A 144,179-nucleotide genomic window follows, 5' to 3' on the forward strand; every position below is an offset into this window, starting at 1 on the left:
GTGACAGCAGATGCTGGTGAGGATGTGAAGAAAGAGGAACACTCCTTCATTGCAGGTGGTATTGCAAGATACTACAACCACTCTAGAAATCAGTCTGGCTGTTCCTCAGAAAATTGGACATCATACTACCTGAGAACCCAGCTATACTACTCCTGGGCATATATGCAGAAGATGCTCCAACATGTAATAAGGACACATGCCCCACTATGTTCATAGCAGCCATATTTATGAAAGCCAGAAGCTGGAAAGAACCCAACTGTCCCTCAACAAAGGAATGGATACAGAAAATGTAGTAAATTTACACAACAATATACTACTCAGCCATTAAAAAGAAAAACTTCATGAAATTCACGGGCAAATGAATGGAACTTGAGAATATCATCCTGAGTGAGGTGACTAAGTCACAAAGAAACAAACACTGTATTACTCACTGAGAAGTGAATGTTAGCCCAAAAGTCCAGAATACCCAAGATTCAATTCCCAGACCATATAATACCTAAGAAGACAGAAAACCAAAATGTGGATTGCCTCAGACCCTCTGGATCTCTTTGTCTGCGTGGAGTGGGTCTCTGGGGCAGGTGGGCAAAGTGACAGGTGAAATGACAGACAGATGCACACAGGAGAGGTTGTGTAGAATCTGCATGTAATTTGTCAAATTGAGCATCAAACTTTTTATACAGAAGAAAATAGGGAAGTTGGGTGACACACCAGCAAGGTACAAAGAGGTTACTGGATTCTTACACAAAACAGAGGAATACAAACACAGAAGGTCTAACAGGAACCACCTGGAATAGAATTCATTGTTGACAACGGGGATCAAAAAGAGCTCCACCTAAGGTCCACTTAATCTTAGAAGCCAGGGTCAAGGGTTTTGTGCCTTTGCCATAGTTCCTATTTTAGTCTATTGTATAGTCCACCTTCCCCCTAGGCCATTGTAAATATGTGTGTATGGGTATAGCTCAGCTATCTATAGTTCTAAGTATCTACTCTGGTTTCTCCTTAGGTCTCAAACTTCCTTCTTCCTAGATGATAGTAAATTCCTGTATAGGGCAGTGACTTAGCTTTTATTCAAAGTGATAGTGTAATACCAGAGGCAATTCTGAATGTCACTGAATAGGCAACATTCTTACTGAATTCCAAGCCCATGGTCAGCTCAAGGACTTTCTAGGACATTGGAACTCTGGCGAAGGCTTAGCTATGTCAGAATTCAATCTTAAAAGACACTTATAATAAAATGATACTAAAAGAGAGCACATGGATCCATACACCAGACTAATGCAGGGATAGGGTATGAGTATACGGGTTATGAGAATGCCAAGGTTCCAGAAGGTGAGTTTCTCTGAAACACTGCCTCGTAAGTGCTTCCAGGCTTCTTGGTCTCTCAAGCAGACTACACTGGAGTGTGCATAGCAAGTATAAAATTAATAAATTTAGCTTGTCTGTTAATATCAGTTGTCAGGTCAAAATTTTTAGCTATTGAGTCACTGGAATAAACAACACTTAGAAATACAATAGCTTCTTAAGATGCAGTACAGCATAAGATTGCACATCAAAGTCTCCAGAAGGTAGACATTATATTATTTCTAATAAGATCTAGGTATCCATTTCTGTTCTAGGTAAAAAATATCTTACAATAATGAATTTGAAAGGCTAAATAAGATTATAGGAAGACATTCAATGCTTTGTTTGACTTAAAGCACATATTAAAAGAATATGTAAATTTATAATTTTACAATTTTAATCTTCAATAAATAACATTGATTAATTAAAACCTATTAAATAATACTTTTATTTATATGATAATTACATAAATACATGTGTGTATGAACATGCATTTGTATGTATACATTTATAGTTTTTGTATTTTCATTAATTAGTAAATTTATTCACATTATAGATTATAATGCTCCCTGCCCCACCCTCATGTAGTTCTTACACAATCCCTCATCCACTTATCCTCTTAGAAAGGAGAGGCTCCTCTTTGCCAGGAGCCATCTAGAAGAAGACCAACACTAGCAGGTGATCTTGCAGAGATAGGTCAATCATGGACTGTAAAGATATGATGGATTCGTTTCTTTTTTTTTTTTCTGGTTTAAAAAAAAAACTTGTTTTGTCATAAAAAAATTTTACATGGTAAAATATAGTTTTTTTGGTTTTTTTTCCATTTTTATTAGGTATTTAGCTCATTTACATTTCCAATGCTATACCAAAAGTCCCCCATACCCACCCACCCCCACTCCCCTACCCACCCACTCCCCTTTTTTGGCCCTGGTGTTCCCCTGTACTGGGGCATATAAAGTTTGCGTGTCCAATGGGCCTCTCTTTCCAGTGATGGCCGCCTAGGCCATCTTTTGATACATATGCAGCTAGAGTCAAGAGCTCCGGGGAACTGGTTAGTTCATAATGTTGCTCCACCTATAGGGTTGCAGATCCCTTTAGCTTCTTGGGTACTTTCTCTAGCTCCTTCATTGGGGACCATGTGAACCATCCAATAGCCGACTGTGAGCATCCACTTCTATGTTTGCTAGGCCCAGGCATACTCTGACAAGAGACAGCTATATCAGGGTCCTTCTAAGGAGGGGCATAGTGTCCACACTTCAGTCTTAATTTTTCTTGAGTTTCGTGTGTTTAGGAAATTGTATCTTATATCTTGTCTGCGGCCCGCCAAGGGTGCTGCCTCAGCGGCTCTGTGCTTCCGCCTGTCCCAGAATCTGTCTGGTTCTCTGGCGCACCCTCTAACCTGTTCAGACTAATTTCCTAAGTTCTGCTGAGTCCCGGAACCAAGATGGCAACCGCTGCTGCTGAGGCTGAGGCCGCCTCCCAAGCCAGGCGGACACCTGTCCTCTGGTCCTGATGGTGGCCGGCTGTCTGCAGCCCGCCAAGGTTGCTGCCTCAGCGGCTCTGTGCTTCCACCTGTCCCAGAAGCTGTCCGGTTCTCTGGCGCACCCTCTAACCTGTTCAGACTAATTTCCTAGGTCCCGCGGAGTCCCGGAACCCAGATGGGGACCGCTGCTGCTGAGGCTGAGGCCGCCTCAACACCCTTTTCAATAGTCACAAATAATATAAAATATCTCGGCATGACTCTAACTAAGGAAGTGAAAGATCTGTATGATAAAAACTTCAAGTCTTTGAAGAAAGAAATTAAAGAAGATCTCAGAAGATGGAAAGATCTCCCATGCTCATGGATTGGCAAGATCAACATTGTAAAAATGGCTATCTTGCCAAAAGCAATCTACAGATTCAATGCAATCCCCATCAAAATTCCAACACAATTCTTCAACGAATTAGAAGGAGCAATTTGCAAATTCATGTGGAATAACAAAAAACCTAGGATAGCAAAAACTCTTCTCAAGGATAAAAGAACCTCTGGTGGAATCACCATGCCTGACCTAAAGCTTTACTACAGAGCAATTTTGATAAAAACTGCATGGTACTGGTATAGAGACAGACAAGTAGACCAATGGAATAGAATTGAAGACCAAGAAATGAACCCACACACCTATGGTCACTTGATCTTCGACAAGGGAGCTAAAACCATCCAGTGGAAGAAAGATAGCATTTTCAACAATTGGTGCTGGCACAACTGGTTGTTATCGTGTAGAAGAATGCGAATTGATCCATACTTATCTCCTTGTACTAAGGTCAAATCTAAGTGGATCAAGGAACTTCACATAAAACCAGAGACACTGAAACTTATAGAGGAGAAAGTGGGGAAAAGCCTTGAAGATATGGGCACAGGGGAAAAATTCCTGAACAGAACAGCAATGGCTTGTGCTGTAAGATCGAGAATTGACAAATGGGACCTAATGAAACTCCAAAGTTTCTTCAAGGCAAAAGACACCGTCAATAAGACAAAAAGACCACCAACAGATTGGGAAAGGATCTTTACCTATCCTAAATCAGATAGGGGACTAATATCCAACATATATAAAGAACTCAAGAAGGTGGACTTCAGAAAATCAAATAACCCCATTAAAAAATGGGGCTCAGAACTGAACAAAGAATTCTCACCTGAGGAATACCGAATGGCAGAGAAGCACCTGAAAAAATGTTCAACATCCTTAATCATCAGGGAAATGCAAATCAAAACAACCCTGAGATTCCACCTCACACCAGTCAGAATGGCTAAGATCAAAAATTCAGGTGACAGCAGATGCTGGCGTGGATGTGGAGAAAGAGGAACACTCCTCCATTGTTGGTGGGATTGCAGGCTTGTACAACCACTCTGGAAATCAGTCTGGCGGTTCCTCAGAAAACTGGATATAGTACTACCGGAGGATCCAGCAATACCTCTCCTGGGCATATATCCAGAAGATGCCCCAACTGGTAAGAAGGACACATGCTCCACTATGTTCATAGCAGCCTTGTTTATAATAGCCAGAAGCTGGAAGAAACCCAGATGCCCCTCAACAGAGGAATGGATACAGAAAATGTGGTACATCTACACAATGGAGTACTACTCAGCTATTAAAAAGAATGAATTTATGAAATACCTAGCCAAATGGATGGACCTGGAGGGCATCATCCTGAGTGAGGTAACACATTCACAAAGGAACTCACACAATATGTACTCACTGATAAGTGGATATTAGCCCAAAACCTAGGATATCCAAGATATAAGATACAATTTCCTAAACACATGAAACTCAAGAAAAATGAAGACTGAAGTGTGGACACTATGCCCCTCCTTAGAAGTGGGAACAAAACACCCTTGGAAGGAGTTACAGAGACAAAGTTTGGAGCTGAGATGAAAGGATGGACCATGTAGAGACTGCCATATCCAGGGATCCACCCCATAATCAGCATCCAAACGCTGACACCATTGCATACACTAGCAAGATTTTATCGAAAGGACCCAGATGTAGCTGTCTCTTGTGAGACTATGCCGGGGCCTAGAAAACACAGAAGTGGATGCTCACAGTCAGCTAATGGATGGATCACAGGGCTCCCAATGGAGGACCTAGAGAAAGTACCCAAGGAGCTAAAGGGATCTGCAACCCTATAGGTGGAACAACATTATGAACTAACCAGTACCCCGGAGCTCTTGACTCTAGCTGCATATGTATCAAAAGATGGCCTAGTCGGCCATCACTGGAAAGACAGGGCCATTGGACAAGCAAACTTTATATGCCCCAGAAAAGGGGAATGCCAGGGCCAAAAAGGGGGAGTGGGCGGGTAGGGGAGTGGGGGTGGGTGGGTATGGGGGACATTTGGTATAGCATTGGAAATGTAAATGAGCTAAATACCTGATTAAAAAAAATTTAAAAAAAATAAATAAAACTAAAGCAAAACGCAAAAAAAAAAAAAATAAGAAAAAAAAAAAAAAGAAAAGGGTGTTGTTTCCCTAATTTCTTTCTCAGCCTGTTTATTCTTTGTGTAGAGAAAGGCCATTAACTTGTTTGAGTTAATTTTATATCCAGCTACTTCACTGAAGCTGTTTATCAGGTTTAGGAGTTCTCTGGTGGAATTTTTAGGGTCACTTATATATACTATCATATCATCTGCAAAAAGTGATATTTTGAGTTCCTCTTTTCCAACTTGTATCCCCTTGATCTCCTTTTGTTGTCGAATTGCTCTGGCTAATACTTCAAGTACTATGTTGAAAAGGTAGGGAGAAAGTGGGCAGCCTTGTCTAGTCCCTGATTTTACTGGGATTGCTTCCAGCTTCTCTCCATTTACTTTGATGTTGGCTACTGGTTTGCTGTAGATTGCTTTTATTATGTTTAGGTATGAGCCTTGAATTCCTGATCTTTCCAAAACTTTTAACATGAATGGGTGTTGGATCTTGTCAAATGCTTTTTCTGCATCTAACGAGATGCATGTGGTTTTTGTCTTTGAGTTTGTTTATATAATGGATTACATTGATGGATTTTCGTATATTAAACCATCCCTGCATCCCTAGAATAAAACCTACTTGGTCAGGATGGATGATTGCTTTAATGTGTTCTTGGATTCGGTTAGCGAGAATTTTATTAAGGATTTTTGCATCGATATTCATAAGAGAAATTGGTCTGAAGTTCTCTATCTTTGTTGGATCTTTCTGTGGTTTAGGTATCAGAGTAATAGTGGCTTCATAAAATGAGTTGGGTAGAGTACCTTCTACTTCTATCTTGTGAAATAGTTTGTGCAGAACTGGAATTAGATCTTCTTTGAAGGTCTGATAGAACTCTGCACTAAACCCGTCTGGTCCTGGGCTTTTTTTGGCTGGGAGACTATTAATAACTGCTTCTATTTCTTTAGGGGATATGGGACTGTTTAGAAGGTCAACTTGATCCTGATTCAACTTTGGTACCTGGTATCTTTCCAGAAATTTGTCCATTTCGTCCAGGTTTTCCAGTTTTGTTGAGTATAGCCTTTTGTAGAAGGATCTGATGGTGTTTTGGATTTCTTCAGGATATGTTGTTATGTCTCCCTTTTCATTTCTGATTTTGTTGATTAGGATTTTGTCCCTTTGCCCTTTAGTTAGTCTAGCTAAGGGTTTATCTATCTTGTTGATTTTCTCAAAGAACCAACTCCTCGTTTGGGTAATTCTTTGAATAGTTCTTCTTGTTTCCACTTGGTTAATTTCACCCCTGAGTTTGATTATTTCCTGCCGTCTACTCCTCTTGGGTGAATTTGCTTCCTTTTTTTCTAGAGCTTTTAGATGTGTTGTCAAGCTGCTAGTATGTGCTCTCTCCCGTTTCTTCTTGGAGGCACTCAGAGCTATGAGTTTCCCTCTTAGAAATGCTTTCATTGTGTCCCAAAGGTTTGGGTACGTTGTGGCTTCATTTTCATTAAACTCTAAAAAGTCTTTAATTTCTTTCTTTATTCCTTCCTTGACCAAGGTATCATTGAGAAGAGTGTTGTTCAGTTTCCACGTGAATGTTGGCTTTCCATTATTTATGTTGTTATTGAAGATCAGTCTTAGGCCATGGTGGTCTGATAGGATACATGGGACAATTTCAATATTTTTGTATCTGTTGAGGCCTATTTTGTGACCAATTATATGGTCAATTTTGGAGAAGGTCCCGTGAGGTGCTGAGAAGAAGGTATATCCTTTTGTTTTAGGATAAAATATTCTGTAGATATCTGTCAGGTCCATTTGTTTCATAACTTCTGTTAGTTTCACTGTGTCCCTGTTTAGTTTCTGTTTCCACGATGTGTCCATTGATGAAAGTGGTGTGTTGAAGTCTCCCACTATTATTGTGTGAGGTGCAATGTGTGCTTTGAGCTTTACTAAAGTGTCTTTAATGAATGTGGCTGCCCTTGCATTTGGAGCATAGATATTCAGAATTGAGAGTTCCTCTTGGAGGATTTTACCTTTGATGAGTATGAAGTGTCCCTCCTTGTCTTTTTTGATAACTTTGGGTTGGAAGTCGATTTTATCCGATATTAGAATGGCTACTCCAGCCTGTTTCTTCAGACCATTTGCTTGAAAAATTGTTTTCCAGCCTTTCACTCTGAGGTAGTGTCTGTCTTTTTCCCTGAGATGGGTTTCCTGTAAGCAGCAGAATGTTGGGTCCTGTTTGTGTAGCCAGTCTGTTAGTCTATGTCTTTTTATTGGGGAATTGAGTCCATTGATATTAAGAGATATTAAGGAAAGGTAATTGTTGCTTCCTGTTATTTTTGTTGTTAAAGTTGACATTCTGTTCTTGTGGCTGTCTTCTTTTAGGTTTGTTGAGGGATTATCTTCTTGTTTTTTCTAGGGTGTGGTTCCCGTCCTTGTATTGGTTTTTTTTCTGTTATTATCCTTTGAAGGGCTGGATTCGTGGAGAGATAATGGGTGAATTTAGTTTTGTCGTGGAATACTTTGGTTTCTCCATCTATGGTAATTGAGAGTTTGGCTGGGTATAGTAGCCTGGGCTGGCATTTGTGTTCTCTTAGTGTCTGTATAACATCTGTCCAGGCTCTTCTGGCTTTCATAGTCTCTGGTGAAAAATCTGGTGTAATTCTGATAGGCTTGCCTTTATATGTTACTTGACCTTTTTCCCTTACTGCTTTTAGTATTCTATCTTTATTTAGTGCATTTGATGTTCTGATTATTATGTGTCGGGAGGAATTTCTTTTCTGGTCCAGTCTATTTGGAGTTCTGTAGGCTTCTTGTATGTTCATGGGTATCTCTTTCTTTAGGTTTGGGAAGTTTTCTTCAATAATTTTGTTGAAGATGTTTGCTGGTCTTTTGAGTTGAAAATCTTCATTCTCATCCACTCCTATTATCTGTAGGTTTGGTCTTCTCATTGTGTCCTGGATTTCCTGAATGTTTTTAGTTAGGATCTTTTTGCATTTTCCATTTTCTTTGATTGTTGTGCCGATGTTCTCTATGGTGTCTTCTGCACCTGAGATTCTCTCTTCCATCTCTTGTATTCTGTTGCTGATCTGGCATCTATGGTTCCAGATCTCTTTCCTAGGGTTTCTATCTCCAGCGTTGCCTCACTTTGGGTTTTCTTTATTGTGTCTACTTCCCTCTTTAGGTCTAGTATGGTTTTGTTCATTTCCATCATCTGTTTGGATGTGTTTTCCTGTTTTTCTATAAGGACTTCTACCTGTTTGGTTGTGTTTTTTTGTTTTTCTTTAAGGACTTGTAACTCTTTAGCAGTGTTTTCCTGTTTTTCTTTAAGGATTTGTAACTCTTTAGCAGTGTTCTCCTGTATCTCTTTAAGTGAGTTATTGAATTCCTTCTTTATGTCCTCTACCATCATCATGAGATATGCTTTTAAATCCAGGTCTACCTTTTCAGGTGTGTTAGGGTGTCCTGGACTGGGCGAAGTGGGCGCTCTGGGTTCTGATGATGGTGAGTGGTCCTGGTTTCTGTTAGTAGGATTCTTACGTTTACCTTTCGCCATCTGGCAATCTCTGGAGTTAGTTGTTATAGTTGTCTTTGTTAAGAGATTGTTCCTCTGTTGATTTTGTTACCCTCAATCAGCAGGCGTGGGAGACAAGCTCTCTCCTCTGAGTTTCAGTGGTCAGAGCAGTCTCTGCAGGCAAGCTCTCCTCTTTCGGGGAAGGTGTACAGTTATCTGGTGTTTGGACCTCCTCCTGGCTGAAGGTGAAGGCCCAAAACAGGATCTTTCCCAGAAGCTGTGTTGCTTTGGCCAGGAAGGTGGCTGGTTGTCTGGAGCCAAAGATGGCGCTGCCCCAGAAGCTCTGCGACTCTCGCCCGTCCCAGAAACGGCTGGCCTCTGTATTCCACACGGTCTCCCGTGCAGCCTGCCCTCCGCGGAGTCCCGGAGCCAAGAAGGCTCCTGCTGGCGCCTGTGGCACAAACCTCTCAGGCCGGGCAGACCCCCCCCCCCCCCGTGCTCTCACCAGGAAGGTGGCCAGCTGTCTGGAGCTGAAGATGGTGCCTCCCCAGAGGCTCTGCGACTCTCGCCCGTACCCGATGGATTCGTTTCTTTAGGCAAGGCTGAAGGGAATCCAATTGAGGCAAGATTCCTACTATTAATATGTGTTTCCTGTTATTTCTAGTTATGTATAATGACCAGTAGATATAAGTCATAATTTTTAAAAGATTTCTGCAGAAAAACAAAGATGTACTGTTTGTAGTGAGGTTATATAGACAAATTGATAGTTTCTTAATTCTTAACAATGATTTTACTCATAGAATTACTGAAAATTTCAAGAGATATTGTACAAGCTTGCAATCTCACCAAAAATGGAGGAGTGTTCCTGTTTCTCTACATCCTCACTAGCATCTGCTGTCACCTGAGATTTTGATCTTAGCCATTCTGACTGAGGTGGAATCTCAGGTTCATTTAGATTTGATTTCCCTAATGACTAAGGATGTTGAATATTTCTTTAAGTACTTCTCTGACAATCAAGATTCCTAAGTTGAAAATTTTTCCTTTAGCTCTTTTTCACATTTTAATATTTATTTCTTATTAGATATTTTCTTTATTTACATTTCAAATGTTATCTCCTTTCCTAGTTTCCTCTCTGAAAATCCCCTATCCCATATCTCTTCCACATGCTCCCCAACCCACCCACTCCCATTTCCAGTCCTGGCATTCCCCTATACTGGGGCATACAACCTTCACAGGACCTAGGGCCTCTCTTCCCATTGATGACCAACTAGGCCATCCTCTGCTACATATACAGCTAGAGTCACTAGTCACATGTGTTTTCTTTGATTAGTGGTTTAGTGTTGTATCCGGCCAGCAGACCACAACCTGGGTTCTAGCCTGGAAAGGCATTTTGGAAACCTGGAAGAGAAGAGGGGCTAGGTGGCAAGAGAAAAGAATGTAGCCAAGACAGTTACTCTGATCAAGGCTCAAATTTTATTGTTGGGACACTAGTTATGAAGGAAGGGGGAGGGGACCCGATTCCCGCCGAATAATCTCGGGTCCAGTAGAAAGGTGCACGTGTGTGGCTCCTCAGGTTCCAGCAGTGGGCGTGGCAGAACGAATGAGTAGGAAGCTCCACCCCGAGCAAGCAGGTTTCAAGCTGGGGGAGGGAAGACTACATCTCCTCCCTTTTATTAACAAAATTTAAAAAAAGAAAAAGCTGGCCTGAGGGGGGAAAAATTATCTATGCTCAATAGTTCTGCCTGGAATCTAGGGCTAAAGAAAAAACTTGCTTCACTGGGATTCTTTAACTTTTCTTATGGTAAACTATATCTGGCTTAAGACTGTCCTTTCTAGTAAACAACTAACTGAAAGGCCTGGAGCTGCAGACTCTGACTTTATAATGCTAATTAGTACTTGGTAGGTAACTTTCTAGTTGAATTTTAAGTAGGGCATTGGAACTCTGGCTAAGTTTGACTGAACAAATGGGAAAATAACACTAAGTTGATATTCCTCCGCATTTTTGGATGATAGGTGGGAAACAGGGAGAAGGCGTTCGACCGGCTCTTTTATTTGGGTGGGAGGCAGTGAAGGGCTTGCCCTTTCAATAGTACGTCTCCAATCTCCCTCCCCCCTATTAATTAAGTTAAATAAGGCAACGCTTAACTGAGGTGATCAAATGATTTTCTCATCCGTAGATGAGTGGGCTTTTAACCTTGGCTTGGGTGGACATGGACCCGATTCCTCCCGTGGGTACTGTAAAACCCACACATGTGGCTCTGGGTATCTTTTGGGGAGGCGAGGTAGAGCCGGAAAATATTTTTTATTTTTAACCAAAATCTGATACCAACCTCTTTTAAACCGGGTTTATCTCACAGGAAACTCAGAAATGGTCAAGCCGGACCTTCTCTTGCAGTACCTCTGCACCAAGCGATGCCCATACTGAATTTGTACAATCACAAACCAGTATGCACAGTTCTGAGTGCTGTGCAGCTCCTAAAGGAGAATTATCAACCTCAGAATTAGCAAAGCCTAAGCAAGAATTATGTCGTTAGTAACACCACGATTTGTGGCTAAAATAGGAGCTGGAAGTCGTTCCTCCTCATCCCTGTTTTTTCCACAGCCTATTGAGCTAAGGACACCTTGCAGTAACAGCAAGGGTGAAAAGCCAGAGACCAGCTAAGGGACTAAGCCTGTCTATCAAAATAAAAACCAATCTTTATTAATATAGAAATATCTACTTTTCTAGCCCTCTTGGTAAACCTAATTTTTAACTCAGACTGAAAGCCACATGCTGGAAATGTCCTTGGAAAGGAGATAACAGCAGCCACCTGTGTGCTCTAGGGGCGCGGGGATGCACATCCGCTGGTCTGCCTCGAGAATGTTGATTTACCTGCTTGAAAGACAAAATCTCGGACAGTGAGAAAGTAGGAAAGCAGAACTTCTTTTGGGGAACTCTAGGTACTTTATTTAAATGCAAATTGTAAAGCTGAGGCTAGTCTCCGGCCTCCTGTCGGGAGCTGGCTCAGAGAGTAGCTTTTTTCGGAGCCTGAGTCCTCAAGCCGACTTTTAAGCAAAAGAGGAATTTTAGTCCTCAAGGTGATACTTTAGAAGATTTAGAATCTGTGTTCATCTAATGCCAGGGACTCCAGTGGAGTCAGCTTGACAGATGAAAGTCTGAAAGCTTTCTCATGAGGAAAAAGTTTCAAGGAAACTTACTCCCGGATCTTTGGCTATTTCCCTAACCCATAAAATTAATTTTTCCATTCCCACATTAGTCTAGTGTATAGATCCACGTGCACTCTATATAGCTTTACCTTATAGTAAATGCCGTTTAAGATTGTATTCTAACATAGCTAAAGCCTTTTCCCAGTGTTCTTAGATTCCAGATAGCAGCAAGGAGCTTAACCCATTCAGTAAACAATTAAGCACTTGCCATTTTACTCAGCTGTTTACAGATAGAGACTAAAAGTCTCACTGAGATAGAAATCTTTTACTACAGGCTTCATTCCATGTCAAGTATAAGTTGATATACTACCCTGATAAGGGGAAACTCTCCAGACAAGATAAGTTTTATTAGACCTAAGAATTTAGAGCTCTGTGATAGCGCATTACTCTTAAGGCCTGTCAAGAGTTAACAACCCCCTGATGCTTTTAACCTTAAAGTGTGAAATTCTTGCCTGGCATTAGGCTGATCCTAGGCAGGGCTTATTATCCCTAATGTAAACATTTAACTAGTCCCTGTAAATTCCTTTCTGCTGTAACTGGTGAATTTCAGTGTATCTTGTCTTTTTGTGATTTGTATCCTCTGATAATTCGTTGTAATATAAGTCTGAAGCTCAACCAGAACATTACATTCAGATCCAGCACCACTCGTGTGTCTGGCTGTTTGTCCCATCCTAATCTCTGCCCATCTACTCTAGAGACTCTTTTCTACGCAGGCACAAGGGACCAGGAGGGCCTGTGGCAATCTAACAAATTAATTTATCTGGCAGCCACTGCGCTCTATCTTCATCTCGTGAAAAAACACAAACTGAGTCCCTACCCCAAATTAGAACTGGATCTGGACCCTTCTATTCGTTAGTCAGGGGGTCCTTCTATTTTACCAATGTATTAAGTGACCAATTGTTCTTTAATAGCTTTTTCCACTAGCTGTAAGGCCAGCAATCCTTCTGAGGTTAGGGATCTAGGGGAAGTGGGGGATGTGCTCTGAATTAACTTGCTAGGAAATTTAGAATATAGGAATCTCTAACATTGGACTGAATATTAGGACCAGTCTAAGATTGAGTTAGAATGGCTGGTCACACTGAAGAAAGGAGAAAAATCATTATGACTCTATTAAATGACTAATTTTACTAAGTCTAAATATACAGTCTCTGATGTACTATTGTCATAAAGTTAAAAGGCTAGAAGCTAGTCTAAACTGGAAAAATGACAAGTAAGGATGGATCTAAAACATGAATTTAATTTAGTTTTTTAGTCAATTCAATCAGGACATGAGTCAACTTACCTACCAGCTCGTCACACGAATTTACTAATATGCTTCTGCAGCGTTCTGTGGAGAAAACCTGTTTTTCTCTTTTCTAATAAGGTAGCTGTTTTAGGATCAATCTATAAGTCAATAAGTAGATCTCTTTAAGATACTATAAAGCATTTATTAAACTCTTTGACATTAAAATATTAGATTTTGAAAATAAAGGTAAGACTTTAATAGTGTGCATGGGAATGCACTAAATAGTATGCACGGGGATACAATTTCTCTCTTTTTTGTCTTTTAAGAACTTAAAGTTTTAAAATTTTACAATACCTAAACTTTTGAATTAATAACTAGTTGACAAAACATTTTAAATACTTGGCTGTAAAGGGCAGTGACTAATTGCACTTTCAATCAATTTTCTTAAGGAGCAGTTGTAACTAGAAGGCTTGCAAAGTTATTAAGAGTCACATGAGCATAATTTATTTATTAACTAGAAATATGCATAAGCAATTGTAAATTTGAGAATTAATAGTATCTGAGGGATGAACAATTTAAGCAATTGCGAGCTCAGAGATATGGCATTGACTATTAATATACAAATTAAGGTTTGATTGTTCAGCATTTTAAAACACCATCTACAGCACACAACTAGATCATCTGTGCTGGAACAGGGAAAACTGTGTCTTAAGACTCCGCCCCACAGAAGCTAGTTGGGCCCACATGGGCCAACGATTGGCTGGGAGGATGAGAAAAATGACTTTACAATAATGTTTTCTTTTTGGCCAAAGAATTGTTTTGGGCACAACCAATTTTTAATTACCAATTAATAACAATTATAAAAGCTTTCTTTATTTTTTGTAGAAACTTTTGTAGTAAACTAAAACCCTAAGTAATAAAAGGATATTGTCTCTGAATCTTTTGGGTGAGAGCAAGGATTTAAGGTAAACTTCAAGAAGCATTAGTTAATAAAATACTTTTCACTTAAGAAACAATATACACTGAAAGATTAAAACTCTTGGCTTCTTGTATAGAAGCAGAAACAATAAAAATTTTTCTTACATAATGTAAAGTTACATTAGCCATACCTAGAGGCAAAATTTTCTAGTGATTACAGTTCACTAGAAGCAAAACTCTGAATTTAAGCATTATTTTAAACATCTGAATAGATCTGAAACACTGTTAAAAAGAAATTCTCTTGAACACAGGGAAAAAACTTTCTCAGGCACTGTTTGCAAAACAAAAGAAAGGCCACAAGCTGCTCTGGGGCTGCCCAGAGCCCTGTATTGACTCAAACGTAAAATACCTTTTAATCTGAGCATCTTGGCCCTCCTGGAATAAGGACCGATTCTAGAGAAACAATATAACTGTCTACGCCTCTAAATTATGATACTCTTTCTTAAGATGACTTACAGTTAAAACGTTCTTCACAACTTTAGTGTTGTGAAAAAATTGCCCGTACTGCAGTTTCCTGCCAGGCAGCAACTATAACCAAACTGTTTGTCTAATCTATTTACAAAGACAAACATAACTAGATAACTCTGTCACAGTTTTGTATGAAGTGAGCTGTATGAGCGCTCTCATAAGATGATTACTCTTGTAATTATCTTAATTACAGTATACAGGTGAATTAAAGATCTTAAATTTGAAATCAAACTGCAAGCTGCAGTCAATGGAACAATAGCAGTTTTAACCATAATTTTTAAGTTTTTTGTACAAGGTTAGGATAATACCTGTAACCTTGGGAAAGCAAAAAACCAAGTTTAAAACAATTTATTATCTTTAAAATCAATATTAGAAGCATTACTATCATATTACGAAGTTTGGATGTCAATTAATACCTATGAATACCTATTAAAGCAAGCTTTAATGCTTTAATAAAGAGACATTGCTTTAAATCTTATTTTAAATTTTACTATTTAGGATACGAACCACATTAATTATTACCTAAACTAGAAATATCTTTAGAGACCCAGCCTCTTGGGCTGCCTTATGCCATGTGTCGGAAGGACTCTAAACTTGAGTTATCAAATTTAACACTAACCATCTGTAGCAATGTAACAATTATTAATCTTAACCAACAACTTATGAGCTGATTGTGAAAACACTCAGAGCACATTACCAATAAAAAAGAACCAAATGAAGCAGTTACATTTAGACCAATCAGAGAATAATAATTTTTGTAGATACAACCATAAAAATAAAAAACACTTTACCATTGTCAAACACATTAATCATGAACCATTTATTAGCTTTTTTACTCTGAAACTTAGAGGCTGTGCACTCGCCCTTATTTCCTAAAACGAACAGTTTTTCCAGCAGGGGCCCTCCCGCCACGTGTCTGATTCCTGGCTGAAACACGTGGCAGCTCTCGGCTTTGCAGATAAAGTTTTTTATACCATCTTTATTATCTAACACAAAACATAGAACATTCATTCATACAGACTGGACACGAACATACATGAATTGAACACGAGAACAGATTGGTGCACCGGACATTAGACAAGACACAAAAGGGAACAGAGTACTCCTGCTATAAGGCCCAGAGAGAAATTTCTCTCTGCTTTTGGGGACACTTTCCTCCCTTATGATGTATTTTTTATTAACTGGGGCAATCCGCCTATTCCTTTTAATAAACCCTTTCTTTTCTCACACCTAATGTAGCTTCGGAGAGCTACGGCCTACCGCCTGATACCCAGCTCCTCACTGCTGAACCTAAGCGCTCGGGTTTAACGCTGTCTCAGCTTAGCCCATACCTTCTCCGGTATGAATTTCCCTTATCCTTTATTTTATGGAGCTCCGAACCAGCAGCGTCTCTTCCAAAAATCCTTTGCCGTTTCTCAGTCCCACGTTGGCTCGCCAATTGTTGTGTCCGGCCAGCAGACCACAACCTGGGTTCTAGCCTGGAAAGGCATTTTGGAAACCTGGAAGAGAAGAGGGGCTAGGTGGCGAGAGAAAAGAATGTAGCCAAGACAGTTACTCTGATCAAGGCTCAAATTTTATTGTTGGGACACTAGTTATGAAGGAAGGGGGAGGGGACCCGATTCCCGCCGAATAATCTCGGGTCCAGTAGAAAGGTGCACGTGTGTGGCTCCTCAGGTTCCAGCAGTGGGCGTGGCAGAACGAATGAGTAGGAAGCTCCACCCCGAGCAAGCAGGTTTCAGGCTGGGGGAGGGGAGACTACAGTTTAGTTCCAGGGAGCTCTTGGGGGACTGGTTAGTTCATAGTGCTGTTCATCCTATGGAGCTTGAGACCCCTTCAGCTCCTTGGGTACTTTCTCTAGATCCTTCATTGGGGACCTTGTGCTCTGTCTAAAGGATGATTGTGGGCATCTACTTCTGTTTTTACCAGGCACTGGCAGAGACCCACAGGTTTGGTGATTGTTTATGGGATGGATTCCCAAGTGGGGCAGTCTCTGGATGGTCGTTCCTTCAGTCTCTGCTTCAAAATTTTTCTCTGTAACTCCGTTCATGGATATCCCCCCTTCTAAGAAGGATTCTGAGCTTCTGGGCTAATATTCACTTATCAGTGAATGCATATCATGTATGTTCTTTTGTGATTGGGTTACTTCACTCAAGATGATATCCTCCAGATCTATCCAGTTGTCTTAAGAATTTCATAAATTCGTTGTTTTTAATAGCTGAGTAGAACTCCAATGTGTAAATGTACCACATTTTCTGTATTCATTCCTCTGTTGAGGGACATCTGGGTTCTTTCCAGCTTCTGGCTATTATAAATAAGGCTGCTATGAACATAGTACAACACGTGTCCTTATTACATGTTGGAGCATCTTCTGGGCATATGCCCAGGAGTAGTATTGCTGGATATTCTGGTAGTACAACGTGCAGTTTTCTGAGGAACAGCCAAACTGATTTCCAGAGTGGTTGTACCAGCATGCAGTCCCACCAGGAATGGAGGAGTGTTCCTCTTTTATGACTGTTGTGAGGTGAAATCTCAGAGTTGTTTTGATTTGCATTTCCCTGATGGTTAAGGATGTTGAACATTTTTTAGGTGGTTCTCAGTCATTACTCAGTATTCCTCAGTTGAGAATTCTTTGTTTAGCTCTGTACCCCATTTTTAATAGGGTTATTTGGTTATTTGGAGTCCATCTTCTTGAGTTCTTTATATATAATGGATATTAGCACCCTATCAGATATGGAATTGGTAAAGAAATTTTTCCAATCTGTTGGTTCCCTTTAGGTCCTATTGACAGTGTCCTTTGCCTTAAAGAAGCTTTGCAATTTTATGAAGTCCCATTTGTTGATTCTTGATCTTATAGCACAAGCCATTGGTGTTATTTTCAGGAATCATTTCCATGTGCCCATATTTTTATGGTCTTCCCTACTTTCTCCTCTGTACGTTTCAGGGTCTCTGGTTTTATGTGCAGTTCTTTGATCCACTTGGACTTGAGCTTTGTGCAAGGAGATAAGAATGGATAACTTTGCATTCTTCTACATTCTAATTGCCAGTTAAGCCAGCACCATTTGTCGAAAATGTTGTCTTTTTTCCACTGGATGGGGGAGGATACTGTTGAATGCTTTTTCAGCATTGAATGAGATGGTCACATGGATTTTGTCTTTGGGATTGTTTATATAGTGGATTAAATTGATGGATTTCCATATATTGAAACATCCTTGTATTACTTGGATGAAGCCTACTTGATCATGATGGATAATTGTTTTGATGCATTCTAAGATTTGGTTTGCGAGAACTTTATTGAGTATTTTTGCATTATAAGGTAAATTGGTCTGAAGTTATCTTTCTTTGTTGGATCTTTGTGTGGTGTAGGTATCAGAGTAATTGTGGCTTCATAGAATGAATTGGGTAGATTAGCTTGAGCTTATATTTTGTGGAAGAGTTTGAGAGAGTATTGGAATTAGGTCCTCTTTGAAGGTCTGATAGAACTCTGCACAAAACCCATCTGGTCCTGGGCTTTTTTTGGTTGGGAGACTATTAATGACTGCTTCTATTTTTATAGGGGATATGGGACTATTTAGATCGTTAATCTGATCCTGATTTAACTTTGGTACCTGGTATCTGTGTAGAAAATTGTTCATTTCATCCAGGTTTTCCATTTTTGTTGAGTATAGCCTTTTGTAGTAGGATCTGATGATTTTTTTTATTTCTTCAGATTCTTTTCTTATATCTCCCTTTTCATTTCTGATTTTGTTAATTAGGATACTGTCCCTGTGCCCTCTAGTTAGTCTGGCTAAGGGTATATCTATCTTGTTACTTTCTCAAAGAACCACCTCTTGGTTTGGTTGATTCTTTGTATAGTTCTTTTTGTTTCCACCTCATTGATTTCAGCCCTGAGTTTGATTATTTCCCGCTCTTTAGTCCTTGGAGTGAATATGCTTCTTTTTGTTCTAGAGCTTTCAGATGTGTTGTCAAGCTACTAGTGTATTCTCCCTCCAGCTTCTTCTGAGGAGGCATTAAGAACTATGAGTTTTCCTCTTAGGATTGCTTTCATTGTGTCCCATAAGTTTGTGTATGTTGTGGCTTCATTTTTATTAAACTCTAAAAAGTCTTTAATTTCTTTATTACTTCCTTGACAAAGTTATCATTGAGTACGTTGTTGTTCACTTTCCACGTGTATGTGGGCTTTCTAATGTTTATGTTATTATTGAAGAGCAGCCTTAGTCCATTGTGATCTGATAGGGTGCATGGGATTATTTCAAAAATTTTGCACCTGCTGAGGCCTGTTTAGTGACTGCTTATATGGTCAGTTTTGGAGAAGGTACAATGAGGTGCTGAGAAGAAGGTATATCCTTTTGTTTTAGGATGAAACATTCTATAGATATCTGTTAAATCCATTTGTTTCATAATTTTTGTTAGTTTCACTGTGTCTTTCTTTAGTTTTTGTTTTCAGGATCTGTCCATTGATGAGAGTAGGATGTTGAAATTTCCCACTATTTTTGTGTGAGGTGTAATATGTGCTTTGAGTTTTAGCAAAGTTTCTTTAATGAATGTGGATGCCCTTGCCTTAGGAGCACAGATGTTCAAAATTGAGAGTTCATCTTGGTAAATTTTACGTTTGATGAGTAAGAAATGTTACTCCTTATCTTTTTTGAGAACTTTAGGTTGAAAGTTGATTTTATTCAATATTAGAATGGCTACTCCAGCTTTTTTCTGTATGCAGCAAAATGTTGGGTCCTGTTTATGTAACCAGTCTGATAGTCTATTTCTTTTTATTGGGGAATTGAGTCCATTGATATTAAGAGATATTAAGGAAAAGTCATTGTTGCTTCCTGTTATTTTTGTTGCTAGAGTTAGAATTCTGTTCATGTGTTTATCTTCTTTTGGTTTGTTGAATGGTACTTTCTTGCTTTTTCTTGAGCTTAGTTTCTCTCTTTGTGTTGAAGTTTTCCCTTTATTGTCTTTGAAGGGCTGGATTTGTGGAAAGATATTATGTAAATTTGGTTTTGTCATGGAATACCTTGGTTGTTCTATCTATGGCAATTGAGAATTTTGTTGGGTATAGTAGCCTGAGCTGCCATTTGTGTTCTCATAGTGTCTGTATGATATCTGCCCAGGATCTTCTGACTTTCACAGTCTCTAGGGAGAAGTAAAGTGTAATTCTTTTTTTTTTAATAAGATTTATTTTTATTATATGTAAGTACACTGTAGCTGTCTTCAGGCACTCCAGTAGAGAGAGTCAGATCTCATTATGGATGGTTGTGAGCCACCATGTGGTTGCTGGGATTTGAACTCCGGACCTTTGGAAGAGCAGTTGGGTGCTCTTACCCACTGAGCCATCTCACCAGCCCCGTAAAGTGTAATTCTGATAGGTCTAACTTTATATGTTACTTGGTCATTTTCCCTTACAGCTTTTAATATTCTTCCTTTCTTTTCTTTCTTTTCCTTTCTTCTCTTTCTTTCTTTCTTTCTTGCTTTCTTTTTTTTTTTTTCATTTAGTGTTTCGACTATTATGTTATGGGAGGAATTTCTTTCCTGGTCCAACCTATTTGGAGTTCTGTAGGCTTCTTGTATGTTCATGGGCATCTCTTTCTTTATGTTAGGGAAGTTTTCTTCTATAATTTTGTTCAAATTATTTATTGTCCCTTTAAGTGGGAAATCTTCTTTCTCATCTATACCTATTATCCTTAGGTTTGGTCTTCTCATTGTGTCCTGGATTTCCTGGATGTTTTGGGTTAGGATTTTTTTGCATTCAAATACATGGAAAGGGAACTCTCTAGTGAATGGTAACTGGGTAAAAACAAAAAGAAGGAAATAAACATTGAAGACTTCCTAGAATTCAATAAAATTGAATGCACAACATACCCAAATTCATGGAGCATTATGAAAATAATCCTAAGAGAAAAATCTTAGCACTAAATGCCTTCATACAGATTCATTGTAGTCAACTGTGAACTCAACTTTGGTAAATACTCCAGTCAGCCATGTGTCTATGAAGGTCTATGGGAGAATGGTGGAAATAGCTACTACTATGACTGCATGTGTACTGGGTTCACAGGAACACACATGAGACCTTGATCCCTCTTTGCTGGCCAAAGCCTTGTCTCAATGATATAACATGTGAGGATACTATTGACAGCTATATTTATCACTGCTGGCTCAATATGGTTCAATATAGTTCAAAATGAATGCAGTAGCAACCCTGCCAATTTCAGGGACAATGTGGCAAGCTGCCCTCAGAAGATCAATAGAGACATATTGCAGGCCTGGCTTCCTCTTTCAACTACCTTGAAGTCTCAGACTATATTTGAATCTATCAGCCTGGATTCACAGACAGGAGCCGAGCATGACAGTCTTCTGAGAGGTTCCACCAACTATCATCACATAACAGATCCAGAGACCCAGAGTCAAATATTAGAATGAGAGCAGGGAGTCTTTTGGAGCAGTTGAAGAAAAGTCTGAGGAATTGGAGAGGATAGGTGTTGTGTGAAATATTTAAAAATGAACCCACCAACTCTCAAATCTCCTGCTTCTCTCAGCTCACCAACTACCCATACTCCTGCTAGCCCCTGCAGCATCTGGCTTAGTTGTCCCTGGAGCAGCTAGTTCCCTCTCCTCCATAGGTTGTCCCACATTCCAGTAACCAAGTAAATGTTTTCTTTTATTAGAAATTTTCTTTATTTACATTTTAAATGTTATCCCCTTTCATTGTTTCCCCTCTCAAAACCTCCATCCTATCCCCACCCCCCCTCTCCTCAGCAACCCACCCACCCACCCTCTTGAAGCTTATAATTACCAATGAGAATTATGTAATAGTAAATTCTCAATTGATAATATGCCAATACAATAATCCCAGAACAAATTGATCCGATAAAAGCTTTATCCCAATTATTCTAACCTTATGATATAACTACCTGTAGCTGGCTAAAGCCACTCTGGTTCATGTCTGCCTTCATTTTGCTTTCTCTTCCTTTCTCTGAGATGCTCTCTGTTTCTGCAACTCTTTGCTCTACCTCCCTTTTCCCTGTCCAATCACAGGCCTCCTGCTGCCCTAATGTAATTGGACAGGGAAAATCCTACAACAGATAAGGACTCCACAAGAAGACCAATATAGTCAATTTATCTGGACCCTGGAGGGGTTCTCAGAGACTGGACCACTAACCAAAATGTAGATGAAGGCTGGACTTACCTAGGCCCCATGCACATAGGTAGTAGATGTACAGCGTAGTCTTTATAGAGGTCACACACCAACTGGAGCAGGAATTTATCCCGACTCTTTTATCTACCTGTAGATCATGTTCTCCTAACTGGGCTAACTTGTCTGATCTCAGTGGAAACAGATGTGCTTATTCCTGCAATGACTTGAGGTGCCAGGGTGATTTGGTACCCAGGGTGAGGACTTCCCCCTTCTCAGAGGTGAAGGGGAGGGATAATGAGAAAGGGGCCATGTGAGAGTGAACTAGAAGAGGGGGCTTCAATCAGATGTAAAATGAATAAATAGATTAGCTAGACAGACAGACAGACAGACAGACAGAAATCACATACAAGCAACTTAACAACACACTAAATGTTCTAGAACAACAACAACAACAACAACAAAAACAAGCACAAGAAAGAAGTATAGACAGCAAGATATAATCAAACTCAAGGCCAAAACCAATAAGATTGAAACACAAAGAACAATTCTTTACAAACCTTGAAAGAACTACACTCAACTTCAAATGGGAAAAAAAAATGCCCAGAATAGCTAAAAAAGAATACTGTACTATAAAAGGATGTCTAGAGGTCCTCAAATTCAGCATACCTGATTTCAAGATCCACTACAGAGATATATTAATAAAACCTCATTGTATTGGCATAGAAAGAGACAAATGAATTGAATAGAAGATGCAGATGTATATCTATGCACTAATGTACACCGTATTTTTGACAAAGAAACCAAAATTATATAATGGAAAAAGTAAAGAATCTTCAAGAATTGCTCTTTTTGGATATCTACATGTAGAAGAATGCAAACAGATCCACATATATCACCCTGCACAAAACTTAAGAGGATCAAAGTCTTCCACATAAAACAAGATAAAATGAACTTGAAAGAAAAGAAAATGGGGAATAGCTTTGAACACAATGGCACAGGTGTCAACTTCCTGAACAGAACACCATAGCACAGGTACTGAGATTGATAATTAATACATGGGTATTATGAAATTGAAAAGCTTCTGTAAGGCAAAGGATACCATCATTAAGACAAAATGGCAGCATACAAAATGGTAAACATTCTTCAAAGACACTGACATGGGACTACTATTCAAAGTACATAAAGAATTCAAGAAACTAGACATCACCAAACCAACTAATTCAATTAAAAATTGGGGCACATATCTAAATAGAAAGATCTCAACAGAAGAATCTTCAGTAGCAGAGAAGCAGTTAGAGAAATATTCAACATCCTTAGCCATAAAGGAAATGCAAATCAAAGTGACTCTCAGATTCTGTGTTTCACCTGTCAGAATGGCTAAGGTGAAAAAACACAAGTGCCAACTCATGGTGGCAAGGATGTGAAGCAAGAGGAGCACTCCTCCATTGTTGGTAGGAGTGAAAACATTTATTGCCACTTTAAAAATCAATATGGTAGTGTCTCAACAAATGAGGAATAGATCTACCTCAATATGCAGCTATTCCTCCTCTAAGCATATAACATCCCAAAGATGCCCCACTATACCACAAGGTCACATGCTCATAAATGTTCATAATAGTTTTATTTGTAATAACCAGAAACTGGAAGCAACTTAGGTGATCCTCAACAGAAGAATGGATAAAGAAAACATAGCACATCTCCCCAATAGAGTATTATTCAGTTTAAAAATACGTAACATGAAATTTGCAAGAAAATGGATAGAACTAAAAAAACAATCATTGTCAGCAAAATAACTCAGATTTAGAAAGACAAACATGGCACAACATTATACTCTCTACGTTCTTTCTTAGGAACCATGTGACAAATACTAGACTACATTTATAAATGACAATCGTGATGTTATGCCCAGTTCTCAGGACCCCAGAAAAATGTTAGGAATTACAAGTTCGATATAAAAAGAAAGAGTCTTTATTACATGAGTCAGACTCAGATCACAAGCCTTCCCCACTGCGCAGGGTAGGAAGGAATGTGATGCCCTCATCTAAGGGCTTGCAGTATATATATGTATATGTATTAAGCTAGGATTCTCGAATTTGGGGGTTACCTGACTGGGGTGGTGATAATGGGAGTTCATCCTTCAAACCTGATAACGTTTGTTCAGACATCGGGGCAGAACCGTGCAGCTGAAGAGGGACCTTCCTGACCTGGGAAAAGTCACTTATTGTGTTATCAGAAGCTGGTGTATTTTACAACCTGGCCTCAGCTGTCTAGGAACACTTAATTGCTCCTCTCCCATAGTCTAAAAGTGGGAATTCTATCATTTCAAGGATATTGGGCTCTGCTTCCTTCAAGTGCAGGAGCCATCTGCACCAGGGAAACGTTGATTATCAATTAAAGGGAGTGTTGGCCTTGGCGACCCGGAAGCTTGGGTATAGTGCTTTCTGTCTGTTCCCCAGGCTGGCATCTGCCCTCCCAGGAAAAGGGGTCATCAGCGGGAAGGGAGTGCTACCATGAATGGGGACAAGAGTCATTGCAATAATCCAGCTCCACGCTGGGCTCTCTCCAAAGGCCAGAGGCGCCTATGAAGGAGGGAGAGAAGGAGTGTTAACTTCTCTAGTCCTGCTTGGCAGGGACGTGAAGAGGCAGACTCCCTGTGTTTCTTCAATGATACGGGGAAGTTAGCAAGTCTGATCCATTACATTAACTACAGATTTAATATGCCCTGATAAAATTGTGTTACATGAGATTTAATTTCAATATTTAGTTTCCTTAAATGAATGAAAGCCAAATTATATAATATGAATTTATACACCTATGTAGCTCATAAAAAGTCCTGGTTTTCATCGTCACTGATGCATAATAAATAAATATTCATACTGTGAGAAGAAATGGTTAATGGTAAAATATAAAACAAAATAATTTCTAAATTAGTATCTTTAAACAGTTCTGAACAGTAAGGGTTGATATAACTGTATGATACGAAATATTTAAAAGAATGAATGAATGATGAATGTGGGCAGATATAGTTGCAATTGGAAACACTGGAGAGTTGTGGAAACAGTGCAGTAAAAACTTCTAAGAATTATGAGGGTAATGGTAGTGAGGACTCCTAGTAATGAAGGATACATAGTCTGAGCAAGCCATTGTTTGTAGACAGCCAAGGCTACCCATGATAGGTTTGGTTACATTTAGTTGAGAAGGTTACTATCTAAAAACTGATGGTGAGGCCTCATGCTGAGAACAATATCCACACATCTCATTAAATGTTTAGAGGTCAAGCTGGTATAGTCATGGAGATTTCCCTATGTTCTAGTCTCTTTGTCATGAGAAGGTACTCTGCAGCCTATGCGGGGGAAAAAAAACCTGGACCCAAACCTTCCACTTACAATCTGTTCGGCCTGCAAAAGGTACTGGAGCAATGGTTGCTGCAGAACTCTTGGGAGTAGCCAACCAGTGTTTGGTTAACTCGAGGCCCACACCTATGCCCTACATTGCATAGATGACCAGGAGCCAGAGACTGGGCATCTCAGAGATCTACAGTAGAACCAAACAAATCTGCCCACCTCCCAAATATCAATGAAATAATTCCTAATGATAGTCTTCTATACTCACAGATCAGTGCCTTGCACAGTAGTTATCTGAGAGGCGTCCTCTAGCAGTGGGTGAGAGTGGCAATCTTGAGTGTGTACCACATTCTCTTTGTATAAGCAATGACTGTTGACTTATGGGTTTGTGGGGCTCATAACAGTAGGAGCGGGTGAATCTCTGACTCTTGTCTGCACTTGGTACTTTTTTCCTTCTATTGTGTTGTCTTTTCCAACCTCCTTCTAAGCACTTTTGCCTTATCTTATTGTACCTTTTTCATCCTGTTTGGCTGCTTCTGTATAACCCTGGCTGTCCTGGAACTCACTTTGTAGACCAGGCTGGCCTCGAACTCAGAAATCTGCCTGCCTCTGCCTCCCAAATGCTGGGATTATAGGCGTGTGCCACCACCGCCCGGCCCGCACTAGCACATCTTGCAGGCAGGTCATTATTGTACATCAAAGGGCTTGGCTGGTGTTTCCCTTTCTCCTTTAGTAGTGTGCAGGCTACCTACCAGCCACAAGAGCACTAGTCAATAGGGATGAAGTCTCTAGGTAGGTACTGGTTTGACATTTCTGTGTTCAATGAATTGTGTAGGTGTTGTCTTCAGCAATTGGACCTTACCATTAACACCCACCAATAACCTTGACAATAACCTTGGTTGTTTAGGGGTTCCCATGGGCCCCTATGGCCAAGAACAAGATTAAATGTAACCTATACACAAAAATGGAGGCTTGATTTGATGATGAAAGATATCTCATTGGGCCTCTATCTTTTGTTTTTATGGCAATTTCATTTACATGGCATATATATATATATATATATATATATGGAAGCCTTTACTATATTAGGTTTCCATATGTTCCTTCAAATGGCCCTTGGTTTTAGCTGTACTTCTCTGTTTTTCCATGCTCACTTTATTCCCCTCTCTGAGTTTGAATCTCCTATTCCAATCCGCCCCCCCTCATCCATGTACAACAGTGTATCTATCTCCTAGGGAGATCCATCTCTCCTTGCTTGACCCTTACTGTATACCTATTCCCTGTGATCATATGAATTGTAGTCTGCTGGCATCCATATATAAGGGAATAAGTAATACATTTGGTTTTGGGGTTTGGGTTGCCTCACGTAGGATGATTTGCTCTAGCTCATTCATTTGCCTGTAAAATAATGAATGCATATTATTAAACAGTGGAGTAGTATCCCATAGTGTAAATGTACCACATTTTCTTTATCCATTCTTCTATCAAGGGACATTTATGCTATTTTTCAACTTCTGGATATTATGAATAGAGCATCAATAAATATGAATATAGTAGGATAAAGAATCTTTTGGGTATATGTGCAAGTGTGTTATAGCTAGGTCTTGAGCTAGCTCAATTCTCATCTTTCTGAGGAAATGGTACATTGAATTTCCACAATGGCTGTACAAGTTAGCATTGGGACCAGAAGTGCAGGAGTGATCACCATACTCCACAGTTTTTATATTATAAACTTTGATTTGTTTCGTTGACCTTAGCTATTCAGACAGGTGTAAGATGAAATTTCAAAATAGTTTTGATTTGCATTTCTCAGATTACTAAGGATGTTAAACATTGCTTTTTAATTTTTTCAGCCATTCATTCTTCCTTGTTTTTTAAATTCTCTGTTTAGAATTACTTTGCCCACACTTTAATTGGGTATATAAGTTCTTGATGTTCAGAGTTTTCTCATTTCTAGTTTTATTTACTTATATAGTTCATAGATGAGCCCACCATTGGATGTTTAAATAGCTAAATGATTTCCCATTCTATAATCTTCAACTTTCTCCAAATTATGTTCCTTTGCAATACAGAGGCTTTTCAGTTTCATGAGGTTCATTTATTAGTTGTTCTTATTGCTTGTGCTATGGTTGTTCTGTTCAGAAGTCTTCTCCCATATCAATGAATTCAAGAATACCCTCCACTTTCTCTTCTGTCAGAGTCAGTGCATATGGACTTATATGCAGATCTTTAGTCTATTTGAAGTCAAGTTTTACACGTGGTTATATGTATGGATCTATTTGGCTTGTTCTACATACAGTCATCAAGTTTGACTAGCACCTTTGATGTGTCTTTTATCCAATGTGTATTTCTTTTTTCCTTATAAAAAGTCAGTTTTCCATAGTAGTGTGGACTTATGTCTGAGTCTTGAGTTACATCCATCAATGTGGCTGGTTTTGTGCCAATTTCATGCTGTTTATTACGAGAGCTCTGTAGTATAATTGGAGTTTAGTTGTCATGATACCAGCAGTTCTTTTACCATTCAGGGTTGTTTTAGCTGTAACAAATTGTGTGTGTGTGTGTGTGTGTGTGTGTGTGTGTGTGTGTGTGTGTGTGTGTTTAAATGAAGCTGAAAATTGTCCTTTCAAATTTTGTGAAGAATTTGTTTAAAATTTGATGTGAATTTTACATTGAATCTAAAGTTTGCTTTTGGTAGGACCATTATTTTTACACAGTTCTATTTGTTACTTACCTTATTGTTGTGACAACATAAATAACAAGAAGTAACTTAAAATTAAAGAGTTATTTGGGCTTATAGTTTGAGAGGATTCAGTCCATTCTGGTTGGGAAATCCTGGCAGTAGGGGATAAAGCAGCTTGTCATATTGCATCTGCTGTTAAGAAGCACTGAGCAAATGGAACCGGAATCAGACTCTCAAACCTCAAGACCTACCCACTCTAGTGACTCTATCAAAGTTCCAGTTCCTAAAGGTTACACAGATTGCATAAACAGATGTCCCTGTATTGGTCAGCTACATAAGCTTGTGGCTACAATTTTACCTTCAAACAGCAACAGAGTTACAGCAAGAGCCTGGAAATCATTGCTGTATGTCTCAGATGCTACCTGGTAACATTTTTGACTCTCAGTGTGGTAGATGCTAGTGTTAAATTGACCCATTCAAGGTAAAATGAGTAATATTTTGTGAATTAGTGAATGCAGGTTGACAAATAGAAGTATAAAAATGTTGACTGCTACTATCTGAAATTTCCCTACTGCCAAAAAAAAAGAAAGAAAGAAAGAAAGAAAGAAAGAAAGAAAGAAAGAAAGAAAGAAAGAAAAGAAAGGAAAAGAAAAAAAGGAAAAGAAAAGAAAAGAAAGGAAAAAGAGAATACAAATGTATACTAACTTTGAAGATTCTTTAATCTTTAATAGTATCATGATTTTCATGGTCCATGCTGAGAGGATAGGTTGATAATGCAGAAATACTATGGTTATGAGAACTTTATAACTTCATGTGAAGTTCAAATACTATCATAAATCAAATTAACTTAGGCAATTTCCAGTATCCTCAGTTCATTTCATTGCCCATCCCTATATCTGGCTGAACAACCTTTATGAAATTCTTTAACATATATTATTAAGACATGAATAATCTTAATCAATCCTAAAAACTTACAATGCTATAGATAGCAACACAGATACACAGCAGAGTTTTTTGTCCTACTTTTCTGCAAGATATTAATCTATCACCCATCATATTTATTAAATGCCTTGATCTTTCACTCTTTTCATTCTATGACTAATAAAATCCCATGTGTGCAGTTCCTTGGCAAAAATTTGTCTTTTGTCACACCCTCAGTTGGTGTTTCTGGGTCATGGTCTTTGGTATTTGTTTGTGAACAAATTTATCTGCGGCAAGAGTAGTTTTGTGTTGACACCGATTTTGAAACGAACAAGTTGATAAAGCTGCTATATTTGAGGTTAGGTTGGGTGTGTTTTCAGTATTTAAATATGTGTCTAAATATCTTAAGTAAGGCAGTGTAGTTTTGGGGGTATAGGTATGGGTTATGGGTTATAGTGATTGCATACAATATTTAAAGTAGGAAGAGTGACTGCTAACAGGTTCAGGTTGATGATCTTAGAAAGAAGAACAAGCTGAAGGCAGGCCCATAAGATGATGTGGTGCAATTAGAACTTGGAAAAAGCATATATATACATATATACATATATACATATATACATATATACACATATACACATATACACATACACACATACACACATACACACATACACACATACACACATACACACATACACACATACACACATACACACATACACACATACACACATACACACATACACACATACACACATACACACATACACACATACACACATACACACATATATATATTCTACTTGAGCATCCTTGTCAGGGCCGTCCAACTAGAAACTACATTTCCCATAAACCCTTGTCAGGGCCGTCCAACGTAGAAACTACATTTCCCATAAACCATTTCAATCTCATTTAGAAGCAATTAATCGGTTTCGCGAGAGTTCCTAGTTCACCAAGAATGCACGGCTCATTAAGGTTATCAAACTCCATTTCCCAAGATGCACGCCGTGAAGGTTTCACGTTATAAAAGGCTTATGAAGTTTCGCGAGATTTCGAAGACGGACGTGAAGTAGAAGCCATTGCTTCGGGGAGCTAGTGGAAGTCACATGTGCGAAAGGATAGTTGGGGTTTCCCCTGTGTTTGGACCCTCCTGTTCCCCGAAGCGTTCTGAAGCATTCCGGGGCCTTGCGTGAACTTCTAGTTCTTCCGCCTTAGCCGCGGAGACTTCCGCTTCCTGGATTCCACCCTCAGTCTGGTAAGCCCGTGGTTCGTCACTTAACCCGTTAGCTCCAGGAAGCGGAGGGCTGTGGCCGGGATGAGGACAGCAGAAACCTTAGGAGGCGTGCCTTGAGGTCCCCATCCTGGCGACCCAGGAGAGGTTTTAAAATATGTAGACCAGGATGTTCAGGGGTGTCGGAATGACAGTGATTGCTCTTAGCATGGGTTTCCTTCCTAAAACTATCATTGATATGTGCACACCTTTTTCTTTTTGTTATTGTGAAACTTGCCTAATACCTTTTCTATTATGTTAAATCATCAGTTGCTTTATGCGTTTGTTGGCTGACAATCCTCATGTGAATAAATTACTTGTAAACATAGTTGTAATTTAATTTGAAAGTTAATCTAATTAAATACTTTGAACTTTTTCCATAATATTTTTCCAAGCTTTTATATAAAAGCCACAACTTCAATAAACATATAATTAAAGATAATTAAAGATAGCAATAGCTATGTTTTTTGCAGAGGCCAAATTTTTGTTTGTAGTCTACAAGGTGACAATGGTATCCGTAAGTAATAAACATGACTTTAGAAGTTAGTGATGATGGTTACACAATAATGAACATGATAGGTGCCAGGGAAATTGAACACTTAAATTTTAAATAAAATGGCAATTTTTATATTATGAAAAAATATTAAAACGATGACCATTTAGTGAATTTATAAGCTAGATTATGATGGAGATCATTAAAGACTCGTGTGCTCTTGTTATAGTACATATTTTCTCTCCCCTATAGTGAAATATGTGGATTTTGCTGTTCCCCCAATACTATTATGTATTTTAATGAAATCATTTTTCTACTGATCCAAGTATCCCATTGCACCAAGTATCTTAAACTCAAAAGGTAGTCACTTTTCAATAGTGTCACACCTTATATTTTAAAATGAGATGTAAAACCCAGATGCTGCATTTCTCTCTCCAAGGTGTGTTGGGTCTGTATTTTAGTCTTTAGAATATTGACATTTTTATGCCATTAAATTTTATAGTTAATCTGTTTATATAGCTGAGCAATTTGATTTTAAGTGTATTTTCTTTTTTTTTCCTCTCAACCTTTTTTCTACTTGTTTTTTTTTTTTTTTTAATTTTTTATTAGGTATTTTCTTCATTACATTTCAAATGCTGTCCCAAAAGTCCCCTATCCCCCACCTTAGAATTCTGTGGTTCATATTGTTGTTCCTTACCTGTGTTTTCAATAACATTTTCTTCAAGCTGTTATACTTTATGAATTTGAGATCAAGATTATTTCTAAAATATATATTTCTACTAATTTAGTACAGTATTTGGATGTTGTTCATAGGCAGTTCTGTCACCTGACTAAAATAAGTAAATATGCTTCCTTTTAATTATACACATTTGTTATATCCTGGTTTGGATGGAGATTTGAAATATTGGTAGTGAGTTTATCTAGCACAATCATAGATGACCCTGCTTTCCTTCTGACTCTTAAGTAAAATTGGCTTCCCATATGCTGGAATTTTTTCTATTTTTATGTCAAGGAACTTGTCTTTTTCTGGAGGTGTTTTGTTTTTTGTTTGTTGTTTTTAATTTTGTTCATCTGTTTGTTTTTATCGTCCTTTTCTTTTCCTTCTGTATTGCTGTACTCTTCTATTGTGTTTTCTTTTTTTCTGCTCTTTTTTCCCCTGCTGTATTTCAGGTGAATTGAAATATCTTGTGCTTGACCAATATAATGCTGGTATATCGAGTGAATAAGCAAATAATGGAGTTTTTGTTTTTGTTTTTTTTCAAGCATAATGGAATTAGGACAATTGACTTTTCAGTAGTAACTAAGTTTAGAAAGGACACATTTTCCTGACATTAGGAACTTCTTGCTGCGTTTGCTTGTTTGTGTGTGTGTGTGTGTGTGTGTGTGTGTGTGTATGTGTGTGTGTGTTTTACTGTTAAGTTTTCCTTTTCTATTTCAGGCTCATGCCAGCCATCTTCCCAAAACATGTCAGAGGCTTTTTCCCTCTAAATTCTGGAATATTTTGGGTAAGGATATCACTGGACATGTTGGTAGACGCCTACAATTTCAGCACTTAGGAAGTAGATGTAGGAGAATCAGAAGTTCAAGGACAGTGTGTACTGTATGCATGTCTAGTTATAGGCCAACTTGGGATGCATAAGACCCTATCTGATAAGAACTAAAAAGGGGTCCATTAAGATGGCTCAGTGGATGAAATCATTTACAGAGCAGGTGTGACTTACCACTTGAGTACACACGTCAAATCCCATCACTCCTTTAAGGAAAATGGAAGGCTCACACAGTAGAATATGGACGAGAAGCAAGTGTATATGGGGGCGTGCAACTGTTCTAGAAAGCACAACATGGCAGAAATAACAATGACCCTAAACCAACATGGTGGATATACAGACCTCGTTCTCAGTGATTGCAACTTTGGACGGCCCTAGAACTTACTGTATAGACCTGGCTGGCCTCAAACTTAAAGATATCCCTGTCTGTCCCTCCCCACTGCCTCACCATGCTCAGTAAAGTATAGTTTGCCATATGATTATCATATATTATGGCTCCTTTGATATGTGTATTAATATAGAGGTTTCTTTTGACTATCATTCCTCAACATCTTGTTGGAAGTTAATTTCACCTACTAGCCCCTGAGTCATGGCCTAGGTAGCAGAGGTGTATTGAAATATTTATATTGATTTACTGAGAATGCAACTCATGTTGTTTATAGCTAATAATGAAGAGAGAAATGGATCTAAATAGTAGTGGAATTGCAGAAGCAGTAATATATATTGCTTTGTATATGTTTGTATCCTGAGTTGAAATAAGGCCTACAAGGGCAAGCTCAATTAAAATGCTGCTTTCCTTGTAATAGTTGCAATTACATATGAATGCCCTGCCTGTCACTATGTTGTGAAGTCATATATGGAAATAAAGTTGAACATTGGAAGAATTCTAACACAGAAAAGGTGTTCCCAATAGACACTTTGGTCACACAAAACCAAATTTGAATCATAAACTTGACAACTGAGGCATAACTTCTGCCCTTGTGAGAAGGAAGGCAGGGACTAGCATAAGTTCTACTGTGTTCCAGGTGCCAGTTCAGGGAAGCCCTTCTTAGGGCCAACACATGATACCTCCTTGTCTCTTTGGGTTAAGCACTCTAGTGCCTAGTGCAAGGAACCTAAGTAGTTGAACTTAATGTCCTCTTCATTCTGTGCTCTCCAGCTGGAATAGTAGCGACTTCTCCTTGCTGGCCAGTTGTTTTTCCATAGTCTGAATCCTAATGAGGAGAAGAATGTTTCTGAATACTAGGGGTATTGAGGAGACAATACGCAGTGGGATAATATTCACTGTGTTTCAAAGGTGAGTGCCGTAGAATCCAACATCTGAAAACTGCATCCCACTTCATCCATGGTGCTGTCCCTCTGATTAACACTGTTTTGTATTGTGTATCTTGCAGAAAACTTCAGAATTAGTATTCTTCATAGCTATTTCTAGATGTGCTTCCCGCAGTTAATCTTTGCTGCATCTGTATGTGAGACCACCAGCTTGTGACTTTTATGCAAAACTAATAGTCTCTGCACTGCATCTGCATACCTCTTGCATTTCTGTTACTACAGAACACTGGACATATTCCACAGGTCTAACTTGGATATAGGGGCATCCTCTCAGCTTGAATTACCCGGGAAATTTGCGCCGTGAAGTAAATTAGAGGCTTAAGGTACTGCACTACACTGTAAGGCTGTCTTAGCACCATGGTTGTTGTTCAAATCACAGAACCTTTGAGAATATTTCCAACCCTTCGAATTCTTTTTAGGTCTTTTCTTTGTAATGTTTGTGAGGCACTTACTTCATAGAAGCTATCTTGCTGCAAGAGTAAATGTGCCTTGATTTCTGTTCATTTGTTACTTAGCTCACTGTTCACTTTTCTGTTAAAAGTTATCACTCCAGCTTAAGGACAGTGAACAGAGCAGAGAAATTGAAACCTTACTTGGAAGTGTATTGCATGGTTAGAAACGTAGAAAAAGAACTAACCAAGTAAACTGGGTAGTTTGTGGAGGTATGACATCATGCTTTCATTTCTGTTGCTGTGACAAATTAACAAAAAACCTCATAAAGGATGAAAGACTTTGCAGGGAAGACACAAATGCAGCAGTGCAAGGCAGCTAGCCACGTGATATGCATAACCAAGAGCTGGGAGAAATGAATGGATCCATGCTGCCTGCTTACCTGCTTCCTATAACTCAGCAAACTTCTTATACCCTTACACAGCCCATTGCCCAGTCCATGAAGTCATATTGTCACAGTGACCTGTGTCAATTAACACTTGAGCTAGTTTCCCTGTGCATGACCACAGGCCTGTCTGGGCTAGACAACTCTATTTCAATCGAGACTCTCTCCCAGGTAATTATTAGTTGTGGAAAGGTGACATTTTAAATTAGCCATTGTAGACAGTAATGTCTACTGGCCATTTTTTATGTATACTTGAAGTATCAGTAGCAAGAGGCTAGCTCTGACCGCTTTTCTGTGAACATTTGTAGGCAAAAGCATAGAAGAAAGAATGCATTGTTCCCCAAGTGCTCAAAATATGCATAGGTTTAAGTGATTCAGGAACCAAAATATGTTTCTGGATAACTCAAATTGTTCACTACTGTAGCAGGTTGAATTTTGAATAATGTTGCTGGAATTAGGGTCAGACCCTGGATCTTACCAGGTTTGGCAGAGTAGGTTTGACCACTATTCTGAATAAGGCAATTAAAAGATCAAAGTGGAAATTTGGAAAAGGATATTCATTCAGTGAGTCCACAGTGGAAAAGCATTGTAATGATTCTCCAAGTCCATGTGCTGGTGCTGACATGAGGTTTCAGCTTAAGCAGAGGGGGAAAGTATATAATTAGCAGTTCCAGTGAATGTGTGGTGTCTCCTGCAATATAGTCTGATAAATTATCATAAGCCTCTGAGTGACACGAGACTTCAACCTATTCTTTACCCAGTGAGATTCCTGGGTGTATTTTATTTTCTGGATTGAATTGTTTCAGCAGTCTGGTAGCAAAGCGAAGGATATTGGGGGCCCTTTAGGATATCTTCATTTTTGTGAGGATAATAACAGCAAGATTTGCAAGACTTTGTTTCATCCCTTCCTCTTTCTACCCATCCCTCCTCTTTATTGGGTGATTTTGAGGCTCAAACCCAGACCCACTGTCTGCTAGGCAAACATTCTGCTACTAAGCTCTATTGCTACCATTAAATTCTGCTTTATTGATTATTCAGGTCCACATTTATCTACTTGTCATAAAATATAGCCTGTTATAATTTAGTAAGTGTATTAAGTGTGTGTGTGTGTGTGTGTGTATGTGTGTGTGTAGTAGTAGTAGTAGTAGTAGTAGTAGTAGCAGTAGTAGTAGATGAAAAAAGGCAAAGGTTTGCATAGTAATTGGAGTAGATAGTAATATTTCACACGTCGTAAATTTTAATAAAAATCCTAAAGAGAAGAGCCACTGAGACACAGATTGTAGGGAAGACGTTTGGAAGCAAGAGACAGCAAATGCCAAGCCCCTAAGTTGTGTGCATTTCTGGGGCTCAGTGAAGAAATCATTGTGCATTAGCACAAGTGAATGACTGGGTAAGGGACTTCATTCTTGAGGAAACTTTGACACTTTCAGATTGTTTTCAGCAAAGATTTGATGCTACATATATTGTATAAACAAAGTTCATGGCAGCAAAGGATTTAGGAGATTGATTTTGATTTAGTAGATTTAGGTTGATTAAGTGAGGGGTGATGTTTGCGATCAAAGCAATTATAATATAGATGCTGAGGAATAGCCAGAGCTTTGAGTGTGTGAAGTGACAGGATTTGCCCATATGGATGGATAGAAAATGTAGGAAAGAAAGAGAAGGGGCAAGGTTGGCTATGCAATTTAAATAGCTCCATTTTTTTCCTGTTTTCCCTCCCTTTTTCCTCCTATGGCTACATACATAGTGCACATGTGTGGTAGGCAATAGGTTGCTGTTGCGTGTCAGCCAGTTTGAGACAAGGTCTGGTATTAAACCCAGAGCTTGCTGTTTTGGCTAGACTGTCTGGCCAATAAGACTGTAAGATCCCAATATAGTCCTCTCTTCTTTTTTCCTGTGATATGGTCATGGACTTGAGTTGCCATGGCCAGTGTTTTATTCCAGTAGTGAGGTTTGAAATCATTAACTTACGTGTGCATGGCAGGCATTTTACCCATTGTACCAGCCATCTATTTTGCAGTGCTGAAGATTAAAGCTAAAGCCTTTACTCATTCCAGGAAAGTTCTCTATCCTTGAATTACATCTTCCAGTCATACCCTTCTTATTTTTCATATTAGTAGGCTAGATATAAAACTCTGTTCTGCTTTTAACCATCTATTTGTAATCTTTGCCCAGTTTGAATGATTCCAAAACTGTAATTTATCACGTTGGCAAGTCAAGTATCTTCCCTCAGGTGTAAGAAATATGTGCATAAGTAAAGGAGCTGCAAATCAAATGATTACAGAAGATAATTTCCCAACACTTAACCAAAGACTTAAACGTGTTTATAAATATTGGTCAAGCATCTTACTATCTAGAAATTCATTCAATGGGGGAAAAAGTTATAGAATTTTAGCTGTAAGAAATTATTGGAGGTGTAGTTTTTCTATTTGTGAAAATAGAAGAGGGAAGAGGAGCTGTTGCGTAGTGTGGGAATGAGTAGATCAAAATTCTTAATTAATAAAATGTTATTAAAAATGAGAACCATCAAGGATGTTTTATTTTATAAATACTTTTGTTGATTCTAAATACTGCTCTGTTGTCTTTCAGACAAGATTGGGATCCAGTTACCAGTTATCCTTGTTGAGGAACCAAATCAGAGTTTCTACGAAGTTGCCTATGGCTGCTGGAGACAGGGGATCCTGTTAGAGAGTAAGGAGGTAGGTGTGCAATTGGTCACAGAGGGTTTCAGTTCCAGGGTTCCAGTCAGAATTCCTGAAGATCCTTCACAATGGTCACAGGTAGAGAGGCTCACAGTAGGTTCTGACAGCAAATGGGGATGCCATAGTCCTGGGGAAACTACTGTTCAGGGGCAGCTTTGCATAACTCTTGTCCTTTGGTCCATGTACTGAGGTGCTATGTCATACTCCATACACAAAAGAAAGGCTTGCTGCTGGGTTTCTCCTCTGCCTCACTCCAAGTGTGTATATTGTTGGTTTTTTTTTTTTTTTTTTGAGAGTGCACATACACAAATACATCTTTGAGATTGCTCTCATTTGTCCTTCCATTTATTTGTTTAAAAATTTTCATTGATTCTTTGTGAATTTCACATCATTCACCCATATCCCACTCATGTCCCCAACCCTCTCTTGCACCCACCCTTACAAAAGAAAGCAAAAGATAAAAAATTTAAGAGAAGAAAACTCTCTCTGGAAGCTTTTTGCCCAAATAGCTTTACTTGCAAATGCTCACTGCAGTGACTCATTGTTCTGGTTCAAGGGCTCTGGCTTCTGCTATTCCATCAATTCTAGAGACTTACTGGGCTCCTCTCAGATATCTTGCTGTTGCCTTGTGTCACAGATCCTGCAGCTTTGGTTCTGTAGGACTGGCCCCCTTCCTGTGCTCCAGTAGTTCATAGATGGAGTAGATGTTGGAGTGGCCCAGCTCAAAAGTCCTGGATCTGGGCCTGGGTGGTGGCTGTGTTGTTCAGCCCACCAGCTCTCCTGAGCCGGTGTCACCAAGACCAGCTCTCCGGCAGTACCCAGAAGAAAGGTAACCATCTTCCAACTCCCACCCCACCCTGCCCAGTGCTTCAGCTTGTGAGAGGCAGGGCCACCTCTCCCTAAGTCACCAGGGTCATTTCTACTGTATTGTGCTCCTCAGGAGAGTTGCAGGGGGCCTGTTCTCCAGAGAGCACGCTCTCTCTTTCTTTCTTTCTCTTTCTCTTTCTTTCTCTCTCTTTCTTTCTCTTTCTCTCTCTCTCTCTCTCTCTCACACACACACATACACACACACACACGTGTGTGTGTGTGTGTGTATAAATATACATGTGTTTTTGTATTTATATGTACATATATAAATATACATTTAACCATTACAGTAGATGTATATTAATTGGTACTCAGAACTTAATATTATGTCTGCCATATTTATTCTTGGTTACCCATTTATAATAGTTTTTATTTGTTTCTTTGTGTGTTTTAAGATGTCTCATTATAAGGTGGTTTGTAATTCTCAATCCTCAAGCCTTCTGTGTATGAGGGGTTATTGGAATGTATTACCAAGCTTGGCTTCCTTGCTAAATTTTGATTGCCACTTAATGAATTATTGGAGAGTCCATGCATAATCCTTTTTTTTTTAATTTGCAAATATTGGCAAGTAATTTTTACAAGAAAATTTCTACAAAGAATCCAAACTACAATGCAATTTCCATAGCACACAAAGCTACTAAGTATGAATGTGTTCCTTTTTATAATATCCAAAGATGAATCATATATATGTGTGTGTATGTACACACACACACATGTATATGGTAGTAAATAGTGGGATTATGGATATGTAGATAATGGAGTACAATATATACTTTATGTGTTTGTTAATATTAGGATTTACTCTTTTAAGTGTTTCTTCCCATTTCTAGCTCATATCTTCAGATCTTCAACTATTCTTAAGTTTATACCTCTCTGTGTTTATCTCTTTCTCCTCGGGGAATTGCAAGTGTTTACCCTTTAGGTAGATACTCCTCTCTGTCTCTATAAAGTATCAGAGTGAAATAAAGTTTACAATGATTAAGCAGGTATTGGGGGTAGGTGATGCTTCTCATGAATATGTGTACAATTTTAAAAATCATATTTTTAGTGTGGGTGCCTTAAAAAAATAACAGGTTAATCTAGATTTTTTTCTTTTTTTTTTTTTTTTGCCACTGTGGTATCAAATCAGTTAAAGAATTAATGAAATTTAGGAAAATTTGATGGCAATGAGGTAGCTCAGGAGGTTAGTTAACTTGCAAATGCCTGAAGATCTGAGTTGGATTCCTAGTGTCCACATGGAGGAAGGACAAAACTACAATCCACATAATGAATAAGATAGATAGATAGATAAATGTAATAAAAAGAAAGTACAAAAAGATTAAGTGTTTAAGCAAAATAATTTGGTTGGCTTTTGCTCTGTTTTGATATATAGGTTCCAAAAAGAGGCCATAAACTTGAAAGAAGAATGGAGATTTAATAGGAGGGAGGGTAGGGAAGGGGAAATGATATAAATACATTAATATTTCAAAAAAATTGAGCCAGGTGTGGTGTCACATGTCTTTAATCCCAGCACTTGGGAGGCAGAGGCAGCCGGATTTCTGAGTTCCAGGCCAGCCTGGTCTACAAAGTGAGTTCCAGGACAGCCAGGGCTACACAGAGAAACCCTGTCTCGAAAACACAAACAACAAAAAAATATTTCAAAAATTAAATTTAAATTCTAATATTCAATTATAATTGGACATATCATTAGGTTAGCGTGGTATATATCCAGAGGGAATGAATTCATGCTTAAGTCAGTATTTCTTGCAACATTTGTAGTAATTCTGAAAATGTCTAAAAGTTTTCCTTTTAGGTTTTGTAATGTGCAATCTTTTTTTTTCCCTGCTATGTTTAATTTTTTCCTGTGTGCAGTAAACTGTAACACTTTGAACTACTGAGATAAAATGAGTGACTGGAGGTATATAGCTCAGCAGTAGAAACACTGGGCATTACAGAGGAGTTTTGTTTGGCTCACAGCATCCTTGTGGCAGCTCACAGTTGTTTCTCCATTTCTAGAGGATATGATGTTGTCTTTTGATCTCTGTGTGCACCAGGAACACACATGATGCATATACATACACACAGAAGACATAAAAATCAATCATATTTTAAATTGAGACGAAATAAAACAAAACTTAGCCTTTAATGATCACTTCAGTGATGATCCATACATTCACAGTGCCCTTCATTCCCCTGTGTAACTCCTGAAGTTTTCTATAACTTCAAACTGAAACTGAAAATCCCTTGAAGAATAACTCTTCAATTCTTTCCTCCATAGCCCCTGGCAAAAGCATTCTGCTTTTTGCCTTCATGAATGACTTCTTGGACCTCATGTAAGTGAAATCACATATCTGCCCTTCTTCGTTTTGCTAATGTCTTTGAGCGCAATGTCTTCATTGTTTATTTATATGTATTGTAGCATAGATCAGAACTTCATTCCTTTTAAGGCTGATTAACATTCCATACATTTCTTTATCCATACTTGCTAACTTCTATAAGCTGTTTTCCTCTCCCTCTGTTTTCCTCTCATCCCTGCCCCTTCCTCTGTCTCTTTCCTTATCTGACTTGCTTTCTCTCCCTTCTCCTGCCTGCACTTCCTCAATATCTGGGACTACACACACAGTTACCTAAACCCTTCAAGGCTGTTGAAGTTAATCTCTATGTTCGTATTCTTGATATCTTATTCATCCATAAAGGGATTTTGATTTGTTTGTTGTTATTGATGTTGTTGTTGTTTTAACTTAAGACCATTTTTTTGTGTCTATAATGAAAATAAAGATCAACTTACATTTTAAATTAAGAGTTTTAAAACAGTGATCATAATGGTTCTTTAATACTGAACTGTTTTACATTTTAAATTAAGAATTTTAAAACAGTGATCATAATGGTTCTTTAATACTGAACTGTTTTGTGCCCTTATTGAAAATTGTTTTTCTACCCATACCAGATTTCTTGCTAGCTCTTTGTTTTGACTTTCCTGTGTATACTTTAGTCATTTTTCATACTGTGGAAGTCTGGAATTGTGACTTTGTGTGTGTATGTGTGTGTGTGTGTGTGTGACTCTTAAGTTTGCTCACTTTTTTTTTTCCATTTTTTATTAGGTATTTAGCTCATTTACATTTTCAATGCTATCCCAAAAGTCCCCCATACCCACTCACCCCCACTCCCCTACCCACCCACTTCCCCTTTTGGCCCTGGCGTTCCCCTGTACTGGGACATATAAAGTTTGCGTGTCCAATGGGCCTCTCTTTCCAGTGATGGCCGCCTAGGCCATCTTTTGATACATATGCAGCTAGAGTCAAGAGCTCCGGGGTACTGGTTAGTTCATAATGTTGTTCCACCTATAGGGTTGCAGATTCCTTTAGCTCCTTGGGTTCTTTCTCTAGCTCCTCCATTGGGAGCCCTGCGATCCATCCATTAGCTGACTGTGAGCATCCACTTCTGTGTTTGCTAGGCCCCAGCATAGTCTCACAAGAGACAGCTACATCTGGGTCCTTTCTATAAAATCTTGCTAGTGTATGCAACGGTGTCAGCGTTTGGATGCTGATTATGGGGTGGATCCCTGGATATGGCAGTCTCTACATGGTCCATCCTTTCATCTCAGCTCCAAACTTTGTCTCTGTAACTCCTTCCATGGGTGTTTTGTTCCCAATTCTAAGGAGGGGCATAGTGTCCACACTTCAGTCTTCATTCTTCTTGAGTTTCATGTGTTTAGCAAATTGTATCTTATATCTTGGGAATCCTAGGTTTGGAGCTAATATCCACTTATCAGTGAGTACATATTGTGTGAGTTCCTTTGTGAATGTGTTACCTCACTCAGGATGATGCCCTCCAGGTCCATCCATTTGGCTAGGAATTTCATAAATTCATTCTTTTTAATAGCTGAGTAGTACTCCATTGTGTAGATGTACCACAATTTCTGTATCAATTCCTCTGTTGAGGAGCATCTGGGTTCTTTCCAGCTTCTGGCTCTTATAAATAAGGCTGCTATGTACATAGTGGAGCATGTGTCCTTCTTACCAGTTGGGGCATCTTCTGGATATATGCCCAGGAGAGGTATTGCTGGATCCTCCGGTAGTACTATGTCCAATTTTCTGAGGATCCTCCAGACTGATTTCCAGAGTGGTTATACAAGCCTGCAATCCCACCAACAATGGAGGAGTGTTCCTCTTTCTCCACATCCACGCCAGCATCTGCTGTCACCTGAATTTTTGATCTTAGCCATTCTGACTGGTGTGAGGTGGAATCTCAGGGTTGTTTTGATTTGCATTTCCCTGATGATTAAGGATGTTGAACAGTTTTTCAGGTGCTTCTCTGCCATTCGGTATTCCTCAGGTGAGAATTCTTTGTTCAGTTCTGAGCCCCATTTTTTAATGGGGTTATTTGATTTTCTGAAGTCCACCTTCTTGAGTTATTTATATATGTTGGATATTAGTCCCCTATCTGATTTAGGATAGGTAAAGATCCTTTCCCAATCTGTTGGTGGTCTTTTTGTCTTATTGACGGTGTCTTTTGCCTTGCAGAAACTTTGGAGTTTCATTAGGTCCCATTTGTCAATTCTCGATCTTACAGCACAAGCCATTGCTGTTCTGTTCAGGAATTTTTCCCCTGTGCCCATATCTTCAAGGCTTTTCCCCACTTTCTCCTCTATAAGTTTCAGTGTCTCTGGTTTTATGTGAAGTTCCTTGATCCACTTAGATTTGACCTTAGTACAAGGAGATAAGTATGGATCGATTCGCATTCTTTTACATGATAACAACCAGTTGTGCCAGCACCAATTGTTGAAAATGCTGTCTTTCTTCCACTGGATGGTTTTAGCTCCCTTGTCGAAGATCAAGTGACCATAGGTGTGTGGGTTCATTTCTGGGTCTTCAATTCTATTCCATTGGTCTACTTGTCTGTCTCTATACCAGTACCATGCAGTTTTTATCACAATTGCTCTGTAGTAAAGCTTTAGGTCAGGCATGGTGATTCCACCAGAGGTTCTTTTATCCTTGAGAAGAGTTTTTGCTATCCTAGGTTTTTTGTTATTCCAGATGAATTTGCAAATTGCTCCTTCTAATTCGTTGAAGAATTGAGTTGGAATTTTGATGGGGATTGCATTGAATCTGTAGATTGCTTTTGGCAAGATAGCCATTTTTACAACGTTGATCCTGCCAATCCATGAGCATGGGAGATCTTTCCATCTTCTGAGATCTTCTTTAATTTCTTTCTTCAGAGATTTGAAGTTTTTATCATACAGATCTTTCACTTCCTTAGTTAGAGTCACGCCGAGATATTTTATATTATTTGTGACTATTGAGAAGGGTGTTGTTTCCCTAATTTCCTTCTCAGCCTGTTTATTCTTTGTATAGAGAAAGGCCATGGACTTGTTTGAGTTTATTTTATATCCAGCTACTTCACCGAAGCTGTTTATCAGGTTTAGGAGTTCTCTGGTGGAATTTTTAGGGTCACTTATATATGCTATCATATCATCTGCAAAAAGTGATATTTTGACTTCCTCTTTTCCAATTTGTATCCCCTTGATCTCCTTTTGTTGTCGAATTGCTCTGGCTAATACTTCAAGTACTATGTTGAAAAGGTAGGGAGAAAGTGGGCAGCCTTGTCTAGTCCCTGATTTTAGTCGGATTGCTTCCAGCTTCTCACCATTTACTTTGATGTTGGCTACTGGTTTGCTGTAGATTGCTTTTATCATGTTTAGGTATGGGCCTTGAATTCCTGATCTTTCTAAAACTTTTATCATGAATGGGTGTTGGATCTTGTCAAATGCTTTTTCTGCATCTAACGAGATGATCATGTGGTTTTTGTCTTTGAGTTTGTTTATATAATGGATTACATTGATGGATTTTCGTATATTAAACCATCCCTGCATCCCTGGAATAAAACCTACTTGGTCAGGATGGATGATTGCTTTAATGTGTTCTTGGATTTGGTTAGCGAGAATTTTATTGAGGATTTTTGCATCGATATTCATAAGAGAAATTGGTCTGAAGTTCTCTATCTTTGTTGGGTCTTTCTGTGGTTTAGGTATCAGAGTAATAGTGGCTTCATAAAATGAGTTGGGTAGAGTACCTTCTACTTCTATTTTGTGAAATAGTTTGTGCAGAACTGGAATTAGATCTTCTTTGAAGGTCTGATAGAACTCTGCACTAAACCCGTCTGGTCCTGGGCTTTTTTTGGCTGGGAGACTATTAATAACTGCTTCTATTTTTTAGGTGATATGGGACTGTTTAGAAGGTCAACTTGATCCTGATTCACCTTTGGTACCTGGTATCTGTCCAGAAATTTGTCTATTTCGTCCAGGTTTTCCAGTATTGTTGAGTATAGCCTTTTGTAGAAGGATCTGATGGTGTTTTGGATTTCTTCAGGATCTGTTGTTATGTCTCCCTTTTCATTTCTAATTTTGTTAATTAGGATTTTGTCCCTGTGCCCTTTAGTGAGTCTAGCTAAGGGTTTATCTATCTTGTTGATTTTCTCAAAGAACCAATTCCTCGTTTGGTTAATTCTTTGAATAGTTCTTCTTGTTTCCACTTGGTTGATTTCACCCCTGAGTTTGATTATTTCCTGCCGTCTACTCCTCTTGGGTGAATTTTCTTCCTTTTTTTCTAGAGCTTTTAGATGTGTTGTCAAGCTGCTAGTATGTGCTCTCTCCCGTTTCTTCTTGGAGGCACTCTGAGCTATGAGTTTCTCTCTTAGAAATGCTTTCATTGTGTCCCATAGGTTTGGGTACGTTGTGGCTTCATTTTCATTAAACTCTAAAAAGCCTTTAATTTCTTTCTTTATTCCTTCCTTGACCATGGTATCATTGAGAAGAGTGTTGTTCTGTTACCTCGTGAATGTTGGCTTTCCGTTATTTATGTTGTTATTGAAGATCAGTCTTAGGCCATGGTGGTCTTATAGGATACATGGGGCAATTTCAATATTTTTGTATCTGTTGAGGCCTGTTTTGTGACCAATTATATGGTCAATTTTGGAGAAGGTCCCGTGAGGTGCTGAGAAGAAGGTATATCCTTTTGTTTTAGGATAAAATGTTCTGTAGATATCTGTCAGGTCCATTTGTTTCATAACTTCTGTTAGTTTCACTGTGTCCCTGTTTAGTTTCTGTTTCCACAATCTGTCCATTGATGAAAGTGGTGTGTTGAAGTCTCCCACTATTATTGTGTGAGGTGCAATGTGTGCTTTGAGCTTTACTAAAGTGTCTTTAATGAATGTGGCTGCCCTTGAATTTGGAGCGTAGATATTCAGAATTGAGAGTTCCTCTTCGAGGATTTTACCTTTGATGAGTATGAAGTGTCCCTCCTTGTCTTTTTTGATAACTTTGGGTTGGAAGTCGATTTTATCCGATATTAAAATGGCTGCTCCAGCTTGTTTCTTCAGACCATTTGCTTGGAAAATTGTATTCCAGCCTTTCACTCTGAGGTAGTGTCTGTCTTTTTCCCTGAGATGGATTTCCTGTAAGCAGCAGAATGTTGGGTCCTGTTTGTGTAGCCAGTCTGTTAGTCTATGTCTTTTTACTGGGGAAATGAGTCCATTGATATTAAGAGATATTAAGGAAAAGTAAGTATTGCTTCCTTCTATTTTTGTTGTTAGAGTTGGCATTCTGTTCTTGTGGCTGTCTTCTTTTTGTTTTTTTGAGGGATTACTTTCTTGCTTTTTCTAGGGCGTGATTTCCGTCCTCGTATTGCTTCTTTTCTGTTATTATCCTTTGAAGGGCTGGTTTTGTGGAAAGATATTGTGTGAATTTGGTTTTGTCATGGAATACTTTGGTTTCTCCATCTATGGTAATTGAGAGTTTGGCCGGGTATATTAGCCTGGGCTGGTATTGGTGTTCTCTTAGTGTCTGTATAACATCTGTCTAGGCTCTTCTGGCTTTCATAGTCTCTGGTGAAAAGTCTGTTGTAATTCTGATAGGCCTTCCTTTATATGTTACTTGACCTTTCTCCCTTACTGCTTTTAATATTCTATCTTTATTTACTGCATTTGTTGTTCTGATTATTATGTGTCGGGAGGAATTTCTTTTCTGGTCCAGTCTATTTGGAGATCTGTAGGCTTCTTGTATGATCATGGGCATGTCTTTCGTTATGTTTGGGAAGTTTTCTTCTATTATTTTGTTGAAGATATTAGCTGGCCCTTTAAGTTGAAAATCTTCATTCTCATCAATTCCTATTATCCGTAGGTTTGGTCTTCTCATTGTGTCCTGGATTTCCTGGATGTTTTGAGTTAGGATCCTTTTGCATTTTGTATTTTCTTTGACTGTTGTGTCGATGTTCTCTATGGAATCTTCTGCACCTGAGATTCTCTCTTCCATTTCTTGTATTCTGTTGCTGATGCTCGCATCTATGGTTCCAGATCTCTTTCCTAGGGTTTCTATCTCCAGTGTTGCCTCGCTTTGGGTTTTCTTTATTGTGTCTACTTCCTTTTTTAGTTCTAGGATGGTTTTGTTCATTTCCATTACCTGTTTGGATGTGTTTTCCTGTTTTTCTTTAAGGACTTCTACCTGTTTGGCTGTGTTTTCCTGCTTTTCTTTTAGGGCCTGTAACTCTTTAGCAGTGCTCTCCTAATTCTTTAAGTGACTTATGAACGTCCTTCTTGATGTCCTCTATCATCATCATGAGAAATGTTTTTAAATCTGGGTCTAGATTTTCGGTTGTGTTGGGGTGCCCAGGACTAGGTGGGGTGGGAGTGCTGCGTTCTGATGATGGTGAGTGGTCTTGATTTCTGTTAGTAGGATTCTTACGTTTGCCTTTCGCCATCTGGTAATCTCTGAAGCTAGCTGTTATAGTTGTCTCTGTTAAGAGCTTGTTCTTCAGGTGACTCTGTTAGCCTCTATAAGCAGACCTGGGAGGGTAGCATCAGTTTCAGTGGGCAGAGTATTCTCTGCACGCAAGCTCTCTTCTTTCAGGGAAGGTACACAGATATCTGGTGTTCAAACCGGACTCCTGGCAGAAGTTGTGTTCCACTCACTAGAGGTCTTAGGATCCTGTGTGGAATCTGTGTGGGCCCTTGTGGGTGTCAGGCGACTCTGCTGGCAAGGTAGCCCAGGGCTCAAGTGGAGCGGCAGGGGCTTGTGCCCCATGTCAGGCCCGGGTAGTCTGCTTCCCTATTTACCACAGTCTCAGGTTCCGCGAGATTGGATTGGGGCAGGCGCTGTGTTCCACTCACCAAAGGTCTTAGGATCCCGTGGGGAGTCCTGTGTGGGCCCTTGGGGGTGTCGGGCGATTCCCCTGGCAAGGTAGCCCGGGGCTGGAGTGGAGCAGACCTGGCTTGTGCCCCAGGTCAGGCCCGGGTAGTCTCAAGTTTGCTCACTTTTAAGCATTGTTCTAGAGTTCTTAATATTTTGCAATCTCTCTCTCTCTCCTAATAATTGTTAACTTTTTTCTCCTCCCCCCCCACCCTCATTTAGTGTTTGGTCATCTACTGCTAAGGCCTACCCTTAAGAGTAGTTTGTTTTTTCAGTGAGACACGATTGGAGAAAACTAATTTTCATATGTATGCAGTTACTTGTTGATGATAGCGTCTGGTTTAGGGATTGGACTTATGTACACTTTCCCTTCCAGTTCTGTTTTCAGTTTATGGCTATTATGACTAGAGCAGCAGTGAACATGGTTGAACAAGTGTCTCTGTAGTAGGATGAAGCATCTTTTGGGTATATACCCAAGTGTGCTATAGATGGATCTCAAGATAGATCTACTCCTAGCTTCCTGAGGAACCACCACATCCTTCATTGCTATACATGCTTGCATTCCCCCTGAGCAAAGGTTGGGTCTTCCCCTAACTCACAACCTCACCAGCATAAGCATTCATTTGTTTTATTGATTTGGACATTCTAGCTGGTGAATGGTGAAATCTTAAAGTAGTTTTGATTTACATTTCCCTGTTGACTAACAATGTTGAAAATTCTTTAAGTGCTTCTCAGCCATTTGTGTGTCCTCTTTTGAGAATTCTCTGTTTAGATCTGTACCCTACTTTTAAATAGGGTTGTTTTCTTGATGTCTGGGTTTTTTAAGTTCTTTATATAGTTTAGATATTAGCTCTCTATCAGAAATATAGTTGGCAAAATTTTTTTCCTATTCTGTGGCCGCTCTTTTCTCCAAATGATGGTGTCCTTTGCCATAGAAACTTTTCAATTTCATGGGGTTCCATTTATTAATTGTTCTTTCTGGGTCTTCAGTTCAATTCCATTGATCAGTCTGTCTATTATTGCTCTGTTATTGTTCTGTTCAGAAAGTTTTTTCTTATGCCAGTAAATTCAAACTATTCCCTATGTTCTCTTCCACCAGATCTAGCCTTATGTCGAGGTCTTTGATCCATTTAGAGTTGAGTTCAGTATCTACCTATTTGCCTTCTTCTTCATGCAGCCATCAGGTTTGATCAGCACCATTAATTGAAGGCGCTATCTTTTTTCCTGATTTTTTTTTCAAAAGATTAATTGCCCATTGGTGTATGGACTTATGACTGTATGTTAAATGTGATTTCATTTTTCAGCGTGCCTCTTGTAGCTATATTTCTGTAATACAAAATTGAGCATGGTAATACTTCCAGCAGTTTATTTTTCAGGATATTTTATATTCATAATCCAAATACACACACACACATACATATATATGTATGTGTGTGTGTATATATATATATATTCTGAATCGTGTGTGTGTGTGTATGCTATTGTAGAAGATACAGCTTTCCACATTTCTTTCACAGACCATTTGTATTCTTGTATATAAAGGCTACTGATTTTTGTATAGTGATTCTATATCCTACTATTTTACTAAAAGTGTATATCAGCTATAGGAGTTTCCTAATGGAGTTTTCAGGATCACTTACACATATAATCATAATATCTGTGATTAAAAATCCATAAACTCTTTCTGTATATATTCCTTTCTTCTCCATCAATTGTATTATTGTTCTATCTAAAACTTCAAGTACTATATTGAATAGGTATGGATACAGTGAGCAGTTTTGCCTTGTTCCTAATGTTAGTGGAAATGCTTTGCGTTTCTCTTCCTTTAGGTTGATAACCTGTCTGATTATGAGTCAAGAGGAAATGTCAAGAAACAAAATTCAGTGTTCTCCTCACTAAGTAAAAGACATAGCCTTTGAAGAATACCTTGTGGCAATTGTCCACGTAGGAATGCAGTGCTTCTTCAGGTACTCCCAGTGCCCCACAGATGGCTACCATCAGTCTATCTCCCAAGTTTGGTAAGTTCTTATGTTCTTGCCCTTAATAAATGAGCTTGTATGTTTCCTACCACTTGTAAGATAAAGGAGATACATATATGTAAACTGATGAGCCAGGATGAGTGAGCTGAACAGTGGTAGACTGTGTTATTGACTAAGGGCATGTGTGAGTTTGAGACAAAGAAGAGCATGTGTATAGCTGGCATATATAGTGAAGAAGGTAAAAGTGAAGGCTAACCCTGTGTGATCTGTTGTTTTCATAAATTTGAGAAAGGCACTTTACCTCTGAGGACTTCAGTTTCCTCACTCTGAAACAGGAAGTGCATAAAGATTGAATATCCCTTATCTGAAGTCAAAATCTGAAATTATGAGGCTAGCCATGATACCACTTGAGGAAAATTTTAAACTTTACATCCTAAAGACAGGTTAGTCAAAGTAACTATGTTATAAAAGAACCTAAAATGATCTTCAGCTAGGCGTGTTAACTGTGAAGCATAAATGAATCTTGTGTTTAAACATCAATATCATCCCTTAGAAACAAAGATTCCACAACTTAATGGATCTAAGCAAGTTGTGTGTAGGATATATCGCTGCTCATGGTTGTGTATCACCAACACTGTCACTGTTCTTGTTTGTGAATATGGAGACGATTGTGTGAGTGTTGGCACTTATTTGAGTATGCTTACTGAGTGGGTAGATGGATCTCAAGGACTTTCTTTTCTTGCCTTAGCTATGTCCTCTCTGGACTCTGCAGATAACCAGGAATCAGAATTTTCTCTTCCATCAAAATATGATTCTTGTCAGCAGAGTTTGGGTTTGTTTGCTTGCCATGCTCCAGAGCCTGATACACCAGCTCGTGTTTGTTCTCAGGTACATAAGATCACACGGCCCAAGGGTGGGACAAGTACGTTTTAGGACATCACCACCACCACTGTGTGTTGGTATTCTTGTAGATATTTATCCAGGTCAGTGAATGCCTGGTCAAGGAGCAGCACACCAAAGAAAGTCAGATGTCACTAATCATTATTACGGAAGTTAGAGGTTATTTGTGTAACAAGTGCTTCTTTCATGTTTGCATAGTGCTCAGAATCAACTTGTAGAGACAGAAAGGAAGTAAGGCTACAAGCTCTCAGCCACCCTAGACTTGGAAAGAAATTTTCTTCTTGTTGGTATTGTATTTGAAGCAATGAGACAGGTTAAGGTCAACTTAACACTGTCTGGAATATCCTTCTAACATATATACAGAAACCTTCAGCAGACCATATCTGGAAAAACCACATCATATCACTTGTGTCCATATTCTGCCTCTGTTGTCTTCCTATGAGCTGATTTCTCATTGGCCTCAAATGCGTATGTTATTCCAGGAGTCTGTGACATTTCAAGATATTGCTGTGGACTTTACTGAGAAAGAGTGGCCCCTGCTAGATTCTTCCCAGAGAAAACTGTACAAAGATGTAATGCTGGAGAATTATAGCAATCTAAGTTCACTGGGTAAGGCTATCATTTTTCTCTCATCTATTCCGGGATAAGATGTTTTATATAGTAGTTCTTGCTGTGACCCAAACCTGGATGGGGTTTGTACCAAATTTGAGAACAAGTAGAATTGGTACCTACCCTCATAGATTCTCTGGTAGTCCTGCCCATTACGTTCAGCTCAGAGGCTTTTAAGTGTGTGACTGAGCTTAAACCACAATTGTCTGAAATAAAAGGTCCCCATTCTTGTCTACAGGGGATGCTCAGTGAAGTTACTGTAAAAGTATTATGACCAAAGGTCAAAGTTGTAGCAGTCACATGCAAAGGTGGATGTTGTTGTAGATAGCATGTGATATTCAAGCAATATGGGAGGTGGAAATAGGATAAGTGCTGGAGATTGTTAGACAACAGCCTGGCTCCAAGTTCAAGGAGAGACTTTTTCTCCAGGGAATAAAGTAGAGTTATAGATCAGGATGCCTGGTGACCACACATGCACACACACACACACACACACACACACACACACAGAGAAAGAGAGAGAGAGAGAGAAAGAGAGAGAGAGAGAGAGAGAGAGAGAGAGAGAGAGAGAGAGAGATATCATGTCTTGAAGGTGTAGCTCAGTAGTAGAGTGCTTTTCTAGATAATGCAAGGCCTTGGCTTTCATTCCTAGCACTTAAAAAAAATCCAAATTCTTTTGGATGGCAAAATGTGGAGTCTTTGTGGGTTTGGTTTTTTTTTTTAAGACTGTGTTCCCTAGAAAAGTGACACTGCCATTTTCCTGCTCCTAAGTCAGCCTTATCCACGTACAGAAAACCCTGAAGACCAAATTGTTGGCCGCAGTCTAATGGAAGGCTTGTTCTCTGCATGGTCCTCTTTCAACATGTGCCTTTCCCCATAAATAGGTTATCAGGTTGGCAAACCCCGCCTCATCTCACACCTAGAGCAAGAAGAGGATCTGAGAATGGAGGAGAGAGGAATTCAACAGGGTCCTTCTCCAGGTGAGTGAGCACTAGGCACAAAAGGGTAATTTTGGCTGCCAGGTCTTTTGCAGTGATTTGAGTAGGGCTATACATTGCTACTTTCCTGTTTCTGTTACAAAATAACTTTGATGTGTATTTAGCTCACATTTGTATCAGTTCAAAGGGATTGGTGCCATTTTTCTGGTGTAGGCTGTGTCATAACATAACAGGTTGCATTTTATACTAGGTAGAAAGTAACTTAAGGGAGAAAGAGTTTATTTAGTTACATTTTCAAGCTAAAGTTCATCATGGCAGGAAAGACCTGGCAACAGGAAGGTAAAGTGACTGATAACTTGGTATGTGTCTTCCTGATGTAGAGAGAGAGATACAAATGCTGTACTCAGCTCACTTGTCCTTCATATTCAGCATATGCCCCCATGTCCACCTACTCCATGGGATGCTGCAGCCTACATTTAGGATGTGTTTCCTGGGTCCAGCATGGCTTTTGTAGGGGTGGAATGACGTTGTTTCCACCCCTGGAACAGGGCTCACAGGACATAGGCCTCCAGAAGTATCAATGTCTGCAGTGGGTGTAAGGCTTCTTTGTATAATAATGTACGTATTTTCACGTTCCTTCAAGAGCTGTCCTCTCTGTTAATGTTTATGACTTCATGATAAGGTTAAGCCCAAGTGTGGTAGAAATAGTAATTTCAGGGCAGGTTCCCACCCAACTAGCTTTAAAAAGTGCTTAACAAAAGCAGACTGATCTCTGAATTCTTTTCAATGTCAAGAAAAATAATGTGTTCTTGCTGTCTCCTAAGAATCAAAGGACTGGGGTCATGGGATGCTGATTTATAAGGTAATAAAAAAGAAAACCTGGAGTAAATGACTGGATAGATAGGTAAAATGAAAGACTGGACCTGTGTTCTGCAGGAGATGAGCTGTCCAGAGAATTTTTTTAGGACAGAGAGAACTGACACACGCACGAGCAAGCAGGGCATGGACGGTAACATCTTTAAAAATAGCAAGCAAGCAGAATATAGACAGAGAAATCTCCAGAGAGAAAACAGACTGGAAAAGCTGTATCAAGTAGAACACAGGTTATCAGCATAGATCCACGATTTGACTTCAAGTCATTCTTTTCGTCTCTCCTAGACATCCCTTCTTTCAGAACCCTTCTTCAAGCTAAGGCTGGACCTTGGCACCTCACAATAAGTCCCACCCCTTTAAAAGTTCAGCCACGTCACTGTCACTGGACCAGTTCTTTAGCCTGTGGATTCTTGAATAAATACATTCAGTACATTAATATGGAAATATATCTGATAGCACTTAGAAATGAAGTGTTCTTTGTCTTACTATCCATCTGTTGTTTCAAAAACCCTTCAATCAGTAGATTTCATCTCTGTTACCTTAGATTTGACATTTACATTATTCATTTGTATGTTCCTTCTGCCTTGCATTTTCTTGTGAATCATGAGAATTTACATAGAAATTTACTTTTCATCCCTATCATCTTACTTTCTTTTGAATGTGTCAGATTTTCCAGTTTTTTCTTTCAGATTGGGGAACTACATCTAAAGTCAAATGGTCTATTCTTCTGGAAGATATTTTTGGGAAGGAAGCATCTGATGATGTAAGATTGGTAAGATTTCCTTAGGCTAAATCTGTTTTCTGCGTTGGAGAAACTCAATGCAGTTGCTAGTCAGCTCACTCAAGGACCAGTCAAGTGACATACACTAGAGGAAACAGGAATTTCACAAGTGCTAAGTTACAGTTTTTCCTTGGTATCTGCATTCCAGTGAGCTGGACTCGGTGGAATGCAGATATCAAATTCTAAGACTACTTAGTTTCTTTATATAAAATGCCACTTTGTATTGTCTGCATAGAACCTGTACATAATCATTATGTTGCCCGTAATACATAGTATAGTATGGTGTATAAAATGTGTAAATAGCTTTATTATTGTATTGTCTAGCTAATAATGATAAAAGATTGCATATGTTTGACATAGATATAGCTATTTTGTCTTTAAATTGTGACTGAGATTGCTGGAATCTTGAAATGGAACCATTGAGACCCACTATATTGTGAATTTGGGCAGGATCCCAGCCCCAGACACTCTCCTTTAGAGTTCAGATAAATAAATATTTCTATAATGCATGATGGGGCTTAATTTAGTTTTAAACAGTGAACAAAACTGCATGCCAAAAACCACTGTAGCACAGTGCACATAGATCCTTAAAGCACAGCAGCCAATATTCTACTTTTACTTTATTTTTAACTAGGCAAAACCTTGTATAACCCAGGCTAGCCTGGTACTCCAAATCTTGTTCTTTGCTTTTGCCTTCTGATTTGATATTGCAAGTGAGTGCCTACAACCACTTCAACACTCCTTTTCTCTTTGGTGAAGCTCAAATGAAACAGGAACAATGATATCCTAGTTTGGGCTGTTATTGCTCTATAAAACACCATGAGCAAAAGTAACTTGAAAGGGAAAGGTTTTATTTGGCTTAGACTTAAACATCCATAGTCTGTCACTGAAGGAAGTCAGGACAGGAACTCAAACAGAGTGAGAACCTGAAGACAGGTACTGATTGGAGAGGCTATGGAGAGCTTCTACTTATTGCCTTCCTCAGTTTGCTTTCTTATAAGACCACCAGCCCAGGGATGGCCCCATCTACAATCGGCTACTCCCTTCCTCCATCAATCACTAATTAAGAAAATATACTACAGGCTTACCTACAGCCCTGTCTGATAGAAGCATTTTGTTAACTGAGTTTCTCTCTAAGATGAATTTAGCTTGTATCACTTCTCAGTTGTCATAAAACTATTCAGCACAGTTATAGTAATGTGTTTCTATTAGTGCTAATTTATTCAGAGGTAAGATTTAAAGAAGCTGGGCTATATATATATTAATGGTAAAGCCCGTTGTTGTATATTTATCAGGCCTTCCTTTCAGCCATCAGCACCAAAACCATAAAATGAAATAAGGGGTGTTATAAATGTGAAAGTTAGCTCTCATCTCTTAACCAACAGGAAACATCTCATCTTTTGGAGACATCTTCTGAATTCAGCCACTTGTGTGAAGTCTTTGATATTGGCCCTCACCTTGCTCAGCCAGTAGGAAGGCCCACAGGCAAGAGGCCCTATCACCACCACAGCTGTGGAGTCAAGAACAGGATTCACCTGACTCAGCACATGAGCATGAATGATGGGAGAAAATGGCATAAGTGTCACCAGTGCCAGAAAGCCTTCACCACCAGTGCTTCTCTTACAAGGCACCATAGAATTCACACTGGGGAGAAGCCTTACGAGTGCAGCAGCTGTGGAAAAGCCTTCAATGACCCTTCAGCTCTAAGGAGCCACACAAGAACTCACCTGAAAGAAAAGCCCTTTGACTGTAGTCAGTGTAGTAATGCCTTCCGGACGCTCTCTGCTCTGAAGATACACATGCGCGTTCACACTGGTGAAAGACCCTACAAATGTGATGAGTGTGGCAAAGCCTATGGCAGGAGCTGCCATCTCATTGCTCACAAGCGAACACACACTGGAGAAAGGCCCTATGAATGCCAGGACTGTGGAAAAGCCTTCCAGCATCCCTCCCACCTGAAGGAACATGTCCGAAACCATACTGGGGAAAAGCCTTATGAGTGCACACAGTGTGGCAAAGCCTTCCGATGGAAGTCCAACTTCAATTTGCATAAGAAGAACCACATGGTGGAAAAAACCTATGAGTGCAAAGAATGTGGGAAATCCTTCAGTGACCTCCTATCAAGAAGGAAACACATGAGGATTCATATTGTAAAGAAGCCAGTTGAGTGTCATCAATGTGGGAAAACCTTTCGAAACCAGTCCATCCTGAAAACACACATGAACTCTCACACTGGGGAGAGACCTTATGGCTGTGATCTCTGCGGCAAAGCCTTCAGTGCTAGTTCCAACCTCACTGCACACAGGAAGATTCACACTCAGGAGAGACACTATGAATGTACTTCCTGTGGAAAGGTCTTTGGTGATTACCTGTCACGAAGGAGGCACATGAGCATCCATCTTGTCAAGAAGCGGGTGGATTGTAGGCAGTGCGGAAAAGCCTTCAGGAATCAATCCACTCTGAAGACACACATGAGAAGCCACACAGGTGAGAAGCCATATGAGTGTGACCATTGTGGAAAAGCTTTCAGCATAGGATCCAACCTTAATGTACACCGGAGGATCCATACGGGGGAAAAGCCTTATGAGTGTCTTATTTGTGGAAAAGCCTTCAGTGACCATTCGTCCCTTAGGAGTCATGTGAAAACCCACCGGGGGAGAAGCTCTTTACGCCGTCTGTGTGGGAAAGGTTTCAGTGAATACTCAAATGCAGAGGAAGCCTGGCAAACATAAGTCTTCCATGACCTTCCATGTAGAAAACGCAAAAGGTCACATGACACTTCAGAGAAATCAGTTTGTAGAAAGTGTGAGAAGACCTGAGTTGTTATGCAGCAATTGGGATCTCTGTGAAAACCTAGGGACTGGGAAGAGTTTGTATTGAGTAGCAAGAAACTGTCAACATGTATCATGCTCCCAAACACACAAGAACTGAGGCAGAGAGTCTTCACCCTGAGCATTAGTGCTAAAGTCAGCACTACTACGTGAGCACACCAGAGTGAATCTTGCATTAAAAAATGGAGAGCAAACTGGCCAGCTCTTTATTGTTGTTGGCTCACAAGCCAAGATGCTTCTCTCTCTTTTTTTTTTTTTTTTTTTGGATTTTTTCGAGACAGGGTTTCTCTGTGTAGTCCTGGCTGTCCTGGAACTCACTTTGTAGACCAGGCTGGCCCCGCCTGCCTCTGCCTCCCAAGTGCTGGGATTAAAGGTGTGCACCACCACTGCCTGGTGCTTTCTTCTTTTTAAAAAGAAAAATCTGGCAGGGGCTGTACATGGCACTCAAATTCTGATATACATGCTGTTTATAAAAATCTTCATTTAAGGTTTGGTCAGTAGCATTGGCTTTCAACCTGGAGCAGTTTTGCTGTCCAGGGCACTTGTCAGTGTCTGGGTAGGTTTTAGTTTTGAGAATGGAGGGAGATGTGTTAGTGATACAGAAAGAGGACATCACAGATGCTATCAAATAGCCTATGATACACAGAAGTCTTCCATATCAAGGAATTATGTGTACTACTATAAAAGTACTGACGTTGAGAATAATCTCATGATTCTCACATGAGGAGAAATTTTTTGCAGCTTTTTAAAAGAAAAACTGCAATGCAGTTCTCTCTGAAATGTATGAAAACGCATACTGATGATAACTATGAAAATGATTTTAGCCACAGTCCCATGGTGTATGAATGTGAGGTTGTATTTACAAGTCTTTTTTGATAACAACTGAGTCTAGCTCTTTAGTTTTCTTGACCTTTTTATTAGGGTTAGGGTTCTCTGAATAACTCTTAGTCCTCATCATAAACAATTGAATGTAGTATTTTTTTTACTATAGCTTTGTAAATTATATCTTTATTTCACTTTAGTAACCTTATCCTGACCAGAGACATGTTTAGAAATGTGTGATGTTCTGTACTAGATTGTGTGGGTATTTTTGAGTACCTGTGTCCTATTCATTGTGGTCAGAGCATGAAGCTTCCTAACAGATCCTTTAGTTGGGTTTGGCTTTCTATCCAAAAAGCCAAAAGAATAACAAGGACCTAGGATTTCCCATATCCATTTAAACTCCTTTTATAGCGGAAGACTCACAGTTTTATCTGAGTATCAAATAGTTCCACTATAAGAAATCTTTTTCAGTTTTTCATGCAACTTGTATTCTCTACATGCCATGACTCTGGCCGTTGACTCATAAATAGAGATAAGTGTGTGGCATTCTGAGAAAAACCTCTTGGAAAAAAATCTGATTTTTGTTTTTTTAATTCATTTTGTGGCCCTGAAGATGAAAACTGCAGTCTAAAGATGACAGAATAGAGACATCACAGTGATACTAGTCTGTATTGTGGCTTTTGAAAGAGTTTACCTTGGAACTCAATTTATTAAATAGACTTTCTCTTCCCTGAGAAAACAATAAAATTGATTACAAGATTACAATGGGACTGATATTTGTTTCCCTGTTTGCTTTGTTGTTTGGAAGTGAGTTTCCTCTCCTGTTGGATGCTGTCCAAAACAGATAGACCTCTTTCTCTGAAAAGCTAATCACTGATACCTTTATGTACAGATTTAATTGGTATCCTATTAGATACAGATTTTTAAGTACTTTAAATCAAGTATTCATGTGACATTTCAAGTTGATGTGTTATGCTTTTGACAGCTGTGTATAGATAGACTCCAGGTTACTGCAGGAGTACATCTCAATAAAGTACATCCCTTTAAACCTATCATCAGTCAGAAACAAAGTAGCAATCTCAATGCATCCTAAGACTTCTGGTATGTTTGTGCATGGGGATGGAGGCCAGAAGATATCTGATGTCATGTGTACATGAATCTACAATATGCTTTTGGGTTTATAATACAAGCAGATATACATAGCAACATAATGATACATGCTGAGGAAAGGCAACATAAGGGCTAACATCTAAGATCTAGAATGTTAAATCTCTGCTATGGGTAGTAGATAATGCCTGGCTGACTTGCCTTTTCAGGCAATGTTGTTACACAGAAGTCCTCAGGAAATAGCTGCATTTTAGCTTCATAGTCTTTTTAAATACTTCAAGTAGGAAGAGGGCTTGTTATGCCTGTTGAATAATGGTATATATCTTTATTTTGCTATGACAGAGAAATGCCAGCTCTCTGTAGTTCTATATTTGTTTCAATCTGTTGTTGCAGAGACTACAAAAGGTTTGCTTAACCATGTAAAACTTGGATTTCCTTGCTGTTTTTAAAAGCACCCGAATCTATAACTCCCTTACCTTTTCCTGATGCTAGAGATAGAACCCTGGGCTGTAGGCATACTGGGTAAGTACTGTACCTTCAAAAAACCAACCTTCAGTTTAAGCAATGTGTAGTCTTTTTAGTTTTGCATCACCAACTATTTTGGTTTCAGAATATAAGCCAATATTAAAATGAATTTAGTGGGCATCTCAAATAAGTATGCAAACTTTTCAGACAAATTCTGACCTCCCCTGAAATGATCTTTACTAAAATACGATAGGAAGAAAATGACAGACTTGGGTTCGTTTTGTGAGTTAATCTGGTCTCTATCAAAGAACTGTGCAAGAATGTCATTCACCATTTACATGAAAGGAAAAGATGGAGGCCCAGTCTACTAACTGGAAATGAAAGACAAGCAAGTGTTCACAGTTGATCTTCATGTCCTTCAGTTAGTAGAGTATTTGGGCTATTGTGTGGTGGGCAGGAGTTTTAACACACAATTCTCTTTTGTCTGGAGTCCCTTTCTGCCCTCTTCAATACTGAACATTCTATCACAGTTCTTGAGTACACGTATCTGGGCAGATAATTGTTTCTCCCTGAATGAAAGTGCTCACTATTTAGTGACCCTCAGTCAAAAGTTTACCAAATTCATTAGTGAAAGAACTACTGTCACTTACTGGTTCTTGCCTAATGTTAGAGAAAATAGTGCATATCCCAGAGGCTTGACCTAATGAAAGAAAAAAACTTTCTCAGCTTTTGTTTAATTAGGAGACTTGGGAGTGCAGTACTGCTTCTCCCTTGTGCCTGATTCTTCCCTTCCTCACGTCAGTAAGGGCAGGCTAGGCTAATGAATTCTCACGGGTATATAAGTGGCTCAGGGCTCTTGCATCTCATTGCTCTTCCCTGCCAATTCTCAAAACAAGGTACATGTTTGCTCAAGGGGGAACATCTAATTGAGGACTAATATAGTCTTGCTGTGTTTTTTTAATTCCTGAGACCTCTCCAGCATAACCCCTCTGCCTTGTGTAAAATTAGTCTCTTAGTCAAGCTGAACTTTTTGCTTCTCTTGGGACGTTGGGATGAGCACACACTGAGATTCTTTACACTTAACTTTGGGGAAAGATAGTCTAATGAAGCATTGCCTTATCCTTAACTGAGTAAAGGGCAGGGAAAACGATGCCAACAGGTTAACTCTGAGGAAGCACCCAGGAGACTCAACAGAGAAGATGTTGAACTTGGGGATGTCAGACCCATGGAAAGGTGATGAAAACATTGTGTGTAGAAGGCTTATTAAAATTAAAGAGAAATGGCTGAAGAATAAGTATTTTAAGCACTTTCCTAGCATGCATGTGTCTCTGGGTTCATTCACCAGTACTGGTGAAAACAAACAAAAACCAAGTCAATCAATAATAGAAATAGTTGAATAAGTATGCCAGTGTTGAGGTTCATTCACCAGTATTGGTGAAAACAAAAAAGTCAACCAATAACAGAAAGAGTTAAATAAGTATCCCAGTGTTGAATGCAAAGATACAGGAAGATTTTAAGGAAATCACATTATTGGTGTAAATAAGGAAAGAACTACAATGTAAAGCTAGAACGATGTGGGGGCTTGCACATCATATTAGTGTGCTAGTGCTAGTGTGGTCTCTGATTCTTAACGTTTTGCTTAAGAGCTACAGAATACAACAAGCTACATTTGCTATTCAGATGTTTGTTACTGTCACTTTGTTTATACCCCGTCAGTCATCCACTCACATGAATGACTGCAGAATGGTTCTCTATTCAGTTTCCTGGAAGTAGTATAGATAGAGGAAGGTTTTATTTTTTCTTTTCTAAAGAAAGATCAACTTGTAGCTGAGGAGGAGAGGATGTTCATGAACTTTGGATCCTTTACCCTCACTTCTCAAGTCCCAAGGTGACAAGCCCATGTCTATATGCCCAGTCACACAATGCTGACGTGTAACCCCAAGTTTCAAGCAGGCAGTAATCAGTCTACCCCAGCTTGGTAGTAGCTATTATTGCAGTCTACCTTAAACCATTTTGTTTACATTATGAACGTCTAAGTAAGAGTACATAGTTTTACTGAGACACCTTTGGCATATAAGAAATTACATATAAGTTTTAACATCTCTGTGCCCATAGAACCATCACCACCATTAAGATTAAAAAACAAAAAGGTTTGTGATTTGCCTATTATTGTACCTCCTTGTTCCTAGACCAACCATTTGCTTGAGTATAAGCAGATCAGGCTTCTCTGCTGGATTGTGTTTGGGAAAACCTCAATGTTTTTCAGTGAAGAAGGGGAGGCCAGCCTCAGAAACTCATTTTCTTGTTCATCCTATATATAGATTCATATGATTCTCTGGTGGAACCCACAGGCCAAACGAGCAGATCTGCAGAAACACTTAATTGGAGTCCAGAATTTGGAGACTGTTATGTAGGTTATCTTGGGAATTGGAAGGAAACTTGGCAAGTGATGCTAAGCAGGTAGAATTGTCTAGGAGGCCAGAACCTGCATATTTCACAAGACTTAATGCTTTAATACCTTGGCAAAGCAATTGAAACCCTCCTATTAACCAGTTCATGCCTTAAGGGTCTCAAAATTGATATTTAGTGAATGTTACTGGTTTATCTTTATTTCTGGAGCAGAATAATTTTATAAGCCCCAAAGATTGGCTTAATGCATATTCTGAAACAGAAAACTCATTCAACATCTTTGAAACTTCTTTGTCTCACAATATCCTGACTAGGCGCATATGTATGTGTGTGTGTGTGTGTGTGTGTGTGTGTGTGTGTGTGTATATATATATATATATATGTATATATATATATATATATAAACAAAAGCCAGCACAGAAGCATAATCTGCTTATACTCAATCAAATGGTAGGTTTGCTAGAGAACAATGGAACAATGGGGAGGAATAATAGGCAAATCACAGAACTTATGGAGATCATCTTAATAGAAGTCATGGTTTTATGGGTATAGAGATGTTAAAAACTTATGTGGAATTTCTTATATGCCAAAGGTATCTCAGTAAAATTATTCACTCTTACTTGGACATGCATAATGTAAACAAACTGGTTTATGGTAGACTGCGATGAGAATAGCTACTACAAAGCAGGATACATATATATTGTATTTTTCTAGTTTTGTACCTTTTAGGGGGGAGAGGGGCTCCTGAATACACAAATAGGTGGTTTTCTTAATCTATAGCTGTTTCTTGTGTCTTTTCTTGGGCTTTTTTCTGTTTTCTGTTTATTTGTTTTGTCCTATTCCAATATTTTTATATTATTATATCATTCCTTATATGCCAGAATGTGGGTGGATTCAGATATGAGCACAGGCTGGAAGGAATACAGGGTGGGAAAATGATAATTAGAATATATTATATTAAAAATATTATTTCAATACAGGGTGAAATCTTTATTAGGGCTTGTTACAAAACGTAGAATTTAGTTATAGGAGCATTTCCTTCATATGACTGGAAGATAAGTATTATTTTAGCCAGGCTTTTTAGAAAGTGTAAGAGAATTATGTACCATAATTAAAGATTGGGGTTGCTGAGTAAATGTTTCTTCTAATGTTTAATCACTAATATTTGCCTCTAGTCAATTCCCATAATAGAAGAAGGCAAGACTGACTTTCAGATTAAGGGGGGAAGTGTAGGATGACAACATTTTTATTTCTTTTTCTGCCATTTTGTCCTGGTTCAGGAAAAGCAAAATTCTGCCTGAAGGTGGACAAGCTGGCTCTACATAACAAGGATTTGAAAAGAGTGGCACTGGTGTGTTTCAGAAGTAATTCTAGCAATATCTTTCTTGTATCAATGTTCCACTTGGTTAAGCTGACAGTTTCAGACCCTATTTCTCTTTAAACTACTCTGCTCAATGTTTAGTATGGGACTGAGATATGAAAGAGGTTTACAGATAATTTCATATGTGGAATGTGTAACACTAAGGCCTACATATGCTGGTTAACTTTTTTTTCCAAGGCTGGTATTCTTTTATGCCAGAATTAGTTCTTTTAGCCAGTGTTCTAACCAGAAGTAGTCATATGCTACTATTATTTTTTTTATCTTAAGCTCTTAGATTCTAAAAGTGATTTCTCACTTGGAAGGCACATTAATTCTGTAACACTTTGGCATTATTTCTGAATCTCAGCCCTTCTCCAGGCAAGGATTCCTAACTAGAAGCCAATATCTTAATTTCTGTTTTGGATCTTTTGTTTGTACATCTTCTGAGCCTGTTTTTTGTTTTTTGTTTTTTTTCTAATTGTCCCTTTTCTTGGCTTCTGGTTCATGATAGATCAGTAGTTATTACCAAAGGAGATTTTATTCTGAGAGTACTCTAAAGATATTTTGGGTAAATAGCCATGACTTAATGGGAGAAGAGCATATGTTAATGTCATAAAATGAATTGAGACTAAAAACTATGTAAATGTCTAAATATCATAGAGTAATCCTCAGAGAAGCCTGCACCACATGGGAAGAGAATGTGATCTGGCCTCAAAATACCCATAGAGTTCATAAACCTTGTAGTATAGTAATAACTTTGAAAACAGAAAGTGAAAAATAATGGTGGCAATTCACTACTGATCCATGCTTATGAGGGTCTACATCTTGGACACACCCTCCAACACACACCCCTCCAATTTCAAATCAGGTACCAATGCTAGAGATCTGTGTATAAAGGGTAAGATATTATTGCACCGAATAAAACTCCTGAGGGCCAGTCAGTTTATGTCTTACTCTCAGGTGTTTCTTGTAGCTGGGTGCGCTTTCAGAAGTGGAAGGTTTGCCATTAGAACACACACACCCCTTTATTGACAAGGACGAGGGGGATCAACAAATACTGTGTTTATACACACACACACACACACACACACACACACACACACACACACAAATGCCTGCCACTTACCAGTTGTCTGTATGTTAGTTATATATGCTGATCCTCTATTCAATCCAGTAATTATTGCCAAGAGTCAGAATTTTTTTTAATAAATGGTAAAGATACAAGTAAAACTTCTGAATTTGCCCAAGTTTATTCCCACTTCTCATCAAATGGATGATTCAGCATTACTCAAGCCAACTCAAGGTAACTTTTTTAGTTTTGTGATCTAAGTTCCAGAGCATTCCCCTATGATGTTAAAGACATATGTAGAAGATGCTTTCAGCTCGTTGGTATAGGGGAATCCTTGTATGGGGCTCTTTAAGTTACACTTTTAAACATATTTTATTATTTGACAATGTCATACATTTGTAAATTATATCTTGATTAGACTATCCTCAACTCCTCTGTCTTAGTCACACCAAAAAGTCCTCCCCTACATGTCTTCCGCACACATGCAAATCTCTTTAAAAATAACCCATTGACTTCACATAGTATTACATACATGCACATGGGGTCACCTAGACATGGGCAAAGATTTAATGCCTGAACCACCAAAGAAAGAGGAAAACTGCCCTGGCCACAACTCTCCATAATATGTCAATAGCTCTGAAATTTGGGGTAGAGACTCAAAAGTCCCTCCCCAATCCATGCTGGAATGTTAACTGGCTTGATCTTCTGTAGGTAATCACAGCTCTTGTAAGTTAATAAGTGCAAGGCAACTTCTGTTTCATGTTGCGAAATGGAACCAAATGTGAAGATTTGAGAAAGTGTAGCTAGGCCAGGACAATATATTGAGCAAATTGTTTTGTATGTTTTATTTACTGCTATGAAGTTCAGGCTGACTTGATTCCTGATTTTTCTGCCTCCACTTTTTGACTTGTAGGCAGTTTGTGCTTTTGTTTCATATCTATTAGAACATGCTGATATATATGAATTTATATTGTGTGTGTGTGTGTGTGTGTGTGTGTGTGAGAGAGAGAGAGAGAGAGAGAGAGAGAGAGAGAGAGAGAGAGAGAGAGAGAGAGAGAGAGAGACTTTTACTGGCTCCAGCCCTAGAATTTTTTCTTAAAGCAAAATGCCAATGGGATTCTCACTGTAGATGATTAACAATCACTCTACTTTCTTATTTTGAAGTACTACAGAGCAAACTCAGGGACTATGTATACAATACACAGTGTACAGAAGCCCTGCCACAGAGCTACACCATCTTGACTAATAATAATAACCAAAGCAAGCCTCAGTAAATATATTTTGTGGGGAAAAAGAAAAGTCATTTTGAGACATTTTTAATATAGTTATTTTCCCTGACAAAGACCAAAGAAAACATCCAGTAAGCATTGTCATGGAGTCAGTAACTTAAGGAGTTGAGCCAATGATGTATAGGTATATGTCATATCTCTCTTTTTACTGGCTGTATTTTCATTCTTGTCCCTCGCCATTCTTGTAAGTATATATAGTTGAAATTATTTGCATAAGGAATCTAGTTACTGACTACTCACGATTCACTTTGTTGTTTCTATTATATCTATTGTCTTAAAATATTTTATTCTTGTACTTCAGAGTAATATTTCTTCTCTGTGTCTTAAGACTATAGAAGAATGTAACGTGCTAAAATACTCTTATCATCACCCCTCTTGATTCTATTATCTACCGAAACCTGTCTCCTGTGCTGTGAAAAAATCTTCTAAGAGCCTGATTCAAGTCCTTGTTCCTCAGGCTGTAGATGAAAGGGTTTAGCATAGGAGTAACCACAGTATACATCACCGAGGCTATTGAACCCTCTCTGGATTTATAGGACATTTGAGAAGTAAGGTAGACCCCAAGGCCTGTGCCATAGAACAATGAGACCACTGAAAGATGAGAGCCACAAGTAGAAAAGGCTTTATACTTACCCCTAGCAGATGAAATGCCCACTATAGAGTTGATAATTTTAGAATATGAAAAAAGAATCCCAGACAGAGGAATAATACCTAGTAAACCAGTTACACAGTAAAGCAGGATATCATTGGCATATGTGTCTGAGCAGGCAAGCTTGAGAATCTGAGCAAGTTCACAGAAGTAGTGGGGTATTTCTGTTTTCTTACAGAAAGACACCCTCAAAAACATTAAAGTTTGCAACACATGAAACTCAAGGAGAATGAAGACTGAAGTGTGGACACTATGCCCCTCCTTAGATTTGGGAACAAAACACCCATGGAAGGAGTTACAGAGACGGAGTTTGGAGCTGAGATGAAAGGATGGACCATGTAGAGACTGCCATAGCCAGGGATCCACCCCATAATCAGCATCCAAACGCTGACACCATTGCATACACTAGCAAGATTTTATTGAAAGGACGCAGATGTAGCTGTCTCTTGTGAGACTATGCCGGGGCCCAGCAAACACAGAAGTGGATGCTCACAGTCAGCTAATGGATGGATCATAGGGCTCCCAATGGAGGAGCTAGAGAAAGTAGCCAAGGAGCTAAAGGGATCTGCAACCCTATAGGTGGAACAACATTATGAGCTAACCAGTACCCCGGAGCTCTTGACTCTAGCTGCATATATATCAAAAGATGGCCTAGTCGGCCATCACTGGAAAGAGAGGCCCATTGGACTTGCAAACTTTATATGCCCCAGTACAGGGGAATACCAGGGCCAAAAAGGGGGAGTGGGTGGGCAGGGGAGTGGGGGTGGGTGGATATGGGGGACTTTTGGTATAGCATTGGAAATGTAAATGAGTTAAATACCTAATAAAAAATGGAAAAAAAAAATAAAGTTTGCAACAATGAATAGGCCAGGCAGATTAGGCAAGACAGTAGAAGTAGACTAACACACAAGTGAGGGCTCATGACAATCATGTAGTGCAAGGGGTGACATATGGCCACAAACCGGTCATACGCCATTACAGTCAGTAACAAACTATCCAATCCAGAAAAAAACATGAAAAAATACATCTGAGCAAGGCAGCCTTCATATGTTATGGATTTATTCTGTGTCTGGATGTTCACTAACATCTTGGGGACTGTGGTGGATATGAAGCAAATGTCTGTAAAAGATAGGTTAGAAAGAAAGAAATACATTGGAGTCTGGAGGTGGGCATCAGAGGTAATGATCAGGATGATAAGCATATTTCCTGTGATGCAGACCAGGTAAATGAAAAGGAACAGCCCAAATACAAGAGGCTGGATATCAGTTTCTTTTGAAAGTCCCAGAAGGATGAATATTGAAGTAGCTGTGATGTTTTCTTGCTCGATAAAATTTGCAGTCTTTACCTGGAAATAAGCAAACATAGTTACAATGAATGTATCATTCATTACAAAGTCATTCATGGAGTATAATATTTTATCCCAGTTTTTCCTTGCTTTACAGCCCCAGACTGCTGTTTTCACCACTACCCACAATGCCTTGTCCATTGCAACTTTCCTGGTTTACAGTAAATGATATCTTCTAAATAATTTCTGAGACAGAACCCGTTTTCATGAACATTTCCCCTCTGCTTTGTAGTAAATGCCTCTTAGAGTCCCAGGAAAATAAAGGACAAGCAACTATTGGTTGTAGAATTTGAAAATATTTTATTAACTTGTGCTTTTGCCAGACTATCTTGTTTCATTTGATTCAAAGAAGGATATTTTGAAAATTAGGAAATCTCACTATTGTTATGCAGAAGATGTCAGTCCTCTCTAATTCATCTGTCTAACTACGTCATAATATGCCTAACCCCAAAGATCAATTCAAAAGCTCCATCATACAGTTACATTTTCCTTGCATTTTTATATTATTCTTATACTCAAGCAACTGTGTCTTCTTTATTTCATGTCATATTTCCTGCACTGCATATAATATTAAACAATGAATGCTATATTTCATGGATACCATACACAACACATCAAAAGTATCTCATTTGCTTATCATGCACATGGCTTCATTTTGATCTTCAGTGATTTGAGAAGAAATACAAAATAAAACAAAAATTAAAATCTAAAACAAGAAAAGAAAAACAGACAACCATGATAATACATTTTGATAATTGCAGTACTGAAATAAATGAAGGAGGATCTCAGATATGAAGTAGCCTGGGCTTCTCATAGCTATATTTCCAAGAAAAATAAAAATGAAAAAGCCCTGAAATAGATTAGACAGACAGACAGATAGATGTGTGTATGTGTGTGTGTGTGTGTATGTGAGATATGTATAATATATATCATACACATGTATATGTGGGGGTGGAAATGTATGTGCATATTCTCCCACTGAAGCCATTCTTATTCACAAAACCTTTAGTAGGGCTAGAGATGTAGCTAGGTGTTATTGGGTACTCAGCATGTATATGACTTTGAGTTCAATCCTTAGCTCTGTAGAAACAAACAACCATAAACAACATATATACAATATATGTTATATATTATATGTAATATAATATTTCTTCTTTTGTAATAGATATTTTTCTTGTTCCTTAAAATCATAGTAAAACTACCATAATGTTTACATTATATTAATAGGTTATATGTCACCTAAAAGTTATTTAATATATACAGACAAGAGTATGAAATTTTACAGAAATACTGTAGCACTTCATAGAAGGGACTAAAAGAGCCACAGATATAAAGTCATCCCATATCTCCAAATACAGAAAAATGGCTATAAAAATTACTTATTCTACAAATATCTGTTCAGTGAATGACAGTTCTACACTTCAGCTAGTTCCTTTCTACATTCAAAGTTGGAGGCAATTTTTACTTTGTTTTAAAATTTCATCTTCATTTATTTGCTTTACATCCTGCTCACTACCCCTCCTCTTGATCACCTTCTCCAACAATCCCTCCCTTTGTCCCCTGAAAGGGTGGACCCCCTCTGGGTTCCCCACCACCACCCTGACATATCAGGTCTCTGCTGGGCTAAGAGTATCCTCTCCCACTGAGGCCATTATTATTCACAAAACACTTTAGTAGTGCTAGACGTGTAGCTTAGTATTTCTGGGTATTCAGCGTGTGTATGGCTTTGAGTTCAATCCTTAGCATCATAGAAGCAAGCAAACAAACAAACAACAACAAAACACATCACACAAACAAACAACAAAACCCATTCTGAAAACCTGTTTAGCCAAAAAGAGAGGTGCATATATTACGATTTTCAGTTGAGCATAAAGGGCATGACAGTTTATCTAAATTTATTTCATTTTGAAGGCCTTAGTTTATGATTAGATACTAATTTCTGGGTTGTGATGGAATTTCTCAGTATCAGTATGACTGTCTTCAATTTTATCCATGAATTATATAAGATTTTTCTTCCTTTGGATTAAAATGTCCTTTGCAACATTCATGGTCTTACTTTCAACCCTCATGAAGAACATTTCTCCTGATTGAGAAAGCCTTTAGATATTGGGTGGGATGTATATTGACACTTTATCTCTTCCTCCTTTTCTTAACTGTCTATTATTGGATTCAACAGTGCATATCAGGCCATATAATAGGACTGTGGATAGAAAGGCAAGTGAGCAGGGACAATAATGGAGCAAAGACTGACGGAAAGGCCATCCAGAGGCTTCCCCACTGTCTGATCTATTCCATTCACAGACACCAACCCCTGATATTATTGCTGACACCAAGATGTGCTTGCAGATAGAAGCCTGGTATGGCTTTCCTCTGAGAGGCTCTGCCAGCACCTAAATAAGACAGATGCATATACAGCCAATCAGTGGACTGAGCATAGGGAATGAAATAGAAGAGTTAGGCAAATGGCAGAAGGAGCTGAAGGGGATTGCAACCCCATATGAAGAACAACAGTACTAATTAACTGGATCCCTCAGAGCTCTGATGGACTAAACCACCAACCAAAGAGTAGATATGGGCCAGTCAATGGCTCCCCATACATATGTAGCAGATAATTTGGGAGGCTAAAGTAGGCGAATAACAATTTTGAGCTTAGCCATAGACACTGTCTTAAAAAGAAGAATCTTTGGTGCTTTCTGTCTTTTTGAAGCTTTAAGAGATACAAATATAGTCTTTGGCTTGCTTTCAGTAGTTCTGGTCAAGATCCATGTGAATCAGTTTAGCAATAAGATTCTTAACTATGTTAGGAACAGTAATTGTTCAACCTGAAGAAATTCCATATCAGCTTGTTGAAAATCCAAATTAAGATTGTTTTGATAACTGAGTAGTACTCCATTGTGTAAATGTACCACATTTTCTGTATCCATTCCTCTGTTGAGGGGCATCTGGGTTCTTTCCAGCTTCTGGCTATTATAAATAAGGCTGCTATGAACATAGTGGAGCATATGTCCTTCTTACCGGTTGGGACATCTTCTGGATATATGCCCAGGAGAGGTATTGCGGGATCCTCCAGTAGTACTATGTCCAATTTTCTGAGGAACCGCCAGACTGATTTCCAGAGTGGTTGTACAAGCTATTAAAAAGAATGAATTTATGAAATTCCTAGGCAAATGGTTGGACCTGGAGGGCATCAACCTGAGTGAGGTAACCCAATCACAAAGGAACTCACACAATATGTACTCACTGATAAGTGGATATTAGCCCAGAAACTTAGGATACACAAGATATAAGATACAATTTGCTAAACGCATGAAACTCAAGAAGAACGAAGACCAAAGTGTGGACACTTTGCCCCTTCTTAGAAATGGGAACGAATCACCCATGGAAGGAGTTACAGAGACAAAATTTGGAGCTGTGACGAAAGGATGGACCATCTAGTGATTGCCATATCCAGGGATCCATCCCATAATCAGCTTCCAAACGCTGACACCATTGCATACACTAGCAAGATTTTGCTGAAAGGACCCAGATATAGCTGTCTCTTGTGACACTATGCCGGGGCCTAGCAAACACAGAAGTGGATGATCACAGTCAGCTATTGGATGGGTCACACGGCCCCCAATGGAGGAGCTACAGAAAGTACCCAAGGAGCTAAAGGGAACTGCAACCCTATAGGTGGAACAACAATATGAACTAAGCAGTACCCTGGAGCTCTTGACTCTAGCTGCATATGTATCAAAAGATGGCCTAGTCAGCCATCACTGGAAAGAGAAGCCCTTTGGACTTGCAAACTTTGCCCCAGTACAGGGGAACGCCAGGGCCAAAAAGGGGGAGTGGGTGGGTAGGGGGTTGGGGGGGTGGGTATGGGGGACTTTTGGGATAGCATTGGAAATGTAAACGAGGAAAATACCTAATTAAAAAAAATAAGTGGGAAAAAAAAGATTGTTTTGAGATTCTTTCTCTTCCCCAGTAATATTGTCTACCACCAAGAAAGCAAATGTTCACAAAGAACATGAGGAAAGCAAAACCTTTAACTTAAGCATCTACTATGGACATCAGTGTGGAAGTTTCTCAACTAAATATGGAACAACAATATATATCAGCTCCACTAGTTTTACATATACTTAAAAGTCTCTAGATTCCACCACCAAGATCTGTGTATACCAGTGCACATTTCTATTGTATTCATAATACCGAGGAAATAGAAGCAGACTCAGCATTTATCGACTCAGCATTTATCAACTGATGAAAGGAAAATGAAAATTTGCATTTGTGTACTAGAATTTTATTCATCATACAATTATTAAAAATTAGATGGAATTTGCAAAATATTGTTAATTAGATTTCCAAAGATATATTCCATGTTTCCCGTGATCTTATCTGTGTATCCTAGATGTGTGTGTGTGTGTGTGTGTGTGTGTGTGTGTGTGCGTGCATTTTTGTATGGGTGCATGTTTGTAGAGGCCATAAATCTAGACAGGAATTCTTGAAAGGAAATATATAAAGCTCTTAAAGGAAAGGAGTAGTAAAATGCATGTCATATGAAAATAAAAGGCAAAATACTTGGAGTTTAAAGGCTTAAGTTAGAGGAGAGATTGTGAAATGAAGAAATAGAGACTTGGATACTAGATATAACTTAAGTAAACAAAAAAACCACAAAATAACTACTTTATAAAGTAAGGGAAAATCCACTCAGTATCTTACAAACCTAGAATATCGTAACAATTTCATAACTCAGTACTTACCAACAATCTTCTCCTGGAGTTTCCACTTAGTTTTCTAGAAAAAAAAACTGGATAATTTCAATTTTGTGTACTACTACAATGCTGGAGATAGGACCCAGGAGAAGAACTTCACTACTGAGTGATAATCTTGTATTTCTACACTTTAAGCTACACTTTATGGATACTCACAATTAACAGGGAGGACCATTTAACTTCCATTGTTCTTTGAAGAGTGTAGGACTATGCTCACAAAAATGTCCCCTTGGGTGAATGCATTCAAATGAGTTTGTAAATAGAGTTTAAAAAAGAGGCCCTAAAACTTTGAGGAAAGTGAAAAGAATTGAGACCTCAAGAAAGAAACAAGGCAGTGGGGCATAGTAGAGCTTGGAGATTCCTGTACTGCTGTTTATTTGAATTCGGTGCAAGTTTATCTATCTATCTATCTATCTATCTATCTATCTATCTATCTATCTATCTATCTATCTATCTATCATCTATCAATCTATCTATCTATCTATCTATCTATCTACCTCAATATGTCTTACAATCTATAAGGAATCTGCACATGTGGAAGCTTTGGTGACCTTCTTACCTTTGCTTTATCACTTTCTTTTCAAAGCTCTGATGCCACCATGGAAATTCTGAAAACTGGACTTTTACTATCATTCCATTTTCTCAATGGATAGTATTATGTGCCCAGCAGCAGAGAAGATTCTAGAAATTTCTGGGAGAAAATGATACCTGAACAGGGCTATTATCCCTTTACATAGTTACAGAGCTATTATTTGGAGAATTACTTATCTCACCACTCATTAAATAAATCACTGTTAGATTGTGTATTTCTATAGTTTCATACTTGGGAGCAAGGGAACTGATTTATTCTTCTATGTTTTCCCTGGGAGAATAGAGTTTGAACCAAATAGAAGATTCACCTTCTCCAGTGGCTCAGTCCAGTTCAATTAGACTTTTTCTTCTTAATTTTCTTCTTGCATATGGCCTCTGGAGTACCTGTTTCCCTTAGGAACAGCTCATTCATTCTGGCTCTAGAATCTCTACAATGCTAACCATTTAAAAAAAAAGAAAAAATAATAACTTTGACATCAAGATCCTAAAGAGTTCTGTAAGAAACCTAAGAATATATATATATATATATATATATATATATATATATATATATATATATATATATTAATTATATATATTGTTTAAATTATAATAAACATCAAACAGATATTTTTTTAAATTTAATGGAATCTACCAGTGAATTCAGAATAAAGGGCAGACACTGAATGTTTATACACAATGAAAACAAACGTGTTAAAGTTTTTTTTGTGACAAAGTTTTTAAATAAAGGAAGAAAGATTATGTAGTATTCTTTCTGTAGTTTCTGCTCTTGGCTAGCTAACAATTGCTTTTATGCTATCGTGCAGCTCCATAGAATGATAGAAGACTTATAGGAAGCAAGTTGTTCACTTCCTGCCAGAAAAAAAAAAAAAGAGAGAAAGTAACTTGGAGAGTGTAAAATACCTTTACAAGGTCTACCCAAACAGCTCACTTTCCCAATCATGTCTTATATTCTATAGTTTCTACAAACTGACAGTATTTTTCTTAATTATGCATATACCCATAAATCAACCAGTTGATAAACTCAGAATCTTTATAATCTGGAGACTTCCAGAATGCCCTACATCTGGCTATTCAATTAGGGCTCAAATCTTAAAACCTTGAGCTTTGCGGGATGATTAAGATCCAAGAAACAAAAATACAAATTTTATAAATTTCTGAATTCTAGTTCTTAATGTGGAATTTGGTGACATTCTGTGCTTTGTTGATGTCATTTCATAAATGATACCTTCTATTTCCCCTTTATAGGTACAGATTGAATTTTTTAATGTTAGTGTCATTTGAAAAGTGATAGCTGCTTTTAAAAATTATTGAAAATATTTTTAATGCACTGCATTCTAGCTATAGTTGTTAAGCTGGAATGCCTGTTTACTCATGTACAAGTTGGGAAACCTCATCTACCATCCTTCTCTCAACTCCACCGGAATAGAGAAAACTCTCTAACTCAAAGAACACTCTGGCCTAGCATGTCATCAGCATTCGTCATTTCCACATTTTCAGCAACTCACACAAGAGTGCCTAAACAGGGGGTTAGTTTTTGACCATGGATGGGCACAGTACCAGCTCCTAGCAGACACATCAACTACTTGCCCAACCTCTATAAAACCCTTTCTTCTTAGCCCATATGGGCAACTTCATTGACCTCCACCTGCAAGATTGGTGAGCCCACCAGAGAACTGGTTCCTAATAAACCCGCTTTATTTACTTTGAATCTGGTATAAGCTGGCCTCTATCTAAGACACTGAGGGAAAGAAAAATCCTATCAATAAATACTCTGGTCCCAAATCCTCCCTCTTACTACCTGCCTCCCTGACAATAAGGAACCACCCATTTCTGTCACATTTTAGAAAACCATCAGGCATCTAAGGTATAATAATAAGTAATATAATATGGTATGATTAATATAATAAATCAATATAAATAATATGATCAAACAAAAACAATCATAATAGGACAAAAACAGAAGTTAAAGGGACAAAGAATGAGCAGAAGAAACACATAAAGACACAGAGTCACACACTTGCAAACACGGGAATCTCACACACACAAAACACACACACACAGAGAGAGAGAGAGAGAGAGAGAGAGAGAGAGAGAGAGAGAGAACTAGAAGGCATAATATATACATAAAGGGCCTTCGGGAAGGGGGCAGAAAAAGTAAAACCTTGATAAAATATTATGAAATAAAGAACCTCTGAGCCGGGCATGGCAGCACACACCTTTAATCTCAGCACTTGGGAGACAGAAGCAAGTGGATTTCTGAGTTCAAGGCCAGCCTGGTCTACAAAGTGAGTTCCAGGACAGGCAGGGCTATACAGAGAAACCCTGTCTCGAAAAACCAAGAAAAAAAGAAAACCTCCAAAGATATCCTAGTCATCATTTCTTGTTGCTGTAAAGAAACACTATGATCTAAAACAATGTGAGGAGGAAAGAAATTATTTGGCTTACACTTTCACATCATATACTCCAGCACTGAAAGAACTCAGGACAGGAACTCAAATCAGGCAGGAACCTGGAGGGAAAAGATGCTAACTGGCTCATTCCCAATGTATTGCTCAGATGGCTTCCTCATAGAACCCAGAACCACCAGCCCAGGAATAGTAATACCCACAATGGACTTCCTCAGCCAATCACTAATTAAGATGTCTTATGCTGGGAAGTGGTGGTGTATGTCTTTAATCCCAGCACTTGGGAGGCAGAGGCAGGCAGATTTCTGAGTTCATGGCCAGCCTGGTCTACAGAGTGAGTTCCAGGACAGCCAGAGCTGTACAGAGAAATCCTGCCTCTAAAAACGAAAAAGAAGAAGAAGAAGAAGAAGAAGAAGAAGAAGAAGAAGAAGAAGAAGAAGAAGAAGAAGAAGAAGAAGAAGAAGAAGAAGAAGAAGAAGAAGAAAAGTCGTATACCTTGAACTTATGGAGTCATTTTCTTATTTGAGGTTCCCTCCTTTCACATAACTCTAGGTTGTGTCAAGTTGTTATAAAACTAACCAGAATTATTATTATTCAAATACATCACTGTTAAGCCACACTTTTCTTTCCTTGTTCATCCCAAAGATCACTCATTAATATTAACACCACAACATAAAATATTTTTAAACTTAAAAATTCTCAGAGTCTTTACAAACGCAAACACTTTAACTTCATTATAAAATTGCAAAATATATTTTTTTATTTATTTATATGTATTTTCCACAATTACATTTCCAATGCTATCCCAAAAGTTCTCCATACCCTCCCCACCACTTCCCTACCTACCCATTCCCATTTTTTTTGGCCCTGGCGATCCCGTCTACTGGGGCATATAAAGTTTGTGTATCCAATGGGCCTCTCTTTCCAGTGATGGCCGACTAGGCCATCTTTTGATACATATGCAGCTAGAGTCAAGAGCTCTGGGGTACTGGTTAATTCATAATGTTGTTCCACCTATAGGGTTGGAGATCCCTTTAGCTCCTTAGGTACTTTCTCTAGCTCCTCCATTGGGAGCCCTGTGATCCATCCATTAGCTGACTGTGAGCATCCACTTCTGTATTTGCTAGGCCCCAGAATAGTCTCACAAGAGACAGCTATATCTGAGTCCTTTCAGCAAAATCTTGCTAGTGTATGCAATGGTGTCAGAGTTTGGAAGCTGATTCTGGGGTGGATCCCTGGATGTGGCAGTCTCTAGATGGTCCATCCTTTTGTCACAGCTCCAAACTTTGTCTCTGTAATTCCTTCCATGGGTGTTTTGTTCCCAATTCTAAGAAGGGGCACAGTGTCCACACTTTGGTCTTCATTCTTCTAGAGTTTCATGCGTTTAGCAAATTGTATCTTATATCTTGGGTATCCTAAGTTTTGGACTAATATCCACTTATCAGAGAGTACATATTGTGTGAGTTCCTTTGTGATTGGGTTACTCACTCAGGATGATGCCCTCCAGGTCCATCCATTTGCCTAGGAATTTCATAAATTCATTCTTTTTAATAGCTGAGTAGTACTCCATTGTGTAAATGTACCACATTTTCTGTATCCATTCCTCTGTTGAGGGGCATCTGGGTTCTTTCCAGCTTCTGGCTATTATAAATAAGGCTGCTATGAACATAGTGGAGCATGTGTCCTTCTTACCGGTTGGGACATCTTCTTGATATACGCACAGGAGAGGTATTGCTGGATCCTCCGGTAGTACTATGCCCAATTTTCTGAGGAACCGCCAGACTGATTTTCAGAGTGGTTGTACAAGCTTGCAATCCAACCAACAATGGAGGAGTGTTCCTCTTTCTCTACATTCTCGCCAGCATCTGCTGTCACCTGAATTTTTGATCTTAGCCATTCTGACTGGTGTGAGGTGGAATCTCAGGGTTGTTTTGATTTGCATTTCCCTGATGATTAAGGATGTTGAACATTTTTTCAGGTGCTTCTCTGCCATTCGGTATTCCTCAGGTGAGAATTCTTTGTTCACTTCTGAGCCCCATTTTTTAATGGGGTTATTTGATTTTCTGGAGTCCACCTTCTTGAGTTCTTTATATATATTGGATATTAGTCCCCTATCTGATTTAGGATAGGTAAAGATCCTTTCCCAATCTGTTGGTGATCTTTTTGTCTTATTGACGGTATCTTTTGCCTTGCAGAAGCTTTGAAGTTTCATGAGGTCCCATTTGTCAATTCTAGATCTTACAGCGCAATCCATTGCTGTTCTATTCAGGAATTTTCCCCCTATGCCCATATCTTTGAGGCTTTTCCCCATTTTCTCCTCTATAAGTTTCAGTGTCTCTGGTTTTATGTGAAGTTCCTTGATCCACTTAGATTTGACCAGAGTACAAGGAGATAAGTATGGATCGATTCGCATTCTTCTACATGATAACAACCAGTTGTGCCAGCACCATTTGTTGAAAATGCTGTCTTTCTTCCACTGGATGGTTTTAGCTCCCTTGTCGAAGATCAAGTGACCATAGGTGTGTGGGTTCATTTCTGGGTCTTCAATTCTATTCCTTTGGTCTACTTCTCTGTCACTACACAAGTACCATGCAGTTTTTATCACAATTGCTCTGTAGTAAAGCTTTAGGTCAGAGATGGTGATTCCACCAGAGGTTCTTTTATCCTTGAGAAGAGTTTTTGCTATCCTAGGTTTTTTGTTATTCCAGATGAATTTGCAGATTGCTCTTTCTAATTCATTGAAGAATTGAGTTAGAATTTTGATGGGGATTGCATTGAATGTGTAGATTGCTTTTGGCAAGATAACCATTTTTACAATGTTGATCCTGCCAATCCATGAGCATGGGAGATCTTTCCATCTTCTGAGATCTTCTTTAATTTCTTTCTTCAGAGACTTGAAGTTCTTATCATACAGATCTTTCCCTTCCTTAGTTAGAGTCATACCAAGGTATTTTATATTATTTGTGACTATTGAGAACGGTGTTGTTTCCCTAATTTCTTTCTCAGCCTGTTTATTCTTTGTGTAGAGAAAGGCCATTGACTTGTTTGAGTTTATTTTATATCCAGCTACTTCACCGAAGCTGTTTATCAGTTTTAGGAGTTCTCTGGTGGAATTTTTAGGGTCACTTATATATACTATCATATAATCTGCAAAAAGTGATATTTTGACTTCATCTATTCCAATTTGTATCTCCTTGATCTCCTTTTGTTGTCGAATTGCTCCGGCTAGGACTTCAAGTACAATGTTGAATAGGTATGGAGAGAGTGGACAGCATTGTCTAGTCCTTGATTTAGTGGGATTGCTTCAAGCTTCTCACCATTTACTTTGATGTTGGCTACTGGTTTGCTGTAGATTACTTTTATCATGTTTAGGTATGGGCCTTGAATTCCTGATCTTTCCAAGACTTTTATAATGTATGGGTGCTGGATCTTGTCGAATGCTTTTTCCGCATCTAACGAGATGATCATGTGGTTTTTGTCTTTGAGTTTGTTTATATAATGGATTATGTTGATGGATTTCCGTATATTAAACCATCCTGCATCTTTGGAATAAAACCTACTTGGTCAGGATGGATGATTGCTTTAATGTGTTCTTGGATTCGGTTAGCGAGAATTTTATTGAGGATTTTTGCATCTATATTCATAAGAGAAATTGGTCTGAAGTTCTCTATATTTGTTGGACCTTCCTGTGGTTTAGGTATAAGAGTTTTTGTGGATTCATAGAAAGAGTTGGGTAGAGTTCCTTCTACTTCTATTTTTGGAATAATTTGTGCATAACTGGAATTAGATCTTCTTAGATCTGCACTAAACCCATCTGGTCCTGGGATTTTTTTTGGCTGGGAGACTATTAATGACTGCTTCTATTTTTTTAGGGGATACGGGACTGTTTAGATCGTTAATTTGATCCTGCTTTAACTTTGGTACCTGGTATTTGTCTAGAAATTTGTCCATTTTGTCCAGGTTTTCCAGTTTTGTTGAGTATAGCCTTTTGTAGAAGGATCTGATGGTGTTTTGGATTTCTTCAGGATCTGTTGTTATGTCTCCTTTTTCATTTCTGATTTTGTTAATTAGGATGTTGTCCCTGTGCCCTCTAGTGAGTCTGGCTAAGCGTTTATCTTTCTTGTTGATTTTCTCCAAGAACCAACTCCTCGTTTGGTTAATTCTTTGAATATTCTTCTTGTTTCCACTTGGTTGATTTCACCCCTTAGTTTGATTATTTCCTGTCGTCTACTCATCTTGGGCGAATTTTCTTCCTTTTTTTCTAGAGCTTTTAGATGTGTTGTCAAGCTGCTAGTATGTGCTCTCTCCAGTTTCTTTTTGGAGGCACTCAAAGCTATGAGTTTCCCTCTTAGAAATGCTTTCATTGTGTCCCATAGGTTTGGGTATGTTGTGGCTTCATTTTCATTCAACTCTAAAAAGTCTTTAATTTCTTTCTTTATTCCTTCCTTGACCAAGGTATCATTGAGAAGGGTGTTGTTCATTTTCAACGTGAATGTTGGCTTTCCATTATTTATGTTGTTATTGAAGATCAGCCTTAGGCCATGGTGGTCTGATAGGATACATGGGACAATTTCAATATTTTTGTAGCTGTTGAGGCCTGTTTTGTGACCAATTATATGGTCAATTTTGGAGAAGGTCCCATGAGGTGCTGAGAAGAAAGTATATCCTTTTGTTTTAGGATAAAATGTTCTGTAGATATCTGTTAAGTCCATTTGTGTCATAACTTCTGTAAGTTTCACTGTGTCCTTGTTTAGTTTCTGTTTCCATGATTTGTCCATTGATGAAAGTGGTGTGTTGAAGTCTCCCACTATTATTGTGTGACATGCAATGTGTGCTTTGAGCTTTACTAATGTGTCTTTAATGAGTGTGGCTGCTCTTGCATTTGGAGCATATATATTGAGAATTGAGAGTTCCTCTTGGAGGATTTTACCTTTGATGAGTATGAAGTGTCCCTCCTTGTCTTTTTTGATAACTTTGGGTTGGAAGTCGATTTTATTCGATATTAGAATGGCTACTCCAGCTTGTTTCTTCAGACCGTTTGCTTGGAAAGTTGTTTTCCAGCCTTTCACGCTGAGGTAGTGTCTGTCTTTTTCCCTGAGATGGGTTTCCTGTAAGCAGCAGAATGTTGGGTCCTGTTTGTATAGCCAGTCTGTTAGTCTATGCCTTTTTATGGGGGAATTGAGTCCATTGATATTAAGAGATATTAAGGAAAATTAATTGTTGCTACCTTTTATTTTTGTTATTAGAGTTGGCATTCTGTTCTTGTGGCTGTCTTCTTTTTGGTTTGTTGAGGGATTACTTTCTTGCTTTTTCTAGGGTGTGATTTCCTTCTTTGTATTAGTTTGTTTCTGTTATTATCCTTTGAAGCCTGGATTCTTGGAAAGATAATGTGTGAATTTGGTTTTGTCGTGGAATACTTTGGTTTTTCCATCTATGGTAATTGAGAGTTTGGCCGGGTATTGTAGCCTGGGCTGGCATTTGTGTTCTCTTAGTGTCTGTATAACATCTGTCCAGTCCCTTCTTGCTTTCATAGTCTCTGGTTAAAAGTCTGGTGTAATTCTGATAGGCCTGCCTTTATATGTTACTTGACCTTTCTCCCTTACTGCTTTTAATATTCTATCTTTATTTAGTGCATTTGTTGTTCTGATTATTATGTGTCGGGAGGAATTTCTTTTCTGGTCCTGTCTATTTGTAGTTCTGTAGGCTTCTTTTATGATCATGGGCATCTCTTTCTTTATGTTTGGGAAGTTTTCTTCTCTAATTTTGTTGAAGATATTTGCTGGCCCTTTAAGTTGAATATCTTCATCTTCAATTCTCATCAACTCCTATTATCTGTAGGTTTGGTCTTCTCATTGTGTCCTGTATTTCCTGGATGTTTTGAGTTAGGATCCTTCTGCATTTTGTATTTTCTTTCTGTTGTGCAGATGTTCTCTATGGAATCTTCTGCACCTGAGATTCTCTCTTCTATCTCTTGTATTCTGTTGCTGATGTTCGCGTCTATGGGTCCAGATTTCTTTTCTAGGGCTTTTATCTCCAGCGTTGCCTCACTTTTGGTTTTCTTTATTGTGTCTACTTCCCTTTTTAGTTCTAGTATGGTTTTGTTCATTTCCATCACCTGTTTGGATGTGTTTTCCTGTTTTTCGTGAGTTATTAAATTCCTTCTTTATCTCCTTTACCATCATCATGAGATATGCTTTTAAATCCGTGTCTAGCTTTTCGGTTGTGTTGGGGTGCCCAGGACTAGGTGGGGTGGGAGTGCTGCGTTCTGATGATGGTGAATGGTCTTGATTTCTGTTAGTAGGATTCTTACATTTGCCTTTCGCCATTTGGTATTCTCTGGAGCTGTGCAGGATACACTCGGCGGGGTCCTGGAACCAAGATGTCTGCTGCCGATGCTCAGGCAAAGCGCTGCCTGGGGCCCAAAAAGGGGGCTGCCTTAGAAGCTCTGTGGTTCCCCCCTGTCCCAGAAGCTTTTAGCTTCTGTATTCCGTACTCTCACCTGTGCAGGATACACTTGGCAGGGTCCCGGAACCAAGATGTCTGCTGCCAATGCTCAGGCAAAGCGCTCCCGCACTGGGCAGATCCCTATCCTCTGGCTGGGAACGTGGCCAGCAGCCTGTGCAGGATACACTGGGCGGGGTCCCAGAACCAAGATGTCTGTTGCCGATGCTCAGGCCTTAAAAATGCAAAATATTTTGTAAAACCTAAGATCATTTAAAAAATTTAGTCTCTCTGAAAGGCTCTGTTTCACCATTTCAGTAGCATACATTGAAGGCAGGACAGAATTGTAGATGACTTGGTGCTTATCTTTCTCTTGTGTAGTAGTTTCCCATATTAAGAACATGGCCCATATGAGGTGAGAGTTCTAGGTAGATATCAGCTGAACTTACCCTGTTGTATAGGCATTGTCTTCAGCAATATGGCCTTGCTCTTAGTCAATTGAGAGCAACCTATATATGTGGCCAAAGCTTGGATACTTGTGGGATTACATGGGAGACATTTGGCCAGCAATAGAATTAGATGTAATTCATTTTCAGTACTGGAAACTTCTTTTGGAAACAAAAGATAACAAGTTGGGGGTATTTATCCCCTATTATTTGGTGATTTCATTTATTTTGCATATATATATATTGCCATTCCACTGCAAAAACAGAGAAGATATTTGGTCAACCATGTTCATTACTGCTCTATTGCTAATAGCCAGGAATTGGAAACACTTTATATATTCTCAATAGATGGATGGATAAGGAAAGTGTGATATATATATATATCACATCTATTCTATTTCTACTGAAGAGGGAGATCTATTCCTTTTACCTGGACCCTTGTTCATTATGTAATCTCTTTAGTTCAATGTTTTGTAGGTTTCTTATCATTGACTTAAATGGTACTACTACATATAAATGAATACATACAATATTTATTGTTCCTGATCTGGTTACTTCACTCAGGATGGATTTTTTCCCCCAGTTCCATCCATTAACCTGTGACTTTTATAATTTTTTCCTTTTTCTTTTCTTTTTTTCAATCTTTTATTTATTTTTTATTTATTTAACACTCCAAATTATATTCCTCTTCTGGTCTACCCTCCCACTGTTCCACATCCCATACTTCTTCCCCATCCCCTGTCTCCACATGGATGTCCCCAACCCCCAACCCCACCCAACCCCACCCCACCCCACCAGACCACTAAGCTCCCTGGGGCCTACATTCTATTGAGGGTTGGGTGCATCTTCTCTGACTGAACCCAGACCTGGCAGTCTTCTGTATATGTGTTGGGGGCCTCATATCAGCTGATGTATGCTGCCAGGTTAGTGGTCCAGTGTTTGAGAGATGTCAGGGGTCCAGGTTAATTGAGACTGCTGGTCCTCCTACAGGGTCTCCCTCCTCCTCAGCTTCTTCTAGCTTTTCCCTAATTCAACTAGAGGTCAGCAGCTTCTGTGCACAGGTTGGGAATAAACATCTGCATCTGACTCTTTAAGCTGCTTGTTGGGTCTTTTGGAGGGTAGTCATGATAGGTTCCTTTTTTGTGACTAGACCATAGCCTCAGTAATAGTGTCTTTCAGGCCTTGGGGCCTCTCCTTGAGCCAGATCCCAATTTGGGTCTGCCACTGGACCTTCTTTTCCTCAGGATCTTCTCTGTTTCCATCCATGCAATTCTTTCAGACAGGAACAATTATGGGTCAGAGATTTGACTGTGGAAAGGCAACACCATCCCTCACTTGATGCCCTGTTATTCTGCTGGAGACTGAGTCTACAAGTTCTTTCTTCCCACTGTATGGCATTTCATCTAAGGTCACTCCCTTTGAATCCTAAGAGTCTCTTGCCTCCCAGGTCTCTGTTGCATTCTGTAGCCCTCACCCCCACCACCACCCCCAGCCCAACCTCCTATTTCCTGAGGTTGCTTGTTTCCATTCTTTCTGCTAAGGGTTCAGAGACAGTATCCAAATGAACAAAATCAGAAATGAAAATGGAGGCATAACAACAGAAATGGAAGAAATTTTAAAAATCATCACATTCTACTAAAAAAGCCTATACTCCACAGAACTGGAAAATATAGATGAAATAGGTAGTTTTGTAGACAGATATCACATACCAAAGTTAAATCAAGAGTGAGTAAACTGTCTAAACAGGCCCACACCACATGAAGAAATAGAAGAAATCATTAAAAACCTTCCAACCAAATATACCCCGGGACCAGATGGATTTAGTGCAGAATTCTACCAGAACTTCAAAGAAGACATGATAATAATATTCTTAAAACTATTCCATAAAATATAAACAAAACGAACACTACCTAATTTATTCTATGAAGCCACTATTACTCTGATACCTAAACCATACAACGGCCCAAACAAAAAGGAGGACTGCAGACCAATCTCATTTTTCAATAGTGATGCAAAAATACTCAATAAAATACTTGTAAACCAAATCCAAGAACACATCAAAACCATAATTAACTACCATCAAGTATGATTCATTCTGGGGATGCAAGGTTGTTTCAATATACAAGAATCCATTAACAATCCACTATACAAACAAACTCAAAGAAAAAAATACATACGATTAACTCCTTAGATGCAGAAAAATTATTTGACAACATAGAACATCCTTTTAATGTTAAAAGTATTGGAGTAATCAGGAATTCAAGGCCCATAACTAAACATAATAAAAGCAATTTATGGCAAACAAACAACCAATATCAAATTAAATGAAGACATACTTGAAGCAATCCCATGAAAATTGGGATAAGACAAGAATTCCTATTCTCTTCATATCTCTTCAACATAGTACTCAAAGTGCTTGCTACAACAAGACAACAAAAAGAGATCAAGGGGATATAAATTGGCACAGAAGAAATAAAGGTATTATTTGCAGATGACATGATAGTATGTATAAGTGACCCCAAAAATTCTACCAGAGAACTTCTCCAGCTGCTAAACAACTTCAACAAAGTGGCTGGATATAAAATTAACTCCAATAAATTAGAAGCCTTCCTTTATACAAATGAAAAACACTCTGAGAAAGAAATTAAGGAAACAACTACCTTTACAATAGCCACAGATAATATAAAACATCTTAGGGTAACTCTAATCAAGCAAATGAAAGACTTGCATGACAATAACTTGAAGTCTCTCAAGAAGGAAATCAAAGAAGATCTCAGAAAATGGAGAGATCTCCCATGCTCATGTATTGACAGAATTATTATAGTAAAAAGATAGTCATCCTACCAAAGACAATCTACATATTCAATGCAATCCCAATCAAAATCCCAACACAGTTCTATAAAGACATGGAAAAAGATCAATTCTCAAATTCACCTAGAAAGGCAAAAAACAAAAACAAAAACCAAAAACAAAAAAACAAAAACAAACACAAAAAATCAGGATAGTGAAAATAATCCTTAACAACAAAACAACAGCTTGGGGAATCACCATGACTGACCTCATGCTTTACTACAGAGTAATAGTGATAAAAACTGCACAGTATTGGTACAGAGACAGACACATATATCCATGGAATAGAACTGAGGACCCCAAAATAAAAACACATGTATGGACACTTGATCTTTGACAAAGAAGGCAAAAATATACAATGGAAAAAAGAAACCATCTTCAATAAATGGTCCAGATCTAACTGGCTGTCTGTATGTAGAAAAATGAAAATAGACCTATATTTGTCACCATGCACAAAGCTCAAGTCCAAGTGGATCAAAGACCTCAACACAAAACCAGATACACTGAATCTAATAGAAGAGAAAGTGGGAAAGAACCTTGAATGTATTGGCACAGGGAGAAATTTCCTAAACAGAACTCCAATGGTTTATCTCTAAGATTAAGAGTTGTTAAATGGGACCTCATAAAACTGGAAAGCTTCTTCTGTAAGTCAAAGGACATAGTCAATAAGTCAAATTGGCAACCTACAGATTAGGGAAACATCTTCTTTAAACCCCACATCTGAGAGAGGGCTGATGTCCAAAACATATAAATAACTCAAGAAGCTAACCACCAACAAAATCAAACAACCCAATCAAAAAATGAGATATAGAACTAAACCGAGAATTCACAACAGAGGAATCTCAAATGGCTGAAAAGCGCCTAAAGAAATGTTCAAAGTCCTAAGTGATCAGAGAAATGCAAATCAAAATGACCCTGAGATTCCACCTTACACCAATCAGAATGACTAAGATCAAAACCTCAGGTAAAAACATATGTTGGTGAGGATGTGGAGAAAGAGGAACACTTCTCCTTTGCTCTTGGAAAAGTAAACTGGTACAACCACTCTGGAAATCAATCTGGAGGTTCCTCAGAAAATTGGAAATTGATCTACCTGAAGAACCAGCTATTTCACTCTTGGGAATATAGCCAAAAGATGCCCCACCATGCCACAGGGGCACATGTTCCACTATGTTCATAGCAGCCTTATTTGTGATAGCCAGAATCTGGAAACAACCCAGATATCCTATGATAGTAGAATGATACAGAAAATGTGATTCACTTACACAATGGAATACTACTCAGCTATTAAAAATGAAGACATCATGAGTGTTTCAGCAAATTGATGGAGCTAGAACATATCATTGTGAGTGAGGTAACTCAGAGCCAAAAGTACATGCATAGTATGTACTCACTAGTAAGTGAATATTAGCCAAAAAAAAACAAACAAACAAAAATGTACATAATACCCAAAATACAGTCCACTGAACTCAAAAAGCTCAATAAGCTAAATGGTCAAAGTAAGGACACCTCAGTCCCACTTGGGAGGAAGAAAAATGTAATCACAAGGTTGGAGAGAGAGAGGGAGAGAACTGGGAGGGAAAGTGTATGTGAGACAGGGGTGGAAGAGAGGAACTTCATCTGTTATTGGGTGAGGAGACAGGATTTTATTTTCTTTACTGGCTGAGTAATATACATTTATATAAATGTAACATATTTTCACAATCTATAGATGTATATATACATAGGATGTTTCTAATTCCTGGCTTTAAGCAATAAAGTAACAATGGATGTGGTTGACCAAATGTCTCTAGTGGAATAGGCTTATGCCCAAGAGTGGTATAGCTGGATTTATAGGTAGATTAATTCCTATATTAGTATGGAGCTACCAAAGTGATTTTTCTAAAGGCTATACAAGTTTTCAGTCTAATCAGCAATGGTTGACTATTCGATTCATTCTACATCCTCAGCAACATGAACAATGCTTTGTTTTATTACTATTGGTCATTCTGTGTGTATGATGAAATCACAAAGTAATACTAATTTGCATTTACCTAATGGCTAATGTTGTTGACTTATATCTTAAATGCTTATGATCCATTTGAGCTTCCTTCTTTGATAATATCTCTTTAGGATTATACCCCACTTTTACAATTTGGTTTCTTGTTTTTATAATGTACAATTTGGGTCTTTATATAGTTTGGATATTAGCTCTCTATAAAATATGGAGTTAGTAAACATATTTTCACATTCTGTAGCCCCCCCCTCCTTTTCTGGAATGGTCAGATAGGGTCTAGGCTGTTGTTTCAATTTTCTTATATTTTTTGAAACTTGCTCTGTCTCCCCTTGTGTGGCCAATTTTGGAGAAATTTCCATAAGCTTATTGAGAAGAAGTTATACTCTTTTGTGTTTGAGTAGTGTTCTGTAAATATCTACTATATCCCTTAGGTCTGTGATAAAAATTAGCTCCAACATTTATATTTTTAGTTTTTGTCTGGATGACCAGTGTTTTGGTGAATATGTAGTATTAAAATCACACATGTGTGAGAGTCAATATGTAATTTAAGATGTATGAACTTGCATGCCTTTGTATGGGTATGTATATATCAAGAATTGTAATATCCTCTTGGTGGATTTTTCCTTTCATGAGTATGTAGTCTTCTAATTAGTTGTGTTTTGAATTCTATTTTTGCAGATATTAAAATGACTATACTAGCTTCCTTCTTAGGTGTATTCACTTATTGGCTTAAAATATCTTTTTTCCATAATTTTACCTTGACGTAATGTCTATCCTTGACATCAGTGTGTTTCCTGGATGCAGTAAAAATATGGATTTTATTTTTGAATCCAATGTGTTGGGGATTGGAAAATATTGCTTTTAAGAGTTATCAGTGAGCAGTATTTGTTAATTCTTGTTATTTTGTTGTTGTGGTGTGTGCTTGTTCTTTTTTGATTTGCTTGTTTGGCATTATATGTCCCTTTTGTTTTCTTAGGTGTGGTTAACCTGTTTACATTGTAGGTTTTCTTCTCATGCTTTCTGTAGGTCTGGATGTATAGATAATGATTGAATTTAGTTTTTATCATGGAATGACTTTCTTTCTCCTTATCTTGTGATTGAAATTTTTTCTAGGAATGATAGTCAGGGATAATATTTGAGGTCTCCTGAAGTTTGTAGAACATTCGTTCAGCCTCTCTGGTTTATAAGAGTCTCCATTGATAAGTAAGATGTTAGGCTACTAAGTTTGCATATATGTTTGTTGTTGTTTTTTTTTCTTTGCAACTTTTTTCATTAATTAACTTATTTCTTCATTTTATAACCTTATTGCTGCCCCCTCCTGTTCCCTCCTCATGTAGTTCCCCAACCACTGCTTTCTCTGAGACAGTGTGGCTACCACTGGGTATCTCCCCAACCCAGAGCATAAAGTTTTGTGTAGATTTAACCAATCATCCCTCACTGAGTCAAGAGAAGGCAGCCCAATTAGGGGAAAGGATTTCACAGACCGACAAAAATTTTAGGGACATTCCTGTTCCAGTTGTTTGAAACCCACATGAAGAATGAGCTGAATGTCTGTTACATGTGTGCTAGAGTCCTAGACCCAGACACTGTATGCTACTTGTTTCGTGGCCCAGTCTCTGAGAGCACTAAGGGCCTAGCTTAGTTAACACTTTGGGGCCCTCAATCCTTCCCCCAACTCATCTATAAGAGTGCCCAAGCTCCATCCTATGTTTGGATATGGGTTTGTCTATTTGTTCCAGCCAGTTCCTGGAGGAAGCCTCTGAGAGGACAGTCATGCTAGGCTGCTGTCTGCAAGTATAACAGAGTATCATTAATAGAGTCAGTGTTGGTGCTTGCTGATGGGATGGGTCTCTGTGAATTTTGTATTTTGATTATTATATACCACAGGGAATTTCTTTTCAGTCTAGTCTGCTTGCTGTTCTGTATGTTTATTCATAAGCATTTTGTTTTTTAGTTTAGGTAGAATTTCCTGTTTGATTTTGTTGAAAATATTTGCTGTGGTTTTGTAATTTATATTCCTCCCTCTATTTCTGTTACTTGTAGATTTGCTCTTTTCATAGTGTCTCAGATTTCCTGGATGTGTTGTGTCTGGATTTTTAAAAAATTTATTATATATTTTCTCCTGTCCACACTTTCCCACAATATGCCAAATATAGCCCAGGTCTCATGTCCAGAAGTAGAAAGAGCATTGTGAAAATGATTGGCTTTCCAAAATCTGTTTATAGATTCAATGCGACCTTAATCAAAATCCCTATCTTAATCTTCACAAAAACAGATAATATCTCTCCTAAAACACATATAGAGTCATAATGATTCCAGATGCCCAAAACAATCTGCATAGGAGGGAGATGAAGAAATTTCTATTCTATATGCTAAGATATATTACTGAGCCATAAAATCAAAATCATCATAATATTGGCACAATAAGACATGTAGAATAATTATACAAATCAAGTATGAGTATATGTATCTCAGTCCGCAATTATTAGCAATGATTCCAACATCATATGCTGGAGGGGAAAGAGCCTTGTCAGTAAATGGTGATGGAAAAACTGGATTTCCAGATGCAAATGAATGAAATTATACCTCTGTCTATTACATTACATAAAAATAACTCCAAATTGAAAGAGGAACACTTCTCCATTGCTGGTGGGATCGCAAGCTGGTACAACCACTTTGGAAATCAGTCTGGCGGTTCTTCAGAAAATTGGACATATTAATACTGGAAGACCCAGCAATATCTTCTGGTCATATACCCAGAAGATGCTCCAACTTGTAATAAGGACACATGCTCCACTATGTTCATAGCAGCCTTATTTATAATAGCCAGAAGTTGGAAAGAACCCAGATGTCCCTCAACAAAGGAATGGATACAGAAAATGTGGTACATTTACACAATGGAGTACTACTCAGAAATTAAAAACAAACTCATCCATTGATGGTGGGATTGCAAGCTGGTACAACCACTCTGGAAATCAGTCTGAAGTTCCTCAGAAAATTGGACATAGAACTACCTGAGGACACAGCTATATCACTCCTGGGTCTATACCCAAATTATTCTCCAACATATAGCAATGATACATGTGCTACTATGTTCATAGTAGCCTTATTTATAGTAGCCAGAAGCCGGAAAGAACTCAGATATCCTTCAACAGAGGAATGGATACAGAGAATGTTGTACATTTACACAATGGTGCACTACTTAGCTATTAAAGACAATTACTTCATGAAATTCTTAGGCAAATGGATGGAACTAGAAAATATCATCCTGAGTAATGTAACCCAATCACAAAGGAACATATGTGGTATGTACTCACTGAGAAGTGAATAATAGCCCAAAAGCTTAGAATACCCAAGATACAATTCATAGACCACATGAAGCTCAAGAAGAAAAAAAGACCAAAGTGTGGGTGTTTCAGTCCTTCTTAGATGGTGGGACAAAATACTTCCAGGAGCAAATACAGAGACAAAGTGTTGAGCGGAGACTGAAGGACAGGCCATGCAGAGACTGCCACACATGGGGATCCATTCCATATACAGTCATCAAATGCAGATACTATTGTGGATGACAAGAAGTACATGCTGAAAGGAGCCTGATATAACTGTCTCGTAAGAGGCTCTGACAGAGTCTGTCAAATACAAAGGCAGTTGCATACAGCCAACCATTGAACAGAGCACGGGATCTCCAATGGTGGAGTTAGAGAAAGGGCTGAAAGGAGCTGAAGGTGTTTGCAACTCCATAGGAAAAACAATAATATCAACCAACCAGACCCCTGACCCCCAGAGCTCCCAGAAACTAAACCACCAACCAAGGAGTATACATGGAGGAACCATGGATCCAGCTTCATATATAGCAGAGGATGGCCTTGTCAGGTAGTAATGGAAGGAGAGACCCTTGATCCTGTGAAGGCTTAATGTCCTAGTGAAGGTGAATATGAGGGCATGGAGCTGGGAGTGGGTGGGTTGGGGAACATCCTCATAGAAGCAGGTGGACAGCAAATTGGATAGGGGTGTTTTGTGGGGGGGAATGGTTTGAAATGTAAACAAAGAAAATATCCAATAAATAATGGCTGTTTTGATATCCAATACAAAAATAAATAAATAAGATTATATCTAATGAATCTAATGAAGAACCCAGACCAAAAAAGACAATCATTGCATAATCTTTCATCTAAGTCTTCTAGCACAAAATATTCAAATGTGAGTACATATTCTGGAGAAACTGACCAAACCTGGAAATTAAATGTGGCTCTTACCAGAGTAGTAGTTTTGGGTAGCTACAAAGAAGGAAAGACTAGTATACAAGAGACCTGATTAGGGAAAGGAAATGTGGGCTATCTCTTTAAATACTGAAGATTTATGGAGGAAGGTAAAAAAAAATGGAAAGGATATTTGAAATTTTATTAAACAAAACACTTTTTTTTTTTCGAGACAGGGTTTATCTGTATAGCCCTGGCTGTCCTGGAACTCTCTCTGTAGACCAGGCTGGCCTCAAACTCAGAAATCTGCCTGCCTCTGCCTCCCAAGTTCTGGGATTAAAGGCATGTATCACAAAACACTTTTAATTATATAATTAATTATATAAAACTTCTAATACACACACAAAATTCTGTATATATACATATATTCATATATGTACATATATATACATATATATACAGAATTTTGTGTGTGTGTAAATAGATAGACAGATAGATAGATAGATAGATAGATAGATAGATAGATAGATAGATAGATAGATAGATAGATAATACATTCTTACCTGGGTTAAGAATTTTCCCTTAAAGAGCCAAAACTACCAAAAAAAAAATCCCTAATAGGAGATATGAGTATCCTTCATTTCAGCTGATAAGGGTTATTCAAGACATCAGAAACTATAAGGCATCCCCAAATTAATGTTTTTCTTCATAAGAGTTTCTGTGGTCAAATTTTCTCCTCACAGCAATTAAATGGTAACTAGGACTGACAACAAGCAAGTCATTTGGTAGATTATCAGCAAAGCTGCCTAGTATGTTGGGTTTTATACATTAGAAAATATTGAAAATTGCCCCGGAGCTCCATTGTCTGACCATTTCAAGGCCAGTGTCCATTACGCCTGCCCAACAGTAACCAACCAGATTAGATCCCTCACTTCCATGCCTCTGCCTTTCCCCAAGGGCATGCCTAGGTACCCTCAGTTACTTGCATCCTATCACTTGATGTCCATTGTCTGGTCACTGCTCTGCCATCTTCCATCAGGCAAGCCAAACAAGGAACATTTATGCCACCCCAACAAAGTCAGGCCCCTTCCCCCATATTTCCTGGACAATCACCTGGGAAATACCCAGATGCCCTAAGCTACCTGTGGGTTGTCTTCACAAGCTTCATTGTCTAGTCACCACTCTGCCTGTCTCCATCAAGACAACTGAACAACAAACATCTAGGCCTACAAGTAAGACCTGATACACCAAGAACATCCACTCGCAAGCTGCCCAACAGGAATGTGCTGCGTGGTGAACATTCAGAATAGGACTAACTTACCAATACATGCTACAACAAGAACATCCAGCCAGGGACAATCAGATGGTGAGAGGCCATAATAAGAACACAAACATGAAGATCTAGGGTAACTTGGCACATTCAGGGCAAAGCTGTCCCATTTCAGCAAACCCGGGATATTCTAAGACAACTGAAGCAAAAGAAATTCAAACTTATAATCATGACTACAAGAATTAATGATTACTGGTCATTAATATTTTTCAAACCAGTAGACTCATTTCCCCAATAAAAAGACACAAACTAACAGAATGGATTCTTCATTCTGTTGAATACAAGATACATATCTCAGCAACAAGGGTAGAAATTACTTTAGAGTAAAGGGCTATAAAATTTTTTCCAAAGCAAACAGATGAAAGCCAAAAGCTGGGGTGGCCATTCTAATATCAAATGAAACAGACTTTCAATCAAAAGTAATAAAAACAGATGGGTAAGGACACTTCATACTCATCAAAGAACTAGATCCACCCAGATGACATCTCAACTCTGAACATCGATGTCCCAAACACAAGGCCTCTACTTCCATAGAAGAAACATCACTAAAACTTAATCAACACATTGGACCCCAAACATTTTAATAGTGGCAGATTTCAGCATCCCACTCTCAACAATGGACAGGTTATTATGACAGAAACTAAATAAAGAAAGGAAACTAACAGGGGTTATTAGTCAAATGGATCTAAAAGATTTCGACAGAACCTTTCACTCAAACTGAAAATAATATACCTTCTCAGCACCTCATGGAAACTTCTCTAAAATTAACCATATAATCAGTTTCAAAGTAAGTCTTACAGATATAATAAAAATAATTCCATGTATCTTATCATACCAACAAGGATGAAAGCTGAACTTCAGCAACAACAGAAATAAAAGAAAGCCAACAAATTCATGGAAATTGAACAACTCTGTACTCAATGGTCACTGGTTCAGGGAGGAAATAAAAAAGAAATCAATTTCTAAGGTATCAATGGCAATGAAGACACAACATATCCAAACATATAGAACACTATGAAAGCAGTCCTAAGAGTAAAGTTATATAACTAAATGTCTTCATGAAGAAATTAAAGAGCTCTTAAACTAGCAATTTAAAGGTACATCTGCAAGCTCTAGTAAAAAAAGAAGCAAGCACATCCAAGAAGGTAGAGGGTAGGAAATAATTAAGCTCAGGGCTGAAATCCATCAATTAGAAACAAAGAGTCAATAAAACCAAATAATCAATAAAACCAAGAGCTGGTTCTTAGAGAAATTCAGAAAGATAAACCTTTACCCAAATTAATTAAAAGGCATGGAGCCAGTATCTACATTACCAAAATCAGAAATTAAAGAATAGACACTGAGGAAACTCAAAGAATCCTTAGTGTTTTTTTCAACAGTCTGTGCTGAATAATCTAAAAAAAAAAAAAAAAAAAAAAAAAAAAAAAAAAAAAAAAGGGTGATTTTCTAAATATATCCCACTCACTAAGTTAAATCAAGGTCAAGTTAAACTAGAGAAATATTCCTATATCCCCTAAAGAAATAGAAGCAATAATTAAAACTCTCCCACCTCACTCTCTCAAGAACATCTAAGGCCCAGATGGTTTTAGAACAGAATTTTACCAGACTTTCAAAAAAGTGCTAGTACCAATATTCCTTAAGCTATTCCCAAAAATATAAATGGAAGGAACATGGTCAAAGTCATTCTATGAAGCCACAGTCACTCTAATACCTAAACCACCACACAAAGACTCAACAAAGAAAGACAACTCCAGACTGCTTTATGAACAATAATACAAAAATACTCAACAAAATACTCATACTGAATCCAATAACACATTAAAAACATTTTCCATCATAATGAAGTAGGTTTTATCCCAGGGATGCAGGGATGGTTCAGTATATGAAAATCCATCAATATAATCACTGGAGGGTTAAATATGCTTTGACAAAACCCAACATCCCTTCAAAATAAAAGTCTTGGAGAGATTAGGAATATGAGGTGTATACCTAAAGTTTATAAAAGCAATCCAAGCAAGCAAATCGCCAGCATTAAATAAAATGGAGAGGAATTTAAAGCAATTCCATTAAAATCCAGAACAAGACAAGGCTGACCACTTTCTCCATATGTATTGAACATAGTACTTGACATTCTAGGTAGATCAATAAGACAATTAAAGGACCTCAAGGAGACAAAATATTGGAAGAGAAGAATGTTGCTGGAATTTCTAACCCTAGTAAGCCTATGTTAAATATACACAATTCAGTTACTATAATTATAAGCCAAATGCCTAGAATGGACAGAACTAGCACTATGCTAACTTATTCCCCAGTTCTAAGACTTATTGCCATATGTAGTTTCTCCTAACCACACAATTCTGGTCTATCATGGCATCTCTTTTTCTTCCTCCCTCCTCTCTTTCCCTCTGCCATTCTCTTCCTTCTTTCCATGTGTTTGTCCTCCCTACTTTAGAACCTCCAATCTCATCTTTTCCCTCTACTGCCCAATCATAGGCTCTAGCATTTTATTGATCAACTACAATGTAGAGACGGTTCACATAGTATATATGAGTACATAATAGACTTCTTGTTTCTGGAAACTTCTCTTGAGAAAACAGTATAAACATCAGAATACAAATAGCATCAGGGCAATCAACTATAGAAGAAGTCAAAGTATTGATGTTGCAGAAGATATGATAATATACATAAGTAACATTGCAGCTCAAGGATACTTACCAGAGGCCTGCCACACCAAGACCATTGAAGTTTACCCCATCTCAATACCTACTACAACAAAAATATCTAGGGACCAAATCTGTCCAGATAGCTAAAGGCCCCTCAAAAGAACTAAATCAGGAAAAGCAACAATAATATGACACATCCAAAGCACAGATACCCACTATAGAAAGCTGTGGATATCCTAACATAACCAAAACATAAGAAAATTACCTGAAACCCAATCTTATAAAGATGATAGAAGCTTTTAAAGAGGAAATAAACAAATCTCTTAAACACATATAAGAAAATACAATTAAACAGGTAAAGGAAATAAATAAAACTGTGTAAGACCCGAAAGTGGAAATAGAAGCAATAAAGAAAACATAAACTGAGGAAATCCTGGAGATGGAAAAACTAGGGACAAGAATAAGGACAACAGAAGCAAGCATCAGCAACAGAATACAGGAGATTGAAGAGAAATTTTGAGGCATAGAAGATACAGTAGAAGAAATTCATACATCAATCAAAGAAAATGTTAAATATAAAAATTTTCTGACATAAAACATGTAGGTAATCTGGTATAACATGAAAAGACCTAACCTAAGAATAATAGCAATATTAGAAGGTGAAGAGTCCCAGAAAATATTCTCAATAAAAAAAAACATAGAAGAAAACTTTCCCAACCTAAAGAAAGTAATGCCTATAAATATACAAGAAGATTATTGAACACCAATTAGATTGGACTAGAAAAGAAAAATCCTCTTATCAAATAATAATCAAATGGAAAGTCTACAGAACAAAGAAAGAATATTAAATGTGACAAGGGGTGAAGGCAAAGTAGCAAACAAAGGGCAAAGTAACAAACAAATAAGCTCACACCTGACTTCTCAACAAATTCTAAATTCTAGAAGGGCCTAGGTATATATCTTGAAAACCCCCAAACATAATAGGTGCCAACCTAGGCTACTATACGCAGAAAAACTCTCAATCATCATAGATGGAGAAAACAAGATATTTCAAGACAAATCCAAATTCAAACAATGTCTATCCACAAATCTATCCCTACACAATATACTAGAGGAAAATCTCCAGCCCAAGGAGAATTACTATATCCAAGAAAACAGAAAATAAATAATTCTATATCAACAAAAACAAGGAAAGCACACACATACAACCACTAACATCAAAATAGCAGGCAATAACATTCGCTGGTTATTTTTTAATTATTTTTATTAATTTATTTTTTACACTCCATATTTTCCCCCTTGTCCATTCATCCTCCAACTGTTCCACATCCCATACCTCCTCCTCACACACTTGTCTACACATGAATGTCCCCAACCCCAACACCACCTGACCTCTAAACTCTATGGGACATCGAGTCTCTTGAGAGTTAAGTGCAATATCTCTGAATGAACACAGATGCAGAAGTCCTCTACTCTATGTGAGTTGGGGGCCTCATATCAGCCAGTCTATGCTACCTGGTTGGTGTTCCAGTGTCTGAGAGTTAATCTGATCTCCAGGTATATTTGAGACTGCTAGTCCTCCTACAGGATTGCCCTTCTGCTCAGCTTCTTTAAGCATTTCCTAATTCAACAACAGGGTTCATCTTCTTCTGTCCATTGGTTGTGTGCAAATATCTGCACCTGAGTCTTTCAGCTGCTTGTTGGGTCTTCTGGAGTGCAGTCGTGATAGGTGCCTTTTTGTGGGTGCTCCATAGCCTTAGTCAGTGTCAGGCATTGGGACCTCGCCTTGAGCTAGATTCCACTTTGGCCCTGTCACTGGACCTTCTTTTCCACAGGCTTCTCTCCATTTTCATCCCTGTAATTCTTTCAGACAGGAAAAATTATGGCCCATATTTGTAGGATGAAAACCCCATCCCTCACTTGATGTCCTGTCTTCCTGCTGAAGGTGGACTTTCTAAGTTCCCTCTTCCTACTGTCTGGCATTTCATTTAAGGTCCCTCCCTTTGAGTCCTGAGAGTCTCTCACCTCCCAGGTCTCTGTTGCATTCTGAAGGGTCTCCCCTTCCTCCTATCTCCTGAGGTTGCCTGTTTCCATTCTTTCTGCTGGCCCTCAGTTACTCATGGCTAATATAAAAAAATATATAAATAACTCAAGAAGTTAAACACCAATAAAACCAAACAATTCAATCCAAAAAATGGGGTATAGAACTAAATCATGTATTCACAACAGAGGAATCTCAAATGGCTGAGAACATTTCTTTAGAAATGTTCAAAGACTTAGGTGATCAAAGAAATGCAAATCAAAATGACCCTGAGATTCCACCTTACACGAATCAGAATGACTAAGATCAAAACCTCAGGTGAAAACATATGTTGGTGAGGATGTGGAGAAAGAGGAACACTCCTCCACTGCTCTTGAAATTGTAAACTGGTACAACCACTCTGGAAATCAATCTGGAGGTTCATCAGAAAATTGGAAATTGATCTACCTGAGGAACCAGCTATTCCACTCTTGGGAATATACCCAAAAGATGCCCCACCATAACACAGGGGCATGTGTTCCACAATGTCCATAGTGGCCTTATTTATGATAGCCAGAAGCTGGAAACAACTGAGATGTCCCATGACAGAAGAATGGATACAGAAAATGTGGTTCATTTACAAAATGGAATACTACTCAGCTATTAAGAATGAAGACATCTTGATTTTTGCAGGTAAATGGATGGAAATAGAAAATTTCATCCTGAGTGACATAACTCAGATCCAAAAATACATGCATGGTATGTACTCTCTAGTAAGTGGACATTAGCCACACACACACACACACACACACACACACACACACACACACACACACAAAACCCCACACAATATCCAAGATAGATTCTATAAAACTCAGAAAGGTCAACAAGCTGGAGTGCCTGAATGAGTCCTCAATCCCACTTGCGAGAGAGAAGAAAGCTGTCATAGGTGGGGATGGAGGAAAGGACCTAGGAGGGAAAGTTGACAGGGTAGGAGGGAATGGGCAGGGGAGAGGGGAACCTAATCTGGTATTCCATGAGGGGAAAGGACCCAGCTATACCACTCCTGGGCACATACCCAGAAGATGCTCCAACATATAATAAAGACACATGATCCACTATGTTCATAGCAGCCTTATTTACAATAGCCAGGTGTGGGGCAATGGGCTATGCACAGGCAGCCTGGACTCCAGTCAAGCTGAGATCTTGAAGCCTGGTAGGACCTGATGGGAGGTAATTTCCATCTACATGAGACAGTAGACATTCAACCACGTCTCCTGGACCCCTGGCAGTTTGTCAAGAGACCCTCACAAAGACCACAGAGACCACCATAGTTGCAAAACACATGAGGATTTTATTTATCCAACATGTTGGGGAACCCCCTCTCAGCACACAGGCCAGAAGAGAGACCCAGAACAAAGAAAGAACACACTTTTTATACTTTTGTAAGGGGCAGATTTAGGCACCAAGGTAGTTGGTTCATTTTAATTGGTGTAGCAAATATCCTTTTTAGGCATTGGTTGATTTGTATAGGGTGACTCTCATTTTGTCTGTCCTTGTGGTTTTTAGTGTGAGGCAGGGGAGAGGAATTGTTAATCTTGTTCTGGCAGCTATAAGCTTAGTCATTTTGACTGTTAAACTATGTTTTTATATTTGTTTAGTCAGCCAACTTTTTTATCTGGCTCTGCACTTGGCCTGCTAGTACAGTTTGGAAAGTCCTTTTGAAGGGGGAAGGTACTGGTAGTCTTGGATTTATTTTGGATATTACAGGCCCATGTTTTTTGGGAATGGGGAGGCTCCCTTTTTTGGAGTTAATCTTCTTTATAAATAAGCTGTAAATCACATGCAGAAGGAACTTCAATCTTTAGAGTCTGTGCAAACAGCAACATGGAATATGAACTGCAGATATAGGCTACAACCAGGATGAAGGAGATAAAAAAGAAAATAGAAAAAGAAAGCCAGGGCAGTGCCTGGCACCAGTCCAGAGGTGGTCACTTCCTCCGGGGCATGCGCACTGAATTCAGGTCAGCTGCTGCCACCCGAACTGCAACTGAGACCTTCCAGGAAAAGCTGGGCCCTGTCTCCACAGCCAACCAAGGGCAGCGGGCTCTGCTCAGCGCTGCTTTCTGCAACCTGGCCATCAGCCCCACGTTGCCAGCCAAGAGGGGCAAAGAGGACAAGGGGGTGGGGCTTCCTCCAGGAACCTTGGCTGCCTGGATTTCCAGGAACTGGAAATTGACATTGAGTCTAGGCTGAGGATAGAAGGTGTGGAGCTGAAGGAAGAATGGCAGGATGAAGATTTTCTAATATCTTTACCAGAAGATGACAGCATTGAAGCAGATACACTAGATGTAACTGATTCAGACAGACAGCCTGGCTCACTAGAAGTTAATGGAAACAAAGTACGGAAGAAACTGATGGCCCCAGACATCAGCCTGACCCTGGATCCTGGTGAAGACTCTCTGTGGTCGGATGATTTGGATGAAGCTGGAGAAGTTGACCTGGAAGGCTTAGACACCCCACCAGAGAACAGTGATGAGTTTGAGTGGGAATATGATCTTCCCAATCCTGAAACTACTGAAGTCATTACGGAAGGCTCAATTACTAAATACACAGCCACAGAAGAAAAGGAAGATGGACGCGGTGCATGTTCAGGACTGGAGAGCAGGATCACAGAGTGGACATGAAGGCAATCGAACCCTAGTTGTTAGCCATGGAGGCTATGATGGGGATGGCTTAAATGCCATTGTTGTATTTGCTGTCTGTTTCATGCCTGAGAGTGGTCAGCCTAATTATAGATATTTGATGGACAGTCTCTTTAATTATTGCATTGTCACTTTAGAGCTGTTGGTAGCAGAGACCTACATGATCATTTACTTAAATGGTGAGACAACTCAAAGAAAAATGCCCAGTCTGGGATGGCTCGGGAGATGCTACCAGCAAACTGATAGACGATTAAGGGAAAACCTAAAGTCTCTAATCATTATGCACCCTTCTTGGTTTATGCGAACACTTCTGGCTGTTACAAGACCATTTATCAGTTCAAAATTCGGTCAGAAAATTATATACTTCTTTAAGTTAGCAGAACTGGTGGAGCTGTTCCCAAGGAGTATGTTGGCATACCAGAGTGCATCAAATAATTTGATCAAGAGCTTAATAGAAAACAAGAACCACCAAAAAGTGAGCAGTAAGTTCCTCATCCAGCCCAGACAACAAAGAGCACCAGGGAGGCGGGGCTGTAGTGCTCTCTTGGCTCAAGGGTTTATGTAATCTGTTACAAAATTTACTTGTCTTCTTTCCAAATGGACTCTTGTACAAGGAACTGTTCATTGCTGTCATGGTTTGCAACTCTTGAATTTAGCTCTTTAATAACTTTGATGATTGTAATCACTTTATATTGCTAAATAGCAAAAAACTACACTCTATATAAAGCAATTTTTACATTTGTTTATTTGAATGATGCAACTTCAGTAAAGTATATATATATATACATATATATATATATGTGTGTGTGTGTGTGTGTGTGTGTGTGTATACATATATATATATATGTGACAAAGGAACTAAATATATATTTTTTATGTTGGGGCAATAATATTTAGTGTGTACCTATCTCATGGATGAATATATACAAGTAAATAAGACCATGATTTTAAATGTAAAGTGCATGTATGACTTTGTTTTTGTAAATGGTTGGATAAATTTCCTGGGTAACTTAGGCTGGGTTGTCCTAAAGCAGGGACAGGTAAACTGACACCAAGAAATACCTAAGGTCATGCATGTAGTTGAGACAGTAGTAGCAGCCTGAGCTTCTCCTCCCTGAAAGCACATTGTTTCTTAATGTGGTGGAAGGGCAGGTGGTTGAACAACTTGCTTTCCTCTCTAGAGATGTATTAGAACCAAAACTAAAGATTTTGAAAAGCTAGTAGTTAGGGTTTATATATTTGTATGTAAGGGACATTTTACTTTACCCAAAGTTAGAACTGTTTTAAAAAGAAAGAAAGGAAAGAAAGAAAGAAAGAAAGAAAGAAAGAAAGAAAGGAAGGAAGGAAGGAAGGAAGGAAGGAAGGAAGGAAGAAAGAAAGAAAGAAAGAAAGAAAGAAAGAAAGAAAGAAAGAAAGAAAGAAAGCTCTTAAGATGTGTTCAGTAATGTGACATGAGTTGTGTCATGTGTGTGAAGCTGTGAGGGGTTGCAGAGGCTTCGATGAGTATTCATGATCAGCCGTGTCTGTAGAGCAGATGGAATGCTATTGCAGTGCTCTCCCAGTGGGGCACTTTACCAGAGGACTTCCTTGTCAGCTGTTGGAGCACAGCCAATTCACTGTTGGAGTGGGGTTTGGCCTAAGCAGATGGGTGTTCATGTTGCTGTTGGATGGTGTACAGTGCTGTACTGGGTAGATTCTGTAAGGATTGAAGTGCTGCTGCCATGCACTCAGGATGACATTTGTTGGATGTAAGCCTTCATTTCATTTGGTTATGTACTTTGACTGAACATTGAAATAAATATTATTTGTGCCGAAAGAAAGAAAGAAAGAAAGAAAGAAAGAAAGAAAGAAAGAAAGAAAGAAAGAAAGAAAGAAAGGAAGGAAGGAAGGAAGGAAGGGGGAGGGAGAAGAGGGAGGGAGGGAAGGAGGGAGGGAGGAAGGAAGGAAGGAAAGAAGGAAGGAAGGAAGGAAGGAAGGAAGGAAGGAAGGAAGGAAAGAAGGAAGGAAGAAAAGAAAAAGAAAGTCCATGATTTTTACAATGGAGGTAGCAGAAGCAGCTGGAGAGCTTCAGAGAATAAGTTGGAAAGCCCATAATGTTCAAAAATTGTGCTTAGTCTTTTGATAACTATCTGAAAAGTGATAATAAAAGAAAATGGTAATGTCGAAGGATGTAAAATGCTGTCTGATTGAAGCTCTGGTAAGTCTGCATGAAGGAAATAATTTCTAGCAAGGATATGTATATTTCCTCACTAAGGAGTAAATTAGTCCTCTTCCCTACTTAGTATATCCTCAGCTGAACATATTTCTTTGGTGTAGGAAGAGTGCTTATGGAATTCACGTGAAGTATTTGACAGGACCATTTGAATTATGTTTTTAAAAGCAGAAAGAGTTATATGCTTTTGGGTAGTTTAGAATATCAAGGTTCTGCCCAGGGCCAAACAAGTAGGTTTCACTTAATGTGCCTCAACATTGTTCCCATACCTCCAACTTTTCATATTGTAGTTTCAATACCAAAGAGGTGTATCTCTTTTTGGTGTTACATGAAACACGAGAGATGGAGTCTTGACAATCAGGTATGGATTCATCCATGAATGTTAACCAAGGCTATTAATATGTGTCTACTATCAAAACCATCATTGAGAAAAAAAATTATTTGTAACATCAAATGTCAGGAACTAGAGCTGGCATCAATAGAGTGCTTCAGTTATTAAACAGGATACTTATGATAGTACAGTTGAACTTGCCCAAAATTTTCAATTAGTCACAACCCAGAGAGGAATGTTTACAGGGACAACTTGTCTCACAGGTTATCTGCCTACCCTGAAGAAAATAATTCCAGGACAGAGAGATCACACATCTTCACATAGCCTTCATAACTTCTTCAACTTCCTCTTTCCAAAGCACATCCACTACCCCTATAGAGTGACTGAGCCAGCTTTTACCTCTTTGAGGCTTCCCTATTTCCCATTGTAGAGAGGCAGCCGTGCATGTGCAAATAAACACTGTCACCTATTAAATTCAGAATATAGCTTCTTTTTGTCTTTTTTATGGTGCCTCAGAAAATTGAATAGATAAAATGGATTATGGGGTAAATGTGACACTACTGAGATTTAAGTCTTGTATTGAAATTCTGGAATCCAAATGGTAAAAGGAGAGAATACACTTTGGCAAGTTGTTTTATGTTATGAACATGTCTGAATAGCATTTTGTTGCGAGCCATCCAGTGGCTCACAAGGACAGGTACACCTGAATAGCAGGCTGGTGCTGAAAGAGAGGGAAACTAGGCAACAAGAGGAAGATGGAACCAAGACAATGTTATGATCAAGGTTCAAATTTTTAATGGCAGACACACTTTAAAAAAGGGGAGGGGGGAGTCCATTCCTGCCAATTCATCCTTGGACCCGGGAACCAGCTGCAGGTGATGACGTGCAGGAAAAGGCATAGTCTCTGGAATGCTCTGGGGCCTCTCAGCAGGTAGCAGTATCTTGAAGAGGAACAGCAGCAGTGGCAGAACAATAGAGTGATCTAGGGAAGAAGGCTCCACCTTAGATAATCTCCTTAGTGGCAACAAGGTCAAGTTCTGGCTTAGCCTGCTTCAGGCTTATGGGAGGCTACATCTCCTCCCTGTTATTAATATTAAAAAAAATAGCTGGACTGAGGCATAAAATTTATTTATGCTCCATAGTCCTGCCTGGGAATTATGATGTCTGGCGGCTGTCTTTGCCTTAGGATCTCAGATCCTCTTAAACAATCCAATTCTGTCATCGGAAGTTACATGCAGCTAGTTTGTGTTATAATTCACACAAACATGGCTCTGTGGTGTAATATCAATGACCACTGCCTTTTGGCATGTACCCTTGTCTTAGATTGGTATGATCCGGAATCTGGTTGCCCGTCATTGACTAACCGGCCCTCATAGCGCACCTTATTCCCAAATCAGACCAAAGCCACAATGTATACTTAGAATTCTTGATGAAAATTAATAACTGCCACCTGCGTGCTATTGGGGGCAGGGATGCACGCCTGTTGCAGTCAGGCTGTAGGGCGTTGACTGACCTGCTTGAAAAGAAAGTCTAAACAGTGAAAGGCACAGTACAAAAGCTTCTTTTGGGAAAGTCCAGGTACTCCATTCAATTGCAAATTAGCAAGGATCAGGATAGACTTATAGCTCTCGGTGTGGGGGAGGTGACTTTGAGAATTGCAGAAAGGCTTACAGCTTCCCTGGGAGTGGAGGCTGTGCTTTAATTTAACGTTTTGGCTAAAGAGGATTATTAGCCATAATCAAGGTTAGAGTCATACTTACTAGAAAATTCAGGATCTGTGTCCAGTTGACAAACTAATCTCTCAGGCAGCCATCACACTCCATCTTCTTTTTGTGAAAAAACACAGACTGAGCCCCTTCCCCAGATTAGGACCAGGTCTAGATCCTTCCATTCATTAGTAAATGGGTCCCCCCACTTTACCATGGCATAGAACTAGGAGTAACTGGATGCCAGTGGCGATCTGCTGCAGACTGATCTTTAATAATTAGGTTGCAAAAAATTTAGAACAAATAAAGCTAAAACAAGATGTGCCTTTGGTGACCTTGGGGGATATAATTGCTCCTGTTTTGTTTTTAAAAGCCAATTTTTTAAAGTGTGATGAGCAAGTTCAACTATTCCTTGTCCCATGGGGTTATAAGGAATTCGAGTTTTATGTTTGATGCCAAATTCTTTACAAAATGAAGTAAAATTTTTACTAGAATAGGATGGCCCATTATCTGTCTTAATAAGTTTAGGCAATCCCATGGCATTAAAGGCTTGTAGGCAATGATCAATTACATTTTTGGAGGCTTCTCCAGTATGCAGAGAAGCAAAAAGAAATCCTGAACAAGTATCAATACAAACATGTATATATGTTAATTTTCCAAATTCTGCATAATGAGTTACATCCATTTGCCAAATATGATTAAGCATAAGACCTCATGGATTAACTCCTAAATGTGGCACTGGTGATAATGTAATACATTTAGGACATTGTTTTACAATCATTCTTGCCTGCTCCTTAGTGATCTTATGTCGGAGCCTTAAGGTATGGCTAGAGAGATGAAATTTTTCACGATCACGTTTGACCAAAGCAACAGGATCTGAAATTAAGGCTTGTATTAGAGCTCTGTCGATGCAATCATTGCCTTCAGCTAAAGGTCCAGGAAGACCAGAATGAGCTCATATGTGGCCAATATAGAACGGGTGTTTTCGAGCAAGAATGATGTTTTGCAATTGTGAAAACAGAGATCCTCCTGGGGTATTAAAGTTAAAAGTACCACAGGTCTCCAATAAGGGTACCGATTGTGCAACATATAAACTATCAGTAAAAATATTAAAAGCCTCATGCACAGACTGAAAGACATTCCATACTGCTGTTAATTCTGCTAATTGAGCTGAGAGGCCAGGAGTCTTTATGATTACCTGCTGATTATTAATAAGAAATCCAGTTCTCCCTTTAAAGGAGCCATCAGTAAAAATCAATAGAGCATTATATAAAGGCTGTAAGGAAGTCATTTTAGGAAATATCACCTCATGTACATTTAAAAATTTTATCAACCTATCTTGAGGGTAGTGGTTGTCTATAGTTCTGTTAAACCCTATTTGAGCAAGCAACAAATCTGTACTATGCTGTTTCAGCCAAGTTTCTTGACTTACATTGTAAGGCTGAACAATAATATCTGGCTCTTTGCCAAAATAAGTTAGTGCCTGCTTCCTTCCAATGATAATCATCTGGGCTACTGCTTCATAATATGGCTAGATATTGCATTTAGGAGAAATCCTTGAATGTATCCACATTAGAGGAGACTTTTGCCATAGCAATCCTGTAGGCACATGAATCGTATTAAAAATTAACAGGTGTAATGGCAAAGAGTAATCTATATAAGTGGCAAATTGCTCTTCAATAGCTTTTTCCACTTGTTTTAAGGCCAGCAATCGTTCTAAGGTTAGGGATCTAGGGGAGGTAGGATCAGAACTCCCTTTAAGAATATCAAATAAAGGTTTCAAGTCCTCTCTAGTGAGCTTTAAATAGGGACAAAGCCAATTAATATTACCTAACAATTTTTGAAAATCATTCAAAGTCCTTAAGTTGTCTCTGCGAATAACTATCTTCTGGGGAAAAACAGCTTGATCAGTAAGTCTAAAGCCCAAATAATTATAAGGATCCTGAGTTTGTATCTTTTCAGGAGCTATCTGTAATCCTTTCTCAGCTAAAGCTTTTTGTAAATCTCTATAACACAAAAGCAAATACTGGGGGTCTTTTCCCGTCATCAAATCATCATCTGTGAAAGGAAGGATGTAAATCACAGGCCATTGTCGTCTCACAGGATGAATGGCTTGTGCCACAAACTTTTGGCATAAGATAGGACTATTAGCCATGCCCTGTGGGAGAACTGTCCATTGATATCTCTTCATAGGTTCCTTAAAATTTATAGAAGGAACACTAAAAGCAAATCTTTCACAATCCTTTGGATGCAAAGGAATAGTAAAGAAACAATCTTTAAAATCTACCACAATTTTATAATATCCTTTAGGAATAGTTACTGGGTAGGGAAGCCCAGGTTGTAAAGGTCCCATAGGTAGCATAGTCTCATTAACTTTTCTTAAATCTTGTAACAATCTCCATTTACCAGATTTTTTCTTGATAATGAAAATTGGTGTATTCCAAGGGGACTGAGATTCTACTAGATGTCCTGCTACTAGTTGCTCCTGTACTAGCGAAGAAGTGGCTTCTATTTTTTGTTTAGGTAAAGACCACTGATCCACAACACAGGAATACCATTAAGCCATTGAATTTTATCGGCATGGGATGCAGGCAAGATAGTGGCCACTATTGAAAATACTCCAAACCTCTTGTGTTAGAGTGAAGTTTAGGATCTTCAAAAGTCTTAATTCCTTGTCTCTTCTTTTTTAGTCCATGACCAGGCAAAAGTCCCTGTCTGAGCATCTGCTTAGTCACCATCTCATTAGGATTGTACATTATAACGCTCATCTGTGACAAGAGATCTCTTCCTCATAGAGTTACAGGCAAATTGGACATAACATACGGCTGAATTTTTCTTGATTTTCTTTCTCCATCTCTCCAGGTTAGCAATTTGGAGCTTCGTTTTGGCTTACTAGCATAACCAATTCCTTGAATGTGAGTTAGCATATCAATCAAAGGCCAGTTTGAGGGCCAGTCTTGTCCTCTAATGATGGTTACATAGGCTTCAGTGTCTATTAATCCTTCAAAGCTTTATCCATCAAATGTCAATTTAAGATTAGGTCTCTGGTTAGTAATAGATTGAACCCAATTCACACCAGAGGAGTCAAAGCCACCTTGTCCTCTTTCATTCTTATTATTAAGAATCTGGACAGTGGTGGATGTAGAGGAATTAAAACAAGTTGAGCAATTCCTTGATTAGCGGGTACAGTTATAATACCATGAGGGGAAGCAGCTATGATTTTAATTTCTCCCTCATAATCATTATTTATAATACCTGGATAAATCTGTAGGCCTTTTACAATAGAACAGCTTCGTCCTAAAAGAAATCCACAAATTTCTACAGGTAGAGGTCCAAAGACTCAGGTAGGCTGAGATTGGACTCCCAATTCTGGGGTTAATACTGCCTGGGTGGTGGAACAAAGGTCCAATCCTGCACCGCCTGGTTTTGCCCTGACAAGTTCAAAAACTGATCTCTTTGGCTGGCTAGCAGGTTCATGGCCCCATAAGCTGCTTGCTGTGGGTAGGTCAGGACCTGGGGCTGGCCCCTCCTCTCCTTTCCCCCACAACAGACGGCCCAGAGTACCTGGCTTAGATTTACACACCTTAGCCCAGTGGTTGCCCTTTCTGCACTGGGGACAAATTACTGGGGCACAGCCTGCTTGCCCACTCTTGGCACCTTTGTTCTTGGAATAATCACTTTTAAAATGACCCAAACTTCCAAACTTAAAACATGCATTATTCCCTCGTTTTCACGAGAACATTGCTTGTATGGCGGTCCCTTGTGAAGCAGCACTGAAAGCCAAACCCTGATTATATGACGGCCCGATTTCTGCACAAAGATGGACATATTTCGCTAAATCCGTTTCTCCTTTGTGCAGCTGGATAGTGGCAGGACACATCGCATTAGCATTCTCATAAGCCAACTGCATAAGGAAAGGACTTCCCATGTCAGATTTTCCAATTATTCTACTAGCTGCTATTAATAGCCTATCCACAAAGATCTGGTAAGACTCATCAGAACTCTGACGAATGCTGGCTAAACTCCCACCAATGTCACCTCTAACCAGTAACAGTCCCCAAGCAAGTCGGGCAGCTGCCGCGTTCTGCATGTACACTCCAACGGGAAAACCAATCTGATTAGTCTGGCCCTCATAAAGCCTTCTCCCAGAAGCATGTTACTATCCTAGTCTAGATTACCGGTCTGAGCATTTAAATCGGCAGTTTTCTTACTGGCATCTCGCTATTCAGAATCCCAAAGTAAGAAATCTCCTCCTGACAGGGTGGCCTTACATAGGGTTTTCCAATCTAGGGGGGTTAAGTGTGACTCTAAGACCATATCCAGCAGTGCTTGTGTGAAAGGGGCTGAATGACCATACTCCACAACAGCTGTTTTTAACTCCTTTATCAACTTGAAATCCAAAGTCTGGTAATGTCTGACTCTAGTATCTTCCTGGTTTATTACTTCGACGACAGGAAAGGCTAGCACATCAGAAGTATCCTGTCCTCTCCCATGAGTCTGACTCACACTTCTTTGCAGCAGCGCTTGGTGCATTTCAGAAGTTACTCCTTTCTGCATCTGACATCCTTTTTAACTCCCAAAGCTCATGAGTCAATTTTTGCAGCCTAACTTCAAACTCTAATTTGCTTAGTTGAATGTCCCTATGAGTAGCATCTCCTATGGTGGAGGCTATAGGTGGAGCGGGAGACTTGCAAGGACACCACTCCTCCTCAGATTATTTGGCAGCTCCTCTTTCTGAGTGATGTGCTTTGTCTAAAATTAGCTTATCATCAGGGTCTCTATGTCTATCAAATTTAGAGTTCAGAAGACCCTGTTTTGAAAGGTGCTCTTCCTGAGATTCATCAAGATCTGCCTGGGTACCATCTAACCCCTGAGTGATCACCTTTTCCTTTTTTTTCTTTTCTCTTTTTTTAATTTTTTATTAGGTATTTTCCTCATTTACATTTCCAATGCTATGCCAAAAGTCCCCCATACCCACCCACCCCCCACTCCCCTATCCACCCACTCCCCCCTTTTGGCCCTGGCGTTCCCTTGTACTGGGGCATATAAAGTTTGCAAGTCCAATGGGCCTCTATTTCCAGTGATGGTCAACTAGGCCATCTTTTGATACCTATGCAGCTAGAGTTTAGAGCTCCGGGGTACTGGTTAGTTCATAATGTTGTTCTACCTATAGGGTTGCAGAACCCTTTAGCTCCTTGGGTGCTTTCTCTAGCTCCTCCATTGGGAGCCCTGTGATCCATCCAATAGCTGACTGTGAGCATCCACTTCTGTGTTTGCTAGGCCCCGGCATAGCCTCACAAGTGACAGCTATATCTGGGTCCTTTCAGCAAAATCTTGCTAGTGTATGCAATGGTGTCAACGTTTGGAAGCTGATTATGGGATAGATCCCCAGATATGGCAATCACTAGATGGTCCATCCTTTCGTCACAGCTCCAAATTTTGTCTCTGTAACTCCTTCCATGGTGTTTTGTTCCCAATTCTAAGAAGGGGCAAAGTGTCCACACTTTGGTCTTCATTCTTCTTCAGTTTCATGCATTTAGCAAATTGTATCTTATATCTTGGGTATCCTAAGTTTCTGGGCTAATATTCACTTATCAGTGAGTACATATTGTGTGAGTTCCTTTGTGATTGGGTTACCTCACTCAGGATGATGTCCTCCAGGTCCATCCATTTGCCTATGAATTTCATAAGTTCATTCTTTTTAATAGCTGAGTAGTGCTTCCTTATTCAAATGTACCACATTTTCTGTATCCATTGCTCTGTTGGGGCATCTGGGTTCTTTCCAGCTTCTGGCTATTATAAATAAGGCTGCTATGAACATAGTGGAGCATGTGTTCTTCTTACCAGTTGGGACATTTTCTGGATATATGCCCAGGAGAGGTCTTGTGGGATCCTCCAGTAGTACTATGTCCAAAATTCTGAGGAACCGCCAGACTGCTTTCAAGAGTGGTTGTACAAGCTTGCAATCCCACCAATAATGGAGGAGTGTTCCTCTTTCTCCACATTCTCACCAGCATCTGCTGTCACCTGAATTTTTGATCTTAGCCATTCTGACTGGTGTAAGGTGGAATCTCAGGGTTGTTTTGATTTGCATTTCCCTGATGATTAAGGATGTTGAACATTTTTTCAGGTGCTTCTCTGCCACTCGATATTCCTCAGGTGAGAATTCTTTGTTCAGCTCTGAGCCCCATTTTTTAATCGGGTTATTTGATTTTCTGGAGTCCACCTTCTTGTGTTCTTTATATATATTGGATGTTAGTCCCCTATCTGATTTAGGATAGGTAAAGATCCTTTCCCAATCTGTTGGCGGCATTTTTGTCTTATTGACAGTGCCTTTTGCCTTGCAGAAGCTTTGCAACTTTATGAGGTCCCATTTATCGATTCTCGATCTTACAGCACAAGCCATTGCTGTTCTAATGAGTAATTTTTCCCCTGTACCCATATCTTCGAGGCTTTCCCCTACTTTCTCCTCTATAAGTTTCAGTGTCTCTGGTTTTATGTGGAGTTCCTTAATCCACTTAGATTTGACCTTAGTACAAGGAGAGAGGAATGGATCAATTCACATTCTTCTACATGATAACAGCCAGTTGTGCCAGCACCATTTGTTGAAAATGCTGTCTTTTTTCCACTGGATGGTTTTAGCTCCCTTGTCAAAGATCAAGTGACCATAGGTGTGTGGGTTCATCTCTGAGTCTTCAATTCTGTTCCATTGGTCTACTTGTCTGTCACTATACCAGTACCATGCAGTTTTTATCACAATCGCTCTGTACTACAGCTTTAGGTCAGGCATGGTGATTCCACCAGAGGTTCTTTTATCCTTGAGAAGAGTTTTTGCTATCCTAGGTTTTTTGTTATTCCAGATGAATATGCCGATTGCCCTTTCTAATTTGTTGAAGAATTGAGTTGAAATTTTGATGGGGATTGCATTGAATATGTAGATTGCTTTTGGCAAAATAGCCATTTTTACTAAATTGATCCTGCCAAACCATGAGTATGGGAGATCTTTCCATCTTCTGAGATCTTTAATTTCTTTCTTCAGAGACTTGAAGTTCTTATCATACAGATCTCTCACTTCCTTAGTTAGAGTCACACCAATGTATTTTATAGTATTTGTGAATATTGAGAAGGGTGCTGTTCCCTAATTTCTTTCTCAGCCTGTTTATCCTTTGTGTAGAGAAAGGCCAGTGATGTGTTTGAGTAAATTTTATATCCAGCTACTTCATTGAAGCTGTTTATCAGGATTAGGAGTTCTCTGGTGGAATTTTTAGGGTCACTTATATATACACTATCTTATCATCTGCAAAAAGTGATATTTTGACTTCTCCCTTTCCAATTGGTATCCCCTTGATCTCCTTTTGTTGTCTAATTGCTCTGGCTAGGACTTCAAGTACAATGTTGAATAGGTAGGGCGAGAGTGGACAGCCTTGTCTAGTCCCTGATTTTAGTGGGATTGCTTCCAGCTTCTTACCATTTTCTTTGATGTTGGCTACTGGTTTGCTGTAGATTGCTTTTATCATGTTTAGGTATGGGCCTTGAATTCCTGATCTTTCCAAGACTTTTATCATGAATGGGTGTTGGATTTTGTCAAATGATTTCTCAGCATCTAATGAGATGATCATGTAGTTTTTGTCTTTGAGTTTGTTTATATACTGGATTACGTTGATCGATTTCTGTATATTGGACCATCCCTGCATCCCTGGGATGAAGCCTACTTTGTCAGGATGGATGATTGTTTTGATGTTTTCTTGGATTCGGTTAGCAAGAACTTTATTGAGGATTTTTGCATCGATATTCATAAGGGAGATTGGTCTGAAGTTCTCTATCTTTGTTGGTTTTTTTGTGGTTTAGGTATCAGAGTAATTGTGGCTTCATAGAATGATTTTGTAGAGTACCTTCTGTTTCTATTTTGTGTAATAGTTTGTGAAGAACTGGGATTAGATCTTCTTTGAAGGTATGATAGAACTCTGAACTAAACCCATCTGGTCCTGGGCTTTTTTTGGTTGGAAGACTATTAATGACTGCTTCTATTTCTTTAGGGGATATAGGATTGTTTATATTATTAACCTGAACTTGATTTAACTTTGGTACCTGGCATCTGTCTAGAAACTTGTCCATTTCATCCAGGTTCTCCAGTTTTGTTGAGTATAGCCTTTTGTAGAAGGATCTGATGGTGTTTTGTATTTCTTCAGGATCTGTTGTTATGTCTCCCTTTTCATTTCTGATTTTGTTAATTAGGATGCTTTCCCTGTGCCCTCTAGTGAGTCTGGCTAAGGGTTTATCTGTCTTGTTGATAGAGCTCTGTGGCTCTCACCTGTCCAAGAAGCTGTTAGCTTCTGCTGTCCACACTCTCACCTGTGCAGACTACTTTCTGTGGAATCCCGGGTGATCACCTTTTCTTTCTTTTTTTTTTTTTCTAAAAAGTTATTTATTTGTACAATTATATAAATATTTTCATGTCTACATGTGAACATGATGCTTACATTCTCAGAAGGTTTAAAAATCAATACAATTTGATTCTTTAGAAAATGATTACCTTATTCCAAAACAAGACTTACTTATCTACTCTGTCTATAGTTCTGTTCTTATAGAATAAGTATTGTTTTGGAATAAGGTGATCACCTTTTCAATAGCATCTTTTACAAGCGCCCAGAGGCAAAGGGTGAAATTTTCTGCCTGAGTGATTTTCAAGGCTTTTCCAATTTTCTCCCAGGTTCTGATATCTAAAGTTTCTTCTTCCTTGAACCATGGGCAACAAGAATCTATCCTATCAAAAAGATTTTCTAACAACTTTACTTCGAGCCCTACTCCTCTTGCTCGAAGCAACTCTTGAAAACTGAGGACAATCGCCTGATTCATTTCTTTCTTTTTTTTTTTTTTAAACCCTTTTCCTCTCACCTGAGGCAGCTTTTAAAAGCTGTTGACAACTGCCTGATCAGTTCCTAGTTCCAACAGTTCCACTGTTGACCCAAGCGGATCCAGCGGTGTGTTAGCACTGAATCCAAACTTAGCCCGTATCTTTCCACACCTGTAGTAACCCTTTAAAAAATGAAGTTTTAAACTGGTGCTAGAATGTGTACCTGTTGCTTCGGTGTCCAATATGACCTTTTCTTTTTCTTTTTCTTCCGTGGAGCTCCACACAAAACAGTGTTCTCTCAGCATCCTCATGACGACTTCTTCAGGTTCGAGTCTGGGCACCACGGGTGCTGAAAGAGAGGGAAACTAGGCGAGATGGAACCAAGACAGTGTTCTGATCAAGGTTCAAATTTTTAATGGTGGACACACTTTATAAAAGAGTTGTGGGGAGTCCATTCCCACCAATTCATCCTTGGAGCCTGGAACCAGCTGCAGGTGATGACTTGCAGGATAGGGCATAGTCTCTGGAATAGCGCTGGGGCCTCTCAGCAGGTAGCAGTATCTTGAAGAGGAATAGTGGCAGTGGCAGAACAATAGAGTGATCAAGGGAGGAAGGTTCCCCCCTAGATAATCGCAAGGTCAAGTTCTGGCTTAGCCTGCTTCAGGCTTATGGGAGGCTAAAGCATTTGACAAGAAAAACAAAAGAAATAAGTAAACAAAATATACAGGAAGACACATAAAACCATGAATAAAGTAACTATCTATTTATTTATTTATTTATTTACAAGATCAGGAACCATTTTTATACTCAAGTTCTAATCTACTACAGGACAAACTTTGATACATCTTTGCTCATTGTAATGCTGAATGCATTATTCATCACTTTACTTCCAGGTTCCAAAGAAACTATAGACTAGACTCACTCAGCACTTATAACATTGATCCCTTCCCTACACCTCTCCATCCCAATGGCAGGGCTTTGCTTTGATTTCCTTTCCCTAGTTTCTCATAGATATAGAATCTTGATTTTGGCTATGTGCATTCTTGGCTCCTGGCTTGTCTTGGCCTCTTTTCTCAGCTCTCCTTTTGTTCCCACTCTTGGTCCTACTTTCTGTTAATTTTTCTCTCACTCTCTTACCAGTCAGTTTCTTATTTCACGAACTGGTTCAGTCTGTACCTTTCTAGATGCCTGTGGCTAAATTCTCTCTCATATCTACAATAAAATCCCTCTCCTCAACCATATCAAGGAGTGCTCATATCTCATTTTCATTCACCCGTTGCTCTAAACATTTACTCCCTTCCAAGGTTTTCCTTTGCTGTGATAGTTACCTCCTGGATTATGTTACAATCAGAATAGCAGGTGTGTGAAAAGAGAGTCCATGAATCATGGAATGAAAAGCCTCATCTCAGCTCATACTACACCCTTGCAGTCTTAAAAGTCTCTGAGCCATTAGGCATTCTACATTAGGTTTTAATTTTAAATTACAGTTCTTAAAAGGCTTATGCATCCTCTACTGTCATCCTTAAATGTATTTCTCATCCTGGACTCAGGTTAAATTTTGGAAAATGGAAAAGGCAGGAGGCTGCATCTCTGATGGTGTAGGCATGAAAGAGGACACAGCAAAGATGTTTCTAGAATCATTTTAATTAACTAGTGTTGTTTAGTTTTGAATAGTTATTACCTATGGTCATCATGCCCACCTAGTAGAATTATGCTTTGTTTACAAAGAGAACTATATGTTAGGCCATAGTTAGGAAAGCCATGACTTAATGATGATTGTTACTCTGTGTTGAGTTATCCATATGAAAAATGTTCTCTGATATAGAAATGAGCCTAAAGTCTAAAAGTCTCCATTTGTTATAGAATCAGACCCTACATGATAAGTATAATAAGACTTTGCCATGGGAATGGGATTTAATGGCTTGTCAATCCTGGTGAACAAACATCAGCATCTGGGCATTCTTTTTGTTTTTTTTGGTTTTTTTGTTGTTTGTTTGTTTGTTTTGTTTGTATTTTTGAGAAAGAGTTTCTCTGTGTAGCCCTGGCTGTCCTGGAACTCACTTTGTAGACCAGGCTGTCCTGGAACTCAGAAATCTGCCTGCCTCTGCCTCCTAAGTGCTGGAATTAAAGGCGAGCACCACCACCACCTGGCACATCTTGACATTCTTATTGATGGATGGGCCAATTGGATTATACTTCCTGCTTAATTTATGCTTATCATATTTCTGGTGGTGTGGAATGCATCAGCCTAATGTATATATTTTTTAGGTCAAAAACTAGAATCCCCAAAATGTCAATGCTGGTAACAATGTAATAAAAAAGAAGGACTAGGACCAGGTAAACATGCAGACTGTTGTTGGATAAACAGAAGACCAACTTCAGCATTCTTTAAAAGTCTCATACAGTCAATGTCTGATATTATAATTTGGGTTCCTTTTTACAAGGACTTACCTTAGTATGTTCCCCAACATACTACACATATGAGTCATTTATCTCAGTCAAGTACATCTACTTTCAGTTAATTGTAGAGCTTTTTATCAACTTAAAGACTCCCACGCTACATTCTGACTTATAATACCCACTTTTTTTTTCCCCATTGTGCTTCTCTAAATCCCATGAGAGATATCCATAGCAGTTTGATTCCGAGTAACACTTTATTTCTACCCATGGAGGGTCCATTTAGTGGTTTCACCATGACTTTGCTTACAAAAGCAAATAAATAATATCTTATATTCAGGGCATTAACTTGAGCCCAAACTATTTTATCACTAAAAAGCTTCTTTTTGTTTGTTTGTTTGTTTGTTTGTTTTTTCTTATTTTTCCTGAGTATATTGGGTCATTTCTCACAGAGGAATAGAATATCTGTAGAACAGAGCTAGTAGACTCTCCACTGTGTGTTTTATATACTCCTGGTAGGAAAAATGAATACTTTTACTTTTGCTGTCAAAATGTCTCTTCAATAGGATGGATGCATATCCCCTGAATAGTATCTGAAAAGTTAATGATAATCAGAATTAACAAAATGATATTATTTATTATTTTTAAAAGCAAAGCAATAAAAGGAAGAATGAAAAGGTGAAAAATTTTCAAACTTGACATTTACAGAAGAAGAAGAAGGTGCTGAAACTTTTGTTTCCCCAGAGGCTAATGTGGAATGTGACATGGTTAGTATACTGCTTTCGCATACTACAATGTGTGTTAAAAATACAGAAAAAGTCAATGCCATGCTTAACTTTTCCACTCCTACATTTTAGATCTCAGTCTCAGTTTGGAAGTCATATAGTATTTGATCTGCGTTCTCACCCCAAATGATTGTGTTTCATATCACATGTTCCTGTTGTACAACCACTCAAAAAGTCTCAATTTTAGTCTTTCATTCATATATATATATATATATATATATATATATATATATATATATAATTTGTGTCTGTATATGTTATATGTGTCCATGTGGGACTTTGAAAGGCAGACTGTTCTCTGGTTGAACTAAGTTCAAACCTTGGATACCCAGCAGATTAATCTGCAAGGGACAGAAGGCTTGTTTTTGGCTCCTGACAGGAAGCCCCAGCTCCATAATTCTGTGGTCTTCAGTCATGTAGGCTGTCTGGACTCCACCCCCACAGTTACCTGTAAGGTAGCCCAACCCACTATAAAAAAAGCTGCTTGCTCTCTCCTCATTCTCTTATCCTCTTACCTCTTATTCTCTTGCTCTTACTCTTGCTCCCTTGCTCTCCCTCTCTCTCCCTTCTCTTTCTCCTCTCTCCATGTTTCCATGACCATCCTCTGCTTCTCTACTCTCTCCCTCTCTCTGCCTTTCTACAATAAACACCTTAAAACCAAGGACCATCTCTGCTCATCTAAACCCACCCTGATGGAGTAATGGAGTATGTCTTTCACTAACAAGCTGAGCATTTAACTTCCTTACAGGAGGTCTGCCTGTGCACCAGTCATGGCCACCAGCCAAACCAACCTGGCCACTGAGCAAGCTAACTGAGCATGTCAGACTCTCTCCTCTCTGCAGCAACCTGCCAGAGCTGTCTCCCCCTACCATTTTCCCTTCAGCCTCCAGTCCAGAGTCTGCCCAAGGGTACATTCTCCTCAACGTGCACTGGCATCTGGGATGTCTGAGAGTGAGAATCTGTTGTTCTTGGCTTCCATGCTGCCCACGGACCTCAGAACGGGCTCTTCCATGGTGCTCAGCAGTCTGAGGTGCCCAAGAGTTGGAGCCTGACTTAGGCAGTTCTATGGGGATCCCAGATTTTGCCATTTCCTCACCCCTGGAGCAGGATCCTGTGGCTTCTCACAGTTCAGTGGCCACCCAGTAGTTCCATGGGCTCTTTGACACAGTCAATAGATGAGATTGCTTCAATGAAAGCATATGCCTTACTGTCAGTTGCTTAATAGAAAAACCCATGTCTCAAGAAACCAAGAAAATTTTTTGATTCTTAAGAAAATGAATCTTTGTAATACCATGCAAACTAGATTGTAATACTTCTAGGCAATCATTGTAACAGTTACAGCATTCTATGTTTTTGAATTTCAACATCTTTAAGCCTCCCTGATATGTTTTATACAGCTTATTTGGCCTCAGGTATATTTTGAAATATATGTATATACAAATATGCATGTAACAACTATTCATAAGAAGGAGGCAATAAATTTGAAAGAGAGAAATGAAGTGTATATGGAAGGTTTAGAGAGAGCAAAGACAAGGTAGAAATGATATAATTATATTATAATCACAAAAATGAAAGAAAAAATAAGTCACTGCCTACAATATAGACATATATAATTGAAAATAAAGGTAGATCCTGAAATGTCATGTAAAATAGTGAAAAACATGCATCTTCATAGCATAAAATCAGAAACTCAAGTACATGACTGTTGAATGAATCAAACCAAATTTCTTCTCATAGATATTAACTGAAAATAAAATAGAAATTTTATCTGATACTTCATATGGAAAACATCATTCTCTATAAAGCACATTAATCATTCAATAAAGTTGCATATATCAAACCGCATACTTTCTCATTTAATTGAAAGTATGTGCTTTGGTTTTCTAATATTTCTACAATCTGGAAGTCAAAAGAGTTACAATTAAGATTCTCCCTGAGGTAGGTAGGGTTATACTTTTCCCAGAATATCCCTTTCTCTTCTACATGAGTATTAATAGATCCTTAGAGATTTGAATAGCTTAATGGATGATTTTTGGCTCTGTGAATTGAAACCCATAAATACATACTCTGTGTGTCTGCTCAAGATTTTAGCAGATCTGATACAGAATAACTTACTTGCATGTTTTCCTCTCTCAAATCCATCAGCTGCTTAAGAAGGGTCATGATTTATTGTCTTCCTACCAGTCCTGAAGACAGAACCTGGGCCATCATCACACACAAAAGTGTATCAGTCACTTTTGGTCATCTTTGAATGGAAATAATTTATAGCCTTAGTAAGTGCTAATCTATGTAAGAAACTAATGAGAGACAGCAGTGCTTTTATTTTTGGCACCAGAAAGGTAAAGATATGTGGTATGGGGTAATCAAAGACAAAATACAACAATAAGCAAAGTTTCATGTCATTGTGCAATTAAGTTTATTTTATTAGTTAAACATATGTTTATTAATTAGTTAATATGAGAGCTCTCATACTGTTTATTTTTTTACCCGTTAGGATTTTAATTTATTAAGAATATTTTCGACCATAAAATGAAAGTGATATCTTTCTGAACTCCCTGGTATTGATTAAAAATATCATGAGCTTGAATATATGGAGAAGGTAGAGATGAAAATGATCATAAGGACCAAATATCAAGAACCAGTGATTGGGGCATTGTACAACACATGTGATTATATTATTCATCAAACTGAGATAGGAATATTTAGTTTAAGATCAGTCTGGTGTCCTGAAATTTGAAGGCAAAGCTTCTCCATATCCAGAAATTGTAGGAAAATAAAAGACAAAAATGAGTGAGTAGAGAAACTTTTACCCAGAACTTCCAAATATCAAATCATGTACTTCATTGGAGTTGTACCCTTATATATGTCAAACTATTTCTCTATAAAATATATTTATGCATTATCATCATGTTAATTTGAAATAAGAAGTATATTTTATGTAACTTATTATGATTTTTTAATTTTTGAGATTTAAATTTAATTCCCATATTCCTCCCTTGTTTTTCTTCCCTCCAAACCATCACAAAAAGCCCTCCTAATTCTCCTTCAAATTAAAGAGCACTTTTTTCTTTAATGATCGTTGCATATATATACATATATATTCCTAAATATTTCCTGTTCACTTTCTTACAATGTTATTTCTATGAATGTTTGTATGGTTTATTATTCTTTTTGTAATTTTTAAAATGCCTTGCATTCTAATAGTGTGATAGCAGTTTGAATGTAGATGGTGAGATTGCATCCTCTATATAACCAAGAGCCATCTATTCTACCAATTGAACCTTAAATTTCTCTTCGCCCTAATCTCTGAAAAACTTCTAGACATTTTATTTTCTACTCTGTGTCACTAATATAACAAGTAGTAGAGCTGTATGTGCCTTGTCCTTTCAGCTACAATAAGAATGGCCCTCAGATAGGATGAAGAAGGAGCAGGCAATCAAAATGTTTAAATCAAATAACACAAACCCAATCTGTAGCTTTTCCTCATTTGTTAATTTACCTCCACTGTTTACTGCAGTATTTATTATTGATACCTTCTCCAACATACACATACTAAGTTCAATGCAAGAGAAACAATAAAGTCACAGTTTGAGGTTCTATACTGAGGAAATAGGAATCTGTTAGAGGGATGTGAATAGATGACTCACTGGGTGAGATATTTGTTGTAAACAATGAGGATCTGAGTTTAATTACCAGCATCCATACAAGGGCATGGTGGGTTGTTTCTGTAACCTTAACACTGTGTGAGTAGGATTTCACTATCAGCCAATGTAATCCATGTAAGATCTAGGATCTGTCAGATCAGGATCAATATATGTTAAGGCATCAAAAGAGGCTGTAGGCTCCCATGTTTTTGGAGTTACAGGCTGTTGTCAACTACCTGATGTGAGTGGTGGGAACAAAACTTCGGTCCCCTTTAAGAGAATGAAGTGGTTTTTAGCTACTGATCCAACTCTCCATGCCTGATTTTAATTAATTTTTAATAAATTAATTTTTAATAAATCCAATGAAGTAATCTTATCCACTTTTCAGATGAAATATACATAACTTCTTCATAGATCTCTTTCATTAGAATGATATTTTCTGAAGGCAATATAGGGAAAAGGCATGTTCTTCTTTGTATATAAGTTTTTGTTAGAGTGATTTTTACTGTGTTTATTGAGTAATTATTTGAAATATTTTTCTTTTCTATTATGATTTTGCCTATTAACATATATATTATTGTCACAGAGGCCATTGTAGAAAGGGTTGTAAGAGTTTGCCACAACTGAGAAATGTAACTAAATTTACATTATGTCTATTTTGGGATTATTATTACAGTATGTAAGACAGAGAAGCTTTATTTACAAATTGTGTATGGAGGTCACAGTTTTGTAGTATACATGTTCAATCTATACAGCACTTGCTTTGATGATAGTGTCTTTGTGAATAGCTGAAATACAAATGTATTGGAGAGGAAGTGATAATATATTACAAGAGAAATTGAGAGGGGTTAGAGTCTCTTAATATCTACCAGGACATATCTCTTTTTTTCTTTTTTAATTAGGTATTTATTTCATTTACATTTCCAATGCTTTCCCAAAAGTCCCCCACACCCTCCCCCACCCACTCCTTCACGTACCCACTCCCATTTCTTGGCCCTGGCGTTCCCCTGTACTGAGGCATATAAAGTTTGCACAAACAATGGGCCTCTCTTTTCACAGATGGCCAACTAGGCCATCTTCTGATACATATGCACCTAGAGTCAAGAGCTCAGGGGTACTGGTTAGTTCATAATGTTGTTCCACATATAGGGTTGCAGATTTCCCCCCAACTCCTTGTGTACTTTCTCTAGCTCCTCCATTGGGGGCCCTACCAGGACATATCTTGACTAATGTACTGCTCACAAGACTTCTCTTCTCCTTATGTCTTCTCTTCTTCTCTTCTCTTCTCTTCTCCTTATGTCTTCTCTTCTTCTCTTCTCTTCTCTTTTTCTTTTTCTTTCTCTTTCTTTTTCTATTTCTCACTTTCTCTTTTTCTCTACTCTCCTTTCCTCTCCTCTGCTCTCTTCCCTTCTCTTCTTCATTCTCATCCCTTCCTCTCTCTTCCCTTTCCATTCTTCCTTCCTTCTTTCCTTCCTTAATTTCTCCTTTTTTACTTTACTATTTCCCCTACCTTTCTCTACCATGTTTTCTGATGGGAACAAATTTAGATTAATGCATAGAACAGACAAGGTCCATACCACTTATTTTTATTCAAATCATGAATTTCCCTTCTTCAATGTTTCAAGTATCTACCACAGAGAAAACAAAGCTCCTAACCCTAGAACCTTTTCCTGAGTAAATAGGTAATTTCTAAACATGAACAATTCTCATATATGAATGGTTTCTTATGAATTGCTGGTTTACAAACATATAGGCATGTAGACACTTGAATCTATAGTGCTTAGTTCTCTACAATGGTCTTTTATTTTTTCTTTTCAAAAGATGTCCTAGCCTTATGGAACCATATAATTTAACAGGAACCTTGGAATTCATTCTCCTTGGACTCTCAGAGGACCCTGAACTGCAGCTCATCTTATTTGCACTATTCCTGCTCATATACATGCTCACTGTGCTTGGAAATGTTCTCATCATCTTGGCCATCAGCTCTGATTCCCACCTCCACAGTCCAATGTACTTCTTCCTCTACAACCTTTCATTGTCTGACATGGGCTTCAGCAGCACCACCATCCCCAAAATGCTGATAAACTTGCATGCCCATAACAGATCCATAACTTATGCTGAATGCCTAACTCAGGTATCTTTCTTTTTTCTTTTTGGGGGTATGGATAGCCTATTGCTGGCTGTGATGGCCTATGACCGATGGGTAGCTATTTGTCACCCTCTATACTACCAAGTCATTCTAAGCCCTTGCCTCTGTAGATGTTTGGTCATAGTTTCCCTTTTCATTAGTCTTGTGAGTTCACAGGTACACTGCTTATTGGTATCACAACTGACATTTTGTATTAACGTAGAAATCCCTCATTTCTTTTGTGATGTTCCAGAACTTGTAAAACTTGCTTGTTCTAACACTACTATCAGTGACATAGTCATATTTCTTTTAGGCATCATTCTTGGTTTCCTCCCTGCCTCAGGAATATTTTACTCCTACTATAAAATTACTTCTTCTATTTTTAGAGTTCCATCACTGTTAGGGAAATATAAAGCCTTCTCTACCTGTGGATCTCACCTGTCAGTTGTTTGCCTATTTTATGGAACAGGTATAGGAGTTTACCTCAGTTCCACAGTTTCTAGTTCTTCCAGGGAAAGTATGGTCGCTTCAGTAATGTATACAATGGTGGTTCCTATGATGAACCCCTTCATTTACAGCCTGAGGAACAGGGACATCAAGAAAGCCCTCTGGAAAATTGTCCGTCAGATAACATAATTTAACTACCTGCATGATCCCTTAATATATAGATTTTTTAACTGAGTCACATAACTAATTGTGGTGACATTTAAAATGAAGCAGTTCTAAATATTTCTGACCATAAGTGATCAAAAATTAATTTATACATATAGCAAATCAAGGTCTATCTTGATGCACTTGTCCAAGTTACATGTTGTAGTTTCACTATGTCCTGATGTCTGAACATATATCATTATAAATTGGCACTGCACGTGTTTTTACACACCACAGAATGCATCCAGAAATAGTATAACTTGGTTTGGGTATCACTGTTTTGAATTGCTATGCTTTTACCATATGTAAAAATGAAAATGTAATGATTTAATTACAGAAGTAAATTCTTTCAAATTTTTCTTAATATAGTTTACCAGCATGTAAGTATGAAACTAATATATATTAGACTTTTGTGCAAAATAGTTTAATTTTAAAATTTGATATTTGTGTTGCTGACTTTAGTTTCATATAACAGCTATTTGTGCTACATAACTTCTTGGGAAGGGGGACCTACTTCACTTTGATTATGGGGCCACTGATAGCATTTTCCAGCTATAGGGTTTGCACTAAACTTGAGGACATATGGGCAACAGCAATTGGACTCGATAGATTATGTGACAAGAAGACGTGAATTTGTGTGGAGAACATGTAATGAAGTATGAAGAGAGAATTGTTGGGGATAAAGAGGGAATGAGTGATTAATGTGCTTATATTTCATTATATACATGTATGAACTCAAATATTAAGGAAATATTTAAATCACTAAAAGAATTTTAACTTCATATTAAGACTGACATGTCTGAATGTGTAACACTGAATGTGTAACAATTTCTGAAATGATCTTGAGTTAACTCTGGCCATTTTGTCCCATGTATTTATGTAACTCATAGTACTCTGCAGTGATGTGTATTATCTCAAAATATTAAATAATCTAAGAGAACATCAAACTTACATATTTTGATATATAATATCATGGTCATGGTATCATCTCCATCAAAACTGAAACCCTTACATCTAAATAATAAATATACAAATCACATTATTTGTAAGTAATGCATGGTGAAGATTGTTATTGTTATTCTCTAGCAATAAATGCATTGTACATGATATTTGATTACATAAAAACAGTTTAACTAACACTGTCAGGAACTTTGAACATGACTCCCTAGACTTTACTATCATTCCTACTTTCCCATCATCTTCCCACTAATTGACCTCTACAAAGTAATATTGTGCTTAATAGATTAAATATATATATATATATATAATTTGCTTTGTTCACTCCTCTGTTGGAGACCTAGATTGGTTTCATTTTAGATATGAACAGTGCTGCAAAACAACATTTGTACAAATATTTCCATGATATATCAAATTGGAGTCCTCTGGATAAATGCCCAGAAATAATATGGATAAGATAAAATTAGATTTAGTTATTTGAGAGTTATTTATACTGATTTCTATTATACAGCTTTCTTATTTGAACTATGTAATTCAAATTTTAAAAGTTTGAAAGAAGGGCTCAACAAGAGATTGGGTAAACAGGAGGTGAATCTATCCAGGCTTAAAAGCAAGGTAGATTATTTGGATCACTCATTCACTGGAAATGTCAAACCTTCCCCCAAAATTCTCAAGAGTGAAAACCATATGAAAATTCTTGAATACTATTGTTGTGCCCTATTTTTAAGCCCCAAAAGACCACCAGGATCCAACTCTGATGCAACCACACTAGAATCTCTTTATTAGAAACTGAAATTTAGTGTTACTTACGGCTGACCCTGATACAGCAGGACGGTTTGATGCAGCAGCCCCAAACCCCCCAGGGCACAAGGATTTATAGGAAATGGCAAGCAACCAAAGGGGTGTCCAGCCTGGCAAACATCTAATTGAATGACTATTGTATGTTGACAAGTGGGTGCTCTGAAGCAAAACCATAAACAATCACAAATGGTTTGAAAGTATATTTGAAACAATCATACTCATTTTGATTCGCTGTTGCTAGGACATAGCTAGGGAATAAATCTGGGGTATGCTCAGTGGAAAATCCCTAGGGTCCTTCCTGGTACTTAGGTGTAGCTTGGTTTCAGCTACAGGTCAAATTCTCAGGCTCTTTTATTTCTAAGATATAGTCCAGTCCCTAGATGGAGTAGATTTGGCCTTAGACTGCCATATCCAGGGATCCACCCCATAATCAGCTTCCAAACGCTGACACCATTGCATACACTAGCAAGATTTTATCGAAAGGACCCAGATGTAGCTGTCTCTTGTGAGACTATGCCGGGGCCTAGCAAACACAGAAGTGGATGCTCACAGTCAGCTATTGGATGGATCACAGGGCTCCCAATGGAGGAGCTAGAGAAAGTACCCAAGGAGCTAAAGGGATCTGCAACCCTATAGGTGGAACAACATTATGAACTAACCAGTACCCCGGAGCTCTTGACTCTAGCTGCATATGTATCAAAAGATGGCCTAGTCGGCCATCACTGGAAAGAGAGGCCCATTGGACAAGCAAACTTTATATGCCTCAGTACAGGGGAACGCCAGGGCCAAAAAGGGGGAGTGGGTGGGTAGGGGAGTGGGGGTGGGTGGGTATGGGGGACTGTTGGTATAGCATTGGAAATGTAAATGAGCTAAATACCTAATAAAAAATGGAAAAAAAAAAGAAAAAAAAAGGAAATGTAATTGAGGAAAATATGTAATAAAAATATTTTAAAAAATTAATTATGTGCATGAAAAATTAGTATAGGAAAATATATTTAATTTAAGTACAAAGATTATGAGTGGTTTTTCTTATTTTTTATCTGACTAAAATTGTATTTGTATGATAATAAAATGTAGAAAAAAAACAAAAAACAAAAAAAAAAAACAAACAAAACCCAAAAACAAACATACAAAAAAAAAAACCCAAAAAACCAAAAAACAAAAACAAAAAAGAAAACAAAACTAAACTAAAGCCATTTAGTTTATAGAATAAGAGAGGCATATCAAATGCAGGCACAGAATATATCTTCAACAAGAATCAGAGAGGAAAAAAATCCCTAATTTAAGGGAAAATATGGCTATCAAGTGCTAAGAGGTATAAAGAATATAAAATGGACATGAATAAAATGCAATATAATGCAAATACAATATTTTAAATACAAAAAATTCACCACAACACCTAATAATCAAAACATGAAGCATATATAACATAGAGAAGATATTAAAGATTGAGAGGAAAAACCACAAGGTAACTTAAAAGCAGGTTCATTAAAATAACGCGTGAAATAGTAAAGGCAAGTTACCATAGTCCCACAACCAACACCAAAGTAATTGAAAAGGAACTCAAAACATTTATACTAAATCGGGAACAAGACTAGTGTGACTACTCCATCCAAAACTCTTTAATATTCTACTTGATATCTAATTAGAACAGTAAGAAAACTGAAATAGATTAGGGGCCAAAAATTAGGAAAGGAAGAATTCAAAATATCTTTCTTTGAAGGTAATATGACTTTATACATAAAAGTCCACATGGACTCTGCAAGAAGGTTCATGTAGCTTATAAATGCATTAAGCAAAGTAGTAGAATACAAAATTAAAACACACACCTGTAGCCTTTCTATGTGCAAACATGCTAAAAATGAAATTTAAAAATATAAGACTATTAGTCCCCTATCTGATTTAGGATAGGTAAAGATCCTTTCCCAATCTGTTGGTGACCTTTTTGTCTTATAGACAGTGTCTTTTGCCTTACAGAAGCTTTGTAATTTTATGAGGTCCCATTTGTCAATTCTTGATCTTACAGCACAAGCCATTGCTGTTCTATTCAGGAATTTTTCCCCTGTACCCAATATCTTCGTGGCTTTTCCCTACTTTCTCCTCTATAATTTTCAGTGTCTCTGGTTTTATGTGGAATTCCTTGATGCACTTAGACTTGACCTTAGTACAAGGAGATAATAATGGATCAATTCGCATTCTTCTACACGATAACCACCAGTTGTGCCAGCACCATTTGTTGAAAATGGTGTCTTTCTTTTATCCAATGGATGGTTTTAGCTCCCTTGTCAAAGACCAAGTGACCATAGGTGTGTGGGTTCATTTCTGGGTCTTCAATTCTATTCCTTTGGTCTACCTGTCTGTCTTACACAAGTACCATGCAGTTTTTATCACAATTGCTCTGTAGTACAGCTTTAGGTCAGGCATGGTGATTCCACCACAGAATCTTTTATCATTGAGAAGAGTTTTTGCTATCCTAGGTTTTTTGTTATTCCATATGAATTTGCAAATTGCCCTTTCTAATTCATTGAAGAATTGATTTGGAATTTTGATGGAGATTGCATTGGATCTGTAAATTGCTTTCAGGCAAGTTGATCATGTGGTTTTTATTTTTGAGCTTGATTATATAATGGATTATGCTGATGTATGTCCGTATATATTCCATCCTGCATCCCTGTAATGAAGCCTACTTAATCATGATGGATGATTGTTATGATGTGTTCCTGGATTCGGTTAGCGAGAATTTTATTGATTATTTTTGAATCGATCTTCATAAGGGAAATCCTGATTTTGTAAACGTAGAAGTATATTTTGTTAGCATCCCAAAGCTTTTCTTGAAAAAAGATTAGTTATTAGTTTTAATTGTATGTATGTGTTTATGTGTGACTATAGTTATCAGAGTCAAAAAAAGGAGTTCAGATACCCCGGAGGAAGAATTACAAGCAATTTTAACTGCCTGATGTACGTCATGAGAAGCAAACTTACCATTTTCTGCAAGAGTAAGGTCTTAATTGCTTATCCATCCCTCAAGCTACAAGGTTTTCCCTTTTTTGTTAGTATGTTTATGCCATTTCAATTATTTGGAGCATGAGATTTTTATTATTTTCTTAATAAAATTAATTACTTTATTTATTTACATCCCAAATGATAAATCTTTGAGGTCCTACCTCCCAGAATTCATCAAGCCATACCCCTCTCCTTCACATTTATAAGAGTCCTCCCTCATCCCACTCCTTCAGACATCCTGCTTCCCTGGACATCAAGCTTTACAGGATTAGGCACATCCTTTCCCACTGAGATTAGAAAAGTCAGTCCTCTGTTACATATGTCCCAGGGGATTCTGACCAGCCCATGTATGCTCTTTGGATATTGGCTTAGAGTCTGAGAATTCTCAGGGTTCTGGGATAGTTGACCTCTTATTCTTCCTATGGGGATGCCATTCTTTTCAGCTCCTTCAATCCTTCTCCTAACTCTTTCATAGGAGTCAAAGACCTCAGTCAAATATTTGGCAGTAAGTATATGCATCTATCTCAGTCAGTTGCTGATAGACTTCTCAGACAGCCATGCTAGGTTCCTGTCTACAAGCACAATATAGCATCAGTAATAGTGTCAGGATTTGGTGCCTACAAATGAGGTAGATACTAATTTGGGCCAGTCACTGGATGGCTAGTCCTTCAGTCTCTTTGTCATTTTAAAAGTTGTATTAGTCATTTTGTTTGCTTACTTTCTAAATGTTTTTCCCCTTCCTAGACCCCTCTAAGGGTTTGTTATCCCATAACCCTCCCCTTTGCTTCTGAGAGGGGGCTCCACTAACTACCCAGCCAGTCCAACCTCACTCCACTATTATCCCCATTCCCGGGGTCATCAAATTTCTACAGAATTAAGTGCATTCTTTCCCACTGAGGTGAAGCAAGGCAGTCCTCTGCTACATATGTATCAGGGTTCACAGACCAGCCCATGTAGGCTCTTTGGCTGGCAGCTTAGCCTGTGGGAGTTATGTGTGGTCCAAGTTAATTGATAATGTTATTCTTCCTATGGTGTTGTAATCCCCTTCAGCTCCTTCAGTCTGTCCCCTAACTCTTCCATAGGGGTTTCCAACATCAGTCCAAATATTGTCTGTAAGTATCTGAATCTGTCTCAGTCAGTTGCTGATAGAGCCCCTCAGAGGACAGTCATGATAGGCTCTTGTCTTTAAGCACAACATGGCATCAGTAATAGTGTTGGTGCTTGGTGTTTTGTGCCTGTACATGCTTTGGATTCTAAGGTAGGCCAGTCTCTGGTTGTCCTTTTATTCAATTTTGGCTCCATTTTTGTTCCTATATTTCCTATTCTGGTTCAATAATTTTGAATATGTTTGGGTTGCCCATGCCTCAAATGGGAGCCAGGTCTACCTACTGGTGGCCTCTTTAGGTTCCATCTACCTACTGTTGGGCATTTTGGCTGAGGTCATCTCCACTGGGTCCTGGGAGGCTGAATGGCTTGTGCCACAAACTTTTGGCATAAAGTAGGACTATTAGTCATGCCCTGTGGGAGAACTGTCCATTGATATCTCTTCATAGGTGCCTTAAAATTTATAGAAGGAACACTAAAAGCAAATCTTTCACACTCCTTTGGATGCAAAGGGATAGTAAAGAAACAATCTTTCAGATCTACCACAATTTTATAATATCCTTTAGGAATAGCTACTGGGGAACGAAGCCCAGGTTGTAAAGGTCCCATAGGTCCCATAGTCTCATTAACGTTTCTTAAATCTTGTAGCAATTTCCATTTACCAGATTTTTTCTTGATAATGAAAATTGGTGTAATCCAAGGGGACTGAGATTCTACTAGATGTCCTGCTTCTAGTTGCTCCTGTACTAGCGAAGAAGTGGTTTCTATTTTTTCTTTAGGTAAAGACCACTGATCCACCCCCACCAGAATATCATTAAGCCATTGAATTTTATCGGTGTGGGATGCAGGCAAGATAGTGGCCACAACCGAAAATACTCCAAACCTCTTGTGTTAGAGTGAGGTTTAGGATCTTCAAAAGCCTTAATTCCTTGTTATTAGACGCGTTCTCACGACCGGCCAGGAAGAACACCACAGACCAGAATCTTCTGCGGCAAAGCTTTATTTCTTACATCTTCAGGAGCAAGCGTGTAAGAAACAAGAGAGCAAGAAGCAAGAGAGAGAGAGAACGAAACCCCGTCCCTCTTAAGGAGCATTCTCCTTCGCCTCGGACGTGTCACTCCCTGATTGGCTGCAGCCCATCGGCCGAGTTGACGTCACGGGGAAGGCAGAGCACAAGTAGTCATAAGATACCCTTGGCACATGCGCAGATTATTTGTTTACCACTTAGAACACAGCTGTCAGCGCCATCTTGTAACGGCGAATGTGGGGGCGGCTCCCAACATCTCCCCCTTTTTCTTTTAATAAGAGCAAATAGGCCACCCATATTAATGAGAGTGGAGATAGAGGTCAAATCCCCAGTGTGTAGGTAAAGGAGCCATGTACAGGATTAGCTCTTAGGCTTACAGGCTTTTACCCAGAGCAACCCTGACCTGCTCCCGTGTCGTTTTGCCTGGGGGAAGGGAACTAGGACACTGAACCTTCATGAAAGATGACATGTCTCCCTAGAATAGGCTCATATATGCCGCAGAGCCTTTCCATTGCAGTGCTTAGCCTTGCAACTCTCTCGGGCTGCTGAAGCACACTCACTCTATCCCGTGCAATGAGTCTAGCCTCATGGGATATAAGAGCTGAGTGGCCAGCGACCTATTGCCTAAGCATAGATATATCAGGGGAAGCTCCATGTTCTAGTCCTGCAAGCGCCTGGGCAATAACCACCTTGTCTCTCCTAGTTTGGGCCTTAAGCTTACAGACCAATCAAAGAAGCAACACTAATCCACAGCAAAGTGTATCTCCAAATAATATTAATCCCACCCATTTTTTTAAAGAAAGAAAATGCTGAGGAGATCCAATTGGGTAATCCTTTGGTCAGCGACAGGTCCAAACGCGTGGAGTTGACCTGAAGTCTCAATTCCCGAAGGATCTGTTCAAATTCAGCCATCCAATTCTGTAACATATACTGAAAAAGACTTTTTGACAAATTAGCTGCCCTAGTAAATTTAACATACTGAATGGAAATAACACACAATCCCGGAAACTTTTGTTCACATCCCTGCTGAGTTATTTGTCATAATACATCTAGTTGTATCTGGACAAGATCTATGAGTTGATTAACCAGCATGAGACCTCCCTGTATCTTGACATTAGCTGAGGCCTGTTCATCTATGACTGTAGTCACTGAGGCTGACAAAGTGTTAATGGTGTCAGTTGTCTGGACCTGTCCAGACAGAGCCAAGGCTGTCTGAATTAAGGCTAAACCCAGTTCCTAGTTAGTGGTAAAAAAGCAGGAGAATACTTGAGCATTATACATCACCGTCATTGGGAGTGGAAATGTCGACATTATCCCCCAACGCTGCTCTCTCTTTATTATTGACGCCCTGGACATCACCAAGACGAGGGACATCAGTATTCCCTTGGTCAGTCTGGATTTTTCGGGTGAGTCTTTCTGGTATCCAAAATGGGTTGTTTTCATTCTGTGGGAAAACACAGATAGCTCCCCTGGATCTTATCAAGATAGGATCCGGGCCATACCATTTATTATCAAGGACATTTTTCTATTTAACCATCTCATTGGGCCTATCTGGCTCTGAACAATGACGTTCAGCCGCAGTATGGCCATGAGCATCAATATTTAAAAAATTGAGTGTAAAGAGTGCCAAAGACACCGACACTCTTGGTGCTCGGGGTACAGTCTCCTCAAAAGTTCCCCTCTTCTGTTTTATAAGATAGGCTTTGAGGGTGCGATGCGCACGCTCAACAATACCCTGTCCTTGAGGGTTGTATGGAAGTCCAGTCAGGTGGGTTACGTCCATCTGACGGCAGAACTGTTGGAATTTTTGAGACGTATAAGCTGGTCCATTATCAGTCTTAAGGAGTCTGGGTTTCCCCCAAGCACTCCATGCCTCAAGACAATGTTGAATCACATGTGAGGCTTTTTCTCCAGTTAACGGAGAAGCAAACATGATGCCAGAACATGTGTCAATGGACACATGGAGATATTGAAGTTTTCCAAAGGAAGAAACATGTGTAACATCCATTTGCCAGACCTGTAGAGGTCGAATACCGCGTGGGTTAATTCCCACATGAGGAACTGGCAAGAACTCACAGCAGCTTTGACATTGAGTAACAATGTCACGGGCTTCTTTTCTTGTCAAGGAGAAACGACTGCGTAATGTTTCAGCCGTCACATGAAAATTGTTATGAAAGTTTCTTGTAGCCTCTACCGGGGATGATAGGGCAGCAGCCACCACTTTAGTGGCCTTATCTGCCAAATCATTTCCCAGAGCCATGGGACCAGGTAGGCCTGAATGGGCTCTAACATGAGTAATATAAACAGGAGATCTTCTAGATAACAAAACTAATTGTATCTGCTGAAAAATATTGGCAACTCTACTGGAAGGCTTAATCACTCCAGCCACTTCTAAAAGATTTACTGCATTTACCACATAACAGGAATCTGACACAATATTAAGGGGTTCTAAAAAGGTTTTTAAAACTTCTAAGACCACTAAACATTCTACCACTTGCGGTGAATTTTCATTATATTGTTTGGATACCACTTTACCATTAGCCACATAGGCACCTATGCCAGTTTTTGATCCATCAGTATATACCACAATCCCATTTTTAAGTGGGTTTCTTACTGTTATTTGTGGAAACACAACAGATTGATTTTGGGCAAACTGTAAGATTGGATGTTTTGGATAATGGTTATCTATTTTTCCTGAAAAGGAGGTAACTAAAACTGCCCAATCATTAGATGTGGCTGTCAAGGTTTGAACCTGTGCAGCGGTATAAGGTACAATTAAAAGATATGGACTTTGCCCAAAGTGGGTGATTGCTGCTTTTAGGCCTTTAAGGGCAAGCTGTGCAATTGCATCAGGATACCAATCTATTATTTTAGCTGGGGATACGTTTGGATGGATCCACAACAATGGCCCATTCTGCCACAAAACTGCGGTTGGCAATTGTGCTGTCTTAAAGACACACAAACTGAAAGGCTGCGAATCCTCAATACGTTGTAATTGTGCATTCTGTAAGGCCTTTTCTACCTTTTGTAAGGCCTGGTTAGCAGCTAGAGTAAGAGTCCTAGGGGAGGAGATATGAGGATCTCCTTCTAAAATACTAAACAAAGGCCTTAACTCAGCGGAAGGAATCTTTAAAAAAGGTCTGAGCCAATTAATATCTCCCAACAGCTTTTGAAAATCATTTAAGGTATGGAGGTGATCTCTTCTTATCTAAACATGTAAATATTGATTTCTCTCAAAGGAGGAAATATGCGTGACATCCATCTGTCAGACCTGTAATGGCCTGACGCCACGAGGGTTTACCCCTACGTGAGTAGATAAAATTTGACAACAATCTAAAGGCATTATTAAGTAATCAGAATCACTTTCAGTAGAACCAATCCCTCTGGCAGCTCAAGGAATACCAGAAGAAGAAAAAACAGCCATGTAGGCTTGGCAAAATTATTATTAGTTGAGCTATTCTGTCCCTTTGTGATATAGAAAAGACAACTTGAGGACAAGAACAGAGAACCTGAAGTTCCCCTTTACAATTCTGATCTACAACTCCAGGGTAGACAATAAGACCTTGTAGGCTGCAAGAGCCTGCCTCTGTCATTATTGTCCAGTGGCTTCACCTGCTCGGGAGAGCGCCTTTCAGGCCCTAATAGCCTTTTTATTTGATTCAGAACTACTAAAAACTGGCTCCTTGAGCTCATCTAGTGATGAGTATAGGCTCCTTCTCTTAGAAGCCTCCGCTGATTGATCTTTTTTCTTTTCTTTTTCCTTCTCCTTCCTTCTAATCTCTCCCCAGGTATTCTTACCTGACCTAAACTTTTCCTCAGGTTCAAGACCCTTGGAAAGGCCTGTATACTTATTTTGTGAACCATATTTTCTCTTTGCTCCTACTCTCTCTCCCCGCTTTACTTCTGATAGATTGTCCTGAATTTCATCTAGAATTTTTAGCCCTGCCTTAATCACTTGATAACATGTGAAAAGGAACAAAAGGGCTTCTAACACTAGAGAAAGTTTAAGGCCAAGCATACCTCGTAAAGCCATTTTCCACTTTACTTCTGATAGACTGTCCTGAATTTCGTTAGAAAGTTCAAGGCCAGGCGTACCTTGTAAAGCTATTCCCCACTTTACTTCTGATAGACTGTCTTGAATTTCGTTAGAAAGTTCAAGGCCAGGCGTACCTCGTAAAGCTATACTTACTGGTATCCACCGTTCCCCAGCTGAAAAGTTCTGAATTCATGTAGTTGAATCCTTCTCAACAGTCTGTTTTATGGGAACCTTTATTACCGTGACCCGCAGTTCTGGTTCTGGAATGAGGGATCTTCCTTGCGCCAGTCCCGAGTTTTTTCTCGTCCCGGATTTTCTCGTCCCGGAATTCGGCACCAATTGTTATTAGACGCGTTCTCACGACCGGCCAGGAAGAACACCACAGACCAGAATCTTCTGCGGCAAAGCTTTATTTCTTACATCTTCAGGAGCAAGCGTGTAAGAAACAAGAGAGCAAGAAGCAAGAGAGAGAGAGAACGAAACCCCGTCCCTCTTAAGGAGCATTCTCCTTCGCCTCGGACGTGTCACTCCCTGATTGGCTGCAGCCCATCGGCCGAGTTGACGTCACGGGGAAGGCAGAGCACAAGTAGTCATAAGATACCCTTGGCACATGCGCAGATTATTTGTTTACCACTTAGAACACAGCTGTCAGCGCCATCTTGTAACGGCGAATGTGGGGGCGGCTCCCAACAATTCCTCATCCCTCCTTTTTTAGTCCATGACCAGGCAGAGGTCCTGTGTTAATGTCTTTTAAGTCACCATCTCATTAGAACTGTACATTATAACGCTCACCTGTGACAAGAGATCTCTTCCCCATGGAGTTACAGGAAAATTTGACATATCACACAGCTGATTTTTTCCTGATTTTCCATCCCCATCTCTCCAGGTTAGCAATTTGGAGCTTCGTTTTGGGTTACTAGCATAACTAATTCCTTGAAGGTGAGTTAGCATATCAGTCAAATGCCAGTTTTAAGGCCAATCCTGTCCTCTAATGATTGTTACATTGGCTCCAGTATCTATTAATCCTTCAAAGCTTTATCCATCAAATGTCAATTTAAGGTTAGGTCTCTGGTTAGTAATAGATTGAACCTAATTCACACGAGAGGAGTCATAACCAACTTTTCTCTTTCATTCTTAATAAATCTGGACGGTGGTGGATGTAGTCGAACTAAAACAAGTTGAGCAATTTCTTGATTAGCGGGTACAGTTATAACACCATGAGGGGAAGCAGCTATGATTTTAATTTCTCCCTCATAGACATTATTTATAACACCTGGATAAATCTGCAGGCCTTTTACAATAGAACAGCTTTGTCCTAAAAGAAATCCATAAGTTTCTACAGGTAGAGGTCCAAAGACTCTGGTAGGCAGAGTTTGGACTCCCATTTCTGGGGTTAATATTGCCTCGGTGGTGGAACAGAGGTCCAATCCTACACCTCCTGCTTTTGCCCTGACAAGTTCAAAAATTGATCCCTTTGGATGGGCAGCAGACTTATAGCCCCATGAGCTATTTTCTGTGAGTAAAACAGGGCCTGGGGCTGGCCCCTCCTCTCTTTTCCTGGCACTGGATGACCCAGAGTCCCTAGCTTGGATTTGCACACCTTAGCCCAGTGGTTGCCCTTTCTGCACTGGGGACAAATTCCTGGGGCACGGCCTGCTTGCCCACTCTCGGCACCTTTGTTCTTGGGCAATCACTTTAAAATGACCCAAACTTCCACAATTAAAACATTCATTATTCCTTTGTTTCCGCTAGAATATTGCTTGTATGGCAGTCTCTTGCGAAGCAGCACTGAAAGCCAAACCCTGATTATATGACGGCCCGATTTCTGCACAAAGATGGACATATCCCGCTAAATCCGTTTCTCCTTTGTGTGGCTGGACAGCGCGGCAGGAAACTTTGGGTTAGCTTTTTCATAAGCCAACTGCATAATGAAAGGACTTCCCGTTTCAGATTTTCCAATTATTCTACTAGCTGCTATTAATAGCCTATCCACAAAGTTCTGGAAGGCTCATCAGAACTCTGATGAATGCTGGCTAAACTCCCACCAATATCCCCTTTAACCAGTAACAGTCCCCAAGCAAGGCGGGCAGCCGCCACATTCTGTGTATACACTCCATCACGTAAATCAATATGATTAGTCTGGCCCTCATAAAGGCCTTCTCCCAGAAGCATGTTACTATCCCAGTCTAGATTACTGGTCTGAGCATTTAAAGCTGCAGTTTTTTTATTGGTGTCTCGCATTCAGAAATCCAAAGTAAGAAATCTCCTTCTGACAGGATGGCCTTACATAGGGTTTTCCAATCTAGGAGAGGTTAAGTGTGACTCTACGACCATATCCAGCAGTGCTCGTGTGAAAGGGGCTGAAGGACCATACTGCACAACAGCTGCTTTTAACTCCTTTATCAGCTTGAAATCCACAGTCTGGTAATGTCTGACTCTAGTATCTTCCTGTTCAATTACTTCAACGACAGGAAAGACTAGTACATAAGAAGTATCCTGTCCTCTCCCACAAGCCTGACTCACAGCTCTTTGCAGTGGTGTTTGGTGCATTTCATAAGTCACTCCTTTCTGCGTCTGACATCGTTTTGAGCTCCCGAAGCTCATCAGTCAATTTTTGCAGACTAAGTTCAAACTCTAATTTGCTTAGTTGTGTGTCTCTATGAGTAGCATCTCCCACGGTGGAGGTGGGAGACTTGAAAGGAAGCCAATCCTCCTCAGATTATTTGGCAGCTCCTCTCTCTGAGTGATGTGCTTTGTCTAACATTAGCTCATCATCAGAGTCTCTATATCTATCAAATGTAGAGTTGAGAGGACCCTTTTCTGAAAGGCGCTCTTCCTGAGATTCATCAAGCTCTGCAATCTAACCCCTGCGAGATCACCTTTTCTTTTCTTTTTTTCCCCAATTTTTATTAGGTATTTAGCTCATTTACATTTCCAATGCTATACCAACAGTCCCCCATACCCACCCACCCCCACTCCCCTACCCACCCACTCCCCCTTTTTGGCCCTGGCGTTCCCCTGTACTGGGGCATATAAAGTTTGCAAGTCCAATGGGCCTCTCTTTGCAGTGATGGCCGACTAGGCCATCTTTTGATACATATGCAGCTAGAGACAAGAGCTCCGGGGTACTGCTTAGTTCATATTGTTGTTCCACCTATAGGGTTGCAGATCCCTTTAGCTCCTTGGGTGCTTTCTCTAGTTCCTCCATTGGGGGCCCTGTGGTCCATTCAATAGCTGACTGTGAGCATCCACTTCTGTGTTTGCTAGGCCCTGGCATAGTCTCACAAGAGACAGCTACATCTGGGTCCTTTCAGCAAAATCTTGCTAGTGTATGCAATGGTGTCAGCGTTTGGAAGCTGATCATGGATGGATCTCTGGATATGGCAATCACTAGATGGTCCATCCTTTCGTCACACTTCCAAATTTTGTCTCTGTAACTCCTTCCATGGGTGTTTTGTTTCCTATTCTAAGAAGGGGCAAAGTGTCCACACTTTGGTCTTCGTTCTCTTGAGTTTAATGTTTGTAGCAAATTGTATCTTATATCTTGGGTATCCAAGTTTCTGGGCTAATATCCACTTATCAGTGAGTACATATTGTGAGAGTTCCTTTGTGATTGGGTTACCTCACTCAGGATGATGCCCTCCAGGTCCATCCATTTGGCTAGGAATTTCATAAATTCATTCTTTTTAATAGCTGAGTAGTACTCCATTGTGTAAATGTACCACATTTTCTGTATCCATTCCTCTGTTGAGGGGCATCTGGGTTCTTTCCAGCTTCTGGCTATTATAAATAAGGCTGCTATGAACATAGTGGAGCATGTGTCCTTCTTACCGGTTGGGGCATCTTCTGGATATATGCCCAGAAGAGGTATTGCTGGATCACCTTTTCAATAGCATCTTTTACAAGCGCCCAGTGGCAAAGGGTGAAATTTTCTGCCTGAGTGATTTTCAAGGCTTTTCCAATTTTCTCCCAGGTTCTGATATCTAAAGATTCAGAAGAACCTTGAACCATGGGCAACAAGAATCTATCCTACCTAAAAATTTTCTAACAATTGTACTTTGAGCCCTACTCCTCTTGCTGGAAGCAACTCTTGAAAGCTGAGAACAATTGCCTGATTCATTTCTTTTTTTCTTTAAACCCTTTCTCTCTTGCCTGAGGCAGCTTTTAAAAGCTGTTGACAACCGCCTGATCAGTTCCTAGTTCCAACAGTTCTGCTGTTGACCCAAGTGGATCCAGCGCTAGGTTAGCACTGAATCCAAACTTAGCCCATATCTTTCCACACCTGTAGCAAACCTTTAAAAAATGAAGTTTTAAACTAGCGCTAGAATGGGTACCTGTTGCTTTGGTGTCCAATATGACCTTTTCTTTTTCTTTGTCTTCCTTGGAGCTCCACACAAAACAGGATTCCCTCAGCGTCCTCCTGAACTTCTTCAGGTTCCAGTCTGGGTGCCAAATTGTTGTGAGCCAACCAGCAGCTCACAAAGACAGGTACACTTGAATAGCAGGCTGGTGCTGAAAGAGAGGGAAACTAGGAGACAAGAGAAAGATGGAACCAAGACCGTGTTCTGATCAAAAGAGTGGGGGGAAGTCCATTCCTGCCAATTCATCCTTGGAACCTGGAAGCAGCTGCAGGTGATGATGTGCAGGATAGGTCATAGTCTCTGGAATAGCTCAGGGGCCTCTAAGCAGGTAGCAGTATCTTGAAGAGGAACTGGGGCAGTGACAGAAAAATAGAGTGATCTAAGGAGGAAGGCTCTACCCTAGATCATCTCCTTAGTGGCAGCAAGGTCAAGTTCTGGCTTAGCCTGCTTCAGACTTATGGGTGGCTACAGCATTTGACCAGAAAATCAAAGAAATAAGTAAACAAAATATACAGGAAGACACATAAAACCAAGAATAAAGTAAGTAAATATCTATCTATCATCTATCTATCTATCTATCTATCTATCTATCTATCTATCTATCTATCATCTATCTATCTATCATCTATCATCTATCTATCATCTATCTATCTATCTATCTATCTATCATCTATCTATCTATCTATCTATCTATCTATCTATTTATTTATTTACAAGGTCAGGAACCATTTTTATACTCAAGTTCTAATCTACTAAAGGACAAACATTGATACATCTTTGCTCATTGTAATGCTGAATGCATTATTCATCACTTTACTTCCAGGTTCCAAAGAAACTATAGACTAGACTCACCCAGCACTTATCACATTGATCCCTTCCCTACACCTCTTTATTCCAATGGCAGGGCTTTGCTTTGCTTTCCTTTCCCTAGTTTTTCATAGGTATAGAATATTGATTTGGCTATGTGCATTCTTGGCTCCTGGCTTGTCTTGGCCTCTTTTCTCAGCTCTCTCTTTGTTCCCACTCTTGGTCCTATTTCCTGTAATTTTTCTCTCACTATCTTACCAGTCAGTTTCTTCTCTCATGGCCTGGTTCAGTCTGTACCTTTCTAGATGTGTGTGGCTAAATTCTCCCTCATATCTACAATAAAATTCCTCTCTTCAACCATATCAAGGAGTGCTCATATCTCATTTTCATTTACCTGTTTCTCTAAACATTTACTCCCTTCCAAGGTATTCCTTTGCTGTGATAGTTACCTCCTGGATTATGTTACAATCAGAATAGCAGGTGTGTGAAAAGAGAGTCCATCAATCATGGAATGCAAAGCCTCATCTCAGGTCATACTACACCCTTGCAGTCTTAAAAGTCTCTGAGCCATTAGACATTCTACATTAGGTTTTAATTTTAAATTACAGTGCTTAAAAGGCTTATGCATCCTCCACTGTCATCCTTAAATATATTTCTCATCCTGGACTCAGGTTAAATTTTGGAAAATTAAAAACGCAGGAGGCTGCACCTCTAATGGTGGAGGCATGAAAGAGGACACAGCAAAGATACAGCAGTTTTTTTAAGAATCATTTTAATTAATTAGTGTTGTTTAGTTTTGAATAGTTATTACCTATGGTCATCATGCCCATCTAGTAGAATTATGCTTTGTTTACAAAGAGAACTATATGTTAGGCCATAGTTAGGAAAGCCATAACTTAATGATGATTGTTACTCTGTGTTGAATTATCCATATGAGAAATGTTCTCTGATATAGAAATGGGCCTAAAGTCTAAAAGTCTCCATTTGTTATAGAATCAGACCCTACAGGATAAGTATAAGACTTTGTCATGGAAATGGGACTTAATGGCTTGTCAATCCTGGTGAACAAACATCTGCATCTTGGCATTCTTTTTGTTTTTTGTTTGTTTCTTTGTTTGTTTGGTTGGTTGGTTTGGTTGGTTTGGTTTGGTTTGGTTTGGTTTGGTTTGGTTTGGTTTGGTTTGGTTTGGTTTTTCGTGACAGGGTATCTCTGTGTAGCCCTGGCTGTCCTGGAACTCACTTTGTAGACCAGGCTGGCCTGGAACTCAGAAATCTGCCTGCCTCTGCCTCCTGAGTGCTAGAATTAAAGGCATGTGCCACCACCACCCAGCACATCTTGGCATTCTTATTGTTGCATGGGCCAATTGGATTATACTACCTGCTTAATTTATCCGTATCATATGTCTGGGGGTGTGGAATGCATCAGCCTAATGTATATATATTTTAGGTCAAAAATTAGAATCCCCAAAATGTCAATGCTGATAATAATGTAATAAAAAAGAAGGACTAGGACCAGGTAAACATACAGACTGTTGTTGGATAAACAGAAGACCAACTTCAGCACTCTTTAAAAGTCTCATACAGTCAATGTCTGATATTATAATTTGGGTTCCTTTTTACAAGGACTTCCCTTAGTATGTTCCCAAACATACTATACATATGAGTCATTTATCTCAGTCAAGTGCATCTAGTTTCAGTTAATTGTAGAGCTTTTTATCAACTTAAAGACTCCCACACTACATTCTGACTTATAATACCCACTTTTTTTTCACCATTGTGCTTCTCTAAATCCCCTGAGAGATATCCATAGCAGTTTGATTCCGAGTAACACTTTATTTCTACCCATGGAGGGTCCATTTAGTGGTTTCACCATGACTTTGCTTACAAAAGCAAATAAATAATATCTTATATTCAGGGCATTAACTTGAGCCCAAACTATTTTATCACTAAAATGCTTCTTTTTGTTTGTTTTTTTTTTTTTCTTATTTTTCCTGAGTATATTGGGTCATTTATCACAGAGAATTAGAATATCTGTAGAACAGAGCTAGTAGACTCTCCACTGTGTGTTTTATATACTCCTGGTAGGAAAAATGAATACTTTTACTTTTGCTGTCAAAATGTCTCTTCAATAGGATGGATGCATGTCCCCTGAATAGTATCTGAAAAGTTAATGATAACCAGAATTAACAAAATGATATTATTTATTATTTTTAAAAGCAAAGCAATAGAAGGGAGAATGAAAAGGTGAAAAATTTTCAAACTTGACATTTACAGAAGAAGAAGAAGGTGCTGAAATTTTGTTTCCCCAGAGGCTAATGTGGAACGTGACATGGTTAGTATAATGCTTTCGCATACTACAATGTGTGTTAAAAATACAGAAAAAGTCAATGCCATGCTTAACTTTTCTGCTCCTACATTTTAGATCTCAGTCTCAGTTTGGAAATCATATAGTATTTGATCCCAATTCTCACCATAAATGATTGTGTTTTATATCACATGTTCCTGTTGTACAACCACTTAAAAAGTCTCAATTTTAGGCTTCATATATATATAATTTCTCTGTATATGTTATATGTGTCCATGTGGGACTTTGACAGGCAGCCTGTTCTCTGCTTGAGCTAAGTTTAAACCTTGGATAACCAGCAGATTAATCTGCAAGGGACAGAAGGCTTGCTTTTGGCTCCTGACAGGAAGCCCCAGCTTCATTATTCTGTGGTCTTCAGTCATGTAGGCTGTCTGGACTCCACCCCCACAGTTACCTGTAAGGTAGCCCAACCCACTATAAAAAAAGCTGCTTGCTCTCTCCTCATTCTCTTATCCTCTTACCTCTTATTCTCTTGCTCTTACTCTTGCTCCCTTGCTCTCCCTCTTTCTGCCTTCCCTTTATCCTCTCTCCATGTTTCCATGACCATTCTCTGCTTCTCTAATCTCTCCCTCTCTCTGCCTTTCTACAATAAACACCTTAAAACCAAGGACCATCTCTGCTCATCTAAACCCACCCTGATGGAGCAATGGCATATATCTTTCACTAACAAGCTGAGCTTTTAACCTCTCTACAGGAGGTCTGCCTGTGCACCAGTCATGGCCACCAGCCAAACCAACCTGGCCACTGAGTAAGCTGCCTGAGTTATTCAGACTCTCTCATCTCTGCAGTAACCTGCCAGAGCTGTCTCCCCTTACCATTTTTCTTTCAGCCTCCAGGCCAGAGTCTGCCCAAGGATACATTCTCCTCAACGTGCACTGGCATCTGGGATGTCTGAGAGTGAGAATCTGTTGTTCTTGGCTTCCATGCTGCCCACGGACCTCAGAACAGGCTCTTCCATGGTGCTCAGCAGTCTGAGGTGCCCAAGAGTTGGAGCCTGACTTAGGCAGTTCTATGGGGATCCCAGATTTTGCCATTTCCTCACCCCTGGAGCAGGATCCTGTGGCTTCTCACAGTTCAGTGGCCACCCAGTAGTTCCATGGGCTCTTTGACACAGTCAATAGATGAGATTGCTTCAATGAAAGCATATGCCTTACTGTCAGTTGCTTAATAGAAAAACCCATGTCTCAAGAAACCAAGAAAATTTTTTGATCCTTAAGAAAATGAATCTTTGTAATACCATGCAAACTAGATTGTAATACTTCTAGGCAATCATTGTGACAGTTACAGCATTCTATGTTTTTGAATTTCAACATCTTTAAGCCTCCCTGATATGTTTTATACAGCTTATTTGGCCTCAGGTATATTTTGAAATATATGTATATGCAAATATGCATGTAACAACTATTCATAAGAAGGAGGCAATAAATTTGAAAGAGAGAAATGAAGTGTATATGGAAGGTTTAGAGAGAGCAAAGACAAGGTAGAAATGATATAATTATATTATAATCACAAAAATAAAAGAAAAAATAAGTCACTTCCTACAATATAGACATATATAATTGAAAATAAAGGTAGATCCTGAAATGTCATGTAAAATAGTGAAAAACATGCATCTTCATAGCATAAAATCAGAAACTCAAGTACATGACTGTTGAATGAATCAAACCAAATTTCTTCTTACAGATATTAACTGAAAAAAATTGAAATTTTACCTGATACTTCATATGGAAAACATGATTCTCTATAAATCACATTAACCATTCAATAAAATTGCATATATCAAACCGCATACTGTCTCATTTAATTGAAAGTATATGCTTTGGTTTTCTAATATTTCTACTACCTGGAAATCAAAACAGTTACAGTTAAGATTCTCCCTGAGGTAGAAAGGGTTATACTTTTCCCAGAATATTCACTTTTCCCTTTCTCTTCTACATGAGTATTAATAGATCCTTAGAGACTTGAATAGCTTAATGGATGATTATTGGCTCTGTGAATTGAGCCTCAAACTCATAAATACATACTCTGTGTTCCTGCTCAAGATTTTAGCAGATCTGATCCAGAATATCTTACTTGCATGTTTTCCTCTCTCAAATCCATCAGCTGCTTGAGAAGGGTCATGATTTATTGTCTTCCTACCAGTCCTGAAGACAGAACCTGGGCCATCATCTCACACAAAAGTGTATCACTCACTTTTGGTCATCTTTGAATGGAAATAATTTAAAGCCCTAGTAATTGCTAATCTATGTAAGAAACAAATGAGAGACAGCAGTGCTTTTATTGTTGGTACCAGAACGGTAAAGATATGTGGTATGGGATAATCAAAGACAAAATACATCAATAAGCAAAGTTTCATGTCATTGTGCAATTAAGTTTATTTTATTAGTTAAACATATGTTTATTAAATAGTTAATATGAGAGCTCTCATATTGTTTAGGTTTTTACCCATTAGGATTTTAACTTATTAAGAATATTTTCAACCATAAAATGAAAGTGATATCTTTCTGAACACTCTGCTATTGATTAAAAATATCATGAGCTTGAATATATGAAGAAGGTAGAGATGAAAATGATCATAAGGACCAAATATCAAGAACCAGTGATTGGGGCATTGTACAACACATGTGAATATATTATTTATCAAACTGAGATAGGAATATTTAGTTTAAGATCAGTCTAGTACCCTGAAATTTGAAGGAAAATCTTCTACATAGCCAGAAATTGTAGGAAAATAAAAGACAAAAATGAGTGAATAGAAAAACTTTTACCCAGAGCTTCCAAATATCAAATCATGTATTTCACTGAACTTGTACCTTCATATATATCAAACTATTTCTCTATAAAATATATTTATGCATTATTATCATGTTAATTTGAAATAAGAAGTATATTTTATGTAACTTATTGTATTATTTTTAATTTTTGAGATTTAAATTTAATTCCAATATTCCTCCCTTGTTTTTCTTCCCTCCAAACCCTCATAAAAGGTCCTCCTAATTCTCCTTCAAATTAAAGAACACTTTTTTCATTAATGATTATTGCATATATATGCATATATATTACTAAATATTTCCTGTTCATTTTCTTATATTGTTATTTCTATGAATGTTTGTATAGTTCATTATTCTTTTTGTAATTTTTAAAATGCCTTGCATTCTGACAGTGTGATAGCAGTTTGAATACAGATGGTCAGATTACATCCTCTGGATAACCAAGAGCCATCTATTCTACCAATTGAACCTTAAATTTCTCTTCACCCTAATCTCTAAAAAATTCTAGCCATTTTATTTTCTACTCTGTGTCACTAATATAACATGTAGTAGAGCTGTATGTGCCTTTGTCCTTTCAGCTACAATAAGAATGGCCCTCAGATAGGGTGAATCAGAATGTTAAAATCAAATAACACAAACCAAATCTGTAGCTTGTCCTCATTTGTTAATTTACCTACACTGTTTACTGCACCATTTATTCTTGACCCCTTCTCCAATATACACACACAAATTTCAATGCGAGAGAAACAGTAAAATCACAGTTATAGGTTCTATAGTGAGGAAATAGAAAGCTGTTAGAGGGATGTGAATAGATGACTCACTGGGTGAAATATTTGTTGTACACAATGAGGATCTGAGTTTAATTACCAGCATCCATACAAGGGCATGGTGGGGTGTTTCTGTAACCTTCACACTGTGTGAGTAGGTTTTCACTATCAGCCAATGTAATCCATGTAAGATCTAGGATCAGTCAGATCAGGATCAATATATGCCTTAAAATATAAGATGGACCTTAACAAAAGTTGACCTCTTACCAACTCAAAATTTTCACGTGTGGACACACACTTTCATCACCACACTAGAAATGTCTGAATTTACTTTGAAATTTCTAATTAAATCTCAAAACATATGCCAAAAGAGGGTGTAGGCTCCCATGTTTTTGGAGTTACAGGCTGTTGTAAACTACCTGATGTGAGTGGTGGGAACAAAACTTTGGTCCCCTTTAAGAGAATGAAGTGGTTTTTAGCTACTGATCTAACTCTCCATGCCTGATTTTAGCTTTTGTACTCAAAACATAAATCCAAGGAAATAATCTTATCCACTTTTCAGATTAAATATACATAACTTCTTCATAGGTCTCTTTCATTAGAATGATATTTTCTGAAGGCAATATAGGGAAAAGGCATGTTCTTCTTTGTATATAAGTTTTTGTTAGAGTGCTTTTTACTGTGTTTATTATTTATTTGAAATAT

At 38.7% G+C, this 144,179-nt stretch overlaps 2 protein-coding genes and 2 pseudogenes across 29 annotated transcripts; 3 read left to right on the top strand and 1 right to left on the bottom strand.

Annotated features, from left to right (window-relative positions):
- The first annotated feature begins 29,739 nt into the window (after positions 1–29,739).
- Positions 29,740–57,445, top strand: Zfp317 (zinc finger protein 317). 27 transcript variants are annotated; one of them, XM_006510277.4, is made up of 12 exons: positions 29,743–29,987; positions 31,934–32,000; positions 33,202–33,339; positions 33,437–33,697; positions 36,799–36,908; positions 40,036–40,090; positions 48,768–48,956; positions 49,666–49,805; positions 50,300–50,426; positions 51,311–51,406; positions 52,927–53,009; positions 54,404–57,445. In XM_006510277.4, exons 7-12 carry the CDS (start codon positions 48,926–48,928, stop codon positions 55,748–55,750), a joined length of 1,824 nt encoding a protein of 607 aa, XP_006510340.1. In that variant the 5' UTR covers positions 29,743–29,987; positions 31,934–32,000; positions 33,202–33,339; positions 33,437–33,697; positions 36,799–36,908; positions 40,036–40,090; positions 48,768–48,925; the 3' UTR covers positions 55,751–57,445. The 27 variants fall into 27 exon arrangements, 25 of the variants coding, with proteins under 25 accessions (XP_006510352.1, XP_006510351.1, XP_006510340.1 ...); XM_011242518.3 differs by lacking the exon at positions 29,743–29,987 and adding an exon at positions 29,988–30,934 and having other exon boundaries at positions 49,690–49,805; XM_011242515.3 differs by lacking the exon at positions 29,743–29,987 and adding an exon at positions 29,988–30,934 and having other exon boundaries at positions 33,597–33,697.
- A 7,295-nt stretch (positions 57,446–64,740) lies between these two features.
- Positions 64,741–66,382, bottom strand: Olfr856-ps1 (olfactory receptor 856, pseudogene 1; annotated as a pseudogene). The gene has a single exon (NR_033621.1). The product of NR_033621.1 is annotated as an olfactory receptor 856, pseudogene 1 (transcript).
- Positions 98,321–99,253, top strand: Gm7769 (predicted gene 7769; annotated as a pseudogene).
- Olfr857 (olfactory receptor 857) lies at positions 120,531–121,460 on the top strand. Its single transcript, NM_001012265.1, has one exon. The coding sequence runs from the start codon at positions 120,531–120,533 to the stop codon at positions 121,458–121,460; it is 930 nt and encodes a 309-aa protein (NP_001012265.1).
- Positions 121,461–144,179: the final 22,719 nt, after the last annotated feature.

The sequence above is a fragment of the Mus musculus genome, chromosome 9, assembly GCF_000001635.26.
Source record: "Mus musculus strain C57BL/6J chromosome 9, GRCm38.p6 C57BL/6J".
NCBI classification, from domain to species: domain Eukaryota; kingdom Metazoa; phylum Chordata; class Mammalia; order Rodentia; family Muridae; genus Mus; species Mus musculus.

What these genes read in the sequence shown, in the direction of transcription:
- Zfp317 (XM_006510277.4), top strand. Translation starts at nt 48,926, where the DNA reads ATGGCTACCATCAGTCTATCTCCCAAGTTTG. An exon ending in CAGTCTATCTCCCAAGTTTG is followed by an intron (nt 48,957 to 49,665) that starts GTAAGTTCTTAT and finishes TTCTTGCCTTAG; the next exon opens with CTATGTCCTCTCTGGACTCT. An exon ending in TAGCAATCTAAGTTCACTGG is followed by an intron (nt 50,427 to 51,310) that starts GTAAGGCTATCA and finishes CCCCATAAATAG; the next exon opens with GTTATCAGGTTGGCAAACCC.
- Olfr857 (NM_001012265.1), top strand. Translation starts at nt 120,531, where the DNA reads ATGGAACCATATAATTTAACAGGAACCTTGGAATTCATTCTCCTTGGA.